At 45.2% G+C, this 144,179-nt stretch overlaps 4 protein-coding genes and 2 long non-coding RNA genes across 9 annotated transcripts in view; 1 reads left to right on the top strand and 5 right to left on the bottom strand.

The window, feature by feature from the left end:
* Positions 1-16,222, bottom strand: part of DNAJB2 (DnaJ heat shock protein family (Hsp40) member B2) — a 24,130-nt gene extending 7,908 nt beyond the window's left edge. For 2 of the 3 annotated variants that reach the window (XR_013217856.1, XR_013217857.1), the window contains exons 1-9: positions 16,111-16,222; positions 14,347-14,488; positions 8,595-8,675; positions 7,599-7,708; positions 6,107-6,160; positions 5,710-5,820; positions 4,461-4,538; positions 4,115-4,220; positions 982-1,052 (exon numbers count right to left, since the gene is read on the bottom strand). Coding sequence is in view for 1 of the 3 variants with exons in the window: in XM_077273127.1 (XP_077129242.1) it covers positions 982-1,052; positions 4,115-4,220; positions 4,461-4,538; positions 5,710-5,820; positions 6,107-6,160; positions 7,599-7,708; positions 8,595-8,659 (595 nt within the window). In the remaining 2 variants the exon portion in view is untranslated. The remainder of the gene's footprint in view (positions 1-981; positions 1,053-4,114; positions 4,221-4,460; positions 4,539-5,709; positions 5,821-6,106; positions 6,161-7,598; positions 7,709-8,594; positions 8,676-14,346; positions 14,489-16,110) is intronic. The other variant, XM_077273127.1, reaches the window with a different exon arrangement.
* A 17,323-nt stretch (positions 16,223-33,545) lies between these two features.
* LOC143784638 (tubulin alpha-1A chain-like) lies at positions 33,546-38,419 on the bottom strand. The gene is made up of 4 exons (XM_077273123.1): positions 38,283-38,419; positions 35,290-35,512; positions 35,013-35,161; positions 33,546-34,823 (listed from the first exon to the last, which is right to left on the bottom strand). The coding sequence occupies exons 1-4, from the start codon at positions 38,394-38,396 to the stop codon at positions 33,840-33,842; spliced, it is 1,470 nt and encodes a 489-aa protein (XP_077129238.1). The 5' UTR covers positions 38,397-38,419; the 3' UTR covers positions 33,546-33,839.
* Positions 38,420-41,136: 2,717 nt separating this feature from the next.
* On the bottom strand, positions 41,137-99,140 carry LOC143784637 (uncharacterized). The gene is made up of 8 exons (XM_077273121.1): positions 98,682-99,140; positions 98,030-98,086; positions 62,407-62,943; positions 61,906-61,977; positions 61,268-61,324; positions 59,209-59,271; positions 54,409-54,525; positions 41,137-45,804 (listed from the first exon to the last, which is right to left on the bottom strand). Exons 1-8 carry the CDS (start codon positions 98,956-98,958, stop codon positions 45,692-45,694), a joined length of 1,293 nt encoding a protein of 430 aa, XP_077129236.1. The 5' UTR covers positions 98,959-99,140; the 3' UTR covers positions 41,137-45,691.
* On the top strand, positions 83,080-84,483 carry LOC143786034 (uncharacterized). Its single transcript, XR_013218214.1, has 3 exons — positions 83,080-83,245; positions 83,365-83,504; positions 83,600-84,483. It is a non-coding gene; the product is annotated as an uncharacterized LOC143786034 (long non-coding RNA).
* A 9,871-nt stretch (positions 99,141-109,011) lies between the features above and the next one.
* Positions 109,012-112,173, bottom strand: LOC143784636 (tubulin alpha-1A chain-like). Its single transcript, XM_077273120.1, has 4 exons — positions 112,039-112,173; positions 110,988-111,210; positions 110,758-110,906; positions 109,012-110,067 (listed from the first exon to the last, which is right to left on the bottom strand). Exons 1-4 carry the CDS (start codon positions 112,039-112,041, stop codon positions 109,084-109,086), a joined length of 1,359 nt encoding a protein of 452 aa, XP_077129235.1. The 5' UTR covers positions 112,042-112,173; the 3' UTR covers positions 109,012-109,083.
* A 23,842-nt stretch (positions 112,174-136,015) lies between these two features.
* On the bottom strand, positions 136,016-143,936 carry LOC143784635 (uncharacterized). 2 transcript variants are annotated; one of them, XR_013217854.1, is made up of 3 exons: positions 143,854-143,936; positions 137,216-137,465; positions 136,016-136,931 (listed from the first exon to the last, which is right to left on the bottom strand). It is a non-coding gene; the product is annotated as an uncharacterized LOC143784635 (long non-coding RNA). The 2 variants fall into 2 exon arrangements; XR_013217855.1 differs by lacking the exon at positions 136,016-136,931 and adding an exon at positions 142,058-142,152 and having other exon boundaries at positions 137,030-137,465; positions 143,854-143,887.
* Positions 143,937-144,179: the final 243 nt, after the last annotated feature.

Below are 144,179 nucleotides of genomic sequence, written 5' to 3'. Positions count from 1 at the left end.
GGTAACACATGATCTGTGGCCGGTTCAAAATAATAATACACCCCACGTATCAGAGCACCTGCTGTTTTTGCAGACGTCCAGGAGGAGATAATGAGGAAATGATCCCAGCAGTAAAACAACACGTGGCTGTGCACTAAAATCACTTCAACTGACCCCCCCATTTCAGCAGTGCAAGAGTTAGGCTACTTTCACACTAGCGTTAACTGCAATACGTCGCCAATGCGTCGTTTTGCCGAAAATACGCATCCAGCAAAAGTTCTTGCTGGATACGTTTTTTCGTCATAGACTAACATTAGCGACGCATTGCCAAACGTTGCGTCCGTTTTGCGACGCTTGGGCGTGTGGTAGCGGACCGTCGGGAGAAAAAAACGTTACATGTAACGTTTTTTGCTCCCGACGGTCCGCTTTTTCCGACCGCGCATGCGCGGCCGGAACTCCGCCCCCACCTCCCCGCACTTCCCCGCACCTCACAATGGGGCAGCGGATGCGTGGGAAAAATGCATCCGCTGCCCCCGTTGTGCGGCGGAGACCACGCTAGCGTCGGGAACGTCGGCCCGACGCACAGCGACGGGTTGTTCCCGACGCTAGTGTGAAAGTAGCCTTAAAGGCGTGCGGCACAGTGTTCATGGCTGCTGGACATGATGGTAGGACGCCATTTAGACTTCCAGCTTCTCCTGTAATGGGTCAGTACAGTGTTCCCCCATTACCCTATACAAGCCACACAAGGGAGATGACTGGTTTTTAGTTGGGTATGTACATAGGTAATTGTATATGTCTGTATACAGTTATGTGCATGGTCATAAGACATAGGTATGTATGTAGTGATGTGTACATCTATCAATACAATTTGTGAGACGCGGGGTCACCCTGCACAAACAGCCACACACACACACACAGAGTGCACAACCTGTTCTCCTTTATTACAGCGCTGCTCGATTAGTGGAATCTCAAACGTTCACTGTGGCGCTGACCAGTCCTTACCATTCACCCGGATGGACTTCAGCTGCCCGTCCTCCTCTACCTCTTCTCGTTCTACACCATTTTCTACAGTCCTGTAAGAAAGTCCATACAATTAATAATGAGAATGACAAAGGCAGGCTGGCTATCCGCATGAATGCCGTTGCTGCTCAATGACATATATATCAATCATGTAGTGGGTGCGGGTGTATGGAGCGAGCTCAGGAGCTGTTATACAGGGGGCACCAGCTCTATCGGCAGTGACCGGAGCTTGCTCCAATCACTGCTATTAAAGGGAACCTACCACCCCGTTTTTTAAAAATTAGATAAAAATAGTGTGAAATAGGGGCAGAGCTGGGCTTTACATTAGGGCCTTTTCGGTGCCTTTACACCCCCGTTAGGCTGCCCAAATACCTTTGTGAAGTGGCCGTTTTCTGCTGTCACTCAAGTGGGTCAGGTCGGATGGGCGTGGTCACAGCGCTGTTTGTCCCCCAGGATCCTGCTCATCATTACGTTGGTGGCGTAGTGGTGTGCGCATGTCCAAAGAAGATCCACTGCCCAGGAGATGAATAACGGCGCGGTCTTCGCTATTCAGCCGTTTACCGGTGGGCGCGGCCATCTTTCCTGTGGCCGCGCCTGCGCAGATGGAGCGCTCTGCTGCCCGGGACTTCAGGAAAATGGCCGCGGGATTCCGCGCGTGCGCAGATGGAGATCGCGGCGGCCATTTTCCTGAAGTCCCGGGCAGCAGAGCGCTCCATCTGCGCAGGCGCGGCCACAGGAAAGATGGCCGCGCCCACCGGTAAACGGCTGAATAGCGAAGACCGCGCCGTTATTCATCTCCTGGGCAGTGGATCTTCTTTGGACATGCGCACACCACTACGCCACCAACGTAATGATGAGCAGGATCCTGGGGGACAAACAGCGCTGTGACCACGCCCATCCGACCTGACCCACTTGAGTGACAGCAGAAAACGGCCACTTCACAAAGGTATTTGGGCAGCCTAACGGGGGTGTAAAGGCACCGAAAAGGCCCTAATGTAAAGCCCAGCTCTGCCCCTATTTCACACTATTTTTATCTAATTTTTAAAAAACGGGGTGGTAGGTTCCCTTTAACCCCTGTAAATGCTGCTGTCCGTCTCCAACTGTGACATTTAAGTGGCACAAATATGGGGAGGTCTGCTGAAGCCCCCCTCACTGTAATAATGGTACTCCTAGGCTTCATGTCAGGGCTCATTCAGACACCCGTTTTTGGCATACGAATGTCCTCCCTGTTTTTCGATCAAGTGTGGTCCCAGTTTCATGGACTGTTTGTTAGGAGAAGTCAGAGACACTTTTTTTCACATACAAGAAAAATTGATGAAACTCGGACCAAACTCTGCTGGAACTTTGACTGAAATCACTGATGAAACTCGGTAATTTCTCATATTTGAAAAAAAACTGATGTGTGAATGAACCTTTAATACTGGGATTTTGCTATATACTGCAATAATGAAGTATTTCAGTATACAATACAACGGATCACAGGTTCAGTCCCCTGGGGGGAATAAAAAGTAAAGTGGGAAAAAAAAATGTTTAAACTGTACCACCCATAAAAAAAAAAGAAATGAAACAAAAAAGCTAAGAAAATGTCTTGGGGTACCCAAAATAGTGTCAATAAAAACTGCAGCTTGGCATGTAAGAAACAACCTCACACACGACTCCATCGACAAAAAAAGTAAAGTTACGGATCTCAGAAAATGGCAACAAAGTTTTACAAAGTTCTATATTTTTTTTAAGCTATTAACATAAAAAAAATAAGCTATACAAGTTTGGTATTGCTGTAATTGTACGAAGCTGGGCTATCTATTCTACCAGATTACAGCACTGTAGGGAATAGTAAAAAGACAACAACGAAGCACGACAGGGAATGTAAGTGCAGAGTATGGACCAGCAGGGGATGCAGCCTGTCACACTAACAGAAGCTCTGGATGCATGATTTGGGCTGTAGCTAAGGAGACGCAGAAGTAGCTGCCACATCTGGGCGCTGGTGCTCATCTGTCACATCTACATAAGGGTAGGTTCACACAAGCGTACGGACCAATGTTTATTAATGGGGCAGTGAACATGAGCGTTTTTTTTTTTCCACTGACTGAATCTGCATAAAAAAAACAAATATTGGGGCATGCACTAATATTTTTCTGTATGTCAGATGAGACTCTCCCATTCAAGTCTATGGGGGCGCAAAAAAAAATAATAAAAATTGGACTCCATACATATAGCATCCGATTTTTGCAGATACTCTGCAATTCTTTAACATAGGAATCTGTATTTAGACTTGTGCATTGCTAATAGCGCTGCTGTACGAAAACACAGTTTTAGGATGTATTACGAGAAGCATAGAGTCTAGATCACGTGAAGTAATTATCCCCCTCTACTCCTCCTTGGTCAGGCCTCAACTGGAATACTGTGTCCAGTTCTGGGTGCCACATTTAAAAAAAAAAAAAAAGACATTGAAAAACTGGAGCAAGTTCAGAGAAGAGCGACCAGAATGGTGAGCAGACTGCTAAGTATGTCCTACGAGGAACGGTTACATGATCTGGGAATATTTAGCTTGCAAAAAAGAAGCTAAGAGGAGATTTAATAGCGGTCTACAAATATCTGAAGGACTTTCACAGTGTAGAGGGATCATCATTATTCTCATTTGCACATGGAAACATGAGAAGCAATGGAATGAAACTGAAAGGGAGGAGACAGATTAGATATTAGAAAAAAACTTTTTGACAGTGAGGGCGATCAATGAGTGGAACAGGCGGCCACGAGAGGTGGCGAGTTCTCCTTCAATGGACGTCTTCAGAGGCTGGACAGACATCTGTCTGACATGGTTTAGTTAGTCCTGCATTGAGCAGGGGACTGAACACGATGACCCCGGAAGGTCCCTTCCAACTCTAACATTCTATGAAAACAGATTTCACAAGAATTTCATACAGATGACAAATTACTAAAAGAATTGTCCCAGTTATCTAGAGGAATTATTTATATGCTCGAGTGAACCCGGCCTTATGAATGACTCATGGTAGGTGGGGCCCCTGGTACACACTTTTTGGGACCCAAGTTAGATTGCTATTTTGTCCAGGATCTTTAAATGAGGTTTGCAGACAGAGCTATGGAGAAATCTCACCTTCTGGTTGTTATCTTCTTCCCGTTAATAATCGTGGTTGTGGTGGACACAGAGGAAACGTTTCCAGTCAACCCACTATTTCCAAAAGACGAAAAGGACGAGTAAACTGAAAAAAGAAAAGTTAACTTCAGGTTACAGGCATTAAAATCTGAGGATTTCATTAACAAAAACAAATGAACACAAAAAAAAAACAAAAAAAACAGACATTGATGGGGTTTTTCATGACTCTGCTTGCTGCCAGTGAATAAAAACGCCCAATAACAGGTGGAATTGTTACTTTGCATCAGTGAAGATAGAGGCGAATAGTAAAACACCTTACACTTTAAGTAATTCTGTTCAGTTTTACCTCTGCTGCCTGGAAATATGTCTGTAAAGAATGGCGAGGAATGGGTGTGACGCATCTCATCGCTGAGCAAACCAGGACCTTAAAGAGACAGAACATTGCAATGCCTCACACTCAGCAGAAGGTGGCAATATTAAGTATCACAAATATAATGTCATTTGCCTTGTGGCCAGTTTATATCCCTATCATACTCTCAATAGAAAGTCTAGGAATCTGCTCTGTGCATGACCTAAAGCGAGAGCTCAGCACTTCCGCCTGCGGAGCAGCGCACTTCACAGCAGTTTTCAAAACAATTGTTGGAGGTCTCAGGATCTGGACTCCCATCGAATTGATGTAATAAAAGAAGAAGACTCCCACCCACTGAGCTCTGAACAAGCAGCGCCACAAGCAGGGGTAATCCACTGATTTGTGAACTTGCAGCTCCACAAGCAAGGGACACCCACTGAGCTCTGAACCTGCAGATCCACAAGCAAGGATCACCCATTGAGCTCTGAACATACAGCTTCAAAAGCAGGGGTTACCCACTGGTCTCTGAACCTGCAGCTCCACAAGCAAGGGACACCCCCTGAGCTCTGAACCTGCAGCTCTGAAACCAGGGGGCACCCACTGAGCTCTGAACCTGCAGCTCCACAAGCAAGGGACACCCACTGAGCTCTGAACCTGCAGCTCCACATGCAAGGGGCACCCACTGAGCTCTGAACCTGCAGCTCCACAAGCAAGGGACACCCACTGAGCTCTGAACCTGCAGATCCACAAGCAAGGATCACCCATTGAAATCTGAACATACAGCTTCAAAAGCAGGGGTTACCCACTGGTCTCTGAACCTGCAGCTCCACAAGCAAGGGACACCCCCTGAGCTCTGAACCTGCAGCTCTGAAACCAGGGGGCATCCACTAAGCTCTGAACCTGCAGATCCACAAGTTATGGTCACCCACTAAGCTCTGAATCATTAACTCCAAAAGCTCAATGCCCTTAACTCTGAAATAATCATCCTTTCCCCCAGTGAACTATTCCTTTTTTCCAATTATTTAAGAAGTTATCAATTAAATAATGGCTCAATTCAAGTATAGAGCAGATATGTGGAGGCTGGGACTAGCAAAAATACACATGTCCTGTCTGACCAGGTCTATGCTTCCTATCAATATAATATAATATATGTAGCAAAATACTGACCAACAGTAATGTACCTGAGAGAGAAATAGGAAAAGATCATAACAGCCTCAATTAATGCAGCAATAACACATTAACTTACCAAAGAAATCCGAGAAAGGGTCTCTGCTACCAAAAAACTCTCGGAATACTTCCTCGGGACTCCGGAATGTGTATGTAAAACCTTGGTATCTAGAGTTGGAGCCTGAAGGTTCTAGGACACAAATAAAATAAAATAAAGAAACAATATTACATTTAAGGATAGAGATTAAAAAGAAATAAGCAGAAAATTAATTATGGATTTCACTTCAGTATCTGGTGTCATAAATTCAGAACTTTTACTGAACGGCAATTGCATGTTCATATTTGCATTTTTTTAGCTTTTACACCAATCCTGACTATAGTAGAATATAGGAAGATAAATTTTTATTATTGGTTGGAATTGATTTCTATTCTATTTATATGTATTTTATACTTGGACAGATAGAAATGAGACTTACCCGGTCCTGAGAATCCGGCTTTACCGTGACGATCGTAAGTTTCACGTTTGTTCACTTACAAAAGGAAAAAGAAATTATGACAATTCACTTTTAATATTTCCAGAGAACTTTTACCCCTTTCCAACCTGCCTAAATTTCATTTTTCAGTTCTCATTTTTTTCCTCCAAGAGGCACAACTTTTTATTTTCCAATTGACATTGCTGTATGAGGACTTGGCGGCTGCGGGACCAGTCATAGTTTTAAATTAATGAAATGAACTGGTAAAAAAATTGTAAATAAATTAATTCTTCCTTTTGGGGGGGGGAGAGGGGGTGTTACTTTTAAAGGGAACCTGTCACCTGAATTTGGCGGGACCAGTTTTGGGTCATATGGGCGGGGTTTTCGGGTGTTTGATTCACCTTTTCCTTCCCGCTGGCTGCAATATTGTATTGAAGTTCCTTCTCTGTCCTCCGGAGTACACGCCTGCGCAAGGCAATATTGCCTTGCGCAGGCGTGTACTCCAGAGGACAGAGAATGAACTTCAATCCAATATTGCAGCCAGCATGCAGCCAGCGGGTAAGGAAAGGGTGAATCAAACACCCGAAAACCCCACCCATATGACCCAAAACTGGTCCCGCCAAATTCAGGTGACAGGTTCCCTTTAAGGTATACATTGTACAGGCAAAATGACGTAGTAACACTATTCTCCAGGTGAGTACGATGAGGAAAATTTCAAATTACATACAGTTTTTTAATATTTTACGTCTTAAAAAAAAAAAAAGAATAATTTAATTAAAAAAAAAGAATTTAGTTTGTGCTGTCAATTTCTAAGTCCTGGATTGTTTTCATTTTTCTTTTGAGGAAGTTGAAGTATGATTTTCTTGTGTGGTAAGCTGCAGTATTTATTGGCACCAATTTGGGATACTGAAGGCTTTTGACTGCTTTGTATTCCAGTTTTTGCAGAGGCGAGATAAATAGGTTGCAGCTCTGAAACAGTCTGATACTATTAGCATTGTCTTGACAGCGTCACCTCTAACTAGTAACACTTATTTGTCAGTTTACACATACATTCCCAGGAGGAAACAGGAGGTGTTCAGCGATGGTGCATTAATACATTATCATTGATTATTCTGGTCTGCAATGTTATAAACTGAGATCAGTGTGATAGCCACATTGCATGTTCACTATTCCAAGGAACGACCATTCCTAAGTTTAAGGCAAATGTGACAACTTCAGAGAGCAGCATTTTACAGTGCTCGAGGAAATCATCACTTGCTTTTCTCCGCACAGCAATAGAACAACCATTAGTGGTTCAGGCCAACCGTTATATAATGCTGCGGAGCACAAGGAACCGCCAAATGTCTATAGGGGAAAGTGGCTTATTACCCCCTCAGTTTTGAAACGGTATGTATATGATAAGGTTGGGAAATGACTGCTATATTACGTGTATGGCTAATTAAATAGGTAATTGTTCATATCATTGTCAAACAACAGCGACAGCGCAGCTACATACCATCCGATAACACCTCGTAAGCTTCCGCAATATCTTTGAATTTCTTCTCTGCCAGCTCCTTGTTATCTGGGTTCTTGTCCGGGTGCCATTTCAGTGCCAACTTCCGATATCTGAGGGGTCAGGAAACATAAAAACTAGGAATGTGCATAGCGGGCAGCATTATAGTCATTATATTCTTATTCAAAGGGGCAATATTATAGTAGTTATATTCTTGTACATAGGGGCAGTATTATAGTAGTTATATTCTTGTACATAGAGGCAGTATTATAGTAGTTACATTCTTGTACATAGAGGCAGTATTATAGTAGTTACATTCTTGTACATAGGGAACAGTATTACAGCAGTTATATTCCTGTACATATGGGGCAGTATTATAGTAGTTATATTCTTGTACATAGGAGCAGTATTATAGTGGTTATATTCTTGCACATAGGGGCAGTATTATAGTAGTTATATTCTTGTACATAGGGGCAGTATTATAGTAGTTATATTCTTGTACATAGGGGCAGTATTATAGTATTTATATTCTTGTACATAGGAGCAGTATTATAGCAGTTATATTCCTGTACATATGGGGCAGTATTATAGCAGTTATATTCTTGTACATATGAGCAGTATTATAGTAGTTATATTCTTGTACATAGGAGCAGTATTATAGTAGTTGTATTCTTGTATATAGGAGCAGTATTATAGTAGTTATATTCTTGTATATAGGGGCAGTATTATAGCAGTTATATTCTTGTATATAGGGGGCAGTATTATAGTGGTTATATTCTTGTACATAGGTGCGGTATTATATTAGTTATAAATATTCTTGTACATTCTTATCTCGGTCAGATATGTGCTTGGAGCATTTACCCTTTCCTTTCCAACAATTAAGTGTAAGACATATATGTAATCCTATGTAATGTTCATGCATCTGTGTCTGGCAATATTCCATGTATAATACATGAGCTCTCATGTTAATACTAATCATAGAGAAGATGAATAACTTACGCTCGTTTAATATCATCCTGGGTGGCGTTTCGGGGAACTCCAAGAATTTCATAATAATCTCCCATGATTGACAGGAAATCTCTGGAAAGTAGAAGGGATGAGGTTACAGATACTTCTGTGATACATTGTAAATAGATGTCCAGCAGTGAATCAGATACAGAAATAGTAGATGACACATGCTCTGATTTCCCCTAAAGTTACGACCTTCCACTACTCATCTCGCCTGGCAGCCATAATATTTAAGGAAACAGGGAGCACAGAAAAGCAATACCATTCCCTTCTCATAAGTTGAAACCATCAACAAAAATAAAATAAAAATTGGAAGACTCAGGTGTTAAGTCCAATTTAAAAGGATACAATTATTAAAATGTGTACACCTTAGGTTTCTGGTGCTGGAAATAGCAGATAACAATGAGTAAAGCCCCCGTCTCACTAAGCGAGATCGCTAGCGAGATCGCTGCTGAGTCACAAGTTTTGTGACGCAACAGCGACCTCAGTAGCGATCTCGCTATGTGTGACACGTAGCAGCGACCAGGCCCCTGCTGTGAGATCGCTGGTCGTGTCGGAATGGCCTGGACCTTTTTTTGATCGTTGAGGTCCCGCTGGGTAGCACACATCGCTGTGTTTGACACCTTACCAACGACATCGTTGACTACAACGTCACACAGGACGTCCCTCATCGAGGTCTGAATCGTCATAATAGCTGCCATGTGACAGGGTCACAACGACCAACGACATCATTGTAGAGGTCGCCGCATCGCTGCTGCATCGTTGGGAAGATCTCACTGTTTGACATCTCACCAGCGACCACATAGCGACGCAGCAACGATCCCTGACAGGTCATATCGTTGTCGGGATCGCTTTAGCGTCGCTAAGTGTGACGGGGCCTTAAGAGATGTAGGCAGACTGATATTGTTCCATGTTATCAGCTATTTCAGAATAGTTTAACCATCGTGAGTGGATACAGTGAGTGGGAGCAAAAAGGGTAGGACACAAGAGATGGCTGGTGCGATTGGTATGTTGATGTATTACGATGCCACTCTCACCTGGCAGCTTGTGCCCCTCTTCTCTTATTAACAAGTGAAATTAGAAGCCGCAGGTGATACCTGAACATGCAAACCTGACCGCAGGAACACGACGTCAAACTCTATTTTTACCAGTAGACGACAATGAGAATAATGGAGCTGCAGTTCTCCTCTCTATAAAAATCATTCAGCAGAAGTCAGACGTCTTTCTCCGTCTGTGCGGCTCAGATATTGTTACTTATATGCCGTCACTTCTGATCATTGGGTGCATGACTTCTGGGATCCCCACTAGTCTTGATAATGAACAAGGCTGCAGCACTGAGGTTAGCAGTGTCTCCCCTTTTGCCAAGGCCACCCGCTGTGCAGGGAACTGAAGCAAGACCTCTTTCAAGTGAATGGGACCGGCTACAGTTCCCTGCATAGCTGGGGGTTAGGGAAACATTATGCAGGGCAAAGGAGATGAAGGGGACACAACAAAGCTGCCGCATCCACTTCTAGGTTTTCAATGCATCGTGATACCCCTGGCCACCTGGCTGTACAGGGCACTGCAGCAGGTCAGTTACTTGAAACATCCCTTTAAAGCAGGGTGTCTTTGGAGATCCCACTGAGCCAATGCAGTGAAAGCTATTGAAATGCAGCAGAAAATTTGGAAAGAAGTTAAATGGGTTATCCAAAGAAGTCAAAGGAGTTGTACAATTTTAAAGGAGTTGTCCAGTGTTAAGCTAAAAGTCTGCAGTTACTCTATGTGACTCCACTTGTGTAACCTCACATTACGCGCACTGCGAGGACTCTCTGGTTCCGGCAGTCATGTGACCACAAATACGCGATATGTATACTCCCAGACACATGCCGACTAGATGACCTCGCTCAATGCAAGTGTACTGAGCTAGGCCGGAAACAGTCTAGTCAGAATGTGACCAGGAGTAAGCATATCGTATTCTTCTGCTCACATGACCGCCACCCCCGACACCAAAGAATCCTCACAGCGCACACGATGAGAGCCTTCATAAGTCTGTACTCACATAGAATGACTGCAGACTTGTAGCTCAAGGTTGGACAAAACCTTTAAAGAGGTACACTTATCTTACAATGTAATGATATACAGCTAGGACATACCGTATATTAAACTATTCAGGTGACTTCTCAGGATAGGCTGTCATGTATGTGAACAAGAGGAATAACACTATGTCTGGCCATCACATGACTTGTATCCTATATTTTTTCCATCAGCAATGTCTCTAATTTTTAGATATCTCTAAACTAATGGATGGAGACTAGCTGCTATGATGTCTGCCATACACAGCACACACAGACACAAGGGATTTCTGCTCTTCTGTCTCTATATAGCACATGTTCAGAAGCCGTAATAGCCGCATGTAGGGCATTATGTTTAAATACTAAGCATTATAGCTGTGAATCCAGCTCTGAGGCGAGATTAAACATTTGCTATAAGCAGTAGCACAGTCTTTATTTTTCTATTTGCCTGTGTTTCACTGTGCTCCTTCCTCCTCTCCATACAGTTCAAGTGACAGCTGTGACTATTGTATATCCCTCAGTAAGTTTCATTTTGAATTTGTTTTTGTTTTGTTTTGTTCTTTTCACAGTGAATGGTTCTGGAGGCAGGACGGGAGAGGGAAAAGTGGCTCAAAAGTCGAGAAAGAAGCAGATCACTGATAAGATTATATGCAAATTAGTTGTAACAATACTGATCATTCACGATTGGCTGCAGTCACTCTTCTTTAGCACAGTGGCACATCCAGCTGTTCACTGTGGAAGGGTTAACTATTGTTGTCTAATCTAGAAAACCCTTTTTCCATCACTCTATTAGGGAATCTCTTAACAAATGGGGTCGCATTTAGGACCCTTAACTATTAGAAAGATCCTCTCATGCATTACACAGGCAGCCTACTGCCTTCAATAAAAGCAGTTGTAATACTCCCTTTCACCTTTGGTGGCACTGCAGGGAAATTGCTGTCACTCTGGAAGGGTTACATCAGCAGGACACCCTGTCAGGGGGCTTTCTAACAAGAGGGACTGGCCAAGGATTTTAACACACTTTCACTTTTATATTATGTTTCATGAAACTGGAAATTTACACACAAGCATCTGACAACCCACGAGAATACATCCTTCATTTCAAATGCAGGAGATTCCTGTTAACTCTTCATATCCCATGCTCGAATCTTGCTGTGCTCATGTTGCTTCTGAAATATCTCAGATGCCAGGCGCATGTGATACTGGTGGCATGACCTATTTATGGGATGTCTGCCAGTCCAGATAGACTCAAATGAGTGAGACAACTGCTATTAGGAACTTGGGACTTTCCGGATGATGTGATAAACCGAAACCTAAAATCCTTACGATGTGCAACCCACACACAGAAACCAGCTGGAAGACCGCTATCCAAAAAATGGACGCCCTACCGGGTCATGCTACAATTTACCCCTCCCTAGGCGCCAATGTTTGCAATTTCTTCTAACAATCCCTTCCTTTAGAGGAGGATAGCATGACATTCAGCCTTTCCAACCATTCTTTGCTTACATTGAGGTGCAGAAAACCCTAAGTAAACCCTTACCCATAAGGAAAAGGGAAGTGGCCGTATGACCTGGAGACCCAGCGCCCTTAAGGGTAATCTGAAGGGGTATATTCATTGACGACATAGGAGGTGTGGACGATCTCCTAAACTGCACCCAGGGGCCACAGAAACCATTTTCATTCTGGAGAACCCAACTGTAATCTGCCGGGGTGGCTACCATGGCTGATATAGGGTGGTCCTGAGCAGAGCATACCTCCTCTATGATCATAAGCATATCCATATTCACCAAGACTAGTGTTCATGTTCCTGGGGGGAGTGGAGAGGAATAGCTTGAAGGGGTAGCCAACCTCTAAGACCCTCACCATTGCACAGAATGAAGGGGCCACGGGTGCTGGTGAGGTTTTGTATCCCCTTCACAAATGTTAAAGGGGCACAGGACTAGACCAGCCCTGCAACCTCTTTATTTTCAGAATTGATAGGGGTCACAGTGGTCAGACCTCCACCAACCGTGAAGCAATTCCCTATTCTTAGCAATACGTCTTCACTTTGGGAAAACCAATACGGTAATAAGGGTTTTCCAAAAATAACAGACGACCGACTAGTGGAAGGAAACTGCTAAAGGAAATAAACTTGATAAATCCGATGCCTATTCAGTGGCCTGACTTTTTTCCTATAGCATTGCTATGTCATCAATCCATGTGACCACTGCAGCCAATCACTGGCATCAGCAGGGATGCTGGAAGACATGTAACAAAACCACTGGGACCAACGATTGGACATAGTAATCACATGGATGTACATGATGTTATCAATGCAGGAAAGTAGGTGGAGACCAGCAGAGAACTCGCAGATAACCAGTTCAGAAGTGGAGATTTTAGGTACAGGTTTTTGGTTTTTTTGGGGGGGGTTTTTTTTTACCATTTTCCTCCCTCTCTTTCTGAGCTTGGACAACCTTATAAATCCAGCCCTGAAGCATTGTACATACTATCCCCTGTACAGGCAGAGCCCAGGATAATCATTTGGTGGCAGATGAACTACAATATGTCAGATATCTCAGCGGTGTTGCCGTCTTCTTGGAGATGCTCCTTTCAGATGTGATTTATAAGCAGCAATAAATATTATATAGAACACGAACTATTGCAGATTCCTGATCCAGTCATCGCCCCCTCCCCCACCTTACACACTCGGGAACAGCTTGGACACATATTTTTACCAAATATGTCCATTATGAAAAGAAAATAAGAGTAAAAGCAGGGATTCCAGCAGCGTTTTCCCTGCTGTAGAGAAAGGAAGTGACATGAACGGGAAAGTGCTGACAGACGATGTCACTATGGTGAACGAGGCACGGGGCACACAAGAATGACGAGCATTGTGGGAAAAGTCATTACCAGAATGAGGATGCAGTGTCACTGTACAAATGCTTTACCGATGTTATAAGCTCACAGTACACCTCGGCTGCTGCAGAACCTCATAACACACCCCTCGGCTGCTCCAGAACCTCATAATACATGCGTCGGCTGCTGCAGAGCCTCATAATACACCTCTGCTGCTATAGAACCTCATAATACACCTCAGCTGCTGCAGAACCTCATAATACACCTCAGCTGCTGCAGAACCTCATAACACAGATCTCAGCTGTTGCAGAACCTCATAATACACACCTCAGCTGTTGCGGAACCTCATAATACACACCTCAGCTGTTGCAGAACCTCATAATACACACCTCAGCTGTTGCAGAACCTCATACTACACACCTCAGCTGTTGCAGAACCTCATAATACACACCTCAGCTGCTGCAGAACCTCATAACATACATGTCAGCTGCTATAGAACCTCATAATACACACCTCAGCTGCTGCAGAACTTCATAATGCCCTTCAGCTGCAGCAGAACCTCATAATATACAACTCTGCTGTTATTATTATATTATATGGTCTATCACGTAATAGATTGTTTTTGCAGCATTATATTACATCACATATATTATGTCACGCCACATATTTTTTGGTGGTAAATTTTCCCAGACAACTCAAGGCAAGACTCTGCACTAAATGATATTACGTGCCACTGCGCTACACAATAAACCTTATCAGAGTCTATTATACAGTATCACGTTATATATTTTATTTTACCACTTTATGTTACATTACATGTTTGGAAAGCAGCGTCACACACAGCTCCTTTCACTTACCCTTTTCTCAAGGTCTCAGAAGATACAGGACTGGAATATTTTGTAGCAGCTGCTACAAAGACTTGGAATGTAAGTAGATTCCGCTGATACTAATCCAGGGTCAGGCCATTGCCCGGCTGTCCTTCTGGATGCCCCTTAGTTCCTAAAGAAGAATGAGAGATGCCCAGGATGACGCCAGCTGATATACATACCTACTCCCCCCCCCCCACATCCCGCTGCACCCTCAGGTCTGGAAGTGGCATTGTGCCCATTAAAGCTAATCTCCCCATGCAGACTATGGGACAATCAGCTAATCCCAGCTGCTCACCAGTATGGCATCATCCCTCACTGAAGACATTTATTTCCCTGACCCACAGCAGATAGAGCAAGTGCACTTATTACATTGTATCAGTACCTCTTAACCCCTTACTGGCAGGACTCCATTTCTGGCCCTACCCAGTGTGCTCACTCCTGATACCGCTATCTGGTCCTGTATACTAATAACTCGTTATTACCCCAGTAGGTTTCATACCTCCTCCCAGTACTCCAGCTCAGCCAGTATCACGTTATACAAGACTTGCTGTATCATCCGAGTGTCAGTACCCATCCATAAGGGTATGTGCACACGTAGAATGGTCCTCTGCGGATTTTTCCGCAGCTGATTTGATAAATCCGCAGGGCAAAAACACCGCGTTTTTCCTGCAGATTTATAGCAGATTTACCGCGGTTTTTGTGCGGATTCCACTGCGGTTTTCTATTATGGAGCAGGTGTAAAACCGCTAAGGATTCCACACAAAGAATTGACATGCTGCGGAATGTAAACCGCTGCGTTTCCACGCGTTTTTTTCCGCAGCACGGGCACAGCGTTTTCGGTTTCCTATAGGTTTACATTGTACTGTAAACTCATGGGAAACTGCTGCGGATCCGCAGCAAAATCTGCATCGTGTGCACAGAGCCTAAGGCTCGGGCCCCCCATGTGTCTGGTGGGATCGAGGCCGCGGAGTCAAGCTTGTGGCGCTCATCTAATGATTCCTTATGTTGTCACATTGCAAGTTATCGACCTTCCGTGACAAAGTCTCACAAATGTTCCCAGATGTGCTGAATATTCTGTCGCTGGTCACAAATCGCACCTGACCCAGTAGCCACAGACTTCAGCGCAAGTCGCATGTGACCGGTCTGCAATTTCACCATTTTTTCTGTTTTATGGAAAATGTCAGCTCTGAAATAGTTGCAGACGAGTTTGCACGAATGTTTTTAGTCTTGCGACTTGTCTGAGGATGGCACGAGGCTGCGCGGAGAATCGCGTCCTGTGTAATCCTCCAATAATAACAAATCTGTCACTTGTTAGAGCGCAAATATTTTACTGTAAAAAAATCTCCCATCGCGGAGAAGTCACAGGCGCTCGTCAGTCGCATTAGTCCGCGGCAGCCGCGCGTCATGGCGGTTTATGACCAGCGACAGAAAATCCACCAGCTGCCCACACCTCCGCCCACATCACGAGGGGGCGCTGTGGGGTCTAATGGGGGAACTGGTAAATATTTGCCCCCGACCCACCAGGACACAGCGAGAAGGGGAGAACTGCTGCGTTGTTTCCGCCTCCATTAACTCCTCACTCCCCAGATCTTCCTCTTCTGACCAGTCATATACCAAACGGTTACACTGTATCATCAGCCCCTATTAACCCATTACTATAATTAGCCCCTTCCTATAATAACTCGCCAGTGTCACCTCCTACCTGCTGATCCCACATGACGTCACACGTGTCCCTGTCTCCGTCATACTCACTTTCCCTCCCCGGTTATTTCTCCTCAGTCTCGGTCGCTCTCCGTCGTGTTGATGTTATAACTGATCGGCTGTGACGTCACCGTCAGCTGAGGAGAAACGTCCAGAAAATACCAGACGAGAGTTTAGCGCGTGATAACCAATCAGCTCTCGCCTCCGCCTCTAGGCCTCACATTCCGCTATTTGATTGGATGAGCTGTGAAAGAGGGCGGGGCATGAATGCAGCAGAAGAGAACGATGAAAGGTGAAGAAGACTTATAATGTCCAGGGTTATAATATCTAATAATATCTATCATCTATCGATTATCTATCTTATCATACATTATCTATCTATCTATCTATCTATCTATCTATCTATCTATCTATCTATCATCTATCGATTATCTATCTATCATCTATCTTATCATACATTATCTATCTATCTATCTATCTATCTATCTATCTATCTATCTATCTATACGTTACAAAAAAAGCAGGCAGCACTCCATTTTCATTAAAGATAATATGTAGGATTTTAATGGACCCACATGTCTCTGCGACGTTTCGGCTCAAATGAGCCTTTCTCAAGCAGTGAGCATTACAACTTAGTGTATATATATAGACAATTCAATCATCCAATTAAAGTGCCACGTTTAACTTATACTTATTAATATTAGTTACATAAAGTGCTTAGGTGCTAATTAGTGTCCGGTGTTCACACAATTCATCTGGTGAATAAATAGTAATCTCTGCGGTTATACCGACTTACCTAAGGAGAGACATGCTGTCAATGGAGGAATCAGCGTTCTAAATTGATCACTGCGCATGTCTCAACGCTTAGTATTACATCATAATCACATGTGTGACTGAAGGCCAATCGAATGCTAAAGGGCGGTACCCAAAACCCGGCGCATGCGCTGTGGCATCCATAAGCGCCATATTGGATGCGGCAAACCGCGCACAGTTCTATTTATCGCCATCTTGGTTGTGGAAAATGTAAATACTAGTGAAAAACATATATTTTAAATAGAATCAACCGCCTCTATATCACTTCCACATAGAGGCGCACATATAAGATGCCTATTATCGCTCACAGGATACTTCGTGTCCATACCACAAACTACAGTATATAACTCACTCTTTAACTGCCGTTCGGACATTTACATGCTTAATCCCGCCCTGGCAACCAAAACCGGCCTTATTACAGACCATCTTCCAGTGACCAGACAGTGTCTGGAGAGTGCACTAAGCCTTTCATGGCAAATTGCCTCACCTCCTGACTACTGCATAGCGGTGGCAATATAGTCCCGGCCATCTTACATTAACAATATTCATAAACTACTGCTCAGATATTATTATGCTTAATCCCGCCCTAGCAACCAGAACCGGCCTTATCACAGACCATCCTCCAGTTACCAGACAGTGTCTAGAGGGTGCATTAAGCCTTATATGGCAAACTACCTCACCTCCTGACCCCTGTATAGCGGTAGCAAAAAGTATAGATGAAGAAGGTTTATAGATATGGGTCACAAGAATATCTATCCTTTTAGACAACATCGCTATTTCTAAGATATAATAAGGAAAAAAAAACTTTAATATCATTTTGCAAAAATTTATTCATTGGCCCTCAATCACAACAAAATAAATGGAAGTTTAACATAATTTCATTTCTTGAAAATAATCTCTTAAAAGAGGATTCAACTTCTCTCCATCATCGCACGTCCCTCCAGACAGAACTGATAACATAAACAGCAGAATCACCTAGATAAAACAAATATATAAAATTAGGAACATAGCCACAACCGATCAAATATTCCTAAATATAAAATTACAGTAACAGTAATAAACCATCACTTCTGTGTCTTCAACAATATAGTACAAGATAGGGAAAAGTACATTACAGAATTGCATGCATTTTAAAGTCTACATTTAGACCATTAGGTCTGAGGGTATTCAATTTATGAATCCACATTAATTCCCTCTTCTTGAGGACTTGCTCCCTATCACCTCCCCTCCGATCCACTGGTATCCTATCTATAATTTTAAATTTCAAGTCTCTCTCAGAATGATTACATTCAGTAAAGTGTTTAGGCACAGGGAGATCAGTTCTCTTTTTTCTGATGGTATAACGATGCTGATTCATCCTAACCTTGAACTCACAGGTCGTCTCACCTACATACCACAGATTGCACGGACACATTAGGAGGTAGATAACATAGTCCGAATTACAGGTCAAATAGTGTTTAATTTTGTATATCTTTCCTGTTGTCGGATGTTCAAAAGTTCCACCTTTAACCATATGTATACAGTTCACGCAACTCAAGCAGGGAAAACAACCACTGTTTCTTGATCCCGTCAAAAACAACTGTTTACTCATTTTACTTGGACCTATATCGGATTTAACCAAAAAGTCCCTAATATTTTTGTTCTTTCTATATGAGTACAGAGGTGGCAACTTCAACTCTTTTACATCTGACAAGCACTTCCCCAACATACCCCAATGTTTAGTTATCACATTTGCCACTACCTTACTCTCTTCTCCATACGTAGTAACAAATGGAACACGTCTTTGTTTTCTTTTACCTTCATCTTTTATATCCTTCTGTATAAGATTTTTCCTATCTACTTGTAATACCTTATTTTTGGTTAATTCCAACAACTTTCTAGGGTAACCCCTATCTAGAAATTTTTTAACCATGTGGTCTACTGCCATATCTAGATCTTCATCTTTTTTAACAATACGTCTTACCCTAAGCAGCTGACTCAACGGAATAGATTTTATCATAGACCGTGGATGTTGACTATCAAACAACAAAAGGTTATTTTTATCAGTGTTCTTTACAAACAATGTGGTACTTAATTTTCCTCTGTCTAGACTGACAAGTACATCTAGGAACTGGATACTTTCCCTAGACATTGCCAATGTGAACTTAATAGTATCGTTAACTGTATTTAAAAATGAATGGAAATCCTCCAACTCACTCTGAGACCCTGTCCATAGGAGGAAGACATCATCTATGTACCTCCACCACACCAAAACATGTCGGAAGTGGTGGGATACATAGACGAAGTCCTCCTCCAGGACCTCCATGACTAAATTAGCATATGCGGGGGCCATATTGGCCCCCATAGCGGTTCCCCGCTTCTGCGTGTAAAACGCATCACCAAACATAAAATAATTTCTTTTCAGAATAATTTCCAACATTTTCAACAGAAAAGTTTTTCCTTCCAGTGTGAACCCTGATGGATCTAAATTCCCTTCTACTGCCCTCAGGCCCTGTTCATGGTCAATAGAAGTATACAGAGACACTACATCGAAGGATGCGAGTATCACTTCGCCCTCCAGATGCAGTGCCTCTAATTTATTCAAAAAGTCCGTTGTATCCCCAATATAGGACTTGCATTGTTTGGCCATAGGATTGAGGATTTTGTCAAGGAAGATACCCATCTTATTAAAGACAGATCCCACCCCCGACACTATAGGTCGCCCTGGCGGATTGACCAACGACTTATGAATTTTCGGAATTATATATAGCACCGGAGTGCGTGGATTGTTCTCAAAAAGATAATCATATAAATCCTGGTCTATCACACCTGCATCTAGTGCTTCTCTCAAACAAGCTTTAATCTCTCTGTTGATGTCAAATTTAGGGTCACCATCCATCTTAAGGTACACACTGTCATCATTTAATTGTCTTACAACTTCAGCCATATACATGCCCTTGTCCATGACGACGACTGCTCCTCCCTTGTCTGCGGGTTTCACCACAATGTCGTCGTCATGGACAAGTTCCTGCAGTGCCTCAAATTCCTCCCTACAAATGTTTGGATGTGCATAATCTTTCACTGCATTGTTCCTAATTTGCTCTATGTCTGATTTTACTGCCATTTCAAAGGCTTCAATTACTGCTGGGTTAGTCGGTGGAATAAATCTACTATTTTTCTTTAATTGTACCGCACTTAAATCAAATTCACTGACTTTAGTCTTTTGAATAGTCTCTTTCCATTCATTTTTAAATACCGTTAACGATACTATTAAGTTCACATTGGCAATGTCTAGGGAAAGTATCCAGTTCCTAGATGTACTTGTCAGTCTAGACAGAGGAAAATTAAGTACCACATTTTTTGTAAAGAACACTGATAAAAATAACCTTTTGTTGTTTGATAGTCAACATCCACGGTCTATGATAAAATCTATTCCGTTGAGTCAGCTGCTTAGGGTAAGACGTATTGTTAAAAAAGATGAAGATCTAGATATGGCAGTAGACCACATGGTTAAAAAATTTCTAGATAGGGGTTACCCTAGAAAGTTGTTGGAATTAACCAAAAATAAGGTATTACAAGTAGATAGGAAAAATCTTATACAGAAGGATATAAAAGATGAAGGTAAAAGAAAACAAAGACATGTTCCATTTGTTACTACGTATGGAGAAGAGAGTAAGGTAGTGGCAAATGTGATAACTAAACATTGGGGTATGTTGGGGAAGTGCTTGTCAGATGTAAAAGAGTTGAAGTTGCCACCTCTGTACTCATATAGAAAGAACAAAAATATTAGGGACTTTTTGGTTAAATCCGATATAGGTCCAAGTAAAATGAGTAAACAGTTGTTTTTGACGGGATCAAGAAACAGTGGTTGTTTTCCCTGCTTGAGTTGCGTGAACTGTATACATATGGTTAAAGGTGGAACTTTTGAACATCCGACAACAGGAAAGATATACAAAATTAAACACTATTTGACCTGTAATTCGGACTATGTTATCTACCTCCTAATGTGTCCGTGCAATCTGTGGTATGTAGGTGAGACGACCTGTGAGTTCAAGGTTAGGATGAATCAGCATCGTTATACCATCAGAAAAAAGAGAACTGATCTCCCTGTGCCTAAACACTTTACTGAATGTAATCATTCTGAGAGAGACTTGAAATTTAAAATTATAGATAGGATACCAGTGGATCGGAGGGGAGGTGATAGGGAGCAAGTCCTCAAGAAGAGGGAATTAATGTGGATTCATAAATTGAATACCCTCAGACCTAATGGTCTAAATGTAGACTTTAAAATGCATGCAATTCTGTAATGTACTTTTCCCTATCTTGTACTATATTGTTGAAGACACAGAAGTGATGGTTTATTACTGTTACTGTAATTTTATATTTAGGAATATTTGATCGGTTGTGGCTATGTTCCTAATTTTATATATTTGTTTTATCTAGGTGATTCTGCTGTTTATGTTATCAGTTCTGTCTGGAGGGACGTGCGATGATGGAGAGAAGTTGAATCCTCTTTTAAGAGATTATTTTCAAGAAATGAAATTATGTTAAACTTCCATTTATTTTGTTGTGATTGAGGGCCAATGAAAAAATTTTTGCAAAATGATATTAAAGTTTTTTTTTCCTTATTATATCTTAGAAATAGCGATGTTGTCTAAAAGGATAGATATTCTTGTGACCCATATCTATAAACCTTCTTCATCTATACTTTTTGCTACCGCTATACAGGGGTCAGGAGGTGAGGTAGTTTGCCATATAAGGCTTAATGCACCCTCTAGACACTGTCTGGTAACTGGAGGATGGTCTGTGATAAGGCCGGTTCTGGTTGCTAGGGCGGGATTAAGCATAATAATATCTGAGCAGTAGTTTATGAATATTGTTAATGTAAGATGGCCGGGACTATATTGCCACCGCTATGCAGTAGTCAGGAGGTGAGGCAATTTGCCATGAAAGGCTTAGTGCACTCTCCAGACACTGTCTGGTCACTGGAAGATGGTCTGTAATAAGGCCGGTTTTGGTTGCCAGGGCGGGATTAAGCATGTAAATGTCCGAACGGCAGTTAAAGAGTGAGTTATATACTGTAGTTTGTGGTATGGACACGAAGTATCCTGTGAGCGATAATAGGCATCTTATATGTGCGCCTCTATGTGGAAGTGATATAGAGGCGGTTGATTCTATTTAAAATATATGTTTTTCACTAGTATTTACATTTTCCACAACCAAGATGGCGATAAATAGAACTGTGCGCGGTTTGCCGCATCCAATATGGCGCTTATGGATGCCACAGCGCATGCGCCGGGTTTTGGGTACCGCCCTTTAGCATTCGATTGGCCTTCAGTCACACATGTGATTATGATGTAATACTAAGCGTTGAGACATGCGCAGTGATCAATTTAGAACGCTGATTCCTCCATTGACAGCATGTCTCTCCTTAGGTAAGTCGGTATAACCGCAGAGATTACTATTTATTCACCAGATGAATTGTGTGAACACCGGACACTAATTAGCACCTAAGCACTTTATGTAACTAATATTAATAAGTATAAGTTAAACGTGGCACTTTAATTGGATGATTGAATTGTCTATATATATACACTAAGTTGTAATGCTCACTGCTTGAGAAAGGCTCATTTGAGCCGAAACGTCGCAGAGACATGTGGGTCCATTAAAATCCTACATATTATCTTTAATGAAAATGGAGTGCTGCCTGCTTTTTTTGTAACGTATTGACTGAGGACGACCGGTGGACGGGTGGTCTGTGGGCTTTGCACCCGAAGATAAGTATAGAAGTTGTGCTGTTCCTTTTTTTCTGCTATTATCTATCTATCTATCTATCTATCTATCTATCTATCTATCTATCTATATCATCTATCTTATCATACATTATCTATCTATCTATCTATCTATCTATCTATCTATCTATCTATCTATTATCTATCTATTATCTACTATCTATCTATCTATTATCTATCTATTATGTACTATCTATCTATTATCTATCATCTATTATCTATCTATTATGTACTATCTATCTATTATCTATCTATCTATTATGTACTATCTATCTATTATCTATCTATCATCTATCTTATCATACATTATCTATCATCTATCTATTATCTATCTATCTATTATCTATCTATCTATCTATCTATCTATCTATCTATCTATCTATCTATTATCTATCTATTATCTATCTATTATCTACTATCTATCTATCTATTATCTATCTATTATGTACTATCTATCTATTATCTATCATCTATTATCTATCTATTATGTACTATCTATCTATTATCTATCTATTATCTATCATCTATTATCTATCTATCTATCTATTATGTACTATCTATCTATTATCTATCTATCATCTATCTTATCATACATTATCTATCATCTATCTATTATCTATCTATCTATTATCTATCTATCTATCTATCTATCTATCTATCTATTATCTATCTATTATGTATTATCTATCTATTATCTATCATCTATTATCTATCTATTATGTACTATCTATCTATTATCTATCATCTATTATCTATTATGTACTATCTATCTATTATCTATCTATTATCTATCTATCATCTATCTTATCATACATTATCTATCATCTATCTATTATCTATCTATCTATTATGTACTATCTATTATCTATCTATCTATCTATCTATTATCTATCTATCTATCTATCTATCTATCTATCTATCTATCTACTATCTATCTATTATGTACTATCTATCTATTATCTATTTATCTATCATCTATTATCTATCTATCTATCTATCTATCTATCTATCTATCTATCTATCTATCTATCTATGTATCTATCTATCTATCTATGTATCTATCTATGTATCTATCTAAATAGAAAAGACAAATAGCAGCACAAACTTGAGCAGATTTTGGGTGCAATACTTCCTGAATAATGCAGTTAGTTGTCCAACGCAAAATAGAAAAAAAAGCAGGCAGCACTCCAGTTCAAGAAAAATTGTGGACTTTAATCTATCTATCTATCTATCTATCTATCTATCTATCTATCTATCTATCTATCTATCTATCTATCTATCAATCTCTTTATCTATCTATCTATTATCTATCTATCTATAATCTATTAATCTCTGTATCTATCTATCTATCTATTATCTATCATCTATCTATCTATCTATCTATAATCTATTAATCTCTGTATCTATCTATCTGTTATCTATCTATCTAACATGCTTGGAAAAGGTTCACACTTTGGAACCGAAACATCGTCAAATGGGCTATTAAATAGCACATAATTTTTCATCTTTTGGTGTTCTACCTCCATTATTTTAGGACTATCTATTATCTCTATCTATCTATCTATCTATCTATCTATCTATCTATCATCTCTCTCTATTATCTATCACAAAATATTGTGTGGCCATTGGTCAGTTGTGGTTGTCACTTCTAAACATACATATAAGAATAACAGGTTTTTCTATCTTTCTGTGTTAAGATCTCTGCTTGCTGTCTATAGTTGAGAATATTTATTTTTTTATGTACAGGCTGAAAATGTGAACTTCTGCTAAGTGGATCTATTAACCCAAAAGAGGCCCAAAAAAAAACTGTAATTAAAATTTGCAACTTTCCAATAGTTTTATGTATCACTTCAATTTCAAGACCTCTGCTTATTGTCAGATAATGAGAATTGTCTTGTTTACAATCAGAGGTATAGTAAGTTATCTCCTATCAATAGGATGAGGGGGGAGAACTCCCTGATCTCTGAGCGTCCGACCTCTGGATTCCAATAACCAGGTTCTGTAGAGCTCCAAAGTCTTGAATGTGGTGGAGGTGCACATAATCCAATCATTGTTTATGGAACTGTCAGAGCTATAATAGCAGAACACTATAGTTACCAATGTCCCGTAGACAATGAGTGGTGCATTGGTCGAAACACCTTGGGATCAGTAGCGGTCGGACCCCAAATAAAATCAGTAAGACCTCATTTTTCACATACTAGTACTATACCTGGTTTTCACGGACAGCACTCATACCTGTGATATTTTATCGTGCTATTCACATGTCCGTGATTTTTCATGGTGACATAGATGATCGCAGGTTCAGATCCCCCAATTAAAGTTATTTAAAAATATAAAAAGTCAAATCACTCAACTTTTAAAATGAATAAATAATTTAAAAAATAAGTAATAAATATATTTGGGATCGACACGTTCATAAAAGTCCAATCTATCACTACAATACAATTAATTAACCCACATGGTAAACGCCATAAAGAAAAAAAATTGAAAATGCCAGAAATGTGATTTTTCGGTCCCTACATCTTCTTAATAAAAATGCAATAAAAAGTTATCTAATTGTCTATAACCTAAAATGGTTTCAATGAAAATGTCAGGTTGATATAAAAAAATCAAGCTCTCATACAGCTCTATGGACAGAAAAATAAAAATGTCACGAGTCTCAGAAAATGGGATAAAAAAATCCGTTTTTTGTTTTTACAAGCTTCTAAATTTTTCTTCCCTACGTAAAAGAAAAAAAGCAATAAACAATGCAAGTGTGATATTACCCATAATTGTACTGACATAGAGAATCATGTAAACGGGTTATTTTTATCATACGATTTATGGTCTAGAGGAATTTAATTTTTTTATCATTTTACTTAACTTGGACATTTTTTCCCCAATCCTTAGTGCATTGTATGACAAGAGGAATGGTGTAATTCAAAACTACAGCTCACTAAAAAAAAAAAAGGTCCAATATGTCAGTGTCAATAGAAAAATAAAAAGTTTTGGCTCTTGGAAGAAGGCGAGAAAAAAAAAATGAAAAATTGACTGTCCCTTCACGATATGCGCATGTCGTGTCTCCCCCTTTGATGTGGGCTCCGGCGCTGAGCCCACATCAGTCGCTGTTTTGTACAGCTGACATGTGCGTGCAATAGCGGCAGGTGGAATCGCGATCCACCTGCCGCTATTAACTAGTTAAATGCCACTGTCAAACGCTGACAGCGGCATTTAACTACCGCTTCCGGCCGTCGGGCCGGAAATGCGCGCATTGCCGACCCCCGCCACATGATCGGGGGTCAGTGATGCGTTGGCATGACAACCTGAGGTCTCCTTGAGACCTCTATGGTTGTTGATGCCGGCTTGCTGTGAGCGCCACCCTGTGGTCGGTGCACATAGCAAGCCTGTAATTCAGCTACATAGGAGCGATCTGATGATCGCTGATATGTAGCAGAGCCGATCAGGCTGTGCCAGCTTCTAGTTTCCCATGGAGGCTATTGAAGCATGGCAAAAGTTACAAAAAAAGTTTTAACAAATATGAAAAAATAAAAAAATATAAAAGTTTAAATCTCCCTCCTTTCGCCCCATTCAAAATAAAACAATTAAAAAAAAAATCAAACCTACACATATTTGGTATCGCCGCATTCAGAATCGCCTGATCTATCAATAAAAAAAAGGATTAACCTGATCGCTAAACGGCGTAGCGAGAAAAAAATTCAAAACGCCAGAATTAAGTTTTTTTAGTTGTCGCGACATTGCATTATAATGCAATAACGGGCGATCAAAAGAACGTATCTGCACAAAAGTGGTATAATTAAAAACGTCAGCTCGGCACGCAAAAAAGAAGCCTTCACCCGACCCGAGATCCCAAAAAATGGAAACGCTACGGGTATCGGAAAATGGTGCAATTTTTTTTTTTTTTAGCAAAGTTTGGAATTTTTTTTCACCACTTAGATAAAAAATAGCCTAGACATGTTTGGTGTCTATGAACTCGTAATGACCTGGAGAATCATAATGGCAGGTCAGTTTTAACATTTAGTGAACCTAGCAAAAAAGCCAAGCAAAAAGCAAGTGTGGGATTGCACTTTTCTTGCAATTTCACCACACTTGGAATTTTTTCCTTTCTAGTACAAGACATGGTAAAACCAATGTTGCCATTCAAAAGTACAACTCATCCCTCAAAAAATAAGCCCTCACATGGCCATATTGATAGAAAAATAAAAAAGTTATGCCTCTGGGAAGGAGGGGAGCAAAAAATGAAAACGCAAAAACAAAAAAGGGCTGAGTCTTGAAGGGGTTAAGAGGTTAATTTCAATATGAGCCAAAGAGACTTTCGGGCCCCACCTAGGTGCCAGGGCCTGGGTGCAGCTTCATCTCCTGCTCACACTATACTTAGCTGCTGACTTGTAATTTTTCAACAGCTGGAGAGCCACAGCTTGCTGATGAACTGGTTCAGGCAATCTTCTGTGACACATATTACCTGCACTGATACATTGTAACAGACAGGAAGAAAATTAAGTTTATGCCTCATGTGATTGCATCATGCTGTACAGAAATGTTAAAGCTTGGACGCCACGTGGACGTCAGATCATGAGGGGATCATTCGTAAATTCACAAATATTCAGGATTATTATGCAAAACGTCAAGTTCCGCCATGGGGTTGTCCTCGGTAGGGATCAGCTGATCACACGGAATGTAATATACTTCTCTTACCCCCTGTAATGAGCTGGTATCACTGAGCGTAGCTGCGCCTGCGCAGGCTTCATTTTGCCTGCAGACCCTGGTGGACCTCCCTCTATGACGGACCAATATCCTAATCGGGTACATGGAATGAGGTTGTACGTGAAATGAGTCTCACAACATGACAACAATTTTGTCCAGCTCATTTTGGGGGTTTTGTGTGAAATGATGCCTTTAATTCTCTGGGGGGTTTTTGTGTTATTCCAATACACAAAAAGGAAATAAACGTGTATAACCATACCTCCCAACTTTTGAAGAAGGCAAAGAGGGACAAAGGTAGTGGCAAATTTTAGGCCATGCCCTGACCACACCCATTTAACAACTAGTCACACCCATATCCACGCCCCAACCACACCCATTTTGCACTGCTGATCACACTGTTTCATAATAATTATATAAACAGAAAAAAATATGGCCACACAGTGCTCCATACTGTATAATGGCCCCACATGATGCCCAATACTGTATAATGGCCACACAGTGCTCCATACTGTATAATGGCCACACATGATGCTCCATACTGTATAATGGCCACACAGTGCTCCATACTGTATAATGGCCACACATGATGCTCCATACTGTATAATGACTGCACATGATGCTTCATACTGTATAATGGCCACACAGTGCTCCATACTGTATAATGACCGCACATGATGCTCCATACTGTATAATGGCCACACATGATGCTCCATACTGTATAATGGCCACACAGTGCTCCATACTATATAATGGCCACACATGATGCTCCATACTGTATAATGGCCACACATGATGCTCCATACTGTATAATGGCCACACAGTGCTCCATACTGTATAATGGCCACACATGATGCTCCATACTGTATAATGGCCACACAGTGCTCCATACTGTATAATGGCCACACATGATGCTCCATACTGTATAATGGCCCCACATGATGCTCCATACTGTATAATGGCCACACAGTGCTCCATACTGTATAATGCCACACATGATGCTCCATACTGTATAATGGCCCCACATGATGCTCCATACTGTATAATGGCCACACAGTGCTCCATACTGTATACTGGCCACACAGTGCTCCATACTATACAATGGCCCCACATGATAATCACTACTGTATAATGGCCACACAGTGCTCCATACTGTATAATGGCCACACATGATGCTCAATACTGTATAATGGCCACACAGTGCTCCATACTGTATAATGGCCACACATGATGCTCCATACTGTATAATGGCCCCACATGATGCTCCATACTGTATAATGGCCACACAGTGCTCCATACTGTATAATGCCACACATGATGCTCCATACTGTATAATGGCCACACATGATGCTCAATACTGTATAATGGCCACACAGTGCTCCATGCTGTATAATGACCACACATGATGCTCCATACTGTATAATAGCCACACAGTTATCCGTACTGTATAATGGCCCCACGTGATGCTCAATACTGTATAATGGCCCCACATGATGCTCTGTACAGTATAATGGCCACACAGTGCTCCTGCATACTGTATAATAGCCCACATGATGCTCAATACTGTATAATGGCCACACAGTGCTCCATACTGTATAATGGCCACACATGATGCTCCATACTGTATAATGGCCCCACATGATGCTCCATACTGTATAATGGCCACACAGTGCTCCATACTGTATAATGCCACACATGATGCTCCATACTGTATAATGGCCACACATGATGCTCAATACTGTATAATGGCCACACAGTGCTCCATGCTGTATAATGACCACACATGATGCTCCATACTGTATAATAGCCACACAGTTATCCGTACTGTATAATGGCCCCACATGATGCTCAATACTGTATAATGGCCCCACATGATGCTCTGTACAGTATAATGGCCACACAGTGCTCCTGCATACTGTATAATAGCCACACATGATGCTCAATACTGTATAATGACTACTATGTTGCTCACAGTGGAAATTGACAGGTTAAATCTCTTAGACAGCTTTTTGTATCCTTCCCCTGAACAACTATGTTGAATAATATTTGTTTTCAGATTATTTGACAGTTGTTTTGAGGAGCCCATGATGCCACTCTTCAGAGGAGATTCAAACAGGAGAACAACTTGCAAGTGGCCACTTTAAGTAGCTTTTCTCATGATTGCATACACCTGGCTATGAAGTTCAAAGCTCAATGAGGTTACAAAACCAAAAAAAGTGCTTTAGTAAGTCAGTAAAAAGTAGGTAGGAGTATTTAAAACAAGAAAATGATAAGGGTGCCCATACTTATGCACCTGTCAAATTTTGTTTGAATGCAGATTGCACATTTTCTGTTAGTACAATAAACCTCATTTCAAGGCAGAAACATTACTGTGTCCAACAGTTATTAGATATATGAAACTGAAATAGCTGTTGCGAAATAAAGCTATTTTTATAAAACATTAAGCTTAAGATTAATAGGGGTGCCCAAACTTTTTCATATAACTGTATATATATATATATATATATATATATATATATATATATATATATATATATATATATATATACACTGTGCCTATGACTAACTGGATTGCTCTAACTGCTGCCACTGCTCCTGGTTATAATGTCTTGTACTGTAAGCACAGCAGGGCCAGCTGCATGACACACACACACACCTCAGAATGTCCTCTCTCCCTCTCTGAACCACCGCCAAGGAAGAAGAAGATATGGAGGGGGCATGGCCTAATACAAGGGGCGTGTCGGATGCTTCTCCTGGCTGTGCGGGTCTGCGGGAGAAGTGGAGTCCCGTGCAGGACTGCGGGGCACAGCCTCAAAATCGGGACAGGCCCACAGTATGAGGGACGGTTGGGAGCTATGGTATAACAAAATATGTGTAATTGCAATAATGTTCTGGGGAAAATACTTCATGTTTTGGAATAATTTCAAGGGTGCCAACACTTTCGTCCGTCACTGTATATACAGCTGTTGAGTAAAGCTGTTGAGACCCGCAGCCAGTCCCTGCATCGAGGTCCATGCTCAGACATTTGAATGTGACCTCAGTATTGACACCCCCAGAGTAACAAACCATGCATTTGCCATGTTGGGGGGTCACATTTTGCCATCGGGTCGGCACTGGTGGTCTCTGCTATGTCATGTGCTGTGCTATGTATTACACCATATTTGACCCTTACATAATATATAGATCAGTATATATGTATTTTAGGGATGACACCCCTGCTATTCCTGTGTTAGTCATGCTTGTGTATGTGCTGACATACGTGACCTGCGCTTATTTTGCACAGTGAGTCTCTTGTGTGGTGTGGATTTAGCAGTCTGGTGTCATATTCTGGGGCTGTCTGTAAAATGGCCTCACTTAGAAGCATTAGGGGTAGAGCACATTCATCACGTTTACATATTTGTGACCTGTTACCTTTTCTTTTGCCTTTAATGATGTCCATAGCAACCAATCACAGCTCATCTTTCATTTTTTAAGCAGCTCTGGTCAAATGAAAGCTGTACTGTGATTGGTTGCTATGGGCAACACACAGTCAGTTTTGATAAATGAGGCCTAGTGTATCCAGGTAAGCCTGCACTTGAGTGTATAATCTGCTACGTGGGTTGGGCAGGGGCCACAGCTGTCACTGTCTTACAAGACTCAATAAGTTTATAATTTTACCCCTTTGGATTATAACAGTCAGTACACTTCTCTGTGCGCGTGTTCTTGCAGGAGTTGTGTACCTCAGAGTGGTGTTTTAAGCAATTGGTGGCCGTCTCAGGACTCAAGCCCCTTCCAATCAACAGCACTTTGTTAATTTTTCTAATTTACTGAGATAATGACTTTTGGGTTTTCATTGGCTGTAAGCCATAATCATCAACATTAGCAGAAATAAACACGTGAAATAGATCACTCTGTGTGTAATGACTATATAATATAGGAGTTTCACTTTCTGTATTGAAGAACTGAAATAAGTAAACTTTTTGTTGATATTCTAATTTTATGAGAAGCCCCTGTATTATGTGTCATATATACCTAGTCTCAGCATGGAGGGAGGAAACCATGTATCATTCTAAATATAATTATTAAGTAGAGGTCCGACCCCCGGCAGCCCACGATCAGTTGTTATCGGTTCTGGTGGTGGCTGGCTATATAAACAGTGTGCAGAGTAGAATACACTATAAACGGTTGTGGCCAAAAGTTTTGAGACTGACACAAATGTTGGCTTTTACATTTTGTGGCTTCAATGTGTCCACTCTCTTAGTTGGATATTTCTATCATTACTGAAGTACAATTATAAACATTTCGTAAGTTTTTACACTTTTATTGACAAATGTATTACATTTCTGTAAAGCCTTGATAAATGCCCCTTATTTCTCCAGACTTCTGCCCGTTGCCTCGACAGCTGGATATTGGCTTGTGGACCAAATCCTGACTAACGACCGCCCGTTCTTGTCTTATCACAGCTCGGAGTTATCACAATTTTATGGTTTTTCGTTTGTCGCTTTTTGAGGATTGACTGCGGGTACTCAATGGGATGCGATATGGGGTGTTTCCTGACCATGGAACATAAGTATCAATGTATTATTCACCTAATCACTTAGTTATGACTTTATCATGCTGCAAAAAATCATTGTTGGTCACCTCATTGCTCCTGGATTGTTGGGAGAAGTTCTTCTTGGTGGAAGTTTAGATCCCATTCTTTATTCATGGCTGTGTTCTTAGGCAAAATTGTGACTGAGCTGAAACCCCCCACACATGAATGGTGTCAGGACACTTTAGTCTTGGCAGACACAGGACTCATGGTAGCGCTCACCTTGTTTTCTCCAGGCAATCATTCTTCCAGATGTCACCTACAGTCTCAATAAGCATCATCTGAGAAAATAACTTTACACCCGTCCTCTGCAGTCCAATCTCTGTGCTTCCTAAATAGTCATTTTCTCTGATTAAACCTTTAGCCGCTCACTTCCAGTCCTTGGAGCGGTGCAGGGAGCCATCACAGACACTGGTCTGTACTAGGGGTGTGCTGTGATCACTCCCCGACACTTTTATTGGCAACGTGTTTTTCAGCATGTGCGCATGTCAAAACGTGTTGTCAATCTAATTGCTAGATGGAGTGATCACAGACACTGTAACTGCTCCCTGTACTGCCCAATGTCTGGAAGCAAGCAGCTGCAGGGAGGATATAACTTCAATTCCTCCCTGTTGCCACTGCTCCAGACAGACTTTAAATGCTATTTGCCTGCAGATTACCCTTTTATCTGCGTGTAAATAGCGTTTTTGGACTTGGCAAGAGCCCTCAATGAGTGTAGTAGCACATGGTGAGCTGCAGATGTCACTGTTGTCTTTAAAGTGCTTTACCAGTAAGCAATCAGAATGCTGCACTGACTTCCTGTAAATTGACCAGGATTTAAAAGAAAATGAAATGGTCTGCATGTTTCTTAAAGAAATAGTGCTACTAACTTTACTGGGTTCACTTTTATTTTGTAGCTTTAGCAACATTCAACTAAATGGCAGGCTGAGCTGCAATGACCAACAAAGCCCTTGGATTAGAGTGCAGTTATTTGCTGCATTTATTTTCCAAATCTTTTTTCAAAATATCACCTATCACTTCCACTAGGTGGCACTAGAGTTCAATTCCTCTTTCTCTCTGAAAAGGCAATTTGCATATTTAATTTCCCAGAGGAGAATGCATGGCATTTAAGTCTCCTCATACTGACATGCCAGACCTGGCTTGTCACTCTCCACCAGGAGGAACCTTGCCCCTTAGGTTTAAAAATAGCAGAAATTTTACCAGAATTAGTATGTATTGCAAGTAGCTTTATAACGTTTCTCAACCAGACCTATTCAGGTGAGAAATCAGAAACAATCCCACCACCCTCTCTCCCGTGCCTATGTGTAACTTGAATAGAAGATAACAGATTGCTAATTGATGATACAAATTTCATCAAACAATAGCTGTTTGTCCACTACAAACTATTGTTAGATACTTATTTGTGCAGACTAATTTCTAATTGTCTTTTAAAGTTAAACAGAAACATTCATTGCCTACCCTTGAATTTCATTTTGTTTGGAGCTGGGGTTAAGAGGGGCACATTTCTCTAAAAGCAACCTAAATCCCAAATACAAACATATTTACATATAACAGCTCATTTGCTGTTACCTATTACCCTTGAGTTTAGATTATTTATTATGGACGCCACTCAAGAATTTCTTTCCAGTCTTGAATAATCTCAAAATTACTTTATTTTCAGTTCCACTTCCATAATCCTCATCAAGGGGAAGGGGAAATAGTCTCCAGATGAAGGAAGGAAAGAAACAATATATCATTATTAATATCAGGCTTTATGCTTTGTGGGCGCCGACATATTCATTGTGTTACCTCCTCTATGTGAAGCCTTTGTGAATGTGATGATTGTTACTGACACACGAAAACTATAAATTACAGAATGTAGCAGCTTCAGCTAAATATTTCTGCAGAGAATTATTGTTTATTGCACTTATAGATGATTGCACAAACATTTAATACTCTTCTCCCTCCTCTCCTTCCCCCTCTCCTTCCACGCTGTCAGTGCCGACCTCTTCGTAATCCTTCTCCAGGGCGGCCATGTCCTCCCGAGCCTCAGAGAACTCTCCCTCCTCCATGCCCTCTCCCACATACCAGTGCACGAAGGCTCGCTTGGCGTACATGAGGTCAAACTTGTGGTCTAGACGAGCCCAGGCCTCGGCAATGGCGGTGGTGTTACTCAGCATGCACACAGCGCGCTGCACCTTGGCCAGGTCTCCACCGGGAACCACAGTTGGTGGTTGGTAATTGATACCAACTTTGAACCCTGTTGGGCACCAGTCCACAAACTGGATGGTGCGCTTGGTCTTTATGGTGGCAATGGCGGCATTGACATCCTTGGGGACAACATCACCACGATAAAGCATACAGCAGGCCATGTATTTACCATGTCTGGGGTCACATTTCACCATCTGGTTGGCCGGCTCAAAACAAGCGTTGGTGATCTCAGCCACTGTGAGCTGCTCATGGTAAGCTTTCTCTGCAGAGATGACGGGGGCATAGGTGGCCAGTGGAAAGTGGATACGAGGGTAGGGCACCAGGTTGGTCTGGAACTCTGTCAAGTCCACATTCAGAGCACCATCAAACCTGAGAGAGGCTGTGATGGAGGACACGATCTGACCGATCAGACGGTTCAGGTTGGTGTAGGTCGGGCGCTCAATGTCCAGGTTCCTGCGGCAGATGTCATAGATGGCCTCATTGTCCACCATGAAGGCGCAGTCTGAGTGCTCCAGTGTGGTGTGCGTGGTGAGGATGGAGTTGTATGGCTCAACCACAGCGGTGGAGATCTGGGGGGCAGGGTAGACGGAGAACTCCAGCTTGGACTTCTTGCCATAGTCGACGGAGAGACGTTCCATCAAGAGGGAGGTGAAGCCTGATCCAGTGCCACCACCGAAACTGTGGAAGATGAGGAAGCCCTGGAGACCTGTGCACTGATCCGCCTAATGGAGAAATGACACAAAAGAAAATTAAACTTTAATGTTAGAGAAGACATTTCTCTAAAGCGTTGAGGATTAAAAACTCCACCCCAATTATTTATCTCTTAAGACGTCTTCTCTTTATCCTACTATCCGTATTGTTACTTTGGGTTCAATATAGCGGAATACATGAACACATCTCCATGAACTCACCAGCTTGCGGGTCCTGTCCAGCACCAGGTCAATGATCTCTTTGCCAATGGTGTAGTGGCCACGGGCGTAGTTATTGGCGGCATCTTCCTTGCCGGTGATGAGCTGCTCAGGATGGAACAGTTGTCTGTAGGTTCCAGTTCTCACCTCGTCTGTAGGAGAGAAATAATAGAGGCTTCTATTTGAGATCAAGAACTGACCGACCGCCCCTCTCATATCTTCAGATCTGCACTGACATCTATTCTACTCGTTGTCATAGACAATCAACCGATGTACTCACCGATCACAGTGGGCTCCAGGTCCACAAACACAGCGCGGGGGACGTGTTTACCAGCCCCCGTCTCACTGAAGAAAGTATTGAAGGAATCATCTCCTCCACCGATGGTCTTGTCACTGGGCATCTGCCCATCCGGCTGGATACCGTGTTCCAGGCAGTACAACTCCCAGCAGGCATTGCCCATCTGGACTCCAGCCTGGCCAACGTGGACGGAGATACATTCTCTCTATAAACGTATAAGGATCCGGTGTGAAAACATGAACCAACATATGTAATCTGAATTCTATAAGGCAGAGGTAGGACCTCCGAGTGTCCTAGGTGTCAGTCTGAGGGGGCAGGGATTCTACACATGTTATGGCAATGTACGAGATTTAATTCATACAGGTTGGATGTGGGAGAAGCAATTGGAAAATCGTATGGCTGTGCAAGTGAAAGAGATCCTGTGATATATATTTTGGGATATGTGGAAGAGATCCGAGTTCCAAATCATCATAAAGTGGCCATAGCTAGATTATTGTATGTTGCGCGAAAGCTAATTGCCAGGCACTCGTTGAATGAGGTACCGCCGACTCTGCAGGAATTTTATAGACCGTCTGATATGGTTATTAATATGGAAAGGGTATTTATGAAAAAAGGAAAAGTGTGAAAACCTTTGAAACACTTTGGAAACTGTGGATGGAGAGGAACTGATTCCAAGGAATGTGGCTTTATTATGTAAGCAATGTATGCTATTGTCCTATTCTTGTTTATAGAGGCTTTAAGGGGGGGGGGGGACTGGGGGACTGTTTCAAAAACTTTTTGTAAACATGTTTATTCTCCTTTTTGACACAATTGTGTCTGTTTGTCAACTTGACTACTGTTAATAAAAAAATATCTGATTTAAAAAAAAAAAAGGCAGAGGTAGATCACAGGACAGTTACTTTATCTTATGAGAATACAATATATCTTGAGATCTTCTTAAATAGAATCTCCAGTGAAGCCCATATGGATTGTCACTTGTAATCATGACGTCTAGTATCATTTTAGACTTGTTTAGGATTCTGCATGATAATATATGTTCCCCTCCATACAGTCAGTTTACTTATAGCCTGTGACATGCATGCAGCTGCACAGGGCACAGTCTGCCGCCGCACTGCTGTTTTCTGTGCCTTGGGTCTGCATCTGTCTTTCTCACTAAGAACATGGAATTATCTATATTACTTTGACGTTTGACTGATGTGATGGCCAACCCTGCCTCTGTGATGTCTGCGCAATGCACAATGGCGTAATGAAGCTCCTGTGACAAAGTTGCCATCAACTATCACCAGTGATTAGTATTAGTCTTTCATAAAGGTCAAAGTGACCTTTTGTACCCCCTTAAGTTCCAGGTGTAACTGCCGGCCCTGTACCCCATAAAATTACAGGCAATGCATCTTGGGACATTCTGCATAGTCATCAGAGCCACTGGCCATAAATAGGGATTTCTGCAATCTTCAAGGTGGGTAGAAGATTCTCTGAAAAAGCAAGTTACAGATTGAAGGAAGGAAAGAAAGGAACCTAGAGGAAAATAGTGAATAGGGAGTAGGGGGATGAAGGTGCAGATTGTCACTGAATGTTTCTGTGAAATAACTTTAAAAGGATTAACAGAATAAGGCATGGGTTGTACCTCTGATGAGGGGCCGTCATATCATTGGAGCAACCTGTGCAGCCGTACTGGGGTCCAAGAGGTCAGGGGGCCACTACCACTGCCAAAGCAGGTGGATCTGTGCATTATGATGAGTTTTGGACCATATATTGTCCTTGCATAGGGGCCCTTTTTCAGTCTGCTTCTGCTAGTGTTTCTGATTGTACTCCACCTTGCCACCATAAACCAGAGTCCAATGGGCATAAGGAGCCCAGGTATTCTAGTTAAAGCCAGAGTACAACTATAAGTGGAGCAGAAGTTGCTCTCATACGTGGAGCCTGATGCCTGTAAGGCCTGTTTGTAACCATTGTGCTGCAGTGAACATGCGTTTCCTTTGTCAAGCCAAAGAGGAGAGGGAAAAGGAGATGGAGGGGGGAGGGCAAGACAAGGGTCCTGATCTAAGAGCCCCAAAGTATCTGAAACTCCGTATTAATCACTAACTGCCACATTGATAAAATATAGAACTGAACTCCAGAGCTGCATTCACAATTCTGTAGTCCTCCGAGCTAAAGAGAGCTTCCAATCTTGGAAGTGTAGACTTTACAACAGGTACTGTAAAGTATTATAGAAAAAATGTTGTCTTTTGCATTATTGGGGCTCAAGAAGACTGTTAGAGATGTGTCTGACTTGTAACTTGCTGACTGTGATTGCAGCTCTGGAGTATAAGGCTATGGTCACACATTGTGTTTTTTCAGCCTTTTATTGATGCATGTTTTTATACAAATTTTCAGCTGCATTTTACAGTACCAGCAAAGCGTATAAGATTTGTGTAATCTCATACACACAGCTTATTTTTTTTGTCCTCAGTATTTAGTTTAAATCCTAGTTTTTGCAGAATGCAGCATGTCACTTCTTTCAGCGTTTTTTCAGCATTTTTCACCCTTTGGAAGCTATTGGTGGTGCAAAAAATGCTGCAAAAACACAAGTATCAGTTTTTGCTGCGTTTTTTTGTAACAAAACCTGATGAAGTAAAATCTTTTTTCACTAAACTTTATCGGCATGCACAAGAGGCAAAAACAAAGCAAAAAAAGTAACAAAAACTAAGCAAACCCTGCTTTTTTTGAGGCAAATTCCTTATTGCCAAGAGATCAGGTTTCGCCATAGGAAAAAAAAAGCGTAAAACGTAAGTGTATACTGCCAAAAATGATGTACGACATAGCACAAAGTGAATCCATCTGCATCATTACAGTCAAAGGCCCCATTGGTGCAAACATCCCATTTTCCAGGGTTTCAGACATAAGCCCGATGGAAGCACTGATGGTTGTCTAAAACGCAATTTGAACATAGTTTGAATCCTATTAGATACAGACCAAAGTGTCTGTGTGCCACTCACCATGATGTAGATGTGTAATCCCTGGTATAGTCTCTGAGTGTGAAGCTCTGGCTGCCAAGACGTGATCTCATTATATAATGTGGGAGGCAGGACTGTCCCCGTAATGGGACACATTGATTGGAAGACTGGCCGTGTAACGCTGGTGATACGTCTCCAAGACACAATGTCCCCAGCAATAAACAATCAAACAATCAAACCATTACAATGTATCCTAAATACCGGTTTGTCATTGTCTAGAAAAAGAGAAAAAGCTTTAGAACTTGATACAATGTGTCAGAAGTAGTTATAGAAACAGCAGACTGGTTGTAAAGTATCAACAAATGTATCAATAGTCATCAACACAGCGTCAGTATCAGATTACAACCGAATAATCTGCATAATAGTCACAAGCATCATTAAGCTGGAAAGACTGTAAAGCCTCATGCACTAGAGTATTACCCCTGCATACAAAACAGAGCAGCAATATGGCCACATGTCGCCCTGAGTGGGGAACCACTATACCAAGGGCCACACTGTGTTATCTTACCATCAAAAAGGCACATGTACCACCATCACTTATCATCTCGCTACAAGAATCAGTATAGAATGTAATACAGGAGGTAACTCGGGATCAGTACAGGATAAGTAATGTAATGTATGTACACAGTGACTGCACCAGCAGAATAGTGAGTGCAGCTCTGGAGTATAATACAGGATGTAACTCAGGATCAGTAATGTAATGTATGTACACAATGACTCCACCAGCAGAATAGTGAGTGCAGCTCTGGGGTATAATACAGGATGTAACTCAGGATCAGTAATGTAATGTATGTACACAGTGACTGCACCAGCAGAATAGTGAGTGCAGCTCTGGAGTATAATACAGGCCGTAAGTCAGGATCAGTACAGGATCAGTAATGTAATATATGTACACAGTGACTGCACCAGCAGAATAGTGAGTTCAGCTGTGGAGTATAATATAGGAGCTAATTCAGGATCAGTACAGGATAAGTAATGTAATGTCTGTACTCATTAACTGCACCATCAGAATAGTGAGTGCAGCTCAGGAGTATAATACAGGATGTAACTGAGGATCAGTACAGGATAATTACTGATGGTGATTCTGGCGCTACACTCATGTACTGACAATGCTTCTGGTTCTGCATTCATGTACTGACAGTATTTTGGTTCTGCACTTAAGCACTGACAGGGTTTGGGTGCTGCATTCATGTACTAACAGTGGTTCCGATGCTGCATTCATGTACTGACGGTGGTTCTGGCTCTGCATTCATATACTGAAGGTGGTTCTGGTGCTGCATGCATGTAATAATGGTGTTCTGATGCTGCATTAATGTACTAATGGTGGTTCTGATGCTGCATTCATATACTAGTGGTGGTCTTAGTGTTGCAGTCATGTCCTGACAGTGGTTCAGATCTTGTACACATGAAAGCAATCCATGGCATGCTTCATGGCTATTTTAAATGAAAAAAGTGCCAAGATTATGAGGAGGATTTGGAGAGTTTCTGCTCCAAAGAAAAACTCAGTTTAAGTTAATGTGTGTTCACACTGATTTTTTGGAACAGAAACTCTCCAAATCTTTCTCAAATACTCAAATTTGGTTCTGGTGATGTACTAATTTACTGATGATGGTTCTGGTGATATATTCATGTAACTACCCTTTTAAAAAATGTTGCCGCCCTTGGAATAGATTCAATATGGCAATTTGGCCTTTGGACCAAAAAAATGTTGTGCACCCCTGCCTTACACTATTCTCTACACCCATCACAGGGTATTTTTTCTGCTGAGTCTATTTGATTAATATAATATGTAGACCACACAAGCCTCAACATTAAAATTGTAACATGACACAAGACAGACATGTGTAGTTTTTGGGCCCATTATATATGGAGCATTATATGGGGCCTATTCTGTATGGAGCATTATATGGGGTCATTCTGTATGGAGCAATATATGGAGTCCATCATATACTGTATGGAACATTATATGGGACTTATTATACTGTATGGAGCAATATATGGAGCTCATTACACTCTATGGGACCCATCCTATACGGTATGGAGCATTATATGGGGCCCATTACACATGGAGCAATATATGGAGCCCATCATGTACTATATGGAACATTATATGGGACCCATTATGTATCCAGCTATATATGGGGCTCATTATTCTGTATGGAGGACTATGTGATGCCCATAACACTGTATGGAGGACTATACTGTCCGGCTTCTGACCTGTTGTAGAATTTACAATAGATATCACTCATGTAATGTAAGAAGTGAAATCTTTGGAATTGTTCTGTACTACACCTATATTTCTTTGCTGTATCTGTGCATCATGAATTGTGCTATGTGTTAAAGGGACCCACTGAGACTCTTTGGCCCACGAAAACCTGGAGTCGGCCCTGCCAATTTCCACCATAATGAATGATCGTCGGGCAGCTCGTTGAACAACTATGAATGATCATTCATTTTAAAAACCCTGTAGGGTGTGTTGCATTCTTTCAACTGATGATCTGCACAGGTGGAATGTAAATGTGTCACTCAGGCAACCAACAAACAATCGTTCTAAAACCACCTGTTTTCACTTATATGAATGTTTGATACAGATGTGACCAACAAACGATCCTTCCGTGAGCCGGCCCTCCCACTCAAATACATGCCATGTCATACTAAAGATGCATTCAGCAGTGGGAGCCACCAAAATCAAAGATATGTCATGAAATGTTTTGCCTGTTGTATCCCTACAAATTCTAAACTACTACACCCATAGAAAAATGGACACACTACAAAGAATATGCAGGTAGTGAAAAAATATACTTGTGGCAACAAATGCAACATTTTTTATTTAAACATAAAACTTTATTCAAAAACAGCAGAAGTATAAGTGACAATGTACGCTCAAATCTTATAGAATATCTGTTACAATTTACATTTGTTTCACAGGTTTAAGAAAATACAATTGTATGCAGCTTAATAGAGAGAATTTGCAGAATATTGGTAGCTGGAATGTTAGCAGAGCCGATCGCTGCTCAAGTCCTTCAAGGAATCTTCCATACAATACCATACAATTACTCCGCTATGGATAGACAATATGTTCTGGCTATCACATTTACAGAAATTTCCTGCTATAAATAAAGAACAACAAGAGCCAGATAAACTTATTAACCCCTTCCCGACATAGAATATAATATCAATAGGTTTCAATACAAATTTCACTAACAAAAAAAAACAACAAGTCCTCGCACAGCTCCATCAATAAAAAAAATAAACACTTTATGGATCTAAAAAAAATGGTGACATAATTCCATTAAAAAAAAATACTACACAATTATTATATTACAATAATTGTACTCATCTGGTGAATCATGTTACCAGGTAATTTTCTTTTAAACTGTACATTTTTATTAAAGTTTTACAAATTTTTAACAAAAGGACGTGAGTCCCGACAAACAATTAGGCTAGGTTCACATTGCGTTAGGGCAATCCGTTTAGCGCTAGTGCTAGCGGATTGCGCTAACGCAACGTATTTGCAGGGGCCGCGTTTAGGGGTCGCGCTAACGTCCCCGCTCTCGCAGATCCCCGATCTGCGAGAGCGGGGAACGGACCTCGGGCGCACCGCGGACGCTGCAAGCAGCGTCCGAGGCGTGCTACAAAAGAACGGCACATCGCTAGCGCGAGCCTAAAAAGGCACGCGCTAGCGATGCGCTTCAGGCTGAAACAACATTGCTGTCAATGGGTGCGCTAACGGACCCATTGCACGGCGTTAATTGCGACATTTTCGCCGTGCAACGCTGTCCGTTAGCGATCACCCACTAACGCAATGTGAACCTAGCCTTACATTCAAAATCATCATATAAAAAATGGAAAAATAGAACATTAGAAAGGTTACAACGACAAAGTAATGTGAGATATAATATAGTTATGATATAAAGCATTGACTACAAATTTTTCCAAGTCAATCTAGGTACCCATACACCCAAATCAAACACTAGGTAGAATCATCCATCAATATACAGAAAAATGACAGAAGAAAATTATCTTGGATATTGTGTATTTATGCACCTCACATAGATGGACAAAAGGATAGGACCCACACCCATAAGGTAAGGAAAGGGAGGGATGCAGGTTCCAAACAGTAGTAAGTGGTCAAGACAAGCCTAACCATTTCTCTGAGCCCAGTAGTAATCCCAAGGGGTCCGGACGGAGTCAAATCCATCCCCTCTCGCTCCTAAAATATATTCCCATCCTACAAATGTAATTTATTCTATGCAATAACTGCTGATGGGAAGGAGGAGATGTCTGCTTCCAGTGAAGGGCGATCAAACACTTCGCTGCTGTAAGGATGTGTAATAACAGCTTGGCTGAGTTTTTTCCCATCCCCTTGGGGGAAATATTTAACAAATATATAAACAGGTCAAGCCCCACCTCGACAAAGAGAACCCTGCTAATTAATACTCTCACTTTGTCCCAAAAACCTGTGATCACTGGACAAGACCAAAAATTATGGTATTGGGTTCCCACCTCAGAACCACAACGCCAGCGTAGATTTGAGAGTAGAGGGTTCAATCTGTGGATACCAGATCAGTAATTTATACTAATTTTCTTCATAAAGAGTGCAAATGGAGGACTTAGCAGCTTTTTCCCACATAACCTGCCAACTTTGAGGTGATATCCACCTTTCCAGAATAGACTCCCATCTGCTCATGTAGGGATGTTTTAGTTGTTGGCTTTTCTGAGGAAAACCTAAGTTCTTATATATTTCTGAGATTAGTCCCTTAGTCTATGGCCCCTTCTGCAAATCCTCTCGAAGTCAGTCGGTAAAGAGACCTTTGGTACTCCATAAAGCGAGGAAGCAAAGTGCTTAATCTGCAAATCCTGGAAGAACTCTTTATTAGAGATGGCAAACTTGGACTTGACAGTATCAAACGTGAGATGCTCCAACGTGTCCCCGTCTACTAGGTCCACAAACCTAAATAATCCTGCAGAGGTCCACAGGTGAACCATCGCATGATCATTACTATTTGGTAACAAGGGTTGGAATATGAATGAGATCATTGGCGAGTTAGCGGAGGCCAAACTGAACCACTTCATACAAGAAAGCCATATCTCCCTCGTGAACTACATTGGACCCAGCAAAGACATCGGCATTCTAAAGGTCCTAGATGACCATAATAGCGAATTCGGATGAATTGTCGCTAGCCATAATTTTTCTATTTCTGTCCGTTTGTTGTTTGCCCATAATGAAGCCCACGAAGGAATCCTACGTAAATGTGCTGCCCGGTAGTATTTAATAATGTCCGGGGCTGAGAGGCCCCCTTGGAATTTATGAGGGACAAGGACACGCTTGGAGATCCGGTGACACTTATCATTCCAAATGAACCTCATCATGGCTGCTTGGAGGGACTTAAGTTCACTCTTGGGGACTTTAACCGGAAAGGTGTAAAAAAAGTAAAGTAACTTAGGAAGGAGAGACATTTTAATTATAGTAATTCGGGCTATTAAAGAGAGCGAGAGCGGTTTCCTTTTTCCATTAGTCTCCTTAAGTCACTAAAAAGTGGCGGAAAGTTGGTGCAATATAGGTTACCGTAGGAAGAGGCCAGGGTAACACCTATGTATTTAACCAGGTTATTTTTATCGCACAATGAACATCGTAAAAACAAAAAAAAACAATTACGGAATTGCATTTGTTCACCATTTCATTGCATTTGTAGCTTTTTTTCCCTTTACCAGTAAATAATATAGTAAAGTGATTGGTATCTTTCAAAAGTAATGCAAAAAACAAGCAAGTACCAGGAGGAGACGAGGGAGCAAAAGAGCGCAATAGGATTTATCCAATGGTAAAGTTGTGAAAAATACAACACTTTCTAAGCAATTTGAACCAACTGCTGCAAGTCACAAGTTAAAAACCAAGATAATAGTCAAATTGGCTGTGTAGGTTGTTTTTCTGGGCTGCTTGTAAAGTTCCACAGATGAAACCAGAATACACAGGATGAAGAACTATGCGGTTTTATTATCTACGCGTTTCGAAGTTATCCAACGTCTTCCTCAGGATGCAACCATAATATGCACCCTGCTCTATGTAATGTAAACAGATGTATGGACGCTCATTATTGCAATGGTTGTGCCTGCTGCCCCGTCCCATTCCTCTTCACAGAGTTGACCCACATCACTCCTTAATTTTTCCACATAGAGGGAAAACTGCTGATTCCAGAAACTTTTGAAGAAGCACTAATTAAAAAGTGGTAATCAGTTTGGCTGTGGATTAATTTAAAAAATACTGTATATACTCGAGTATAAGCCGAGACCCCTAATTTTGCCACAAAAAACTGGGAAAACTTAATGACTCCAGTATAAGCCTAGGGTGGAAAATGCAGCAGCTACTGGTAAATTTCAAAAATAAAAATAGATACCAATAAAAGTAAAATTAATTGAGACATCAGTAGGTTAAGTGTTTTTGAATATCTATATTGAATCAGGAGCCCCATATAATGCTCCATACAGTTCATGATGGGCCCCATGAGATGCTCCATACAAAATACGCCCCATATAATGCTACATACAGTGTATAATGCTGCACAAAGGTTGATTATGGCTCCATAAAATGCTCCAAAGAAACATTTGCCCCATATAATGCTGCTGCGATTAAAAATAAAATGACATACTCACCTCTTGTCCTGAGCAGGCGGGGACACTTGCGATATTCACCTGTCCCCGTTCCACCGCACACTAAACACGTCATCGCACCCTCTGACCTGAATGTCACAGCCAGAGGACGCGGAAGACGGAGCGGCACGTGGCGATGGAACGGGGACAGGTGAATGTCGCATGGCTCACCCTCCCTGTTATACTCACCCTCCTGGCTGCTTCTCCGATGCAATGGCACCGGCAGCTTGTTCCTGTGTTCAGCGGTCACTGGTACCGCTCATTAAAGTAATGAATATGCAACTCCACCCCTATGGGAGTGGAGTCGCGTCCATATTCATTACTTTAATGAGCCACACCACGTGACCACTGAACACAGTAAGAGCTGCGGGTGCCGGAGAAGCAGGGACATGCAGAGACGCTCCGGGAGCAGGTGAGTATGAAGGACAGCTGCCGCTCCCCCTCCCCCACGCCGAACCCCTGGGGCAATTACTCGAGTATAAGCCGAGAGGGGCACTTTCAGCCTAAAAAAATGGGCTGAAACATCTCGGCTTATACTCGAGTATATACGGTAAGTTGGTAAGGCGAAAGAAGGGACCACAAAACCTGAGATAAGTAAATCTATGAGACAAAGGGAGGTCAAATTCGTCTTGTAGTCCTGGAAATTCTTATCCTCTGAGTACAACTGAGATAGCTTTCAATTACCTATTTTCCTCCAATCTGTACAAATTTAACAATTTAACATAAAAGGATATATAAAAGAATTATTCATTTTGAAGGGCAATCAGTTGCGCCTCTGCCTCTGTTACCAAAGCCTTTAATTGCGACATAAAGTTAATTTGGATCCTCAGTGTCTGATTAATAAGAGACTCATCATCTGTTAAAAAAAAACAAAAAAAAAATAGGTAAAAGGTGGAAACTCATATTTATGATCATGCAGATACATTATGACTGCTTAAAATATAATAAATGTATTTCTATTATGTTTCCTGTAGCATCTGTTCAGTTGTTTTGTAAACTAATTTTTTTTCTGCCACCATGTGAACACCAGCAGATTGCAAAAATTTTATATTTCCAAAATAATTTTCATTTTACTTATTGCACTTGACCACAACAATCGATCATTGGTAAAATGCAAATTAAAGCAAAGTTATGTGCTTTTGTTTGATTTTGTGGCAGGGCCGGACTGGGACTAAAATTCAGCCCTGGCATTTGAAGTCACACAGGCCCACTTGTCACATGGTGACTGTATAATATCTTTGTACACTTGTAGGCTACAAGAAGTGAGGGGAGTGTAACACGACTATATAACATATAATTACAGCTGTATCCAGCATTACAGCTCAGCCCCCATAGACTGTAATACAGCACAGCCCCCATAGACTGTAATACAGCACAGCCCCCATAGACTGTAATACAGCACAGCCCCCATAGAATGTAATACAGCACAGCCCCCATAGAATGTAATACAGCACAGCCCCCATAGAATGTAATGCAGCACAGCCCCCATAGAATGTAATGCAGCCAGCCCCATAGAATGTAATACAGAACAGCTCCATAGAATTTAATGCAGCACAGCCCCCATAGAATGTAATGCAGCCAGCCTCATAGAATTTAATGCAGCACAGCCCCATAGAATGTAATGTAATGCAGCCAGCCCCATAGAATATAATGCAGCACATGCCCATGGAATGGAATGCAGCCAGCCCCCATAGAATGTAATGCAGGCAGCCACCATACAATATAATGCAGCACAGCCCCCATAGAATGTAATGCAGCCAGCCCCATAGAATATAATGCAGCACAGGCCCATAGAATGGAATGCAGCCAGCCCCATAGAATATAATGCAGCACAGGCCCATGGAATGGAATGCAGCCAGCCCCATAGAATATAATGCAGCACAGGCCCATGGAATGGAATGCAGCCAGCCCCCATAGAATGTAATGCAGGCAGCCACCATACAATATAATGCAGCACAGCCCCCATAGAATGTAATGCAGGCAGCCCTGTTATGATCTTAGTGGTAGAGGATCTCAGAAGTTCCAGCTAAGTCCGCAAACACAAAAACCAGCTCATAGGGAGGTGGTAACTTGGCTGACCGTATACCTGATCCTAGCACAACAACTAAAAGTGGCCGGGGAACGTACCTACGTTGATTCTAGACGTCTCGCACCAGCCGGAGAACTAACTAACCCTTTCAGAGAAAATAAGACCTCACTTGCCTCAAGAGAAAGGACCCATAAAGTAATGATACAAGCCCCCAACAAATAATAACGGTGAGGTAAGAAGAAAAGACAAACGTAAGTATGAACTAGATTTAGCAAAGAGAGGCCCACTAATTAATAGCAGAAAATAGGAAGAGGACTTATGCGGTCAGCAAAAACCCTACAAAAATATCCACGCTGAATATCCAAGAACCCCCGCACCGACTAACGGTGTGGGGGGAGAATATCAGCCCCCTAGAGCTTCCAGCAAAAAATCAGGAATCACATTGTATCAAGCTGGAACAAAATAGCAGAAATGCGAATAAACAAAAATAAGAAAGCAGGACTTAGCTTATCTTGCAAAAAGCAGGAGACCAGGAGTCAGGAGCAAACAGACATAGACTGACTACATCGATTCCAGGCACAAGACTGAGTTTCCAGGAAGTCTAAATAGGAACACCCAAGGCCTAACGAACCAGGTGGGTACCAACCTAGAGAAAGACAATCCAAGTGTCATACCGCTAGTGATCACAAGAGGGAGCCAAGAAATACAGTTCACAACAGTACCCCCCCTTTAAGGAGGGGACACCGAACCCTCACCAAGACCACCAGGGCGATCAGGATGAGCAGCGTGAAAGGCACGAACCAAATCGGCCGCATGAACATCCGAGGCGACCACCCAGGAATTATCCTCCTGACCATAGCTCTTCCATTTGACCAGATACTGAAGCCTCCGTCTAGAGAGACGAGAATCCAAGATCTTCTCCACCACGTACTCCAACTCGCCCTCAACCAAGACCGGAGCAGGAGGGTCAACAGCAGGAACCACAGGCACAACGTACCGCCGCAACAAAGACCTATGGAACACATTGTGAATGGCAAACGACACCGGAAGATCCAAACGAAAAGACACCGGATTAAGGACTTCCAAAATTTTATAAGGACCAATAAAGCGAGGCTTAAACTTAGGAGAGGAAATCTTCAGAAGGACATACCGAGAAGACAACCAAACCAAATCCCCAACACGAAGTCGGGGACCCACACCGCGGCGGCGGTTGGCAAAACGCTGAGCCTTCTCCTGTGACAATTTAAAGTTGTCCACCACATGATTCCAAATCCGCAGCAACCTATCCACCACGGAATCTACCCCAGGACAGTCAGAAGATTCAACATGACCCGAGGAGAAACGAGGATGAAAACCAGAGTTGCAGAAAAATGGCGAAACCAAAGTAGCGGAACTAGCCCGATTATTGAGGGCAAACTCAGCCAATGGCAAGAAGGTCACCCAATCATCCTGATCCGCAGAAACAAAACATCTCAAATAAGCCTCCAGCGTCTGATTGGTTCGCTCCGTTTGGCCATTAGTCTGAGGATGAAAGGCAGATGAAAACGACAAATCAATGCCCATTTTAGCACAAAAAGATCGCCAGAACCTGGACACAAACTGGGATCCTCTGTCAGACACGATATTCTCAGGAATGCCATGCAAACGAACCACATTCTGAAAGAACAAAGGAACCAGATCGGAAGAGGAAGGCAACTTAGGCAAGGGCACCAAATGGACCATCTTGGAAAAGCGATCACACACCACCCAGATGACAGACATTCCCTGCGACACCGGAAGATCTGAAATTAAATCCATGGAAATGTGCGTCCAGGGCCTCTTCGGGACGGGCAAGGGCAAAAGCAACCCACTGGCACGAGAACAGCAAGGCTTAGCCCGAGCACAAATCCCACAGGACTGCACAAAAGAACGCACATCCCGTGACAAGGAAGGCCACCAAAAGGACCTAGCTACCAAATCTCTGGTACCAAAAATCCCAGGATGCCCTGCCAGCACTGAGGAATGAACCTCGGAGATAACTCTGCTGGTCCATTTATCAGGAACAAACAGTCTATCAGGTGGGCAAGGGTCAGGTCTACCAGCCTGAAATCTCTGCAACACACGTCGCAAATCAGGAGAAATGGCCGACAAGATTACTCCCTCTTTAAGAATACCAGCTGGCTCTGAGACTCCCGGAGAGTCAGGCACAAAACTCCTAGAAAGAGCATCAGCCTTCACATTCTCCGAACCAGGCAGGTACGAGACCACAAAGTCAAAACGGGAGAAAAACAACGACCAACGAGCCTGTCTAGGATTCAGGCGCTTAGCAGACTCGAGATACATCAAATTTTTGTGATCAGTCAAGACCACCACACGATGCTTAGCTCCCTCGAGCCAATGACGCCACTCCTCAAATGCCCACTTCATGGCCAACAACTCCCGATTACCAACATCATAGTTCCGCTCAGCAGGCGAAAATTTCCTAGAAAAAAAAGCACAAGGTCTCATCACAGAGCAACCAGAGCCTTTCTGCGACAAAACAGCCCCTGCACCGATCTCAGAAGCGTCCACTTCAACCTGAAAGGGAAGTGAGACATCAGGCTGGCACAAAACAGGCGCCGAAGTAAACCGGCGCTTCAGCTCCCGGAAAGCCTCCACGGCTGCCGGAGCCCAATTAGCCACATCCGAACCCTTCTTGGTCATATCCGTCAAAGGTTTAACAACGCTAGAGAAATTAGCAATAAAACGACGGTAGAAATTAGCAAAACCCAAGAACTTCTGTAGACTCTTAACAGACGTGGGTTGAGTCCAATCATGAATAGCTCGGACCTTAACTGGGTCCATCTCCACTGTAGAAAGGGAGAAAATGAAACCCAGAAAGGAAACCTTCTGCACTCCAAAGAGACACTTTGAGCCCTTCACAAACAAAGCATTATCACGCAAAACCTGAAACACCATCCTGACCTGCTCTACATGAGAATCCCAATCATCAGAAAAAAACAGAATATCATCCAGATAAACAATCATAAATTTATCTAGATACTTCCGGAAGATGTCATGCATAAAGGACTGAAACACTGAAGGAGCATTAGAGAGCCCAAAAGGCATCACCAAGTACTCAAAATGACCTTCGGGCGTATTGAACGCAGTTTTCCATTCATCTCCCTGCTTAATGCGCACAAGGTTGTACGCACCACGAAGATCTATCTTGGTGAACCACTTGGCACCCTTAATCCGAGCAAACAAGTCCGACAATAGTGGCAAAGGATACTGAAATTTGACCGTGATTTTATTCAGAAGCCGATAGTCTATACAAGGTCTCAAAGACCCGTCTTTCTTGGCTACAAAAAAGAATCCCGCACCAAGAGGGGAAGAGGATGGACGAATATGTCCTTTCTCCAAAGACTCCTTTATATAAGAACGCATTGCGGCATGCTCAGGTACAGATAGATTAAATAATCGTCCCTTAGGAAATTTACTACCAGGAATCAAATCTATAGTGCAGTCACAGTCCCTATGAGGAGGAAGGGCACTGGACCTGGACTCACTGAATACATCCTGATAGTCCAACAAATACTCTGGAACTTCAGAAGGAGTAGAGGAAGCGATAGACACCGACGGGGAATCGCAATGAATTCCCTGACAACCCCAACTTGACACAGACATTGCCTTCCAATCCAAAACTGGATTATGGGTCTGTAACCATGGCAGACCTAAAACGACCAAATCATGCATTTTATGCAGAACAAGAAAACGAATCACCTCCCGATGTTCAGGAGTCATGCACATGGTCACTTGTGTCCAATACTGCGGTTTATTCTCCGCCAATGGCGTAGCATCAATTCCTTTAAGAGGAATAGGATTTTTTAAAGGCTCCAGGACAAAATCACAGCGCCTGGCAAACGATAAGTCCATAAGACTCAGGGCAGCACCTGAATCCACAAATGCCATAACAGGGTAGGAAGACAATGAGCAAATTAGAGTTACAGACAAAATAAACTTAGGATGCAAATTACCAATGGCGACAGGACTAACCATCTTTGTTAGGCGTTTAGAGCATGCTGAGATAACGTGTAGAATCACCACAGTAAAAACACAACCCATTCTGACGTCTATGATTTTGTCGTTCAGTTCTAGTCTGAATTCTATCACATAGCATTGAGTCAGGCGTCCGTTCAGACAACACTGCCAGAGGGTTAGCAGATTTGCGCTCCCGCAAACGCCGATCTATCTGAATGGCCAGAGCCATAGAATCACTCAGACTTGTAGGAATGGGGAAACCCACCATCACATTCTTAATGGCTTCAGAAAGGCCATTTCTGAAATTTGCGGCCAGGGCACACTCATTCCATTGAGTAAGCACGGACCATTTCCGAAATTTTTGGCAATACACTTCAGCCTCATCCTGGCCCTGAGAGATAGCCAGCAACGCTTTTTCTGCCTGAATTTCAAGATTGGGCTCCTCATAAAGCAATCCGAGCGCCAGAAAAAACGCATCAATATTCGCCAATGCCGGATCTCCTGGCGCCAATGAAAAAGCCCAATCCTGAGGGTCGCCACGCAAGAAAGAGATAACAATTTTAACTTGCTGAGCTAAGTCTCCAGACGAATGCGGTCTCAAAGATAGAAACAATTTACAATTATTCCTAAAATTCCCAAATTTAAATCGATCACCAGAGAAAAGCTCAGGAATAGGTATCTTAGGCTCTGACATAGGACTACTAGTAACAAAATCCTGAATGCCCTGCACTCGTGCAGCAAGCTGATCCACACTAGTAATCAGAGTCTGAACATTCATGTCTGCAGCAGAGCTTCAAGCCACTCAGAGGAAAAAGGGGAAGAAAAAAAAACAAAAAACTCAGAACTTCTTTTCTTTTAATCCCGCTTCTGCAATGCATTAAATATTCCTTTTTTAGGCCTGGAATACTGTTATGATCCTAGTGGTAGAGGATCTCAGAAGTTCCAGCTAAGTCCGCAAACACAAAAACCAGCTCATAGGGAGGTGGTAACTTGGCTGACCGTATACCTGATCCTAGCACAACAACTAAAAGTGGCCGGGGAACGTACCTACGTTGATTCTAGACGTCTCGCACCAGCCGGAGAACTAACTAACCCTTTCAGAGAAAATAAGACCTCACTTGCCTCAAGAGAAAGGACCCATAAAGTAATGATACAAGCCCCCAACAAATAATAACGGTGAGGTAAGAAGAAAAGACAAACGTAAGTATGAACTAGATTTAGCAAAGAGAGGCCCACTAATTAATAGCAGAAAATAGGAAGAGGACTTATGCGGTCAGCAAAAACCCTACAAAAATATCCACGCTGAATATCCAAGAACCCCCGCACCGACTAACGGTGTGGGGGGAGAATATCAGCCCCCTAGAGCTTCCAGCAAAAAATCAGGAATCACATTGTATCAAGCTGGAACAAAATAGCAGAAATGCGAATAAACAAAAATAAGAAAGCAGGACTTAGCTTATCTTGCAAAAAGCAGGAGACCAGGAGTCAGGAGCAAACAGACATAGACTGACTACATCGATTCCAGGCACAAGACTGAGTTTCCAGGAAGTCTAAATAGGAACACCCAAGGCCTAACGAACCAGGTGGGAACCAACCTAGAGAAAGACAATCCAAGTGTCATACCGCTAGTGATCACAAGAGGGAGCCAAGAAATACAGTTCACAACACAGCCCCCATAGAATGTAATGCAGGCAGCCCCCATAGAATGTAATGCAGCACAGCCCCATAGAATGTAATGCAGCACAGCCCCATAGAATGTAATGCAGCACAGCCCCATAGAATATAATGCAGCACAGGCCCATAGAATGGAATGCAGCCAGCCCCATAGAATATAATGCAGCACAGGCCCATGGAATGGAATGCAGCCAGCCCCATAGAATATAATGCAGCACAGGCCCATGGAATGGAATGCAGCCAGCCCCATAGAATATAATGCAGCACAGGCCCATGGAAAGGAATGCAGCCAGCCCCCATAGAATGTAATGCAGGCAGCCACCATACAATATAATGCAGCACAGCCCCCATAGAATGTAATGCAGGCAGGCAGCCCCCATAGGATATAATGCATGCAGGCAGCCCCCATAGAATGTAATGCAGGCAGGCAGCCCCCACAGAATGTAATGCATGCAGGCAGGCCCCATAGAATGTAATGCAGGCAGGCAGCCCCACAGAATGTAATGCAGGCAGGCAGCCCCCATAGAATGTAATGCAGGCAGGCAGCCCCCATAGAATGTAATGCAGGCAGGCAGCCCCCACAGAATGTAATGCAGGCAGCCACCATACAATATAATGCAGCACAGCCCCCATAGAATGTAATGCAGGCAGGCAGCCCCCATAGGATATAATGCATGCAGGCAGCCCCCATAGAATGTAATGCAGGCAGGCAGCCCCCACAGAATGTAATGCATGCAGGCAGGCCCCATAGAATGTAATGCAGGCAGGCAGCCCCCACAGAATGTAATGCAGGCAGGCAGCCCCCATAGAATGTAATGCAGGCAGGCAGCCCCCATAGAATGTAATGCAGGCAGGCAGCCCCCACAGAATGTAATGCAGGCAGGCAGGCCCCATAGAATGTAATGCAGGCAGGCAGCCCCCATAGAATGTAATGCAGGCAGGCAGCCCCCATAGAATGTAATGCAGGCAGGCAGCCCCCACAGAATGTAATGCAGGCAGGCAGCCCCCATAGAATGTAATGCAGGCAGGCAGCCCCCACAGAATGTAATGCAGGCAGGCAGCCCCCACAGAATGTAATGCATGCAGGCAGCCCCCATAGAATGTAATGCAGGCAGGCAGCCCCACAGAATGTAATGCAGGCAGGCAGCCCCCACAGAATGTAATGCATGCAGGCAGCCCCCATAGAATGTAATGCAGGCAGGCAGCCCCCACAGAATGTAATGCAGGCAGGCAGCCCCCACAGAATGTAATGCATGCATGCATGCAGGCAGGCAGGCAGCCCCCCCCAGCTCCACAATCCAGTCATCAATCATTGATAAAAAACAAACAAACACACTACTCACCTCTCTCCTCGTGCCCCGCGCTGCTCCGGTCTCAGCAGATGCAGTCTGCCCGCCCGGTCACACAGCAGGTGCGCGATGATATGACGTCATCGCGCACCCGCAGTGTCAGCGGCAGGCAGAGCGGGGAATGATGGGAGAGGGGGCGTCAGCGGACGCTCTCTCCTCCATCATTGCATTCAACTGTACCGGTGTCTATGACGCCGGTATAGTTGAATGTGGGGCCGGGAGTGTGCCGCGACAGCGTGGGGAGTGTGCCGACAGCGGCACAATCGAGCGGCCCACTACTGCCATCGGCCCTTCTGGCATTTGCCAGAACTGCCCGATGGCCAGTCCGGCCCTGGTCCACACACTACAATGACTGAATTTGGAAGAACAAAGATACAATGTAATTATTTCATTCCTAAATGAAACTTACACAAACAGGTCTGAGGTCCTTGTGTAACACCCAGAGAGCTAGGAGGTCCTTGTGTAACTTCCAGAAAGCCCAGAGGTCCTTGATCGAGATCTGCACCATTTTGCATAGTTGGTGAAACTGTGGAGAAAACATTAATGCATTATATTTGTTTTTTTTTTCTTATGTAACATGTAGAACCTTTAAGTTGACTTGCTCTTCAGATAGTGCTCGCTATAAGGCAAGTAAGCACCATCAACCAGTGGGCAGAGCGGTACATTAAGCCTCTTGGACACACCCAGTTTGCACCAAGCACCTAATTAGCATACTATATATGATTTAACTTCAGCTTCTGCAAAATGAGGGCAGGGATAAGATCGCTTTCGGGGTAATTAGGCGATATCCCTTACAAGGCTGTGCACTTAGTTTATACTGTCAGTGTGGGCACACTCCCTTAAATTGTTGCTGGTAACCATGGTTTATTCTCTGCATTTCTAAAAATAATGGGAAGGGGACTTGTAACACCCCAGGTGGCCAGTTGTTACAGTGATATTGCCTTCCTTTCGGGGAGGGTAATATTATGCTTGGAGGCAAGGGGGATCCTTTTTACCAGGTAAGGCACCCATACACAACACATTCCAAATCCAGGCCAGAAGGGGGAGCTCTGAACCCGGATTCTGGGGAGCATCCCTTAGATATATGTATCCTGGTCTGGTGGAGGCGTTAGACAGCTGGTCCAGGGAGACCGAAGGAGACAGTTGGTCCAGGGAGACCAAGGAGAGTAGACGTCTAGGAGAGACGCAGAGGAGACAGCGGAGCCATGCAGCCAGGATCTGAGCTGCAGCTCCAGGAAGGAAGAAGAACCCGAGCGGTTGAATGTGGTGGAGCTACTGAGTGAAGGAGCAGAGGAGAGAGATAAAGGGCTCAGAGGGGAACTGTGACCGGGCACCCTCAGAGCCAGAACGCAGTAACCGGGCACCGGGAGCCCGAGGTCGTGTCGCTCTCCAGGACGCATGACAGAACCGGAGGGCTAAGAACTGTATGTGAGTTGCCCACACCACACCTGAAGACGCAGCAGCACCTGAAGAGCCCGGGTCATGATAGAGACCCTGTAAAACGGCTCAAGCTGCCTGTCATACAGGTACCTGTCCCAGGACAGGGGAAATGAAGGGGTACCTTGCCAGCAAGCTTCAGGCAGTAGGGACCTCGCACACCAGCATTAGTAGGAAAGGCTCACAGACCTCAACTTGAGAAGGGATTCATCTATTGCCTCCAGGCCAGCCGGACCACCGTGACACCTGCACCTGGTACCCTGGACTGAGATGGACTGCTACCATCAGTAAACCAGGTAAAGACTATCCTACGGTATCCTGTCTTATTTATCGGCATACACCATCATTGCCACCCTCACCTTGGGAGCCCTGGGGACCCCACTACACCTGTGGGAATTGTCGCCATCCAGCCACCATTCCATTGCCCCAGAGGACCCCTTTAAGCGGTGTTGGTCCCTACTGACCGAAAACCACAGGTGGCGTCACAAACAATAGACTTTATTCACAATTCCCCTTAAAAGACCATTCCCCTTTTAAGTGAGCGCCCAGGGCCACGGACCGGGTTGCAGCCACCGTGACATCCCCTTTTAGAGCGACCTGGACCCGATGCCGAGTACCCCACTGCCCAGGCGGGTGACTCAGACTGATCAGGAGCCATGGACCCATAAAGGGAATACAGCTACGGCCTCGTGCAGCACTACCTCTTGTTCTCCACTCGCGGCTACAGACTGCACACTGTTTCTTATATGGTGGAAGGTTTTGGTGCCAGATTAATGTTGTAGTGCCTCCACTAGATATTGTAATGCAGCCAGTTCCTCTCTTCTGCCACCTTCTGCTTGGGACATACACCTCAACCTGCCCAAGTCACAGAAACATACTCAGAAATCCCACAGACAGCGGATCCTATCTTCTCTGCAGGTCCATCTATCTTGTATGTTCTCTTATAATTTCTGGATGTTCCATCACCCTGACTGTTTCAACTTCTATCCACCATTTTTATGCTGTTATCCCAGCAACCTGGTTATTTATAATATATTTCTTAAATCTGGAAGGCACTCTCCAAAAGTTGAAACATTGTTAATAACTTACCTGGGAGGAGTGTTGTGTGCCTTTGTGGCACCCCAGGAGTCTGGTTGCCACAGTGGCACTGCCTTTCTCACAGGGGGTGAAGTCATGGCTGGAAGCAAGGAGAAGTCCCCTTACCAGGTAATACCAGCATCCAACACTGTTTCCTACCTCCAGACCAGAAGGGGGAGCTCTAACATCTGGTTTACAGGGAGCTTCCCTATAAGTTCTGGACTGGAGGCAAAGTTAGTGAGTCTGAGACAGAAGAGAAGTAGAAGAGAACCTGGGGAGTGGAGCTGTAACCAAGCTCACCCCAGAGCTGAGCGCTAGAAACCAGACACTTGAGTCCATGGTTGTGCGGGTACTAAAGGTCCGACAGCTAAATCCGGAGGGCAGGAGACTGCAGGTCTCCTGGCCCATATAACACCCTGCGGCACAGCAGCACTACAGAGCCCGAAGCCACCACAAAGGAGCAACAACTGTAATAGGCTCAAACGGCCTGCCATGCGGGTACTGTTTTATTTTAACTGCCAGGCAGTGAGAGGAACTTGAGCAGAGCTTAAAGCAAAGACCAAAACAAATAATATAGGGGTATATTTCAATATAGCAACCAGAAGAAAACAATACCCTTAAAAATAGCTTTTAATAGATAATATTTAAAATCTAATAGATGATTAAACACAAAATAACTACCAACACCATAAACTCTAGGTCTGTGCGGGGTATAGATAACAGCCGAAGTACCACAGGAACTCTTTTCATAAAGAGATGTATTCCTCACTGAGTCCCTATTAGTCACCCTAATAGAGCTCACACCTTCCTGACAGCGGAGGTTGGCACCCTAAGATTCGATGTGGCGCCCCCACTCAATGTCAGCTGTCCCTTCTTGCCCTAGTCGGGCCCTACCAGCTACCCACGCCCAAAACCCAAACACCATACACAACTGGAACCTAGGTCACGCTGCAAATGTGAAAAAAAGTGAAAAAATATATTGTGCATTATTCTGTGTATGCATTATAGGTAGTGCAGCAATATATTTTGTGCTGCTTTTATACTATTTATATTCTAATATTTTTTTTTCACTGCCCAAGGGGCCCCCAGCCAGTGGTGTGTCGCTAATAGTGGCACACCATGCAGCTGCTATGGGGCCCATAAGTAAGGGGGCCCGCCCAGTGCCAGCAGAGCAGCAGCAGCGGGTGACAGCAGGCAGGAGCCAGCTGCTGCGGCTAAAGCCTGTGCCAACTGCAAAACAGAAATTAATATTCATGGGCGTGGAGAGGAGTGAATATTCCTTTCACTTTAATAGCGGGCAGTGTTAGCAGTAGCAGCCGGTTCCTGCATAGCTGCCCGCTATCAGGGCCGGCATAAGAGGCAGGCAGACTAGGGTGCCCGGTCCCTCAGGGGCCCCCAGCCAGTGGCATACCGCTGCATTATATTCTATGAGGGGGCTACATTATATTCTATGAGATAGACATGGTAGACAGCAGTGTGAGCAGCCAAAACCCCTGGTATCTCCAATACTAGCTCAGATAGACATGGCAGACAGCAGTGTGAGCAGCCTCTTCTTACCTCAGCACCCCTGGTATATCCAGTATTAGATCATATAGACAGGGTGGACAGCAGTATGAGCAGCCTCTTCTTACCTCACCACTCCTGATATTGCCAGTATTAGATCATATAGACATGGCAGACAGCAGTATGAGCAGCCTCTTCTTACCTCACCACTCCTGATATCTCTAGTATTAGATCAGATAGAAATGGCAGACAGCAGTGTGAGCAGCCTCTTCTTACCTCACCACTCCTGATATCTCTAGTATTAGATCAGATAGACAGGGTGGACAGCAGTGTGAGCAGCCTCTTCTTACCTCACCACTCCTGATATCTCTAGTATTAGATCAGATAGACAGGGTGGACAGCAGTGTGAGCAGCCAGCACCCCTGGTATATCCAATATTAGATCAGATAGACATGGCAGACAGCAGTGTGAGCAGCCTCTTCTTACCTCACCACTCCTGATATCTCTAATATTAGATCAGATAGACAGGGTGGACAGCAGTGTGAGCAGCCAGCACCCCTGGTATCTCCAATATTAGATCAGATAGACATGGCAGACAGCAGTGTGAGCAGCCTCTTCTTACCTCACCACTCCTGATATCTCTAATATTAGATCAGATAGACAGGGTGGACAGCAGTGTGAGCAGCCAGCACCCCTGGTATCTCCAATATTAGATCAGATAGACATGGCAGACAGCAGTGTGAGCAGCCTCTTCTTACCTCACCACTCCTGATATTGCCAGTATTAGATCAGATAGACAGGGTGGACAGCAGTGTGAGCAGCCTATTCTTACCTCACCACTCTGATATCTCCAGTATTAAATCAGAATATACAGTGTGAGCAGCCTCTTCCTACTTCACATACTCACAGCTACCTCTCCTACTAAGCTTCCTGGCCATTCCTTCGCGAAACTGGTGATCATTGCTCTCTGCGATCCCTACACATTAGGCAGGAGCCCAGCGGTGTGTGTTGGCCAAATAAAGAGCCAATAATTTGTGATCACCATGACATATATATATTTTATGAAGTATGAAATCACCTTTAGTGATATGTGTACATGCCTATTGGTGTACATTTTTATTTACAGAGAGGGTCACATGAATTACCCCTACAATTTTTCTGTATGTGAAATACATTCATTGGCATCACTTACAAATATGTACGTTGCCTGTAGACGTGCTTGGGAGCGATTCTGCAGATTCTGGTGGTTCTCGTTCTGTATTCAAAATGTAACAAGATGTTTAAATTACTAACATATTGTAAGTGTTCAGAATATGACGTTTTGCGTCTGTTTGACTATAGAGGAAAACTGATTTTGAACTCTTTTTTTTTTAACCTTTTTAAATTTTTCTTTCGTTCTTTTGTCTGTTTGTCCATTTTTGCCATCACTGTCGCATTATAGAAAATTAAGTAGAAATCAAATCTTTAAAACTAGATTAAAAGTGACTATTGTATGTTACAAAAAAATGTTTGAATGACTAGCATAAATGGCACTTACACACGTGGTCCAAATTGTTTGTCCCCCTTCGTTTAATGACAGAAAAACCCACAATGGTCACAGAAATAACTTGATTCTGACAAAAGTAATAATAAATAAAAGATATAGGAAAATGAACAAATGAAAGTCAGACATTGCTTCTCAGCCATGCTTCCACAGAATTAAATAAAAAATAAAACTCATGAAATCGGCCTGGACAGAAATAATGGACAAAAGTGACCTGTTAGATCATGGTGTGTCCACTAACTATCATCACCGGTGTCTACAATCCTGGAACTAGTGATTGGGCCTGTATATAGGGCTACAGATCCTCACTGTGCTGTTTGGTGACATGGTGAGTATCACACTCAACATGGACCAGAGGAAGCGAAGGAAAGAGTTGTCTCAGGAGATTTGAAAGAAAATTATAGACAAACATGTTACAGGTAAAGTTATAAGACATCTCCAAGCAGCTTGATGTTCCCGTGACTACAGCTGCACATATTATTCAGAAATTTAAGATCCATGGGACTGTAGCCGACCTCCCTGGACGTGGCCGCAGGAGGAACATTGGTGACAAATCAAAGAGACGGATAATACTATTGGCAACAAAAGAGCCAGAAAAACTTCTAAACAGATTAAAGGCGAGCTTCAAGCTCAAGGAACATCAGTGTCAGATTGCACCATCCGTCATTGTCTGAGCCAAAGTGGACTTCATGGGAGATGACCAAGGAGGACAGCATTGTTGAAAAAAATCATAAAAAAGCCAAACTACACGTTGACAAGCCACAAAGCTTCTGGGAGAATGTCCTATGGACAGATGAGACAAAAATGGAACTATTTGGCAAGGCACATCAGCTCTATGTTCAGAGATGGAAAAATTAAGCATATCAAGAAAAGAACACTGTCCCTACTGTGAAACATGGAGGAGGCTCTGTTATGTTCTGGAGCTGCTTTGCTGCATCTGGCACAGGGTGTCTAGAATCTGTGGAGGGTACGATGAAATCTCAAGACTATCAAGGGAATCTAGAGAGAAATGTGCTGCCCAGTGTCAGAAAGCTTAGTCTCAGTCGCAGGTCATGGGTCTTGCAACAGGATAATGACCCAAAACACACAGCTAAAAACACCCAAGAATGGATAAGAGGAAAACACTGAACTATTCTGAAGTGGCCTTCTATGAGCCCTGACCTAAATCCTATTGAGCATCTTTGGAAAGAGCTGAAACCTGTCGTCTGGAAAAGGCAACCTTCACACAAGAGACAATGGAGCAGTTTGCTCTTGAGGAGCGGCCAAAATACCTGTCGGGAGGTTCAGAAGTGTCATTGACAGTTACAGGAATCGTCTGATTGCAGTGATTGCCTCAAAAGGTTGTGCAACAAAATATTAAGTTAAGGGAACCATCATTTCTGTCCAGGACTATTTCAGGAGTTTTATTTATTTTTTATTCTGTGGAAGCATGGTGAAAAGCAATGTCTGATTTTCATTTGTTCATTTTCATAGATCTTTTAAATATTATTACTTTTGTCAGATTCAAGTTATTTCTGTGACCATTGTGGGTTTTTCTGTCGTTAAACGAGGGGGACCAACAATTTTGACCACGTGTGTGTATATGCATTTTAACACAGGTGTGACCACAACCTTCATTATTGTATTAAACACACGTGTCACGATGAGAATAATTTATGGAGTTATTTTATCAGACAATTGATACTTTTGTCTAAATGCTTTCACTTACCAGACACATTTGCCTGGCCGGTCCCTCTGCCGCCACAGCTCGCACACTTGTCTCTACCTTATAAATTGTGAAATGTAAAAAATTATTAATTTTTTAAATTATAGAATTAAAGAGGTGGTCCACTACATTTTATAATGCCTCGAACTATTTACACCTTGTTAATAAGTATTTTTGTAAATACCTTCTGTTGTCATTTGTGCTATCGCTGACCGCTCACTCGACATCACGTGCTTGCGGCCAATGAAAGCAGAGGACAGAGTCAAAGAGCGCTGGATACTGGGCTGTGACTTGTGGTGAAATTCTGCCCACAGCCCAGTCAATTTTTGGGCTGAGACTGGGTCACACCTGGTTGATGCAAAGGATTCTGGAACTTGACCTGACATCAGCAGCGGCTGTAGCCGGGGTCACGTGATGCAGACTGAGCGGTCAGCGATAAGGCTGCTCACAGGGAGAGATAGCAAAAAGACGTATTTACAAAAAGACTTATTAGCAAGGTTTAAATCGATGGGAGTACCATAAAATGAAGTGGACAACCCCTTTAAGGGGCTTACCATCATTAGGCATGTCTAAACTAAACTACATTTGTGTGTTACCCTGAGGCAAAACAGAATCACGTGGAATGGGTTACATATACTTACCGTATTTTGTTACTTTCAGTCTACAGTCAGCACATAAATGGTTAATGTTCTTCTTCTTAGGATTCTTCTGAGCTAGGACAGAAGAAAAAAATGGCATGATACTCACTAATCAATTGATTAATATATTAGCCAACCATACATTATTACACAACATGTAAACATCTAATTTATAATCATGCTTAACGCTAAGGTTATTTAAAAAAAAAAATAGGTATATATTTTTTTATTTTTCTATCATATAATGTCTGTTGTTTGTTTTTTTTCTAAATCTTTTTTGTTTATTGGCAGGTTGCATGCATTTCACATTTTTAATTTTATTTTCCTTTTACTTTACTTCCATAACATTTTGTACTTGACCATGACATTCCTGGGTCATTGGTATATTGGAAATCAAAAAATGGTATGTGCTGGTCTAGAAAGGATTTGCCAACCAACACATTGCAATCATGGACCTTGGGAAAACAGAGCTAAATACAAATATTTAATTCCAAGTAAACTTACACACAGAGGTCTGTGGTCTTTGTGCACCACCCAAAGAGGTATGTGGTCTTCGTGCACAACCGAGAGAGGTTTGTGGTCTTTGTGCACCACCCAAAGAGGTATGTGGTCTTCGTGCACCACCGAGAGAGGTCTGTGGTCTTTGTGCACCACCGAAAGAGGTATGTGGTCTTTGTGCACCATCAACAGAGGTATGTGGTCTTTGTGCACCACCCAGAGAGGTCTGTGGTCTTTGTGCGCCACCCAGAGAGGTCTGTGGTCTTTGTGCGCCACCCAGAGAGGTCTGTGGTCTTTGTGCACCACCCAGAGAGGCCTGTGGTCTTTCTGCACCACCGAGAGAGGTCTGTGGTCTTTCTGCACCACCGAGAGTGGTCTGTGGTCTTTGTGCACCACCCAGAGAGGCTTGAGGTATTTGTGTAACACCCAAAGAGACCTGTGGTCCTTGTGCTGGACCTAGAGAGACCTGTGGTTCTTGTGTAACATCCAGAAAGGCTTGTGGTTCTTGCTCAAGGTCTTCACTTCCTTCCATTATTGGAGAACCTGTTGAAAAAGTATTATGACATTTACTAGTTAAGATCAAAACATGTTGTCACTTATAAACCTATATCACACATAAGTTAACCCTTTGGTATTTTCTTTTTTGCTTTTATGCACCTGCGTACTTGCCACCCATTTATTGCCTGCAGGCAGCGATGACACATTGGCTGCTGCAGAAACCCATTCAAAGATGCCATGATGCAATACAGATGAAAGTGTGATGCCTGAGGTGGGGAGCGATGCTGGAGTCGAGGGCCAAATATAATTACCCTGTGGGCCAGACTTTGCCATGTGTGCTCTACATGTTACTCTTTCTTCCTCTTTGAAAGCAATGATAGAAGAGGGAGCCAACAGCTGATGCTCCCTCCACCATAATACTCCCTCTGCGTCTGATGTCTCAGCGCTGCGGGTGCGATGACGTCACTATTTTGCACCACTGTGCCGAGCAGTGAAGAACTGCAGATTTCTTGCTGCCGAGACAGAAGCAGCAGGAGAATGTCCATAGATTTTTTTTTTCTTATGTGGGTCCATTGTACTGTATGGAGGACTATGTGGGGCAATTATACTGAATGGAGGACTATGTGGGCTAATTAAACTGTATGGAGGACTATGTGGGCCCATTATACTGTATGGATGACTGTTATGATCCTTAGTGGCTGAGGATCACGAATAGACCAGCAAGTGAATAAACTAAGGACAAGCTCTAGGGAGATGGTAACTGGACTGATCGCAAATCTGAACCTATCCAACACAAATAGAGGTAGCCGGTGAACGTGCCTAAAAAATTCCTAGACGTCTCGAGCCAGCCTGAGGAACTAGCTACCCCTAAAGAGAAAGAAAGACCTCGCTTGCCTCCAGAGAAATAATCCCCAAAGATATAGAAGCCCCCAACAAATATTAACGGTGAAGTAAGAAGAAGGCACATACGTAGGGATGAAATCAGATTCAGCAAAAGAGGCCCACTAGTACTAGAAAGCAGAAAATAGAGCAGGGGTCTATGTGATCAATAAAAAACCCTTACAAAATCTCCATCCTGAGATTTCAAGAACCCACGCACCAACTAATGGTGTGTGGGGAGAAACTCAGTCCACTAGAGCATCCAGCAAGCGAGGGAATCACATTTTAGCAAGCTGGACAAGAAAACATGATAAACAGTGCTGATCAAAAAATGAGCAAACAAAACTTAGCTTATCCTGGATGGACTGGGAGCAAGGTAGTCAGAAGGAATCTGAGTAGCACTGATTACATCGACAGCCGGCAACAAGTGAAAGCAAAACAGAGCTATATAGGAACCTCCCAGAGGATAACGAACCAGCTGATAGCCAGAAACCAGCAGGATAACAAACAAAGCCACCAGGGGGAGCCCAAAGCAAAAGTCACACTATACCACCAGTGACCACAAGAGGGAGCCTGAAAACAGAGTTCACAACAGTACCCCCCCTTAAGGAGGGGTCACCGAACCCTCATGAAAACCCCCAGGGCGATCAGGATGAGCCACATGGAAGGCACGAACCAAATCGGCCGCATGAACATCAGAGGCGACAACCCAAGAATTATCCTCCTGACCATAGCCCTTCCACTTGACCAAATACTGGAGCCTCCGTCTAGAAACACGAGAATCCAAGATCTTCTCCACCACGTATTCCAATTCTCCCTCAACCAGCATCGGGGCAGGAGGCTCAACCGGAGGAACCACAGGTACCACATACCTCCGCAACAACGAGCGATGGAACACATTATGAATAGCAAATGATGCCGGGAGGTCCAGACGGAATGACACAGGGCCAAGGACTTCCAGAATCTTATAAGGACCGATAAACCGAGGCTTGAACTTAGGAGAGGAGACCTTCATAGGAACGAAGCGAGAAGACAACCACACCAAGTCCCCAGCGCGAAGTCGGGGACCCACACAGCGACGGCGGTTGGCAAAGAGCTGAGCCTTCTCTTGTGACAACTTCAAATTGTCCACCACATGATTCCAAATCTGATGCAACCTATCCACCACTACATCCACTCCAGGACAGTCAGAAGGCTCCACCTGACCCGAGGAAAAACGAGGATGAAACCCCGAATTGCAAAAAAAAGGAGAAACCAAAGTAGCAGAACTAGCCCGATTATTAAGGGCAAACTCGGCCAATGGCAAAAAAGTAACCCAGTCGTCCTGGTCAGCAGAAACAAAACATCTTAAATAAGTCTCCAAGGTCTGATTAGTTCGCTTGGTTTGGCCATTCGTCTGAGGATGGAAGGCCGACGAAAAAGACAATTCAATGCCCAACTTAGCACAAAAGGTCCGCCAAAATCTAGACACAAACTGGGATCCTCTGTCAGAAACAATGTTCTCAGGAATCCCGTGCAAACGAACCACATTTTGAAAAAACAGTGGAACCAGCCGCTTGGCTGACTCGAGATAAATCAAATTCTTGTGATCAGTCAAGACCACCACACGATGTTTAGCTCCCTCGAGCCAATGTCGCCACTCCTCAAATGCCCACTTCATAGCCAACAGCTCCCGATTACCGACATCATAATTCCGCTCGGCAGGCGAAAACTTTCTTGAAAAGAAAGCACATGGCTTCATCACAGAGCCATCGGGGCTTCTCTGCGACAAAACAGCCCCCGCTCCAATCTCGGAAGCATCAACCTCCACCTGGAAGGGAAGTGAGACATCTGGCTGACACAAGACCGGAGCCGAAGAAAACCGACGCTTCAGCTCCCGAAAGGCCTCCACAGCCGCAGAAGACCAATTAGTCACATCAGAACCCTTCTTGGTCAAATCCGTCAAAGGCTTAACAACGCCAGAAAAATTAGCTATGAAGCGACGGTAAAAATTAGCAAAACCCAAGAACTTCTGAAGACTCTTAACAGATGTAGGCTGCGTCCAGTCATGAATAGCCTGAACCTTGACTGGGTCCATCTCAATAGTAGAAGGAGAAAAAATTAAACCCAAAAAAGAAACCTTCTGGACTCCAAAAAGACATTTTGAGCCCTTCACAAATAAAGCATTGTCACGCAGGACCTGAAAGACCATCCTGACCTGCTTAACATGAGACTCCCAATCATCCGAAGAAACCAGAATATCATCCAGATACACAATCATAAACTTATCCAGATATTCACGGAAGATGTCGTGCATAAAGGACTGAAAGACTGAAGGAGCATTAGAAAGTCCAAAAGGCATCACCAAGTACTCAAAATGGCCTTCAGGCGTATTAAATGCAGTTTTCCATTCATCACCCTGTTTTATACGCACAAGGTTATACGCACCACGAAGATCTATCTTGGTGAACCAACTAGACCCCCTAATGCGAGCAAACAAATCAGTTAACAATGGCAAAGGATACTGAAATTTGACCGTGATTTTATTCAAAAGGCGATAATCAATACAAGGTCTCAGGGAACCATCCTTTTTAGCCACAAAAAAGAATCCTGCACCAAGAGGGGATGAGGACGGGCGAATATGTCCCTTCTCCAAAGACTCCTTTATATAACTCCGCATGGCAGCATGCTCCGGCACAGATAAATTGAAAAGTCGTCCCTTAGGAAACTTACTACCAGGAATCAAATTTATAGCACAATCACAATCCCTATGAGGAGGTAGAGAATTGAGTTTGGGCTCCTCAAATACATCCTGGTAGTCTGACAAAAACGTAGGGACTTCAGAAGGAGTGGACGAAGCAATTGACACCACAGGAGCGTCACCATGAATTCCCTGACAACCCCAACTTGACACCGACATAGCTTTCCAATCCAGGACTGGATTATGAGTCTGCAACCATGGTAGACCCAACACGACGACATCATGCAAATTATGCAGTACAAGAAAGCGAATCACCTCCTGATGAACAGGAGTCATGCACATGGTCACTTGTGTCCAGTACTGAGGTCTATTCGTAGCCAATGGTGTAGAATCAATTCCCCTTAGTGGAATAGGGAATTTTAAAGGCTCCAAATCAAAACCACAGCGCCTGGCAAATGACTAATCCATCAGACTCAGGGCGGCACCTGAATCTACAAAAGCATTAACCGGGTAAGATGACAGGGAACAAATCAGGGTAACAGACAAAATGAACTTAGGCTGTAAAGTACCGATGGTGACAGATTTATCAACCTTTTTTTTGCGCTTAGAGCATGCTGAGATAACATGAGCTGAGTCACCACAGTAAAAGCACAACCCATTTTGCCGTCTATAATTTTGCCGTTCACTTCTGGTCAGAATTCTGTCACATTGCATAGATTCAGGTGTCTGTTCAGAAGACACCGCCAAATGGTGCACAGGTTTGCGCTCCCGCAAACGCCGATCAATCTGAATGGCCAGAGTCATTGACTCATTCAGACCTGCAGGCGTAGGGAACCCCACCATGACATTCTTAATGGCTTCAGAAAGACCTTCTCTGAAATTTGCAGCCAGGGCACACTCATTCCACTGAGTAAGCACCGACCATTTCCGAAATTTCTGGCAGTACACCTCTGCTTCATCTTGCCCCTGCGAGAGGGCCAATAACGTTTTTTCAGCCTGGTTCTCAAGATTAGGTTCCTCATAGAGCAATCCAAGGGCTAGAAAAAACGCATCTACACTAAGCAATGCAGGATCCCCTGGCGCCAATGCGAAGGCCCAATCTTGAGGGTCACCGCGCAAAAAGGAAATGATAATCTTAACTTGCTGAACGGCATCACCAGAGGAACGAGGTTTCAAAGAAAGAAACAACTTACAATTGTTCCTAAAATTCAGGAACCTAGATCTATCTCCAGAAAACAACTCCGGAATAGGTATTCTAGGCTCTGACATAGGACTGTGAACAACAAAATCCTGAATACTTTGAACCCTAGCAGCAAGATGATCCAGACTGGAAGCCAAGCTCTGGACATCCATGTCAGAAGCTGAACTCAGAGCCACACCAAGATTAAGAGGAGGAGAGAAGCTAGCCACAGCAGCAACACGGCAACAAAAAAAAAAAAAATTCTCAAGGCTTCTTTTCTCCTGCTTCTGCCATGCAATTAACACTTTATGGGCCGGCTGTACTGTTATGATCCTTAGTGGCTGAGGATCACGAATAGACCAGCAAGTGAATAAACTAAGGACAAGCTCTAGGGAGATGGTAACTGGACTGATCGCAAATCTGAACCTATCCAACACAAATAGAGGTAGCCGGTGAATGTGCCTAAAAAATTCCTAGACGTCTCGAGCCAGCCTGAGGAACTAGCTACCCCTAAAGAGAAAGAAAGACCTTGCTTGCCTCCAGAGAAATAATCCCCAAAGATATAGAAGCCCCCAACAAATATTAACGGTGAAGTAAGAAGAAGGCACATACGTAGGGATGAAATCAGATTCAGCAAAAAAGGCCCACTAGTACTAGAAAGCAGAAAATAGAGCAGGGGTCTATGCGATCAATAAAAAACCCTTACAAAATCTCCATCCTGAGATTTCAAGAACCCACGCACCAACTAATGGTGTGTGGGGAGAAACTCAGTCCACTAGAGCATCCAGCAAGCGAGGGAATCACATTTTAGCAAGCTGGACAAGAAAACATGATAAACACTGCTGATCAAAAAATGAGCAAACAAAACTTAGCTTATCCTGGATGGACTGGGAGCAAGGTAGTCAGAAGGAATCTGAGTAGCACTGATTACATCGACAGCCGACAACAAGTGAAAGCAAAACAGAGCTATATAGGAACCTCCCAGAGGATAACGAAGCAGCTGATAGCCAGAGACCAGCAGGATAACAAACAAAGCCACCAGGGGGAGCCCAAAGCAAAAGTCACACCATACCACCAGTGACCACAAGAGGGAGCCTGAAAACAGAGTTCACAACAGATGACTATGTGGCCCATTATACTGTATGGAGGACTATGTGGGCCCATTATACTGTATGGATGACTATGTGGGCCCATTATACTGTATGGAGGACTGTGGGCCCATTATACTGTATGAAGGACTATATGGGCCCTTTAAACTGTATGATGGATATGTGTGCCCATTATACTGTATGGAGGACTCTGTGGGGCCCATTATACTGTATGGAGGACTATGCGTGCCCATTACATTGTATAGAGGACTATGTGGGCCCATTGTACTGTATGGAGGACTATGTTTGGCCCATTATTGTGTATGGAAGACTATGTGGAGCCCATTATTCTTTATGGAGGACTATGTCAGGCCCATAATTCTGTATGAAGGACTATGTTTGGCCCATTATTCAGTATGAAGGACTATCTTTGGCCCATTATTCTGTATGGAAGACTATGTGGGGCCCATTATTCTTTATGGAGGACTATGTCAGGCCCATTATACTGTACTTAGGACTATATAGTTACATAGTTGCATAGGTTGAAAAAAAAGACCTAGGTCCATCAAGTTCAACCTTCCTCCACCAATTGTACCTTTTGTCACTAATTTAATTATAACTCGCAATGTTATGTGTAGTGAAGAAATCGTCCAGCCTTTTTTTAAAAGCTGTTGTAGTGTCGGCCATTACTACCTTTTGTGGTAGGGCATTCCACAGTCTGACTGCTCTAACTGTAAAGAACCCTTTCCAATTTAGCTGTCGGAATCACCTTTCTTCCACCCGTAATGAGTGTCCCACTGGTCCTTAGTATGATCTTTAGAAGGAATAAGTCTTGTGCAAGTCCTTTGTACTGACCACACATATATTTATACATGTAAATGAGATCTCCTCTGAGGCGTCTTTTTTCTATACTAAACAGCCCAACTTTTCCAACCTCTCATCATATGAGAGGCCTCCATCCCTTGTAATAATCTAATTGCCGCCTTTGAAGTGATTCTAACTTCTAAATATCCTTTTTAAAATGTGGAGCCCAAAACTGGATCCCATATTCTAGATGTGGCCTCAACAGTAATTTATGAGTGACAATATGTGTCTATTACACTGTATAGAGGACTATCTTTGGCCCATTATTCTGTATGAGGAAATATGTGGGACCCATTATTCTGTGTAGTAAATAGGAGAACACGGAGTACATAGGTGCATAAAAGTTCATAAGTTTATTAATCTATATAAAAAATAAGTATATATATATATATATATATAATGCAATACAAAAGACACATTCAGGAATAAACAGAGATATTGAGGTGACTGTCTTTAGATCTATAATCTTGCACATATCAGGCAGTAACAAAATCAAGTGGGTTTACAAATGTTATGTCAGTGCACAACTATAGGTCAAGAGCCACTATATAAAAAAATCGTAAATTTATACTTATTGCGCAAAGTGCGCATCATTTTGAAACAAAGCGTGCCCCAGACCTAATAGAATTTGTCCCACAGGAGGCACGGAAGCACTGAAATCAGTACCTATAACAAAATTGCACATACCCCACATAATACCGAAAGGAACAAAAGTGCTATAGTGCAGTGTCTCAGGGGAAGGTACCGTTCCACAGAACAAACATCTTTGTATTTAGGCAAATTAATATTAAGCCTATCTCTGACAGGTCCTTACCAAGACACAAAGCAGTGATACCCTTGGTCAGGTCAGGTGAAGCAATCCCGACGCATGTTTCGCGGGCGTAGCGCCCCACTTTCTCAAGATATAGATTAATAAACTTATGAACTTTTTTGCACCTATGTACTCCGTGTTCTCCTATTTACTGTGCAATTGCTTGGAGTTGGGGTTAGTTTAATTGAGGGTGGATCACCAATGAGTGATATCCCCCTCTTGCATATAAAATGCAACTGGGTTTTGTGTTTGCCATTATACTGTGTGCAGGACTATGTGGGACCCATTATACTGTACGGTGGTCTATGTGGGCCCATTATACTGTATGGAGGACTATGTGGTGCCCATTATACTGTGTGCAGGACTATGTGGGACCCATTATACTGTACGGTGGTCTATGTGGGCCCATTATACTGTATGGAGGACTATGTGGAGCCATTATACTGTACGGTGGTCTATGTGGAGCCATTATACTGTATGGAGGACTATGTGGAGCCATTATACTGTATGAAGGACTATGTGGGCCCATTATACTGTATGGAGGACTATGTGGGCCCATTATACTGTATAGAGGACTATGTGGGTCCATTATACTGTACGGTGGTCTATGTGGGCCCATTATACTGTATGGAGGACTATGTGGGCCCATTATACTGTATGGAGGACTATGTGGGGCCATTATACTGTATTCAGGGTTATGTAGGGCCTATTATACTGTATGGAGGACTATGTAGGGCTCATCATATGGTATAGAGGACTATGTGGAAGCCATTATACTGTGTGGGGATCACAGTTGGGGAATGGTGTGGTGAGTGTTAGGGGTCAAGTTCCCGCCTCTGCACAGGGGGAATCTCGGGCCATCTCCGCTGCGGTCTCCCATTCTTCTCCTGCCGCAGAGGAGCCTGCTCAGCGAAGACATCAGTCCCAGCATCTCGCTCAGTCTGACTCTATACAGAGAGTCACTGCTGCTTTTCCTGCTTCTGCCATTGGAGTCAGTGCTGGGCAGCGGCGAGCAGACGCTTCTGGGACTAAGTCCTGCTTTTCTCGTTCTGAGCATGCCCAGAGTAAGATCTCTCAGTGGAGATCGAGGGTCACATGATCAGACACTGCAGCTAAGGTCATTGGTCCTTCTAGGAAGGTCCTGTACGTGCTGCAACTATTTAAGGCTCGCATGGCCGCACAGCCATGCGCTAGTATTGTTCTATGTTGTACTTTGCGCCAGTGTGGACACGTATGATAGTGTTCAGGGACCTGGCTGAAATAAGCCCCTAGAATGCTGGCACCTCCGGCGAGGAGTTTTGTGTGCATGCATGACCACTGACTGCTCTTGTTTGGGTAGTTAGCCTGTGCCACTGTGAAGGTTAACAGGGCACAGTGCTTTGAGTTCACGGCTACTCTGTGAAGTAACAGAGGTAGCTCATACCGCTATTTAGTTCCGCCATTTGCTAGCAGCAGGTTCTCCTGCACGGTGGACCCCGGGCTGCGAACGCATATATTATAATAAAGTCTCTCTATTCATTTGGTGCGTTCCGCTAGCCCTAACAGCGAGTTGAAACGTTTCATTTCTCCATGGGACAGGAATCTGCGCTGCAGAGCCAGGAGCGCTTCGGCTGGTAGCATCCCTGGATACCCGGGGGCTGAGAAGTACAGGGGTTGAGAAGGACCTGAGGAAGGGGAGCCATGTACTCCCCAATACGCGTCAGATTACTTTTTGGTCCTTCTCAGCCCCCGTACTTTTTTTTGTGACGTCACACGCCGTCCCTAAGCACTGTTGGCCATTTTCCTGCTGGGTATCCAGGGATGCTACAGGCCGGAGCGCTCCTGGCTCTCCAGCGCAGATCCCTGTCCCACGAAGAAACAAAATGTTTCAACTCGCCACTCTCTGCATCCATTGACTCCCAGTGGCAAGTCGTGCATTTCTACCAGCAGCACGGAGAGTTATAGTGTCAGGAAGCTAAAGTGGCAGCAGGTCAATATGCAAATATGTTATGTAAATTCATCCTGTCAGTATTATCAATTGGCACTTATGTTACCGGCTTTATACATTGTATGTTTTGTTCATCAAGCATTTGAACCATTGTTTTTGGGGATCTAAACAATTTAAAGCCATTTTCCTTAGTTTGCTAGTGCGACAGATCACTATTTAATGACCCTTTTCCTCTGTTTGGATTTTATTACACAGAATCCATAATCTGTCTGCAGCTTATAGTGCCCCAGTTCCCCCACTATAGGCGCTGGTGTTTTTCTAGTTTGTGGCTGATATTAATAGCCTGGGAAGGTCCACGGATATTGTCCCCTTCCCAGCCTAATAAGACCAGCCTTAGCTGCCCCAGAAATGGCGCATCCATTAGATCCGCCAATACTGGCCCTTGGCCTTGGCTCTTCCCATTTGCCCTGATGCGGTGGCAATCTGGGTAATAGTTTTTGAGTTTGAAGTCAGCTGTGTAATGTCAGCTGGCATCAAGCCCAGGGGTTAGTAATGGAGAGGCGTCTATCAGACATCCCCATTACTAACACAGTAAGTTAAAAGAAAAAAACACACACAAATTTTATTTTATAAAACACTCCCCCCACACCTTGTTCACCAATTTATTAAACAACTAAAAAACATAAAAATCCAATGTAGTCCAACAAATCCGCTGTAGTCTATAAATGCGAACCCGAAAGACATAAAAAGGAAGTTAAAGAAATAAAAACAAGAAACACTCCCTCATGCACCAATTTATTATTTCAAATAATCCCAATAGTTCAGACGTAATCCATTGGGGTTCCCACGACATCCAGCGATTCTCCCTTGCAACTCATTGAGCGTTGTTCTGAGAACGAGGCTGCATAGGTCACAAACACCCGGTGTTGGGGGGCCATACCGGAATAGTAACATGGACATCCTGGTTAAGTCCGTGTTCGGTGTCCGTGCCCCAACAGTAGGTGTTCTGTACGAACGCCAAACTTTACTGTTAGGGTTCGCCCATCTCTAGTGAGTCTATATTCAAATAAACTTTTTCTTCTATGTGTGTGTGTCTTTAAAAATAAAATAAAATAAAATACTGTGTTGGTAATAGGGGGGTGTCTGATAGACTCCTTTCCATTACATAGCTGACATCAACCCCAAAAACATTACCTCGATTGCCACCGCACCAGGGCAATTGGGAAGAGCTAAGGCTATGCACCAGTATTGGCACATCAAATGGATGCCCCACTTCTGGGGTGCCTGAGGGCTGGTCTTATTAAGCTGGGAAGGAAACAATATCCATGGACCTTCCCAGCCTATTAAAATCAGCCCCCAACTGTCTGCTTTGCCTTAGCTTGTTGTTAAAAATAGGGAGAACCCCACGTCATTTTTTTGGGTTGCTCCTCATTTTTAATAGCCAGCCAAGGCAAAGCAGACAGCTGAGAAAGTCCATGGTAATCTGGCTCTTCCAAGCCTAAAAATATCAGCCCGCAGCTGTCTGGTTTCCCTTAGCTAGTTATTAAAAATAGTGTAATCCCACATCATTTTTTTAGGATCCTTCCCATTTTTAATAACCAGCAAAGGCAAAGCAGACAGCTCTGAGCTGCTATATACGCTGGAAGGCGCAATGTTTATTGGGCCAAAAGAAGCCAATGGGAGCCAGAACTTTTTTTGCTGTAAAATGGGGAAATAAGGGATAGGTGGCTGCAAAAGGAAGCAAAAAGAGGGTAAGAGTAGGACATATTGCTCTGCAAACAAATGTGGATAGGGAACTGACTTAAAATAGTAGAAAATAAAAAAAATAATAATAATCCTGAACTAGGAGGTGGAGATCCAAGTGGAGGAGGAAGTGGAGGTGGATGTGACGGTGTAGGTGGAAGAGGCAGAGGAGGTAGCCAAGACTATTTTTTTGTTACTTTTTGTGTTTTTTGGTTTTATTTTTTAGGGAGATTGCTTAAAATAACATAGAATAAAAAAATAAAAATAACATTCTTGAACCAAGAGGCGCAGAGGTACAAGTGGAGCAGGAGGTGGACGTGGTAGTGTAGGCGGAAGAGGCGGTGGTAGTCAACACTGTTTTTCTGCTACCGTACTTTTTTTTTGGGGGGGGGGGTTAAATGATTTAAAATAACATGGAATGAAAAAAAAAAGAAAAATGACAATCTTGAACCAAGAGGCGGAAGTCCATGTGGAGAAGGAGGTGGACGTGGCGGAGAAGGTGGAAGAGGTGAAGGAGGTGGTAGTCAACACTGTTTTTGTTTTTCTGTTTTGTTTTTCCTTATTTTTTCATTTTGGGCAGGCCTCAAAATTAAACGAATGGCAAATAGAGTATAACAATGGCTGGGTGCGGCTAGTATAGTTGCCTAGTCGGCGAAAGGTATGGACAAGTCCTGTGGGATCCACGCCTGGTTCCTTTTCAGAAATGTTAGCTTCCCCACTTTGGATGTGGACAGGTAGATGCGCCTTTCTGTGATAACACCCCCTGCCATGCTAAACACACATTTCGACAGTACACTTGCCACAGAGCAGGCCAGCACCTCCAAGGCTTAAAGGGCAAGCTCAGACCATGTGTCTAATTAGGTGACCCAGAAGTTAAATAGTAAAGAGAGAATATTCTCCAGCGTAGATTTTCATTAAAACATCAATTTATTGGAGACGTATTTAAAACCAAAATTAGGTTATATACATGGAAATGGGGTCCCTGGTGGTCCAAACCGACGCGCTTCGACCATTCAGGTCTTATTCTTGGTACCATGAATAAGACCTGAATGGTCGAAACATGTCGGTTTGGACCACCAGGGACCCCATTTCCATGTTGCATATAACTTAATTTTGGTTTTAAATACGTCTCCAATAAATTGATGTTTAAGGCTATGTGAAAACGTTGCAGAATTGCAGCTGAAATTTCCGCGGCAATTCTCCAACTCCTTGCCACGGGTATAACGCATGCAGAATTGGCATGCGTATTCCCGCTAAATACTAGCGTTTTGCAAGCGTAATTAGCTTGCAGAATGCTAGCGTTTTCCAATTGATCTGTAGCATCGCTTGGAAAACTGATTGACAGGTTGGTCACACTTATCAAACATAGTGTTTGACAAGTGTGACCAACTTTTTACTATTGATGCTGCCTATGCAGCATCAATAGTAAAAAGATATAATGTTAAAAATAATTACAAAAATAAAAAATCGTGATATTCTCACCTTTCGACGGCCCCTGCAACCTTCCCGCTCCTCGCGATGCTCCCGGCAGCTCCCGTTCCCAGTGATGCCTCGCGGCAATGACCCCAGATGACGTAGCATCATGCGAGACCGCTACGTCATCACAGGTCATTTTCGCAAGGCATTACTGGGAACGGGAGCATCGCGAGGAGCGGGAAGGCTGAGGGGGCCGCCGGAAGGAGAGAATATCACGATTTTTTATTTTCATTTTTTTTTCACAGGTATATGATTCCCAGGGCCTAGCGGAGAGTCTCCTCTCCTCCACCCTGGGTACCAACCGCACATGATCTGCTTACTTCCCGCATGGTGGGCATAGCCCCATGCGGGAAGTAAGCGGATCAATGCATTCCTATGTGTGCGGAATCGCCGCAATTCTGCACAAACAATGAACATGCTGCGTTTTTTCCGGAATGCGTTTCCAATGCGGAAAAATATGCAGCATGTGCACAAAAAATGCAGAATGCATTAAAAATGATGGGATGCTTATGTAAGCGTTTTTTTAGCAGAAAACGGCAGAAAAAAACGCTAAAAATCCTGAACGTGTGCACATAGCCTTAATGAAAATCTACGCTGGAGAATCTTCTCTCTTTACTATTGGCTTCGGACTACATCTCTGATCAGGGCAGCTCCGTGTGTGGACACACACTGGACTTCATTTGAGAATGGTGAGCTGACTTAATTTTTTCCCCTTCTTTTCCCATACCTCCACTTACATTGGTCCAGAAGTTAAATGGGGCAGACCAATCACTTAGCATGTGGAGATGTGTGGACACGTACCGTATATACTCGAGTATAAGCCGAGATTTTCAGCCCAAATTTTTGGGCTGAAAGTGCCCCTCTCGGCTTATACTCGAGTCATGATCGGTGGCAGGGTCGGCGGGTGAGGGGGAGAGGGCGCTGAGGCATACTCACCTAGTCCCGGCGATCCTGACGCTCCCCCTGCCCGTCCCACGGTCTTCGGTGCAGCAGCCTCTTCCCCTGTTCAGCGGTCACGTGGGACCGCTCATTAGAGAAATGAATAGGCTGCTCCACCTCCCATAGGGGCGGAGGCGCATAATTCATTTCTCTAATCAGCGGTGCGGGTGACCGCTGAACAGGGGAAGAGCTGCTGCACCGAAGACCAGCTGTCCGGGGGAAGGAGCAGGACGCCGGGAGCAGGTAAGTATGTCATATTCACCTGTCCTCGTTCCACACGCCGGGCGCCGCGCCATCTTCCCGGCGTCTCTCTCTCCGCAGTCCGCACCGACTGTGCAGGTCAGAGGGCGCGATGACGCATATAGTGTGCGCGCCGCCCTCTGCCTGATCAGTCAGTGCGGAGAGACGCCGGGAAGATGGCGCCGAGGAGCTGCAAGCAAGAGAGGTGAGTATGTGTTTTATTATTTTATTGCAGCAGCAGCACAGCTATGGGGCAATAATGGACGGTGCAGAGCACTATATGGCACAGCTATGGGGCAATAATGGTGCAGAGCACTATATGGCACAGCTATCTATGGGGCAACAGTGCAGAGCACTATATGGCACAGCTATGGGGCAACGGTGCAGAGCATTATATATATGGCACAGCTATGGGGCAACGGTGCAGAGCACTATATGGCACAGCTATGGGGCAATGGTGCAGAGCACTATATGGCACAGCTATCTATGGGGCAACGGTGCAGAGCACTATATGGCACAGCTATGGGGCAACGGTGCAGAGCACTATATGGCACAGCTATGGGGCAACGGTGCAGAGCACTATATGGCACAGCTATGGGGCAACTGTGCAGAGCACTATATGGCACAGCTATGGGGCAACGGTGCAGAGCACTATATGGCACATCTATGGGGCAACGGTGCAGAGCACTATATGGCACAGCTATGGGGCAACGGTGCAGAGCACTATATGGCACAGCTATGGGGCAACGGTGCAGAGCACTATATGGCACAGCTATGGGGCAACGGTGCAGAGCACTATATGGCACAGCTATGGGGCAACGGTGCAGAGCACTATATGGCACAGCTATGGGGCAACGGTGCAGAGCACTATATGGCACAGCTATGGGGCAACTGTGCAGAGCACTATATGGCACAGCTATGAGGCAACTGTGCAGAGCACTATATATATGGCACAGCTATGGGGCAACTGTGCAGAGCACTATATGGCACAGCTATGGGGCAACGGTGCAGAGCACTATATGGCAGAGCTATGGGGCAACTGTGCAGAGCACTATATGGCACAGCTATGGGGCAACGGTGCAGAGCATTATATATATGGCACAGCTATGGGGCAACGGTGCAGAGCACTATATGGCACAGCTATGGGGCAATGGTGCAGAGCACTATATGGCACAGCTATCTATGGGGCAACGGTGCAGAGCACTATATGGCACATCTATGGGGCAACGGTGCAGAGCACTATATGGCACAGCTATGGGGCAACGGTGCAGAGCACTATATGGCACAGCTATGGGGCAACGGTGCAGAGCACTATATGGCACAGCTATGGGGCAACTGTGCAGAGCACTATATGGCACAGCTATGAGGCAACTGTGCAGAGCACTATATATATGGCACAGCTATGGGGCAACTGTGCAGAGCACTATATGGCACAGCTATGGGGCAACGGTGCAGAGCACTATATGGCAGAGCTATGGGGCAACTGTGCAGAGCACTATATGGCACAGCTATGGGGCAACGGTGCAGAGCACTATATGGCACAGCTATGGGGCAACTGTGCAGAGCACTATATGGCAGAGCTATGAGGCAACTGTGCAGAGCATTATATATATGGCACAGCTATGGGGCAACTGTGCAGAGCACTATATGGCACAGCTATGGGGCAACGGTGCAGAGCACTATATATATGGCACAGCTATGGGGCAACGGTGCAGAGCATTATATATATGGCACAGCTATGGGGCAACGGTGCAGAGCATTGTATATATGGCACAGCTATGGGGCAACGGTGCAGAGCATTATATATGGCACAGCTTTATGTGGAGCATCTATGGGGCCATAATGAACGGTATGGAGTATCTATTTTTAATTTTGAAATTCACCAGTACCTGCTGCATTTTCCACCCTAGGCTTATACTCGAGTCAATAAGTTTTCCCAGTTTTTTGTGGCAAAATTAGGGGGGTCGGCTTATACTCGGGTCGGCTTATACTCGAGTATATACGGTACTCTTCAACCATGTCTTTGAAACACTGCCTTCTGGTAATGCAGACCATATCAGATACTGATATTGTGGCGTGCTAAGGAAGTTTTTCCACATTTCAGCCATGCCTTCCAAGGAGATGGCGGGGCCCCAGCTGTGTTGGCAACTTCCTCCTCATCTGCCTTGTGCTTCCACTGAGTGACCGCTTTCAGGCGGGAATGGCGTCAGTAGTGCCTCTACCAGCGTGCACTTGTATTCATGCATTTTGTTATCCCGCTCCAGTGATGGGAGTAATGGTGGTACGTTTTCCTAATAGCGAGGATCCAGCAGGGTGGCCACCCAGTAATCAGTACTAGTAACATAACAATCTGTGCAACTCGGCGGTCTATGCACAGGTACAGCAGCGTGTATTGGCTCATGTGTGCCAGGCCTCCAAGAGGGAGGTGTATGGTCTGGGTGCTCTGTATCCCCCCAGGCATGCTTCAGTGATGCCCGTGAGCTGCTTTGAGTTCCACCCTTCTGTGAACATGGTTCCTTCTCCTCTTTCTCCTCCAAAACTGTCCCCTGGCTGGACAGTTGTATACCTGGCCACTGTTGGTATAGGAACTCCGTTGTATACCTGGCCACTGTTGGTATAGGAACTCCAAGCCATGTGTTGACGACTGGCCTGATAATGGCATGTGAATGCTCCCTTTTCCTCCTGCTTCTATTCCTTCTGTGCCACCACTATGGCCGCCATCAGGGCATTACTGCCCTTACTAGTTTATGGAGCCCGGTGAGCAGAAGTAAAGAAGGGGGGCCCAGACACGCTGGCTGCCCGGGCCTCCCCCTCTTTACTTCTACTCACCGGGCCACAGGGGTAATAGTTCAGGGCCACCGCATGCCAGGTGTATAACTACACTGCACAGTTAAATGATAATTTTGCACTTTATGTAATTGACCAAAGGATTTAACTAAATGACTCTTATGAAAAATAGATTTAGTTCTCAAAATGTTTAGTGGGAATGTGATATGAAGCTTTTATGTATTGGGCATTGATCACGCTCTGGTTATTGTTAGGCAATGTGTTTGTGAGATGATTAAAAGGCAAAGAGTGCAGAAATTCAGCATCGCCTATATTTCAATTTCCCATATTTCATATGTGTGCCGAAATTCAAGAAAGGCCATATTAGTAAGAGCATTATCATCCTAAACACATTAGTCAACAATAACCAGAAAATGTCCAATCCTTTTAATCATAGTTTAAAGTTTTGGAAGAATTTACTTTACAGTTTGTCACCCCTTATATCATAAAATAATAAATAAACAGGAACTGCTTTTTTTTTCAAACTTTTTACTTCAGGACCAATTTTTTTTTATTTTCAGAAGTGTAAAAAGAGAAAATGAACCACAAAATTTGTTGTGCAATTTCTCCTGAATATGCCAATACCCCATATGTGGGGGTAAACCATTGTTTGGCTCGGAAGGGAAGGAGCGCCGTTTGACTTTTTCAATGCAGAATTGGTTGAAATTGAGATTGGACGCCATGTCGCGTTTGGACAGCCCCTGATGTGCCTAAACAGTGGAAACCCCCCACAATTGACACCATTTTGGAAACTAGACCCCTTAAGGAACTTATCTAGCTGTGTGGTGAGCACTTTGAACCCCCAAGTGTTTCACAGAAGTTTATAACGCAGAGCTGTGAAAATAACAAATCATATTTTTCCACAACCCTAACCATAACCCTATTCACAACCCTAATGTCAACACACCCCTTACCCTAATCCCAACCCTAACCATAACCCTATTCACAACCCTAATCTCAACACACCCCTAACCCTAATCCCAACCCTAGCCATAACCATAATTACAACCCTAACCCCAACACACCCCTTACCCTAATCCCAACCCTAGCCATAACCATAATCACAACCCTAACCCCAACACACCCCTAACCCTAATCCGAACACTAACAATAACCCTAACCACAAACCTAACCCTAATCCAAACCCCAACCCTAATCTCAACCCTAACCCTAATCCAAACCCTAATCCCAATTTTAACCTTAACTTTAGCCCCAACACTAACCCTAACTTTAGCCCAAATATATTTTCGTTATTTTACTATTTTTCCCTAACTAAGGGGGTGATAAGAGAGGGGTTTATTTACTATTTTTTTTTATTTTGATCACTGTGATAGGGTCTATCACAGTGACCAAAATGAACCAATAGGAAAAATCTTACTATTGTTGCTGGGTGCCGGCCGGCAGATCTCAGCGGGCGCACTGTGCATGCTCCCACCATTTTCTTGCCGGAAGAAGATGCCAGCAGCCGTGAGGGGAAGCAGGAGGATCCAGGGACACCGGGAGAGACTGGTAAGTATCGGGGGCGATCGGAGACCCTATTTCTCTGTCCTCTGATGTGCGATCACAGAGAACAGAGAAATTAAATGGCAAATTGAGCTTTTCTTTTTTGTTGCAGTCACTGTTGTACGGGTAATAACGGCAATCGCAACCTGGGGGTCGGTAAAAAACGACCTGAATCATGTCCTCTAGGGTCTCGGCTACCCCCGGCAGTCGAGACCCTGGAAAAAATCCGACTCTGGGGGGGGGGGACTATACACTTTTTCCACAGCACCGTTGATTAACGGCGCTGTGGTTTAAGTACCCTTAACTACCGCCCGTGAAACGGGAAAAGGGGTTAAAAAATATTTTGGTCAAAACAAAAGCTGCTGGCTGTGTATGTGATCTGGTGATGGGAACTGTTAATGTGTGATTGGTGAGGATGTGGTGCAGAAATGAAGTTTTCCAAGAGTGGGCGGTGTGACTGTGGAGAGATCAAGTGGTGGAGGCGGAGCTCATGTGGAAGCAGAGCTAGCGTGGATTTTGGGAAGAGTCTCAAGAGGGCCCAAAAATTTTGCCAGTATGGGGCCCTGAAATTCCTAGTGGCAGCCCTGGCCACCACCTCATCCATCATTGCTTGAAGCATTTTTTCAAGCAGGCATAATAGTGCGAGAATAACGCTGATGATGGCGTCATCAGCACTGGCCATGTTGGTAGAATATTCGAAGCAGCGGAACTCAAATGGATCTATAGGATGGATTCTATGTTTTGGGTTGTCATTATAATTTAAAAGAGAAAACACAGTAGTTTGACAATAAATGGCTTCACCTAACCACTAACCATGAGTGAAGAAAGTGTTTTCGTGTTATCATTCATATTCTCTGAAAAAAGGCCAAGAAAGCAAAAATTCTGCCGAGGTATGTAAATGTTTGAGCACAACTGTACATGATGGACTTCCCTGAATTTATGATGTGTGATGTCATAGATCTTCACTGATGAAGTAGAACTGGAAGGCCGGCGTCACACTAGCGAGTTTTACGGATGTATGAGCGCAGAAAATACGTCCGTAAAATACGCATAACACACGGCCCAATGATTCTCTATGGCCCAGCTCCTATCAGCCGTATTTTACGGATCCGTATTATACGGCTTTCTACGGCCGTAGAAAATCGCAGCATGCTGCGTTTGTCACCATATTGCGCAAAAAAATCGCCAATGAAAGTCTATGGGGGCGAGAAAAATACGGATTCCACACGGACCAGCAGTGTGACTTGCGAGAAATACGCAGCGGTGTTAGTGAAAAGTCGGTAATTCAATTGCCGGCTTTTTCTTTCTCCTTCACAAACCCGACATGATATGAGACATGGTTACATACAGTAAACCATCTCATATCCCTTTTTTTTTGCATATTACGGACTACTAATGTTAGTAGTGTGTAAGTGCAAAATTTGGGCGCTGTAGCTGGTAAAATAAAGGGTTAAATGGTGGAAAAAATTGGCGTGGGCTCCCGCACAATTTTCTCCGCCAGAGTGGTAAAGCCAGTGACTGACGGCAGATATTAATAGCCAGGAGAGGGTCCATGGTTATTGGCCCCCCCGTGGCTAAAAACATCTGCCCCCAGCCACCCCAGAAAAGGCACATTTGTAAGATGCGCCTATTCTGGCACTTGGCCACTCTCTTCCCACTCCCGTGTAGCGGTGGGATATGGGGTAATGAAGGGTTAATGTCACCTTGCTATTGTAAGGTGACATTAAGCCAGATTAATAATGGAGAGGCGTCAATTATGACACCTATCCATTATTAATACAATAGTATGAAATGGTTAATAAAACACGCACATTATTACAAAGTATTTTAATGAAATAAAGACACAGGTTGTTGTAATATTTTATTAGACTCTTAATCCACCTGAAGACCCTTGTCACCTGAAACAAAGTAAATAAAAACAAACAACAATATTCCATACCTTCCGTCGTTCTGTCCCACGTTGTAAATCCATCTGAAAGGGTTAACTAATTTTACAAGCAGAAGCCTGTTAATGCAGCCGCCCCTGCCTGTAAAAACCTTTGAAAATGTCTGTCTCTCACTGCATTCTGTACTCTGTATGTTTTGTTTTCCGTTCCTTCTAGACTGTGTGGTTTTCCTGGCCTGGACTCCTTGCCTGGAATGCTCCTTCCTGTCCCAGATTACCTGTTGTGGATTGCTCCTGTGGCCCTGTGTAAGTATGAGTGTGTGTAATTTTCAATTACTATGTTGCTCTCCCCAGTCTCACACTCTGCCCAGTTTCACAACCTTCGTCACTTTGTGTCTTATGTTTTCCTTTTTTTTTCCTTGTAGACTGTGCGGTGCTGCCATCCCTGTGTTGTGCTGCTGTTCCGATGCGGTGCTGCTGTTTCGGTGCGGTGCTGCTGTTTTGGTGCTGCGCTGCTGTCATGCTTCTGTGCTGCCTGCTGTGCTGTTGGACTACTGCCTGTAATGTAAGTATTGACCTTCAAAATTCTTTTTTGATTGGCTACATTGTGTTTGGCTCTTTTAAGCAAGTTCAATTTTTCTTATCTGTTATTTTCTGTAGTGTTTTATTTGTCTGCTGCCTGCTCTTCAAACATGTCCTCCAGTGAAGAACTGACTGTTTCCCAGGGTGGACATGACACTGATTATGTAATCACATAAGGGCAGAGGGCCTGGGAGAGGTCAGTCATCCCTGACTTTATTCAGATAAGCTCGATCTTCCAGGATAGGATTAAGGTGATTGGAGATAGACTGGAAAGTGGGTTCACTCATGTGAACACACTTTTCCAGGATTTCCACAGACGCCTTGACCACCTGGAAGCCAACCATCAGAGACCGGCGAGACATATTTTTTCAGCAATAGAGCAGGGCGTGTCGGAAAATCTTACCTGAACTCCAGCTGAACGTCATGCAGGCCTGCCAGGCTGCTTACAGCCAGGCATTAGAGCAGCAGTCCCAAAACTGTCATCCGCAGGACGGATTTTACTAGCATCAACAAGCACCGCGTCAGTGGCCTGTTTCCCCAGTTCACAGCTACACCACACTCCAGAGTGCAGCACCCCTGCAGCAAGCAGCATCCACCACGCTCCAGAGTGCAGCACCCCTGCAGCAACCAGCATCCACCACGCTGCCCAGTCCAGCACCCCTGCAGCAAACTCCCACTCATCCAACAACAAAACGCAGAAAGACTCAAACTAATGACTCGGCGCCGCACCGTAAAATGAAGACCCGAAATGTCGGCCAAAAATGGTCCTACCACCTCCACCCTCACCTCCCAATGTGTCTCTGTTGTCTCTCCCTTCCAACTTGTCTATCCGTTCCAACAATTCAACTCCTAATGTGTCGTCTACTCCCAATGTGTCCAGTCCCATCCAGGAGCCAATCCTTCAATTTATTGCCCCTTCCCCTATAAGCCCTTCATCATCGAATGTTACCCGATCATCACAGCTCAACATCCCCAAGGTCCACAATATCTCACAGTCATACAGACCCCCAAAATAAACCCAATTATTGTTTAATGCAAAATAAACAGATGGTTATGGTTGTTGAATAAAATTTTTATTTTGCTTGCACAATCCCTGTTTTCTTTGCCTCTTTATGTGAAAACACACACATGTGTGTATTGTATTGTTGAGTCAATTTGTAATGGGTGTTTAACTGGAGGTGTTTTATTAGTAGTAAAGTCAGCAAACATATAACATTTACTTAAAGTGTATTAAACCATATCATTTTGCCATTCAAGATGTTCAATATCAGAAACAAAGTAAGCAGCAAACTTATGCCTCATCTGGGCAACTTCCACTGTAGTCCTCAGAGGGTGATCACGGTAATTCTGCAAATTGCTAGCTTGTCAAGTTCTAATTGTTGTCGCTCTTTTGCCAGGATGTAATTGTGCATAACAACACACGCTTTGACCACATAATCAATTGTCTCAGTTTTTAGATTGATTGGTGTTCCCAAAATGTGCCATTTAGATGCCAGCAAACCAAATGCACAATCCACAGTTCTTCACTCCCTTGTCAGTCGGTAGTTGAAAATCCTTTTGGTGTGATTCAAGTCCAAACTCAAGTATGGTTTTATGAGGTTGGCACACCTTTGAAACACCTCATCCCCAACCACAACAAACGGCATTGGTGGTCCTTCAGTGTTCGGAAGAGGTTGTGGCAGTGTAAAATGTAAATTATTACCATATAAACGTTGGTCCATGTCAGAGTTTTTGAAAGTCTGTGAGTCATTTCCTCGTCCAAATGAGCCAACGTCAACGGCGACAAATCGACACTCAGCATCTGCAATCGCAATGAGAACAATCGAAAAGTATTTTTTGTAATTGAAATACTCGGATCCACTTCTAGCAGGTTTCAGAATCCGAATGTGTTTGCCGTCCACAGCACCCAAACAGTTTGGAAAATTACAAATTTCATGGAATTTTGCTACATTTTTCAGCCAGAGTTCAGTTGTGGGTTGGGGGAGGAATTCTGCATGCAGAACGTCACATAAAGCACGGCAGGTGTCTCCAACAATCCCAGAAAGGGCGGACACTCCAATCCAGAATTGAAAATGTAGAGATGATAAGGTCTCTCCGGTAGCCAGGAATCTGCTGAACAGACTCAGCTGCAGAGATTACAACAAAGACACATTTCACATCTCATATTTTCAGCCATCACCATCTATTCCCAACCTGCACAAACTGCTTATCCTGCTTATACCCCAAAACTAAGAGCTGCTGCCGTATGTGTCCCTATTACTGCATCTGCTGTGTGGTTCTCTGTGCCTTCTAAATTCTAAAGCAACCCTCTATAGTATAGTAATGCCGGGTGCAAGTGCCCTAGAAAACAGTGCCCACATTTTGCCCCTTTAGAAAGTAATAATGCCCTCTGTGTGCCCCTTTGACAGTCACAGTAACCCAAGTTCCCCAATAACAATAAGTGCCCATTTTACATTTAATAATGTCCCGAGTCTCCGCCGTGTACAGCTCCCTTACACACAGTATGATGCTCTCTTGTACACAGTATAATGCCCCCTCACTAACCCCTTAGTATCCCTCAAACTGTTTGATGGCTCCAAAACTGTATGATGTCCCCATCACTGTAATCTCCACACTGCATGATGGCCCTCTAGATAGCTTCCATATACTATAATGCACCAGATAGTCCTCAATATAGTATAATGCACTCCCCATAGGTCTCCATATAGTATAATGAACTCCTCATATGACTCTATAGTATAATGCACTCCCCATGGGCAAACTCTATATAGTATAATGCACTCCCAATAGACAGACTCTATGTAGTATAATGCACTCCCCATAGGCAGATTCTATATAGTATAATGCACTCCCCATAGACAGACCTTATACACTCACCGGCCACTTTATTAGGTACACCATGCTAGTAACGGGTTGGACCCCTTTTGCCTTCAGAACTGCCTCAATTCTTCGTGGCATAGATTCAACAAGGTGCTGGAAGCATTCCTCAGAGATTTTGGTCCATATTGACATGATGGCATCACACAGTTGCCGCAGATTTGTCGGCTGCACATCCCAAAGATGCTCCATACAAGGCAGGATGGATCCATGCTTTCATGTTGTTTACGCCAAATTCTGACCCTACCATCCGAATGTCGCAGCAGAAATCGAGACTCATCAGACCAAGCAACGTTTTTCCAAACTTCTACTGTCCAATTTCGATGAGCTTGTACAAATTGTAGCCTCAGTTTCCTGTTCTTAGCTGAAAGGAGTGGTACCCGGTGTGGTCTTCTGCTGCTGTAGCCCATCTGCCTCAAAGTTCGACACACTGTGCGTTCAGAGATGCTCTTAGGCCTACCTTGGTTGTAACGGGTGGCGATTTGAGTCACTGTTGCCTTTCTATCAGCTCGAACCAGTCTGCCCATTCTCCTCTGACCTCTGGCATCAACAAGGCATTTCCGCCCACAGAACTGCCGCTCACTGGATTTTTTTTCTTTTTCGGACCATTCTCTGTAAACCCTAGAGATGGTTGTGCGTGAAAATCCCAGTAGATCAGCAGTTTCTGAAATACTCAGACCAGCCCTTCTGGCACCAACAACCATGCCACGTTCAAAGGCACTCAAATCACCTTTCTTCCCCATACTGATGCTCGGTTTGAACTGCAGGAGATTGTCTTGACCATGTCTACATGCCTAAATGCACTGAGTTGCCGCCATGTGATTGGCTGATTAGAAATTAAGTGTTAACAAGAAGTTGGACAGGTGTACCTAATAAAGTGGCCAGTGAGTGTATAGTATAATACATCCCCTATAGACAGACTTTGAGTATAATGCAACCCCCATAGGTAGACTTTATAGTATAATGCACTCCCCATAGGCAGACTCTATATAGTATAATGCACCCCCTATAGACAGACTTTATATAGTATAATGCACCCACATATTACATATGGGTGATTTCAACATCCCCATTGACAGTTCCCTCTCAGCTGCCACTAAACTTCTGTCTCTCTCTTCCTCCTTCGGCCTCACTCAATGGTCTTCTGCAGACACTCACAAAGATGGTCACACACTGGACCTCATCTTCACGCGCCTCTGCTCCCTATCTAACCTCTCTAACTCACCTCTTCCTCTCTCTGACCACAACCTTCTCACATTCTCATCTCTCTCCACTCCATGTCTAGAGTCCCCACCCCACAAACTTTCACACCCCCGCAGAAATCTTAAACATCTTGACCTACATTCATTCTCTGAATCCCTCCTCCCTCTCACAGACATAAGTTCCATACACAATGCGGATGACGCTGCCGCTCTATATAACACCACAATAGCTGTAGCTTTGGAATCTGCCGCCCCACTTACACATACCAAAGCTCGCAAAATCAACAGACAGCCCTGGCACACCAGCCTGACCAAAGAACTGAGGCGAGCTTCCAGGGCTGCTGAGTGCAGATGGAAAAGATCCCACTCCAACGACCACTTAATCGCATTCAAACAGTCCCTCACTACTTTCAAGACCACACTCGCCACACCTAAACAAACCTACTTCTCATCTCTCATATCCTCCCTGTCTCACAACCCTAAACAGTTATTCAACACCTTCAACTCTCTCCTCCGTCCCCCAGCACCTCCTCCCTCCCCACTTATCTCTGCTGAAGACTTTGCCTCATTCTTCAAGCAGAAGATTGATAACATCAGAGACAGTTTTGGTCAACAAGCCCCAGAGCCATTCCTCCCAACTTCCCTACCCTCCACCTCCAAAACCAACTTCTCCACCATTACAGAAGATCAACTCGCCACTCTACTCTCAAGATCGCATCTCATCACCTGTGCACTTGACCCACTCCCATCCCACCTCATCCCAAACCTCACCACAATCTTCACCCCAACCCTAACCCATCTCTTCAACCTATCACTAACAACCGGTGTTTTCCCCTCAAGCTTTAAACATGCCTCCATCACACCTATCCTCAAAAAGCCCTCTCTTGACCCATCCTCTGTATCTAGCTATCGCCCTATATCACTTCTCCCCTATGCCTCAAAACTACTGGAACAACACGTCTACCTTGAACTGTCCTCCCATCTCTCTTCTTGCTCCCTCTTTGACCGCTTACAATCTGGCTTCCGGTCACACCATTCCACTGAAACTGCCCTAACTAAGGTCACCAATGACCTCTTAACCGCCAAGAGCAAGCGACACTACTCTGTTCTCCTCCTCCTCGACCTGTCGGCTGCCTTTGACACAGTGGACCATTCCCTATTATTACAGACCCTCTCGTCCCTTGGCATCACATACTTGGCCCTATCCTGGATCTCCTCATACCTAACAGACTGGACATTCAGCGTCTCCCACTCACACACCACCTCCTCACCTCGCCCCCTATCTGTCGGAGTCCCACAAGGTTCAGTCCTTGGGCCCCTGCTCTTCTCCATTTACACCTTTGGCCTGGGACAGCTCATAGAATCTCATGGCTTTCAGTATCACCTCTATGCTGATGACACACAGATCTACATCTCTGGAACAGATATCACCTCCCTACTAACCAGAATCCCTCAATGTCTGTCCACTATTTCATCCTTCTTCTCCGCTAGATTTCTGAAACTTAACATGGACAAAACAGAATTCAACATCTTTCCCCCATCTCACGTGACCCCCCCAACAAACCTATCCATTACAGTAAATGGCTACCCACTCTCCCCAGTCCCACAAGCTCGCTGCCTCGGGGTTATCCTTGACGCTGATTTCTCCTTCAAACCACATATCCAAGCCCTTTCCACTTCCTGCCGACTTCAACTCAAAAATATTTCACGAATCCGTTCATTCCTCAACCAAGAATCTGCAAAAACCCTAGTCCATGCCCTCATCATCTCTCGCCTTGACTACTGCAACCTCCTGCTCTGTGGCCTCCCCTCAAACACTCTCGCACCCCTCCAATCTATTCTAAACTCTGCTGCCCGACTAATCCACCTGTCCCCCCGCTATTCTCCGGCCTCTCCCCTCTGTCGATCCCTTCACTGGCTCCCCATTGCCCAGAGACTCCAGTACAAAACCCTAACCATGACGTACAAAGCCATCCACAACCTGTCTCCTCCTTACATCTGTGACCTCATCTCCCGGTACTTTCCTACACGCAACCTCCGATCCTCACAAGATCTCCTTCTCTACTCCCCTCTTATCTCCTCTTCCCACAATCGTATACAAGATTTCTCTCGCGTATCACCCCTACTCTGGAACCCTCTACCACAACACATCAGACTCTCGCCCACCATCGAAACCTTCAAAAAGAATCTGAAGACCCACCTCTTCCGACAAGCCTACAACCTGCAGTAACCACCGATCAACCAACCACTGCACGACCAGCTCTATCCTCACCTACTGTATTCTCACCCATCCCTTGTAGATTGTGAGCCCTCGCGGGCAGGGTCCTCTCTCCTACTGTACCAGTTATGACTTGTATTGTTCAAGATTATTGTACTTGTTTTTATTATGTATACCCCTCCTCACTTGTAAAGCGCCATGGAATAAATGGCGCTATAAAAATAAATAATAATAATAATAAAATAATAATAACATAGGCAGACTCTATACTATAATGCACCCCCCATAGGCAGACTTTATACTATAATGCACCCCCCATAGGCAGACTCTACACTATAATGCACCCCCCATAGGCAGACTCTATAGTATAATGATATAGTATAATGCACTCCCCACAGGCAGACTCTATAGTGTAAAGCACCCCCCATAGACAGACTCTATACTATAATGCACCCCCCATAGGCAGACTCTATATCATAATGCATCCCCCATAGACAGACTCTATATAATATAAAGCAGCCCCCATATGCAAACTCTATAGTATAATGCACTCCGTACAGGCAGACTCTATAGTATAATGCACCCCCCATAGGCAGGCGCCACGTAGTGACGTCATTGTGGCCACTGTCAGAGTCTGAGTCAGGGACGTCAGGTACTGAGAGGGGAATGATGGGACAGGGAGCATAATGCTCCTACTCTCATCAATGCTGTCATTGTGCAATGGCACGGGGGGCACTGCTAGCACTGGGCCCCCTCCTGCTCTGGGGCCCTATAGCGGCTGGGTGGCACTGCAGGAACAGAGTGTAACTGTATAGGCACACCGTGCATGCCGATACAGTTACAGAAGCATAGCTCCGGGTGGGCTCCCTCAGAGCACGGGGCCCAGGGCGACCTCCCCTCTTCCTTCCCCCCGGTGGTTACTGATGACAACCTCAAGCTAAGTAAAATAATGTTTAGAAATTACCCAATCTATTACTCCTGATGAACCTTTCTGTTGAAAGGGGAAATGCGTTGAGTGTGTGTGGTAAACAATTACAGTTATGTGGTAATGAATTATTGTTACATGGGAAAAGACCATTACTCTCATATGGATTATATGGTAACAATTTAAAGTCACATGGGTGAATGTAAGGGCAGTATGGCACCAGGCTGCACGGGGACTGTATACCAGGCTGTACAGGCACTATGCACAGGCTGTAAGGGCAGTATGGCACCAGACTGTATGGGGACTGTATACCAGGCTGTACGGGCACTATGCACCAGGCTGTAAGGGCAGTATGGCACCAGGCTGCACGGGGACTGTATACCAGGCTGTACAGGCACTATGCACAGGCTGTAAGGGCAGTATGGCACCAGGCTGCACGGGGACTGTATACCAGGCTGTACGGGCACTATGCACCAGGCTGTAAGGGCAGTATGGCACCAGGCTGCACGGGGACTGTATACCAGGCTGTACAGGCACTATGCACAGGCTGTAAGGGCAGTATGGCACCAGACTGTATGGGGACTGTATACCAGGCTGTACGGGCACTATGCACCTAGCTGTAAGGGCAGTATGGCACCAGGCTGCACGGGGACTGTATACCAGGCTGTACAGGCACTATGCACAGGCTGTAAGGGCAGTATGGCACCAGACTGTATGGGGACTGTATACCAGGCTGTACGGGCACTATGCACCTAGCTGTAAGGGCAGTATGGCACCAGGCTGCACGGGGACTGTATACCAGGCTGTACGGGCACTATGCACCAGGCTGTAAGGGCAGTATGGCACCAGGCTGCACGGGGACTGTATACCAGGCTGTACAGGCACTATGCACCAGGCTGTAAGGGCAGTATGGCACCAGGCTGCACGGGGACTGTATACCAGGCTGTACAGGCACTATGCACAGGCTGTAAGGGCAGTATGGCACCAGACTGTATGGGGACTGTATACCAGGCTGTACGGGCACTATGCACCTAGCTGTAAGGGCAGTATGGCACCAGGCTGCACGGGGACTGTATACCAGGCTGTACAGGCACTATGCACAGGCTGTAAGGGCAGTATGGCACCAGACTGTATGGGGACTGTATACCAGGCTGTACGGGCACTATGCACCTAGCTGTAAGGGCAGTATGGCACCAGGCTGCACGGGGACTGTATACCAGGCTGTACGGGCACTATGCACCAGGCTGTAAGGGCAGTATGGCACCAGGCTGCACGGGGACTGCATACCAGGCTGTACGGGCACTATGCACCAGGCTGTAAGGGCAGCATGGCACCAGGCTGTATGGGGACTGTATACCAGGCTGTACGGGCACTATGCACCTAGCTGTAAGGGCAGTATGGCACCAGGCTGCACGGGGACTGTATACCAGGCTGTACGGGCACTATGCACCAGGCTGTAAGGGCAGTATGACACCAGACTGTATGGGGACTGTATACCAGGCTGTACGGTCACTATGCACCAGGTTGTAAGGACAGTATGGCACCAGGCTGCACGGGGACTGTATACCAGGCTGTACGGGCACTATGCACCAGGCTGTAAGGACAGTATGGCACCAGGCTGCATGGGGACTGTATACCAGGCTGTACGGGCACTATGCACCTAGCTGTAAGGGCAGTATGGCACCAGGCTGCACGGGGACTGCATACCAGGCTGTACGGGCACTATGCACCAGGCTGTAAGGGCAGCATGGCACCAGGCTGCATGGGGACTGTATACCAGGCTGTATGGTCACTATGCACCAGGCTGTAAGGGCAGTATGGCACCAGGCTGCACGGGGACTGCATACCAGGCTGTACGGGCACTATGCACAGGCTGTAAGGGCAGTATGGCACCAGACTGTATGGGGACTGTATACCAGGCTGTACGGGCACTATGCACCTAGCTGTAAGGGCAGTATGGCACCAGGCTGCATGGGGACTGCATACCAGGCTGTACGGGCACTATGCACCAGGCTTTAAGGGCAGCATGGCACCAGGCTGCATGGGGACTGTATACCAGGCTGTATGGTCACTATGCACCAGGCTGTAAGGACAGTATGGAACCAGGCTGCACGGGGACTGCATACCAGGCTGTACGGGCACTATGCATCAGGCTGTAAGGGCAGTATGGCACCAGGCTGCACGGGGACTGCATACCAGGCTGTACGGGCACTATGCACCAGGCTGTAAGGGCAGTATGGCACCAGGCTGCATGGGGACTGTATACCAGGCTGTACAGGCACTATGCACCAGGCTGTAAGGGCAGTATGGCACCAGGCTGCACGGGGACTGCATACCAGGCTGTACGGGCACTATGCACCAGGCTGTAAGGGCAGCATGGCACCAGGCTGTATGGGGACTGTATACCAGGCTGTACGGGCACTATGCACCTAGCTGTAAGGGCAGTATGGCACCAGGCTGCACGGGGACTGTATACCAGGCTGTACGGGCACTATGCACCAGGCTGTAAGGGCAGTATGGAACCAGGCTGCATGGGGACTGTATACCAGGCTGTACGGGCACTATGCACCAGGCTGTAAGGGCAGCATGGCACCAGGCTGTATGGGGACTGTATACCAGGCTGTACGGGCACTATGCACCTAGCTGTACGGGCAGTATGGCACCAGGCTGCACGGGGACTGTATACCAGGCTGTACGGGCACTATGCACCAGGCTGTAAGGGCAGTATGGAACCAGGCTGCATGGGGACTGTATACCAGGCTGTACGGGCACTATGCACCAGGCTGTAAGGGCAGTATAGCACCAGGCTCTGCAGACAATGATCTATGATCCTGCCTTTATATAGGTTGGGTCAAGTGGTGCGCTGGCCAATCGCATCCTGGGGCCAGAAGTGCTCACAGCCTTAACAGTTGTTGATTGGCTGCTTTGCAGCCTTTCAACAAGCTTTACTAGGCTGTCGAACCCGAACAGTAACACGGACTTCTGGTAAGAAGTTCGTGTTCTGGGTTCGGCACCAGACAATAAGTGTCTGATACAAACCATAAACATTACCATTCAGGATCGCTCATCCCTAATTGTAAGAAAAAAAATTCCTCAATTGTAGACTTTTTTTTAACATAAATATCAAGGTTGACTTTGAGTTTTTCATTTTCTCCCTCTGTGTATCTGAGGTTGACATCTCTGGTGTAGAGAGAATGATTAGTGCCATAACACCAAGCTGGGATATATTTGTGAAAAAATTTAAACAAAAGCGTGGACATGCACTACTTTTTTTCAACTTCACATAGAAAAGAGCAAAAATTGTTTATCTAAACCTTGAATTACTCCACCTTTTCACCTTTTTTTGACTATTAGGCTCTATTCACATTGCTTTTTTGATCGAACCCATAATTGAGGTAAATGGTGCAATGAAACAGCAGATTTCCAATAGACTTAATTTTGCTTTTTTCCAACAGTGTCTTTTATAATAATAATAATAATAATCTTTATTTATATAGCGCCAACATATTCCGCAGCGCTTTACAGTTTAACAGTTTCAAACACAACAGTCATAAGTAACAATGTTAACAATACAGTAATAAAGCACAATAAGCCGCCCCTGCTCGTGAGAGCTTACAATCTACAATGAGGTGGGGGGATACAAAGTACAGGTGTGTATTTACAATGATGTATTTCCAATGATGGTCCAGCCATCTTCAGGGGGTGGGGGGTAGATGGAAGTAGTGAATGGGCTACACACACACACAAACATAAAATGACTTATTAGGGAACGTGATAGGCCACTCTGAACAAATGTGTTTTGAGGGAGTGCCTAAAACTGTGCAAGTTGTGGATGGTCCTAATATCTTGGGGTAGAGCATTCCAGAGGATTGGCGCAGCACGGGAGAAGTCTTGGAGTCGGGAGTGGGAGGTACGGATTAGTGCAGAGGTTAGTCGGACGTCATTTGCAGAGCGCAGCGGTCAGCTAGGCCGATAGAAATGAGGGAGGAGATGTAAGGGGGTGCCGCACTGTGGAGAGCTTTGTGGGTGAGAACAAGAACTTTGAATTGTATCCTGTAATGAATGGGCAGCCAGTGTAACGACTGGCGAAGAGTGGACACGTCCGAGTAACGATCAGCCAGATGGACGACCCTGGCTGCTGCATTAAGGATAGACTGGAGAGGGGAAAGTCGAGTAAGGGGGAGGCCAATTAATAGAGCGTTACAGTAGTCCAGGCGGGAGTGGATTGGGGCGACAGTGAGGGGTTTTGTTGTTTCCATGATGAGAAAGGGACGGATGCTCGAGATATTCTTTGGGTGTAAGCGGCACGAGATTGTATATGGGATGTGAAGGAGAGATTGGTGTAAAATATAACACCCAGACAGCGTGCCTGCTGCCGGGGTGTTTATGGTGCCACCCACGGAGAGGGAAATGTCAGATTTAGGGAGGTTAGTAGATGGTGGGAGCAGAAGAAGTTCAGTTTTGGAGAGGTTGAGTTTCAGATAGAGAGCGGACATGATGTCAGAGACTGCGGACAGACAGTCAGTGGCGTTCTGTAGTACAGCGGGGGTAAGGTCAGGGACTGACGTGTATAGTTGTGTGTCATTGGCATAAAGATGGCACAAGAAGGTAGTTTGTTTGTAAACTTATACATATATGGCCATTCTGAGACGGATTATAACAGTTCATACAGCTTCCTAATCAGGTGTAAGAGATTGTGTTAGTATTGTATGGCACAAACAAGTATTGTTTTGTGAGTCTCTCCGTGCTGCTAGGCAGGTCTTAGCACTCTCGCTAATCTTGTCTTCATTAATAATTATTTTTTTTAATTTTACTTATTATATAGCACCATCTGCAGCACTTTACAGGCATTATCAGCACTGTCCCCATTGGGACTCCCAATATAAATTCCCTAACGGTGCGTGTCCACGTTCCGGATTGACGGCGCCTTGGACGGAGCAGAAAACCCGTGTTCGCACACATAGTGGAGATGGGATTTCATAAAATCCCCTCCACTATGCTGTAACATCTGGACGCTGCAGGTTGAATGCTGCGGTTTCACGCAGCATTCAATCCGCATGTAATCCAGCACGTGGAAACACCCTATCAGTCTTTGGAGTGTGAGGGGAAACCCAAACAACCACGGGGAGAACAGACAAACTTGTTGCAGATGTTGTTCCTGATGGGATTTGAACCCAGGACACCAGCACTGCAAAGCAACAGTGCTGAGAATTGAGCCACCGTGCTGCCCTATATACAGTACTAAGCATTGAGCCACCGTGCTGCCCTATATACAGTACTAAGCACTGAGCCACTGTGCTGCTCTATATACAGTACTAAGCATTGAGCCACCGTGCTGCCCTATATACAGTACTAAGCACTGAGCCACCGTGCTGCCCTATATACAGTACTAAGCATTGAGCCACCGTGCTGCCCTATATACAGTACTAAGCACTGAGCCACTGTGCTGCTCTATATACAGTACTAAGCATTGAGCCACCGTGCTGCCCTATATACAGTACTAAGCATTGAGCCACCGTGCTGCCCTATATACAGTACTAAGCACTGAGCCACCGTGCTGCCCTATATACAGTACTAAGCATTGAGCCACCGTGCTGCCCTATATACAGTACTAAGCACTGAGCCACTGTGCTGCTCTATATACAGTACTAAGCATTGAGCCACCGTGCTGCCCTATATACAGTACTAAGCATTGAGCCACCGTGCTGCCCTATATACAGTACTAAGCACTGAGCCACCGTGCTGCCCTATATACAGTACTAAGCATTGAGCCACCGTGCTGCCCTATATACAGTACTAAGCACTGAGCCACCGTGCTGCCCTATATACAGTACTAAGCATTGAGCCACCGTGCTGCCCTATATACAGTACTAAGCACTGAGCCACTGTGCTGCTCTATATACAGTACTAAGCATTGAGCCACCGTGCTGCCCTATATACAGTACTAAGCATTGAGCCACCGTGCTGCCCTATATACAGTACTAAGCACTGAGCCACCGTGCTGCCCTATATACAGTACTAAGCATTGAGCCACCGTGCTGCCCTATATACAGTACTAAGCACTGAGCCACTGTGCTGCCCTATATACAGTACTAAGCATTGAGCCACCGTGCTGCCCTATATACAGTACTAAGCATTGAGCCACCGTGCTGCCCTATATACAGTACTAAGCATTGAGCCACCGTGCTGCCCTATATACAGTACTAAGCACTGAGCCACTGTGCTGCTCTATATACAGTACTAAGCATTGAGCCACCGTGCTGCCCTATATACAGTACTAAGCATTGAGCCACCGTGCTGCCCTATATACAGTACTAAGCATTGAGCCACCGTGCTGCCCTATATACAGTACTAAGCACTGAGCCACTGTGCTGCCCTATATACAGTACTAAGCATTGAGCCATCGTGCTGCTCTATATACAGTACTAAGCATTGAGCCACCGTGCTGCTCTATATACAGTACTAAGCATTGAGCCACCGTGCTGCTCTATATACAGTACTAAGCATTGAGCCACCGTGTTGCCCTATATACAGCACTAAGCATTGAGCCACCGTGCTGTCCTATATACAGCACTAAGCATTGAGCCACCGTGCTGTCCTATATACAGTACTAAGCATTGAGCCACCGTGCTGCTCTATATACAGTACTAAGCATTGAGCCACCGTGCTGCTCTATATACAGTACTAAGCATTGAGCCACCGTGTTGCCCTATATACAGCACTAAGCATTGAGCCACCGTGCTGTCCTATATACAGCACTAAGCATTGAGCCACCGTGCTGTCCTATATACAGTACTAAGCATTGAGCCACCGTGCTGTCCTATATACAGTACTAAGCATTGAGCCACCGTGCTGCTCTATATACAGTACTAAGCATTGAGCCACCGTGCTGCTCTATATACAGTACTAAGCATTGAGCCACCGTGTTGCCCTATATACAGCACTAAGCATTGAGCCACCGTGCTGCCCTATATACAGTACTAAGCATTGAGCCACCGTGCTGCCCTATATACAGTACTAAGCATTGAGCCACCGTGCTGCCCTATATACAGTACTAAGCACTGAGCCACCGTGCTGCCCTATATACAGTATTATAAGTGGAAGAAGATGTCCAGACCTCAGTGTCCAGATCACATACATGTGAGATTGTGGATTTGGGGTCAGTTGACCTGCGTTCGTCCATATTCAGACTGTGAATCTCAGACACATGAAACTGCCCCAACAATGAGGAACACTTGTGGTATCAACTTATCAGATGACTTTTTTTTCTAAAAGCTTTTACTTACCAGCAGCATTGTTCATCTCATCACGACCGGCCACACGACTTGCACGGTTGTTTCTACCTTAAAATTGTGAAATGTAAATGTTTTATTATTTGTTATAATTTATGGAAAAAATGGGCTTCTCATCATTAAATATTAGTAAATTAAACTGCACAAAGCAAAACCAGAATCCAGTGGAATATTTCAGCCACATATGTGTCCTGTCCCGACCCTGCAGGCTCACAGGCGTACGTAATAGGTTTAGTCCCGACCCTGCAGGCTCACAGGCGTACGTAATAGGTTTAGTCCCGACCCTGCAGGCTCACAGGCGTACGTAGTAGGTTTAGTCTTGTGGTCTGTACACGTTATGCGAGGGACATTCTTGTGAGCGTAGCTTTCTATTCATTTTTTTTTTAAATTGATAAGTGACACCTAATTGTGTAAAATTCCCTGTTTGGAAAAGAAGAAAAAAATGCTCAAGGGCTAAAATATAAAATAAATTAAAGTAAGCCCTCAAGGGCAGGGTCCTCGCCCCCTGTATCAGTCTGTCATTGTTAGTTTACTGTAAGTGATACCTGTAACTTGTATGTAACCCCTTCTCATGTACAGCACCATGGAACCAATGGTGCTATATAAATAAATAATAATAATAATAATAATAATAATAAGCACTTACCCTTATTCTTAATGCTCTGCCTTATGTCGACCAATAAGTCCAGTTGTCTAGTCTTCAGCTCCGACCACTTCTTCCTCAGCTGGTCCTTGGTGCGGACTATACGAAATGTTTTCTGACTGCACTTAATAATTTTATCCAATATTGCATTTTTTCGGGGATTTTGGTTGGGGTATTTTGATCTGTTTCCATCATAGTCCATCTGGTCAAGTATCTTGACCATCATCTCCATCTCGAGTTTGGACATAGGTGAGGCTCTGGAAGATCTTGCCATTGCCATTATGTAAAGAGAGTGGACTGTGTGCGATCAGTGTAGTCCTGCTATGGGAGGGGAACAATCACTTTCCTCCAGACTTCAGCCAGTTGTTCTCTAAATGACATGGAACAGGTAAGGCTGCACTGCAAACCATCACTGCCCAATGTCATCACCCAGTGTGCGCGGCTGCGCTGCCTGCAGGTCTGAAGGTGTGGAGCAGATCTGTCCTCTCGGCTCTTCTCTCTAGTTATAGGGCAGCAGAGTCTTAAGTAACAGGAAGGCGATGAGAGGAGGTGATCACCGAGGAAACACATATATATACATATATATACATACATACATATACATACATATACACTCACTGGCCACTTTATTAGGTACACCTGTCCAACTTCTTGTTAACACTTAATTTCTAATCAGCCAATCACATGGCGGCAACTCAGTGCATTTAGGCATGTAGACATGGTCAAGACAATCTCCTGCAGTTCAAACCGAGCATCAGTATGGGGAAGAAAGGTGATTTGAGTGCCTTTGAACGTGGCATGGTTGTTGGTGCCAGAAGGGCTGGTCTGAGTATTTCAGAAACTGCTGATCTACTGGGATTTTCACGCACAACCATCTCTAGGGTTTACAGAGAATGGTCCGAAAAAGAAAAAAAATCCAGTGAGCGGCAGTTCTGTGGGCGGAAATGCCTTGTTGATGCCAGAGGTCAGAGGAGAATGGGCAGACTGGTTCGAGCTGATAGAAAGGCAACAGTGACTCAAATCGCCACCCGTTACAACCAAGGTAGGCCTAAGAGCATCTCTGAACGCACAGTGCGTCGAACTTTGAGGCAGATGGGCTACAGCAGCAGAAGACCACACCGGGTACCACTCCTTTCAGCTAAGAACAGGAAACTGAGGCTACAATTTGTACAAGCTTATCGAAATTGGACAGTAGAAGATTGGAAAAACGTTGCTTGGTCTGATGAGTCTCGATTTCTGCTGCGACATTCGGATGGTAGGGTCAGAATTTGGCGTAAACAACATGAAAGCATGGATCCATCCTGCCTTGTATGGAGCATCTTTGGGATGTGCAGCCGACAAATCTGCGGCAACTGTGTGATGCCATCATGTCAATATGGACCAAAATCTCTGAGGAATGCTTCCAGCACCTTGTTGAATCTATGCCACGAAGAATTGAGGCAGTTCTGAAGGCAAAAGGGGGTCCAACCCGTTACTAGCATGGTGTACCTAATAAAGTGGCCGGTGAGTGTATAACACAGGTAAACTGTTACCAGGTACAGTGCTGCCAAACTGGCACTCCCAGGGCAGAGAGGGGATCGCAAGGAGGCACAGAGGAATGAACAAAGGGGGGCAGAGAGGGGAGAACGGAGGGAGGCAGAGAGGGGAGAATGGAGAGACGCAGAGAGGGGAGAATGGAGGGAGGGATGAATGGAGAGAGGCAGAGAGGGGAGAACGGAGAGAGGCAGAGAGGGGAGAATGGAGGGAGGCAGAGAGGGGAGAATGGAGGGAGGCAGAGAGGGGAGAATGGAGAGACGCAGAGAGGGGAGAATGGAGGGAGGGATGAATGGAGAGAGGCAGAGAGGGGAGAACGGAGAGAGGCAGAGAGGGGAGAATGGAGAGAGGCAGAGAGGGGAGAACGGAGGGAGGCAGAGAGGGGAGAACGGAGAGAGGCAGAGAGGAGAACGGAGGAAGGGAGGAATGGAGAGAGGCAGAGAGGGGAGAATGGAGAGAGGCAGAAAGGGGAGAATGGAGAGAGGCAGAGAGGGGAGAATGGAGAGAGGCAGAGAGGGGAGAATGGAGAGAGGCAGAGAGGGGAGAATGAAGAGAGGCAGAGAGGGAAGAATGGAGCGAAGCAAAGGGGAGAATTGAGGGAGACAGAGAGGGAAGAATGGAGGGAGGTAGAGAGGGGAGAATGGAGGGAGGTAGGGAGGGGAGAATGAAGAGAGGCAGAGAAGGGAAAATGGAGGGAGGCAGAGAGGGGAGAATGGAGCAAAACAGAGAGGGGAGAATGGAGGGAGGCAGGGAGGGGAAGAATGGAAGGTGGCATAGAGGGAAGAATGGAGAGAGGCAGAGAGGGGAGAATGGAGGGAGGCAGAGAGGGGAGAATGGAGGGAGGCAGAGAAGGGTGAATGGAGGGAGGCAGGGAGGGGAGAATGAAGAGAGGCAGGGAGGGAGAATGGGGGGAGGCAGAGAGGGGAGAATGGAGGGAGGCAGGAAGGGGAGAATGGAGGGAGGCAGGGAGGGAAGATTGGAGGGAGGCAGGGAGGGAAGAATGGAGAGAGGCAGAGAGGGGAGAATGGAGGGAGGCAGAGAGGGGAGAATGGAGGGAGGCAGGGAGGGGAGACTGGAGAGAGGCAGAGAGGGAAGAAAGAGAGGCAGAGAGGGGAGAATGGAGGGAGGCAGAGAGGGAAGAATGGAGGGAGGCAGGGAGGGGAGAATGGAGGCAGAGAGGGAAGAATGGAGGGAGGCAGAGAGGGAAGAATGGAGGGAGGCAGAGAGGGGAGAATGAAGAGAGGCAGAGAAGGGAAAATGGAGGGAAGCAGAGAGGGAAGAATGGAGCGAAGCAAAGAGGGGAGAATTGAGGGAGGCAGAGAGGGAAGAATGGAGGGAGGCAGAGAGGGGAGAATGGAGGGAGGTAGGGAGGGGAGAATGAAGAGAGGCAGAGAAGGGAAAATGGAGGGAGGCAGAGAGGGGAGAATGGAGCAAAACAGAGAGGGGAGAATGGAGATAAGCAGAGAGGGGAGAATGGAGGGAGGCAGGGAGGGGAAGAATGGAGAGAGGCAGAGAGGGGAGAATGGAGGGAGGCAGAGAGGGGAGAATGGAGAGGCAGAGAGGGGAGAATGGAGGGAGGTAGGGAGGGGAGAATGAAGAGAGGCAGAGAAGGGAAAATGGAGGGAGGCAGAGAGGGGAGAATGGAGCAAAACAGAGAGGGGAGAATGGAGATAAGCAGAGAGGGGAGAATGGAGGGAGGCAGGGAGGGGAAGAATGGAGAGAGGCAGAGAGGGGAGAATGGAGGGAGGCAGAGAGGGGAGAATGGAGAGGCAGAGAGGGGAGAATGGAGGGAGGCAGAGAGGGGAGAATGGAGGGAGGCAGGGAGGGGAGAATGAAGAGAGGCAGAAAGGGGAAAATGGAGGGAGACAGAGAGGGGAGAATGGAGATAAGCAAAGAGGGGAGAATGGAGGGGGGCAGAGGGGAGAATGGTGCGAAGCAGAGAGGGGAGAATGAAGAGAGGCAGAGAGGGGAAAATGGAGGGAGGCAGAGAAGGGAGAATGGAGGGAGGCAGGGAGGGGAATAAAGGAGGGAGGCAGAGAGGGAAGAATGGAGAGAGCCAGAGATGGGAGAATGCAGAGAGGGAAGAATGGAGAGAGGCAGAGAGGGGAGAATGGAGAGAGGCAGAAAGGGGAGAATGGAGGGAGGCAGAGAGGGGAGAATGGAGGGAGGCAGAGAGGGGAGAATGGAGGGAGGCAGAGAGGGGAGAATGAAGAGAGGCAGGGAGGGAGAATGGGGGGAGGCAGAGAGGGGAGAATGGAGGGAGGCAGGGAGGGGAGAATGAAGAGAGGCAGAAAGGGGAAAATGGAGGGAAACAGAGAGGGGAGAATGGAGAGACGGGAGAATGGAGATAAGCAGAGAGGGGAGAATGGAGGGAGGCAGAGAGGGAAGAATGGAGGGAGGCAGAGAGGGAAGAATGGACGGAGGCAGAGAGGGGAGAATGGAGCGAAGCAGAGAGGGGAGAATGAAGAGAGGCAGAGAGGGGAAAATGGAGGGAGGCAGAGAAGGGAGAATGGAGGGAGGCAGGGAGGGGAGAATGGAGGGAGGCAGAGAGGGAAGGAGGGAGGCAGAGAGGGGAAAATGGAGAGAGAGAGGGAAGAATGGAGAGAGGCAGAGAGGGGAGAATGGAGAGAGGCAAAAAGGGGAGAATGGAGAGAGTCAGAGAGGGGAGAATGGAGCAAAGCAGAGGGGAGAATGGAGGGAGGCAGAGAGGGGAGAATGAAGGGAGAAAACGGGAGACATGGCCATCGCCCAGTGACGCAAAAGCATGCTTTGCATTCGCAATTTGATCACATTTGCAAAAATGTGACTTTTCTGTCTATTATATCTAGGCCGTTCACAAAGCCTCACTTTATAATCTCTATAAGGTAGACCAAGGATTTTATGTTTTCTTTTTAGCTGGAGCTCTTATCTCTACCAGTATTTTTGTGCTTTCAAGCTAAGATTGGCCTCAGAGTTGCTAGCCATTAGGATTTTCCTTAAAGGGAACCTGTCACCAGAAAAAATGCTGTTAACCTACAGATATGGGGTTAATCTGCAGGTAAACAATGTTATAATGCTGTCCAGTGCCTGCACGCAGCGAATGTAGCGGAGACAAAATGATCTTTATTCTCCCCACCAGCATTCCGTTTCAGTCACAGGGGCGGGGGCGCCGATTCAGTCACCACTCTGTAACCACACTCTAGCCCTGACTGACAGCCAACCGCAATGTAGAGCCGGTGTCAATCAGGGCTTGGGGCACGGTTACAGCGGCTGCTCTGTATACTCAAAGCAGTGACTGAACCGGCGCCCCCATGACTGAATACTGAATGCTGGCGGCAGGGAGAAAAAAGATAATTTTGCCTCCGCTACATTCGCTGCGTGCAGGCACTGGACAGCATCATAACATTGTTAACCTGCAGATTAAACCCCATATCTGCAGGTTAACATCGCTATTCCTGGTGACAGGTTCCCTTTAATTACCTGTTTCCAAAGTAGATGGTCAGCTACATAGGGGTCATGTAAAGGTATCTTGTTAGATTGCAAGCTCATTCTCTCTTTTGGAGCTGTTGTATAATTTTTCTATGACACTCAGGATCAGTAATGTAACGTATGTACACAGTGACTGCACCAGCAGAATAGTGAGTGCAGCTCTGGAGTATAATACAGGATGTAACTCAGGATCAGTAATGTAATGTATGTACACAGTGACTGCACCAGCAGAATAGTGAGTGCAGCTCTGGAGTATAATACAGGATGTAACTCAGGATCAGTAATGTAATGTAAGTACACAGTGACTGCACCAGCAAAATAGTGAGTGCAGCTCTGGGGTATAATACAGGATGTAACTCAGGATCAGTAATGTAATGTATGTACACAGTGACTGCACCAGCAGAATAGTGAGTGCAGCTCTGGAGTATAATACAGGATGTAACTGAGGATCAGTAATGTAATGTATGTACACAGTGACTGCACCAGCAGAATAGTGAGTACAGCTCTGGAGTATAATACAGGATGTAACTGAGGATCAGTAATGTAATGTATGTACACAGTGACTGCACCAGCAGAATAGTGAGTACAGCTCTGGAGTATAATACAGGATGTAACTGAGGATCAGTAATGTAATGTATGTACACAGTGACTGCACCAGCAGAATAGTGAGTACAGCTCTGGAGTATAATACAGGATGTAACTCAGGATCAGTAATGTAATGTATGTACACAGTGACTGCACCAGCAGAATAGTGAGTGCAGCTCTGGAGTATAATACAGGATGTAACTCAGGATCAGTAACGTAATGTATGTACACAGTGACTGCGCCAGCAGAATAGTGAGTGCAGCTCTGGGGTATAATACAGGATGTAACTCAGGATCAGTAATGTAATGTATGTGCACAGTGACTCCACCAGCAGAATAGTGAGTGCAGCTCTGGAGTATAATACAGGAGGTAACTCAGGATCAGTAATGTAATGTATGTACACAGTGACTGCACCAGCAGAATAGTGAGTGCAGCTCTGGAGTATAATACAGGATGTAACTCAGGATCAGTAATGTAATGTAAGTACACAGTGACTGCACCAGCAGAATAGTGAGTACAGCTCTGGAGTATAATACAGGATGTAACTCACGATCAGTAATGTAATGTATGTACACAGTGACTGCACCAGCAGAATAGTGAGTACAGCTCTGGAGTATAATACAGGATGTAACTCACGATCAGTAATGTAATGTATGTACACAGTGACTGCACCAGCAGAATAGTGAGTACAGCTCTGGAGTATAATACAGGATGTAACTCAGGATCAGTAACGTAATGTATGTACACAGTGACTGCGCCAGCAGAATAGTGAGTGCAGCTCTGGGGTATAATACAGGATGTAACTCAGGATCAGTAATGTAATGTATGTGCACAGTGACTCCACCAGCAGAATAGTGAGTGCAGCTCTGGAGTATAATACAGGAGGTAACTCAGGATCAGTAATGTAATGTATGTACACAGTGACTGCACCAGCAGAATAGTGAGTGCAGCTCTGGAGTATAATACAGGATGTAACTCAGGATCAGTAATGTAATGTAAGTACACAGTGACTGCACCAGCAGAATAGTGAGTACAGCTCTGGAGTATAATACAGGATGTAACTCACGATCAGTAATGTAATGTATGTACACAGTGACTGCACCAGCAGAATAGTGAGTACAGCTCTGGAGTATAATACAGGATGTAACTCAGGATCAGTAATGTAATGTATGTACACAGTGACTGCACCAGCAGAATAGTGAGTGCAGCTCTGGGGTATAATACAGGAGGTAACTCAGGATCAGTAATGTAATGTATGTACACAGTGACTGCACCAGCAAAATAGTGAGTGCAGCTCTGGAGTATAATACAGAATAGAGCTTAGGATCAGTAATGTAATGTATGTACACAGTGACTGCACCAGCAGAATAGTGAGTGCAGCTCTGGGGTATAATACAGGATGTAACTCAGGATCAGTAATGTAATGTATGTACACAGTGACTGCACCAGCAGAATAGTGAGTGCAGCTCTGGAGTATAATACAGGATGTAACTCAGGATCAGTAACGTAATGTATGTACACAGTGACTGCACCAGCAGAATAGTGAGTGCAGCTCTGGGGTATAATACAGGATGTAACTCAGGATCAGTAATGTAATGTATGTACACAGTGACTGCACCAGCAGAATACTGAGTGCAGCTCTGGGGTATAATACAGGATGTAACTCAGGATCAGTAATGTAAAGTATGTACACAGTGACTGCACCAGCAAAATAGTGAGTGCAGCTCTGGAGTATAATACAGAATAGAGCTTAGGATCAGTAATGTAATGTATGTACACAGTGACTGCAGCAGCAGAATAGTGAGTGCAGCTCTAGAGTATAATACAGGATGTAACTCAGGATCAGTAATGTAATGTATGTACACAGTGACTGCACCAGCAGAATCGTGAGTGCAGCTCTGGGGTATAATACAGGATGTAACTCAGGATCAGTAATGTAATGTATGTACACAGTGACAGCACCAGCAGAATAGTGAGTGCAGCTCTGGAGCATAATACAGGATGTAACTCAGGATCAGTAATGTATGTACACAGTGACTGCACCAGCAGAATAGTGAGTGCAGCTCTGGGGTATAATCCAGGAGGTAACTCAGGATCAGTAATGTAATGTATGTACACAGTGACTGCACCAGCAGAATAGTGAGTGCAGCTCTGGGGTATAATACAGGATATAACTCAGGATCAGTAATGTAATGTATGTACACAGTGACTGCACCAGCAGAATAGTGAGTGCAGCTCTGGAGTATAATACAGGATGTAACTCAGGATCAGTAATGTAATGTATGTACACAGTGACTGCACCAGCAGAATAGTGAGTGCAGCTCTGGAGTATAATACAGGATGTAACTCAGGATCAGTAATGTAATGTATGTACACAGTGACTGCACTAGCAAAATAGTGAGTGCAGCTCTGGAGTATAAAACAGAATAGAGCTTAGGATCAGTAATGTAATGTATGTACACAGTGACTGCACCAGCAGAATAGTGAGTGCAGCTCTGGAGTGTAATATAGGAGGTATCTCAGGATCAGTAATGTAATGTATGTACACAGTGACAGCAGCAGCAGAATAGTGAGTGCAGCTCTGGAGCATAATACAGGATATAACTCAGGATCAGTAATGTAATGTATGTACACAGTGACAGCACCAGCAGAATAGTGAGTGCAGCTCTGGAGCATAATACAGGATTTAACTCAGGATCAGATATGTAATGTATGTACACAGTGACTGCACCAGCAGAATCATGAGTGCAGCTCTGGGGTATAATGCAGGATGTAACTCAGGATCAGTAATGTAATGTATGTACACAGTGACTGCACCAGCAGAATAGTGAGTGCAGCTCTGGAGCATAATACAGGATATAAATCAGGATCAGTAATGTAATGTATGTACACAGTGACAGCACCAGCAGAATAGTGAGTGCAGCTCTGGAGCATAATACAGGATGTAACTCAGGATCAGCAATGTAATGTATGTACACAGTGACTGCACCAGCAGAATCATGAGTGCAGCTCTGGGGTATAATACAGGATGTAACTCAGGATCAGTAATGTAATGTATGTACACAGTGACTGCACCAGCAGAATAGTGAGTGCAGCTCTGGAGCATAATACAGGATATAAATCAGGATCAGTAATGTAATGTATGTACACAGTGACAGCACCAGCAGAATAGTGAGTGCAGCTCTGGAGCATAATACAGGATGTAACTCAGGATCAGCAATGTAATGTATGTACACAGTGACTGCACCAGCAGAATCATGAGTACAGCTCTGGGGTATAATACAGGATGTAACTCAGGATCAGTAATGTAATGTATGTACACAGTGACTGCACCAGCAGAATCGTGAGTGCAGCTCTGTGGTATAATACAGGATGTAACTCAGGATCAGTAATGTAATGTATGTACACAGTGACTGCACCAGCAGAATAGTGAGTGCAGCTCTGGAGTATAATACAGGAGGTAACTCAAGATCAGTAATGTATGTACACAGTGACTGCACCAGCAGAATAGTTAGCGCAGCTCTGGAGTATAATACAGGATGTAACTCAGGATCAGTAATGTAATGTATGTACACAGTGACTGCAGCAGCAGAATAGTGAGTGCAGCTCTGGAGTATAATACAGGATGTAACTTAAGATCAGTAATGTAATGTATGTACACAGTGACTGCACCAGCAGAATAGTGAGTGCAGCTCTGGAGTATAATACAGGATATAACTCAGGATCAGTAATGTAATGTATGTACACAGTGACAGCAGCAGCAGAATAGTGAGTGCAGCTCTGGAGCATAATACAGGATATAACTCAGGATCAGTAATGTAATGTATGTACACAGTGACAGCACCAGCAGAATAGTGAGTGCAGCTCTGGAGCATAATACAGGATGTAACTCAGGATCAGCAATGTAATGTATGTACACAGTGACTGCACCAGCAGAATAGTGAGTGCAGCTCTGGAGTATAATACAGGATGTAACTTAAGATCAGTAATGTAATGTATGTACACAGTGACTGCACCAGCAGAATAGTGAGTGCAGCTCTGGAGTATAATACAGGATATAACTCAGGATCAGTAATGTAATGTATGTACACAGTGACAGCAGCAGCAGAATAGTGAGTGCAGCTCTGGAGCATAATACAGGATATAACTCAGGATCAGTAATGTAATGTATGTACACAGTGACAGCAGCAGCAGAATAGTGAGTGCAGCTCTGGAGCATAATACAGGATGTAACTCAGGATCAGTAATGTAATGTATGTACACAGTGACTGCACCAGCAGAATCATGAGTGCAGCTCTGGGGTATAATACAGGAGGTAACTCAGGATCAGTAATGTAATGTATGTACACAGTGACTGCACCAGCAGAATAGTGAGTGCAGCTCTGGAGCATAATCCAGGATGTAACTCTTTTGCTTTAAGGCTGTAAAAATCAGGGCTATGGCGTCAGAGTCGGTGTCCATTTTGGTAGCGTCAGTATGAAATGGACCGACTTCGTCTCTTAAAATATAGAATACATTGGGTACAGAAGTACAATGCAGGATGTGATGTACGGTAAATCTTTTCATAAGAATTCTGGAAAGTTATGAAATATCCTATAAATATCAGTTCTGTTCCTGATCTGAGGATCTTGGCTTTTAGTTGAGATCTGTGCCGCACTTTATGTACATGCTCAGTAGTGAAGCAGGGCTGTGGAGTTGGAGTCGATGGTTTGGCTTTCCGACTCCACAGCCCTAGGAAAAACAGAAATTGTAATGAAAATATTTATTTGAAAGGTGTCTGAAAAAGGAACAATTTATCTCATACACATAATGCAGCCATTTAATACTCTTCTCCCTCCTCTCCTTCCCCCTCTCCTTCCACGCTATCAGTGCCGACCTCTTCGTAATCCTTCTCCAGGGCGGCCATGTCCTCCCGAGCCTCAGAGAACTCTCCCTCCTCCATGCCCTCTCCCACATACCAGTGCACGAAGGCTCGCTTGGCGTACATGAGGTCAAACTTGTGGTCCAGGCGAGCCCAGGCCTCGGCAATGGCGGTGGTGTTACTCAGCATGCACACAGCGCGCTGCACCTTGGCCAGGTCTCCACCAGGAACCACAGTTGGTGGTTGGTAATTGATACCAACTTTGAACCCTGTTGGGCACCAGTCCACAAACTGGATGGTGCGCTTGGTCTTGATGGTGGCAATGGCGGCATTGACATCCTTGGGGACAACATCACCGCGGTACAGCAGGCAGCAGGCCATGTATTTACCATGTCTGGGGTCACATTTCACCATCTGGTTGGCCGGCTCAAAGCAAGCGTTGGTGATCTCAGCCACTGTGAGCTGCTCATGGTAAGCTTTCTCTGCAGAGATGACGGGGGCATAGGTGGCCAGGGGAAAGTGGATACGGGGGTAGGGCACCAGGTTGGTCTGGAACTCTGTCAAGTCCACATTCAGAGCACCATCAAACCTGAGAGAGGCTGTGATGGAGGACACGATCTGACCGATCAGACGGTTCAGGTTGGTGTAGGTCGGGCGCTCAATGTCCAGGTTCCTGCGACAGATGTCATAGATGGCCTCATTGTCCACCATGAAGGCGCAGTCTGAGTGCTCCAGTGTGGTGTGCGTGGTGAGGATGGAGTTGTATGGCTCAACCACAGCGGTGGAGATCTGGGGGGCAGGGTAGATGGAGAACTCCAGCTTAGACTTCTTGCCATAGTCAACGGAGAGACGTTCCATCAAGAGGGAGGTGAAGCCTGATCCCGTGCCACCACCGAAACTGTGGAAGATGAGGAAGCCCTGGAGACCTGTGCACTGATCCGCCTGGAGGAATACAGAAGACATTAATGTATGGAAAAATTAACAAGTATTTATGAAACAATTATAGGGTGTCAAATAGGAAACACCTAGATATAACTGTGCTGTTTCCCTCCAGCCACCACTAGGGGGAGCTTAATTCTGCATTCTGATCACAATAATCATAACACAGTATGCACCAAGCTCCTGAGCTCCCCCTAGTGGTCGCCACAGGAAGACAGCAATGTTTTATTTAACTCTATGTCTGCTGAGTATTTGCTGCTCTGTGTTGCAAAAACTAAACTCTGACTGATGAACAGACATATTAAGAAATTTATCAACCTGATTATTGAATCCAGAAAAGAAAATATGCTATTTGGCTCCATCACCATATGTGTTCACAAAAGAAGTGTTTTTACTGAGTCACTAACCAAAATTTGAATCTTCCATGCAACGTCCTCCCCAGAGTCTGGAAGAGCTCATTTACATAAAGCGATAAAAGATGATCTATCAGCAACAAGGCATCTGATGTGAGACCCACAGAAAGGACTTTTATTCAGCAGTCTATAACCTGTGTGTCCATATTAATAGTATAGATGGGTCAAATGTGGTGACAGTTTCCCTTAAGGTACATAGTCATTGTCAGCCCACGTGTCATAGATCTTAGCTAAGAATATAGCAAACATGTCTAAGCCTGGACCAGTACAATGAACTCACCAGCTTGCGGGTCCTGTCCAGCACCAGGTCAATGATCTCTTTGCCAATGGTGTAATGGCCACGGGCGTAGTTATTGGCGGCATCTTCCTTGCCGGTGATGAGCTGCTCAGGGTGGAACAGTTGTCTGTAGGTTCCAGTTCTCACCTCATCTGTAGGAGAGAAATAATGGTGGTTTTTGAGATCCAGAACCGTCCGGCCCTCTTATCTCCCCAGATCTTCACTATACTCACCGATCACAGTGGGCTCCAGGTCCACAAAAACAGCGCGGGGGACGTGTTTACCAGCCCCCGTCTCACTGAAGAAGGTGTTGAAGGAATCGTCTCCTCCACCGATGGTCTTATCACTGGGCATCTGTCCATCCGGCTGGATACCGTGTTCCAGGCAGTACAACTCCCAGCAGGCATTGCCCATCTGGACTCCGGCCTGGCCAACGTGGATAGAGATACATTCCCTCTGTATGGGGCAGATGGGGGGATATGATTAGGGTCAGACTATATGCATCAGAATCAGTCACATGGAAGATGTATGTAACAGATCACAGATCTCACACAGACCAGACTGATACTTTGTAAGAAGTAGTTTATATTGGAGAGAGGACACATAACAGATGAGACTGGACAATCACACATAGGTCACATATATGGGGCAGGAGACCGGGCAGTTACATATAATGTATGATAGATCAGATTAGATAGGTGCACATATCAGATTGGACAATCACACATGTGATAGGTGAGAATAGTTGCCCATACGATAGATTACATTGAGCAGCCACAGATACAGTAGAGGAGATTGGACGTTTACACATAGGATAGATGATATTGGACATATACGATACATGACAGTGCTCAGGTGCAGATGTAATAGATAAGATTGGAGAGCTGCACATGTTATGGATTTGTATATAATATAACAGGTATAACATAAGAGCTCAGATCAGATTGGACAGACACAAACATATAACATTAGAAAGTCAAAGATACATGAAATTGGACAGTCACGTATAGATTCGATTGGGAAGTAACACATAAAATTGTGTTGATGAGATCAGATACATGAGATTGTACGGACACGGATTAGATTGTGTATAAAATATAGAAGATTGGATAAGGTTGTGTAGCTGAGACCAGATTGAACAATATACAATACATTATACAATGACGTACACATCACATTAGACATTTAAAGCCGTGTTCCCACATTCAGCATTTGGTTAGTATTCTACATCAGGAGTGGAACAATCAGAGGAAAAGTATAATAGAACAGAGACCGGGCGCTCACCATGGTGTCGGCTGTAGATCTCCAGGCTCCGATAAGTTAGGACTTCGGATGTGGAGGGTTTCTGTCCTCTGTGTTCTCCTCCCTATATATATATAGGAGTCAGCAGAGTCCTTAGTAACAGGAGCCCGGGCAGGTGACCCCCAATCTCCAGGACACCAGAGCCCTGCCCTGTGTATAACACAACACAGCCGTTACCAGGTATCAGCTCCAGGGCAGAGGAGAATGGAGGGAAGAAGAGAGGGAAACCCAGAGGGAGGGAAAAGTGGGAATAAGGAGTGAAATAGCAGAAGGACGCGCAGACTGCAGAGACTTCGGGTTGTTACTATTAGTATCATTGCATCTTCTGTATCTTACAGTATATCAGCTTCAATTATTATTACACATAATATTCAGAAGCTGCACCAATCCGCCCCATTCTGATAGTTTACTACAATGTATCAGCGCAAGTAGAATATATTACAGAGTGTATATAACAAGGGCCGACATATACTGTAATTAGTGCAACCTGGGCAGCCACACAGGGGCCCGAGAGGTAAGGGGGCCACTACTGCCTCAAAAGCAGGTGGAAATGTGCATTATGATTAGTATTGTTCTTGCTCAGGGGCCTTTCCTGTCTGTGTCCGCTTCTGGTGTATAAATAATAATAATGAGCAAAAAATAAACTAAAAAAAAATACATAGTAATCCAAAAGAGATCACCTCCTCACTAAATGTTATTTTAGGGAATACTATAGGATTACAAGAAAAAAAGAGTAAAAATATATTTTTGTTTACAATTTTTTTAATTTTAAGATATAAAAAAATCTAATAATCCCATTTGTGGGTGTGAAGTTCTGGTATATCAATCCACATTAAACTGCAGCATTTCTGAGTTGGAAGTGAGTGCCGGATTATGAGATTTTCTGGATTATCAGAATTTGCTGGATTTGGATTTATTAGTGATGTTATAGTATTTTCATGTTAATCGGTAGACTGAAGTTGTGCTTGATCCCCCTCAACCTGTTACCGGCTTGTATACCCTCACCATAGAGATGTGACCTCATCTATATACCCCTCGTGTTGGGTTTCCCCAGCTATATAGCTGCTCTCTTTGTATCTGGTGATTGGTTCTAACGCTTCCCTAGATACAATGTAACTCTTTGTGTTTGAGAACAATTGGTTGCTATGGGAGACTGTAAACAAAGTCAGGTGGTTTATGCAGTCTGTGCTCAGGTGTGGAACAGGATCAATGACAAAGATAAAAATGTGACCCCCTTTCAGCTGCTGCCTGACACCAGCACAAAACAAAGGAGGTCCTGCTGCTTCTGTCCCATTTTTTGGTACTTATGCACTTTTTCCACATCCATTAGATGGAGACAAGACCAACCTGGAAGGAGCCCACTGTCCCTTGGAGCAACATAGCAGCTACATGGGCTCCTACATTAGTATGTACACCCTCATCAGAAGGAGAAGCTGGGCACAATGCTTGGTGTCCGGGGAAAGAGTCAGTGTCATTCCTGTTTTATTCATTGACATCTCTGCTGTTTGTATTCATGAGTCCAGTGAGAGGTCCAACTAGTGATTGACAGCTATCTCAGCATGCACAACTATAGAGGGAAGACTGTCAATCACTGATAGGACCGCCCACTGGACTCATGCATACAAACATCGGGGATTTCAATGAATAAAATGCAATTTTTAGTGACACTTTTCTCAGAAATACCAATTTTATCAGCTTCAGCTGCCCTATAACATCCTGCCTGCAGATCAGACACCATATTCAACATGACAGGTTCCCTTTAACCCTCCGTCAGGGGCAATATGTTTCATAACGAGTTTAGGGGCATTGCGCCTGTCCGGCACAGGCTAGAAAATTGGCTATATTTTCCTTTTTTAAAAATTTCAATGCTCTAAAGGTGATCAGTTACCTTAATAGGAATGTAATAAATGAGAATACACATAATCAGGTGGAAAACAAATGTTTAATAACCAGAAAAGTAATCTGTTTCTATGTCTTGAGCATCCTCCTCACTCTCTCCATCTTGACCTGTATCAGACACATCTGGACATTCTTCCACATCATCTTCTGAAGCAATGTCACTTTCTTCCCCTAAATCTTCTAGCTGTAAGGGGTCTGTCTCATCATCAAGCAGTATATTTTGCACTTGCTGAACATGAAGGGCATTGGACAAGTCAAATATTCTCCTCGCCATTTCAGAAGAAAAGCTGAAGCAAGAGAGAGAATATGTGTTAGGGCGCAATGTGCCTGAGAAGCACATTCTTATTTATAACAAAACCTTTTATGACAAATCCACAAATTTAGCACTAGCTATTCATAAAACAAGCTAAAAAAACAATTGGGATGAATAAAAACAGCAAATTCTAATCGTCAAATGTGTGACGCGTTGAGGGGCAATGAGCCGGAGAAGCCAAAACACTGATATCTGATCTCCTGCAGCTCTGCAGCACGAGAGGCTTCTCAGGGTTCACACAGCCTTTAAAGTTAGGAAGGTCCTGGGAGGATGGTGTTTCCCAGACAAACAGGGCCGGACTGGCCATCGGGCACTTCTGGCAAATGCCAGAAGGGCCGGTGCCAGTCGTGGGCCACTCGATCCGCCTCCCACCGCCGCCGCTGACTCACCCCCCTGCCGCCGCATTCAACTATACCGGCGTCTATGATGCCGGTACAGTTGAATGCAATGATGACGCTCCCTCTCCCATCATTCCCCGCTCTGCCTCTGACACTGCGGGTGCGCAATGACGTCATATCATCGCGCACCTGCTGTGTCCCAGGCAGACTGCAGCCGCTGAGACAGGAGTGGGAAGCAACGCGGGCAAGAGGAAAGGTGAGGAGAGTGTTTTTTTTTTCTTTTACTGGACTGTGGGGACATTCTCGGGGGGGGGGGGAGAGATGCGGGCTGTGCTGGATATACCACTGTGCGGGCTGTGCTGGATATACCACTGTGCTGGCTGTGCTGGATATACCACTGTGCGGGCTGTGCTGGATATACCACTGTGCGGGCTGTGATGGATATACCACTGTGCGGGCTGTGCTGTATATAACATTGTGCGGGCTGTGCTGGATATAGCACTGTGCAAGCTGTGCTGTATATACCACTGTGCGGGCTGTGCTGGATATACCACTGTGCGAGCTGTGCTGTATATACCACTGTGCGGACTGTGCTGGATATACCACTGTGCGGGCTGTGCTGGATATACCACTGTGCGGGCTGTGCTGGATATACCACTGTGCGGGCTGTGCTGGATATACCACTGTGCGGGCTGTGCTGGATATACCACTGTGCGGGCTGTGCTGGATATACCACTGTGCAGGCTGTGATGGATATACCACTGTGCGGGCTGTGCTGTATATACCACTGTGCGGGCTGTGATGGATATACCACTGTGCGGGCTGTGCTGGATATACCACTGTGCGGGCTGTGCTGTATATACCACTGTGCGGGCTGTGCTGTATATACCACTGTGCGGGCTGTGCTGTATATACCACTGTGCGGGCTGTGCTGTATATACCACTGTGCGGGCTGTGCTGTATATACCACTGTGCGGGCTGTGCTGTATATACCACTGTGCGGACTGTGCTGGATATACCACTGTGCGGGCTGTGCTGGATATACCACTGTGCGGGCTGTGCTGGATATACCACTGTGCGGGCTGTGCTGGATATACCACTGTGCGGGCTGTGCTGGATATACCACTGTGCGGGCTGTGCTGGATATACCACTGTGCAGGCTGTGATGGATATACCACTGTGCGGGCTGTGCTGTATATACCACTGTGCGGGCTGTGATGGATATACCACTGTGCGGGCTGTGCTGGATATACCACTGTGCGGGCTGTGCTGTATATACCACTGTGCGGGCTGTGCTGTATATACCACTGTGCGGGCTGTGCTGTATATACCACTGTGCGGGCTGTGCTGTATATACCACTGTGCGGGCTGTGCTGTATATACCACTGTGCGGGCTGTGATGGATATACCACTGTGCGGGCTGTGATGGATATACCACTGTGCGGGCTGTGCTGTATATACCACTGTGCGGGCTGTGATGGATATACCACTGTGCGGGCTGTGCTGTATATAACATTGTGCGGGCTGTGCTGTATATACCACTGTGCGGGCTGTGCTGGATATACCACTGTGCGGGCTGTGCTGGATATAGCACTGTGCAAGCTGTGCTGTATATACCACTGTGCGGGCTGTGCTGGATATACCACTGTGCGAGCTGTGCTGTATATACCACTGTGCGGACTGTGCTGGATATACCACTGTGCGGGCTGTGCTGTATATACCACTGTGCGGGCTGTGCTGGATATACCACTGTGCGAGCTGTGCTGGATATACCACTGTGCGGACTGTGCTGGATATACCACTGTGCGGGCTGTGCTGTATATACCACTGTGCGGGCTGTGCTGTATATACCACTGTGCGGGCTGTGCTGGATATACCACTGTGCGGGCTGTGCTGGATATACCACTGTGCGGGCTGTGCTGGATATACCACTGTGCGGGCTGTGCTGGATATACCACTGTGCGGGCTGTGCTCTATATACCACTGTGCGGGCTGTGCTGGATATACCACTGTGCGAGCTGTGCTGGATATACCACTGTGCGAGCTGTGCTGGATATACCACTGTGCGGGCTGTGCTGTATATACCACTGTGCGGGCTGTGCTGGATATACCACTGTGCGGACTGTGCTGGATATACCACTGTGCGGGCTGTGCTGGATATACCACTGTGCGGGCTGTGCTGGATAAACCACTGTGCGGGCTGTGCTGGATATACCACTGTGCTGTATATACCACTGTGCGGACTGTGCTGGATATACGACTGTGCGGGCTGTGCTGTATATACCACTGTGCGGGCTGTGCTGTATATACCACTGTGCGGGCTGTGCTGGATATACCACTGTGCGGGCTGTGCTGGATATACCACTGTGCGGGCTGTGCTGGATATACCACTGTGCGGGCTGTGCTGGATATACCACTGTGCAGGCTGTGCTGGATATACCACTGTGCGAGCTGTGCTGGATATACCACTGTGCGGGCTGTGCTGGATATACCACTGTGCGGGCTGTGCTGGATATACCACTGTGCGGGCTGTGCTGGATATACCACTGTGCGGGCTGTGCTGGATATACCACTGTGCGAGCTGTGCTGGATATACCACTGTGCGGGCTGTGCTGGATATATCACTGTGCGGGCTGTGCTGGATATACCACTGTGCGGGCTGTGCTGGATATACCACTGTGCTGGATATACCACTGTGCGGGCTGTGCTGGATATACCACTGTGCGGGCTTTGCTGGATATACCACTGTGCTGGATATACCACTGTGCGGGCTGTGCTGGATATACCACTGTGCGGGCTTTGCTGGATATACCACTGTGCTGGATATACCACTGTGCGGGCTGTGCTGGATATACTACTGTGCTGTATATACCACTGTGCGGGCTGTGCTGGATATACTACTGTGTGGGCTGTGCTGTATATACCACTGTGCGGGCTGTGCTGTATATACTACTGTGCGGGCTGTGCTGTATATACTACTAAAACCAGTAGAAAGAAAGCAGCATAAAGTCCAGATAAATGTATATAACAAACTTTATTAGTGATAATACCAGGCTTAAAAACGACAGAGGGAAATAATCCCCGTGCTGCACTCAGCACGCACCTAGATGGACAGGGGACAGGTGCCTACAGTATAAATATATCCACATTGTAACCGAAACAGGTATCACAAAGAATCAAGGTGACTGTGCAAGTAAATAGGGTTCAAACACCTGCATTAGACACACAGGTCCAGAAGATTGTATAAAAAGCACATTCACACTGAATAGAAAATAATATACGGTACATACCAGTCAGTATAGAGAAAAATCACGGCGTGGACTGGCACCTCACCCCTGTATCCACCAATACAGGGGTGAGGTGCCAGTCCACGCCGTGATTTTTCTCTATACTGACTGGTATGTATATTATTTTCTATTCAGTGTGAATGTGCTTTTTATACAATCTTCTGGACCTGTGTGTCTAATGCAGGTGTTTGAACCCTATTTACTTGCACAGTCACCTTGATTCTTTGTGATACCTGTTTCGGTTACAATGTGGATATATTTATACTGTAGGCACCTGTCCCCTGTCCATCTAGGTGCGTGCTGAGTGCAGCACGGGGATTATTTCCCTCTGTCGTTTTTAAGCCTGGTATTATCACTAATAAAGTTTGTTATATACATTTATCTGGACTTTATGCTGCTTTCTTTCTACTGGTTTTTGTCGATTTGAGAAGCAGTGGTCCAATATGTTCCTTTTTTTGGTCCCATTTTTTCTGGGCTAAATATACCCTATTTGGGTTCTACTATGATGTTGGTGACCTTACACTGTTCCACCCTAGTGCTCTATGTATATACTACTGTGTGGGCTGTGCTGTATACTGCTGTGTGGGCTGTGTTATCTACTATGCGGGCTGTGCTATATACTATGCGGGTTTTGCTATATACTATGGGGAGTATATTATCTTCTATGGGGAGGCCATGTTATGTACTATGTGGCTGTGGTATATACTATTGTGGGGGTATATTATATTCTATGGGGGAGGTTGGGTTATATACTATGGGGAAGGTTGTGTTATATACTATGGGGGGGCTACATTATATATTATGGGGAGGTGTATTATATTCTATGGGGTTACATTATACTCTGTGGGGTGGCTGCATTATACTCTGTGGGGTGGCTGCATTATACTCTGTGGGGTGGCTGCATTATACTCTGTGGTTGCCGCATTATATTCTGTAGGGTGGTGGCTACATTATACTATATGTGGGCTGCATTATACTGTATCGAGGACTATGGGGAATACGTTATACTATATGAAGAACTATGGGGTGCATTATACAATGGGAAGTGAATTGTACTACATGGATGACTAGGGCGGTGCATTATACTATATGGAGCACTATGAGGAGTGTATTATGCTATATGGAGGACTATGAGGAGTGTATTATACTATGTGGAGGACTGAGCAGTGTATTTTAATATATGGAGGACTATAGGGAGTGTATTATACTATATGGAGGACTGTGGTGCACATTATAATATATGGAGGACTATGGGGTATATTTTACTAAACAAGTAAAATGCTGCATATTCAGATTGTTTTTGCTGGAACAAAAATCATTGTTCTCAGCAGCACATCGCCGCTGTAAACTGTAGATGCGCTGCTGATAACATGATACTGTATGGGGATCGGTTAGTGATCTGTTAGTGATCGTTCTGTCCCATCATTCTTTCTCAGACGGTGGAAAGACGCCGGGAAACAAGCGTTGAACAACTTCAGTATTGTCGATCAAACTCATTTAGCGGCCTGAGATCAGCGCACGTAAATACAACCGAAATGCTTTTGTGTGATGTGCAATATGTTAGCATTTTGGGCCCCATTTTAAACTTTGCCTAGGGCCCCACTTTGCCTAAAACCGGCCCTGCCTACAAGTGTACAAAGATATTATAGAGTCACCATGTGACAAGTGGGCCTGTGTAACTTCAAATGCCAGGGCTGAATTTTAGTCCCAGTCCGGCCCTGCAGACAAACCACTGAAAATAGAGAAATGAAACTAAGTGAGCTGCGCCTGTCAGATCAGTTGCCCCTGACGGAGGGTTAAGACCATACTAAAATACGAGGCTATATGGGGTGCATATAGGGCTGGCCGTAGGGGTGTGCGACCAGTAACCTGCACATACACATGGACCCATCCCATCCCCCTCTGCTGAAATCTATGCAGCAGATGTATAATGCTGCTGCTGAGGGTCCCACGTATAAAAGGGCTTTTCTTAAGTATACAGTGTATCAGTCTATTAAATTAAATTATTATAAAAATGTCTGATAATTGCAGGTCCTAGAGGTGGGGTCAGTATCAGTATTGGTGTCTGAGGGGGATCATATGCACCATATTCCTTTTAGTTTGGGGGATGGTGAAGGAGTTAGTGGTGGTCTGGAACATGGAGGTCTACGTATATCATTATTGGGTCAACATTGACTTGTAGGATGGCTACCTTCCAATAGGTGGCACTAGAGTTCTAGCTCTCTTCCTCTCTGAAGAGACAATTTACATAATTAAGATTATTTATAGGCGTCAGCGCTTTGCTTCCTGATACAGAGCTCCAAATCTTCTGCTTTTCTTTACACCACCTTCCGCTGCCTGCAGACACCGGTGATAAATCACTGGGCAGGGTGCTCCCCCTAGTGGCAGCAGAAAGAATTAGATCATTTAAAGGGGTTGTCCATATTTGCACAACCCGCAGTGAGCTGAACAAAATAAAAAATAAGTATATTAACCAGTGGGCTGGCGCTTCTTTTTCGCTCTAAACAGTCTAATGACATTGTTACGTCATATGAGCGCTGCAGACGTTCAGCGGCTGAGCCTCCATAATAATGTTTGATGAAAGTGTAAAGGCTACAGCCAATCGGCCGCTGCAGATCGGCTGCAGCGCTCATGTGACACTGTTAGCTTTTTTAGTGCATATGACAAATGCACTTTGCTAAATACAGCGTGAAGAAGCCTTGGATAAAAACCCAAACCCGAATCTTCTAGGCAGGAACAATAGAGATTTGTACATATTTCACTCTTCTATTCACATGTTCATGGTGAAGTTATAACTTACACAAACAAAAGTTAGTGCCCCCCCCCATTATTTACCCTATAGAAGCAGACATAATAATGCACGGCCCAGTTCTGCCTCTTATTTTCCTACATTTTATCTGAATAAAGCAGAGACGCCGATTGTCGGCCCTGACGGCTGTGATGGGCAGATAACTGCGGGCGCTGCGTGACCCCGAGAACAATTGGTGCTATGCTGCCAGGCGTTTCCTCTCCACCGGGCGAGGAGAAGGTTGTGGAGTAGCTGCAGATGGAGACATGTTCTGGCCCAGGGCGTCTGTAGATCAGAAGCATCTTATTGTAATAAAGTCTCAATGTGCAGGAGGGGATACTTGGTGCTTACAGTGACCAAAACGATTAAATTGTAATTGTTTTAACCTCAAAGTGATTCCTGTAAGAAATGTTACACAGCGCCACTGGTTTTTTATTTATCCGACTTTATATAAAATGGAATAAAAAGTGATCAAATCTTATATCTCAAAATAATATCAATAAAACATTTTGGAAATGACCCGACTGTTGTGGGATGAAACTCTGGAGCTCTCACCGGGCCGTCTGTGCTCATATCCTACCGTATACATGGCGAGCTGCTCCCTACATATACTGTTATGTTCCCATACGTCCCCATTCATCTCACAGGGCCCTCTGTGCTCATATCCTACCGTATACATGGCGAGCTGCTCCCTACATATACTGTTTATACTCTTATTTTCCATATGTATCTTTGTTTCACTGGATAGGAAAGCACCGCACTATTCTATAAAGAGCGCCACTGCAAAGAATTGTATACAATTGGTCTCTATGGTGGATGGAAATGAAGCCTCTACCCCGAGTGTATGCACCATCAGGCATATAGCTCCTGAACATATGGGCACAATGTCGATGTGTCTAGCTAACCTCACCTATATATTATTATTATACACCCTGGGGTAACGTCCTCCTGGAATCACCAAACCCAGACTCCTCCATCAGAGAAGTGTGATCCGTCACTGCACAGAACACGTCTCCTCACGAGTCCAGTGGTGGCGGCTCTACACCACTCCATCCGACGCTCGGCACTGTGCTTGGTGATGTACGGCTGCATACAGCTGCTCGGCCATGAAGCTCCTGGCGGGGGCGCAGTGTTTGTGCTGATACCAGAGAGGGTCTGGGCTCTGCAGTTATGGGGTCAGTAGAGCGGTGGTGACTTTTCTGCCTTCTGCTTCTCAGCACCCGTCCCATGTAACATTACAGGGTCTCCACTTCACGAGTGAATTGCTGCGGTTCCTTCTACTCAATAATTTCACTCACAGGTGATGGAGGAAGTCATGAACTGACTTGTTACCCCGGTGGCTCCTATCAGGGCCGCCATCAGAGCATTACTGCCCTCACTGCTGTATGGGGCCCGGTGAGCAGAAGGAAAAAGGGAGGACCAGACGCAATCCGGGACCCCCCTCTTGTGCTTCTGCTCACCGGACTTCAGAGTATAATATACTGTGCACTGGTGCCAGGAGCTTTCCTGCCTGGTGCTGCACAGCCGTCACCTCCAGGGCTTCCTCCTCCCGCTTCTTCTGTGATGCGCTGGTGAAGACACGTACGCTATGACGTCATCGCGCACACACCAGTATGTACGTGCGCCACTCACCAGGAGGACAGTAGAAGTGGAGCTGCAGGGGATCCTCTCAGAAGTATGAACAACTTTTTTTTTAATAAAATGAATGAAAGGAGTGTGAGGAGGGGGGACAAATGAGGAGGAATTGAGACTGGGGAACATCAAATGGTGATGACTTGAGACTGGGGGTGGGGACAGCAAATATTGTTTGTGACTGGTGAGCAGAAAATAATAATAATTGAGACGGGGTGGGGGACAGCAAATGATTGTGAATTGAGACTGGGGGATGGGGAACAGTAAATGGTGAGGACTTGAGGGTGGGGGAGAGCAAATGATGAATTGAGGGGCTCCTGCTACTGTGCATAGTGGCACTGTATCACTTTTTTCTTTATCTGGCATAATGTAGAAGTTGTGGGGAATACAGTCTGGAAGTGGTGCTCTAGATATCTATTATATTCTGCAGAGACAAGTCCTGGCTATAAGAAGTGATTGCGGTCTGTGCTGAATGAAGACGAAAAGCGAAGATGAAGGACTTCAACTAGAGATGTCATTGGTGAGTCAGTCTGTTACCTGTACACTGACATTGTACAGTATATACAGAGCTCCTGTGTATAATACCACCAGTGATCACTGCATTACCTGTATTTAGAAGGCTACTGTGTATAATGTCACTGGTGATCCATGTATTACCTGAACACTGACACTATATACAGAGCTCCTGTGTGTATAATGTCACTGGTGATCACTATATTATCTGTATACTGACACTATATACCGAGCTCCTATGTATTATATCACTGGTGATTACTATACTACCTGGACACTGACACTATACACTATGTATTATTATTATTTATTGTTATAGCGCCATTTATTCCATGGCGCTTTACATGTGAGGAGGGGTGTACATAATAAAAACAAGTACAATAATCTTAAACAATACAAGTCATAACTGGTACAGGAGGAGAGAGGACCCTGGCCGCGAAGGCTCACAATCTACAAGGGATGGGTGAGGATACAGTAGGCGAGGATAGAGCTGGTCATGCAGCGGTTTGGTCGATCGGTGGTTACTGCAGGTTGTAGGCTTGTCGGAAGAGGTGGGTCTTCAGGCTCTTTTTGAAGATTTCGATGGTAGGCGAGAGTCTGATGTTTTGTGGTAGAGGGTTCCAGAGTAGGGGTGATACGCGAGAGAAATCTTGTATACGATTGTGGGAAGAGGAGATAAGAGGGGAGTAGAGAAGGAGATCTTGTGAGGATCGGAGGTTGCGTGTAGGTAAGTACCGGGAGACGAGGTCACAGATGTATGGAGGAGACAGGTTGTGGATGGCTTTGTACGTCATGGTTAGGGTTTTGTACTGGAGTCTCTGGACAATGGGGAGCCAGTGAAGGGATTGACAGAGGGGAGAGGCTGGGGAATAGCGGGGGGACAGGTGGATTAGTCGGGCAGCAGAGTTTAGAATAGATTGGAGGGGTGCGAGAGTGTTAGAGGGGAGGCCACAGAGCAGGAGGTTGCAGTAGTCAAGGCGAGAGATGATGAGGGCATGGACTAGGGTTTTTGCAGATTCTTGGTTGAGGAATGTACGGATCCGTGAAATATTTTTGAGTTGAAGGCGGCAGGAAGTGGAAAGGGCTTGGATATGTGGTTTGAAGGAGAGATCAGCGTCAAGGATGACCCCGAGGCAGCGAGCTTCTGGGACTGGGGAGAGTGGGCAGCCGTTTACTGTAATGGATAGGTTCGTTGGGGGGGGTCGTGTGAGACGGGGGAAAGATGATGAATTCTGTTTTGTCCATGTTAAGTTCCAGAAATCTAGCGGAGAAGAAGGATGAAATAGCGGACAGACATTGAGGGATTCTGGTTAGTAGGGAGGTGATATCTGGTCCAGAGATGTAGATCTGTGTGTCATCAGCATAGAGGTGATACTGAAAGCCATGAGATTCTATGAGCTGTCCCAGGCCAAAGGTGTAAATGGAGAAGAGCAGGGGCCCTAGGACTGAACCTTGTGGGACTCCGACAGATAGGGGGCGAGGTGAGGAGGTGGTGTGTGAGTGGGAGACGCTGAATGTCCGGTCTGTTAGGTATGATGAGATCCAGGATAGAGCCAAGTCTGTGATGCCAAGGGATGAGAGGGTCTGTAATAATAGGGAATGGTCCACTGTGTCAAAGGCAGCCGACAGGTCGAGGAGGAGGAGGACAGAGTAGTGTCGCTTGGCTTTGGTGGTTAATAGGTCATTGGTGACCTTAGTTAGGGCAGTTTCAGTGGAGTGGTGTGACCGGAAGCCAGATTGAAAGCGGTCGAAGAGGGAGCAAGAAAAGAGATGGGAGGACAGTTCAAGATGGACGTGTTGTTCCAGTAGTTTTGAAGCATAGGGGAGAAGTGATATAGGGCGATAGCTAGATACAGAGGATGGGTCAAGAGAGGGCTTTTTGAGGATAGGTGTGATTGAGGCATGTTTAAAGCTTGAGGGGAAAACACCAGTTAGTGATAGGTTGAAGAGATGGGTTAGGGTTGGGATGAAGACTGTGGTGAGGTTTGGGATGACGTGGGATGGAAGCGGGTCAAGTGCACAGGTGGTGAGATGCGATTTTGAGAGTAGAGTGGAGAGTTGTGCATACCGTATATACTCGAGTATAAGCCGACCCCCCTAATTTTGCCACAAAAAACTGGGAAAACTTATTGACTCGAGTATAAGCCTAGGGTGGAAAATGCAGCAGGTACCGGTGAATTTCAAAATTAAAAATAGATGCTCCATACCATTCATTATGGCCCCATAGATGCTCCACATAAAGCTGTGCCATATATAATGCTCTGCACCGTTCATTATGGCCCCATAGATGCTCCATAGAAAGCTGTGCCATATACAATGCTCTGCACCGTTGCCCCATAGATAGCTGTGCCATATATATAATGCTCTGCACCGTTGCCCCATAGCTGTGCCATATATATAATGCTCTGCACCGTTGCCCCATAGCTGTGCCATATATATAATGCTCTGCACCGTTGCCCCATAGCTGTGCCATATAGTGCTCTGCACCGTTGCCCCATAGCTCTGCCATATAGTGCTCTGCACCGTTGCCCCATAGCTGTGCCATATAGTGCTCTGCACCGTTGCCCCATAGCTGTGCCATATATATAATGCTCTGCACCGTTGCCCCATAGCTGTGCCATATATATAATGCTCTGCACCGTTGCCCCATAGCTCTGCCATATAGTGCTCTGCACCATTGCCCCATAGCTCTGCCATATAGTGCTCTGCAACGTTGCCCCATAGCTGTGCCATATAGTGCTCTGCACCGTTGCCCCATAGCTGTGCCATATAGTGCTCTGCACCGTTGCCCCATAGCTGTGCCATATATATAATGCTCCGCACCGTTGCCCCATAGCTGTGCCATATACAGTGGGGCAAAAAAGTATTTAGTCATTCAGCAATAGTGCAAGTTCCACCACTTAAAAAGATGAGAGGCGTCTGTAATTTACATCATAGGTAGACCTCAACTATAGGAGACAAACTGAGAAAAAAAAATCCAGAAAATCACATTGTCTGTTTTTTTATCATTTTATTTGCATATTATGGTGGAAAATAAGTATTTGGTCAGAAACAAAATTTCATCTCAATACTTTGTAATCTATCCTTTGTTGGCAATGACAGAGGTCAAACGTTTTCTGTAAGTCTTCACAAGGTTGCCACACACTGTCGTTGGTATGTTGGCCCATTCCTCCATGCAGATCTCCTCTAGAGCAGTGATGTTTTTGGCTTTTCGCTTGGCAACACGGACTTTCAACTCCCTCCAAAGGTTTTCTATAGGGTTGAGATCTGGAGACTGGCTAGGCCACTCCAGGACCTTGAAATGCTTCTTACGAAGCCACTCCTTCGTTGCCCTGGTGGTGTGCTTTGGATCATTGTCATGTTGAAAGACCCAGCCACGTTTCATCTTCAATGCCCTTGCTGATGGAAGGAGGTTTGCACTCAAAATCTCACGATACATGGCCCCATTCATTCTTTCATGTACCCGGATCAGTCGTCCTGGCCCCTTTGCAGAGAAACAGCCCCAAAGCACGATGTTTCCACCACCATGCTTTACAGTAGGTATGGTGTTTGATGGATGCAACTCAGTATTCTTTTTCCTCCAAACACGACAAGTTGTGTTTCTACCAAACAGTTCCAGTTTGGTTTCATGAGACCATAGGACATTCTCCCAAAACTCCTCTGGATCATCCAATTGCTCTCTAGCAAACTTCAGACGGGCCCGGACATGTACTGGCTTAAGCAGTGGGACACGTCTGGCACTGCAGGATCTGAGTCCATGGTGGCGTAGTGTGTTACTTATGGTAGGCCTTGTTACATTGGTCCCAGCTCTCTGCAGTTCATTCACTAGGTCCCCCCGCGTGGTTCTGGGATTTTTGCTCACCGTTCTTGTGATCATTCTGACCCCACGGGGTGGGATTTTGCGTGGAGCCCCAGATCGAGGGAGATTATCAGTGGTCTTGAATGTCTTCCATTTTCTAATTATTGCTCCCACTGTTGATTTCTTCACTCCAAGCTGGTTGGCTATTGCAGATTCAGTCTTCCCAGCCTGGTGCAGGGCTACAATTTTGTTTCTGGTGTCCTTTGACAGCTCTTTGGTCTTCACCATAGTGGAGTTTGGAGTCAGACTGTTTGAGGGTGTGCACAGGTGTCTCTTATACTGATAACAAGTTTCAACAGGTGCCATTACTACAGGTAATGAGTGGAGGACAGAGGAGCCTCTTAAAGAAGAAGTTACAGGTCTGTGAGAGCCAGAAATCTTGATTGTTTGTTTCTGACCAAATACTTATTTTCCACCATAATATGCAAATAAAATGATAAAAAAACAGACAATGTGATTTTCTGGATTTTTTTTTCTCAGTTTGTCTCCCATAGTTGAGGTCTACCTATGATGTAAATTACAGACGCCTCTCATCTTTTTAAGTGGTGGAACTTGCACTATTGCTGAATGACTAAATACTTTTTTGCCCCACTGTATATATAGTGCTCTGCACCGTTGCCCCATAGCTGTGCCATATAGTGCTCTGCACCATTGCCCCATAGCTCTGCCATATAGTGCTCTGCACCGTTGCCCCATAGCTGTGCCATATAGTGCTCTGCACCATCGCCCCATAGCTGTGCCATATAGTGCTCTGCACCATCGCCCCATAGCTGTGCCATATAGTGCTCTGCACCGTTGCCCCATAGCTCTGTGTCATGATCTCTGCAGGCAGAGATCATAGCAAGCCTATAAAGGGACAAGCTCTCGGAAGAAGGAACTATACTGACCATGAACTAAGCCTGCCGCGCAACTAGAAATAGCCAGGTAGCATTTCCTATTTATCGCTAGATGCCCAGCTCTGGCCTAAGACCTAAATAGCTAGCAGAGGGAAATATAAGACCTGGCTCACCTCTAGAGAAATATTCCAAAGAAGACAGTAGCCCCCCACATATAATGACGGTGAGTTCAGATGAAACAACAAACGCAGCAGGAAAATAGTCTTAGCAAATTTGAGGTCCGCTTACTAGATAGCAGAAGACAGATAGTATACTTTCATGGTCAGCAGAAAAACACTAACAAAACACCATCCAGAGATTACCTTAAACTCTGGCATTAACTCATAACGCCAGAGTAGCAATCCCTGATCAACGAGAGCTTTCCAGACACAGTAACAAAACTTCAGCTGTGAACTGGAACAAATAGGCAAAACAAAACATGGACAAAAGTCCAACTTATCTAGTAGTTGTCTAGAAGCAGGAACAAGCACTGAGAGGCATCAGATAACATTGTTGACCGGCAAGAAACCACCAGAGAAATGAGCTTAAATAGCGACACCCACTACTGATGGAACCAGGTGAAACAGGAAAGAGGATGACAAGTCCAATTCCACAAGCGGCCACCGGGGGAGCCCAGAATCCAAATTCACAACAGTACCCCCCCCTCAAGGAGGGGGCACCGAACCCTCACCAGATCCACCAGGGCGACCAGGATGAGCCCTATGGAAGGCACGAACAAGATCAGAAGCATGAACATCAGATGCATTGACCCAAGAATTATCCTCCTGGCCGTAACCCTTCCAGTTGACCAGATACTGGAGTCTCCGTCTGGAAACACGAGAGTCCAAAATTTTCTCCACAACGTACTCCAACTCACCCTCAACCAACACCGGAGCAGGAGGCTCAACTGAAGGTACAACAGGTACCTCATACCTGCGCAATAACGACCGATGAAAAACGTTATGAATGGAAAAGGACGCAGGGAGGTCCAAACGGAAAGAAACAGGATTAAGAATCTCCAATATTCTATAAGGGCCGATGAACCGAGGTTTAAACTTAGGAGAAGAGACCCTCATAGGGACAAAACGAGAAGACAACCACACTAAATCTCCAACACAAAGCCGAGAACCAACACGACGATGACGGTTGGCAAAACGCTGAGTCTTCTCCTGGGACAACTTCAAATTGTCCATAACCTGCCCCCAGATGTGATGCAATCTCTCCACCACCGCATCCACTCCAGGACAATCCGAGGATTCCACCTGACCGGAGGAAAATCGAGGGTGAAACCCCGAATTACAGAAAAACGGGGACACCAAGGTGGAAGAACTGGCCCGATTATTGAGGGCGAACTCTGCCAATGGCAAAAAAGCAACCCAATCATCCTGGTCAGCAGAGACAAAACACCTCAGATATGTCTCAAGGGTCTGATTAGTCCGCTCGGTCTGGCCATTAGTCTGAGGGTGAAAAGCAGATGAAAAAGACAAATCTATGCCCATCCTAGCACAGAATGCCCGCCAAAATCTAGACACAAATTGGGTACCTCTGTCAGAAACAATATTCTCAGGAATACCGTGCAATCGGACAACATTCTGAAAAAACAGAGGAACCAACTCAGAAGAAGAAGGCAACTTGGGCAGAGGAACCAAATGGACCATTTTAGAGAAACGGTCACAGACCACCCAGATGACAGACATCTTCTGGGAAACAGGCAGATCTGAAATAAAATCCATCGAGATGTGTGTCCAAGGCCTCTTAGGAATAGGCAAGGGCAACAGCAGTCCGCTAGCCCGAGAACTACAAGACTTGGCCCGAGCACAAACGTCACATGACTGCACAAAGACTCGCACATCTCGTGACAGGGAAGGCCACCAGAAGGATCTTGCCACCAAATCCCTGGTACCAAAAATTCCGGGATGACCTGCCAATGCAGAAGAATGTACCTCAGAGATGACTCTGCTGGTCCAATCATCCGGAACAAACAGTCTATCAGGCGGACAACGATCCGGTCTATCCGCCTGAAACTCTTGCAAGGACCGCCGCAGATCAGGAGAAACGGCCGACAAAATTACTCCCTCCCTAAGGATACCTGTGGGTTCAGAATTACCAGGAGAGTCCGGGTCAAAACTCCTAGAAAGGGCATCTGCCTTAACATTCTTAGAACCCGGTAGGTACGACACCACAAAATTAAAGCGAGAAAAAAATAAAGACCAGCGCGCCTGTCTAGGATTCAGGCGTCTGGCAGTCTCAAGATAAATCAAATTTTTGTGGTCAGTCAATACCACCACCTGATGCCTAGCCCCCTCGAGCCAATGGCGCCACTCCTCAAACGCCCACTTCATGGCCAAAAGCTCCCGATTCCCAACATCATAATTCCGCTCTGCGGGCGAAAATTTGCGAGAAAAGAAGGCACAAGGCCTAATGACGGAGCAGTCGGAACCTTTCTGCGACAACACTGCCCCAGCTCCGATCTCCGAAGCGTCAACCTCAACCTGAAAAGGCAGATTCACATCAGGCTGACGCAACACAGGGGCAGAGGCAAAACGGCGCTTAAGCTCCTGAAAGGCCTCTACAGCATGAGGGGACCAATTAGCAACATCAGCGCCTTGTCTGGTCAAATCAGTCAGTGGTTTAACGACATCCGAAAAACCAGCAATAAATCGGCGGTAAAAGTTGGCAAAGCCCAAAAATCTCTGAAGACCCTTAAGAGAGGAGGGCTGAGTCCAGTCACAAATAGCTTGCACCTTGACGGGATCCATCTCAATGGAAGAGGGAGAAAAAATATACCCCAAAAAGGAAATTTTCTGGACCCCAAAAACGCACTTAGACCCCTTCACACATAAAGAATTAGACCGCAGAACCTGAAAAACTCTCCTGACCTGCTGGACATGAGAGTCCCAGTCATCAGAAAAAATCAGAATATCATCCAGATATATTATCATAAATTTATCCAGAAAATCGCGGAAAATATCATGCATAAAAGACTGGAAAACTGAAGGGGCATTAGAAAGACCAAAAGGCATGACCAAATACTCAAAGTGGCCCTCGGGCGTATTAAATGCGGTCTTCCACTCATCCCCCTGCCTGATCCGCACCAAATTATACGCCCCACGAAGATCAATTTTAGAGAACCACTTAGCACCCTCTATACGAGCAAACAAATCAGTAAGCAATGGCAATGGGTATTGATACTTAACAGTGATCTTATTCAGAAGCCGATAATCAATACATGGTCTCAAAGAGCCGTCTTTTTTTGAGACAAAGAAAAACCCAGCTCCCAAGGGAGAAGAAGATGGACGAATATGTCCCTTTTCCAAAGACTCCTTTATATATTCCCGCATAGCAGCATGTTCCGGCACAGACAAATTAAACAAACGACCCTTTGGATATTTACAACCCGGTATCAAATCTATGGCACAATCGCACTCACGGTGCGGAGGTAACGACCCAAGCTTGGGTTCGTCAAAGACGTCTTGATAATCAGAGAGGAACTCAGGGACTTCAGAGGGAATGGACGACGAAATAGAAACCAAAGGTACGTCCCCATGAATACCCTTACATCCCCAGCTCAACACAGACATTGCTCTCCAGTCCAAGACTGGGTTGTGAGACTGCAACCATGGCAATCCCAGTACCAAATCGTCATGTAAATTATACAGCACCAGGAAACGAATAATCTCCTGGTGATCCGGATTGATACGCATGGTTACTTGTGTCCAGTATTGTGGTTTATTATTAGCCAATGGGGTGGAGTCAATCCCCTTCAGAGGAATAAGAGTCTCCAAAGGCTCTAAATCAAAACCACAACGATTGGCAAAGGACCAATCCATAAGACTCAGAGCGGCGCCAGAGTCAACATAGGCGTCCGTGGCAATGGATGACAAAGAGCAAATCAGGGTTACAGACAAAATAAACTTAGACTGAATGGTGCCAATGGAAACAGACTTATCAAGCTTCTTTGTACGCCTAGAGCATGCTGATATAACATGAGTAGAATCCCCACAATAGAAACACAATCCATTCTTCCGTCTAAAATTCTGTCGCTCGCTCCTGGACAGAATTCTATCACACTGCATACTTTCTGGCGTCTTTTCCATAGACACCGCCAGATGGTGCACCGGTTTGCGCTCCCGCAGACGCCTATCAATCTGAATAGCCATTGTCATGGACTCATTCAGACCTGCAGGCAAAGGGAACCCCACCATAACATCCTTAACGGCATCAGAGAGACCTTCTCTGAAAGTTGCCGCCAAGGCGCACTCATTCCACTGAGTAAGCACAGACCATTTACGGAATTTTTGGCAGAAAACTTCAGCTTCGTCTTGCCCCTGAGATAGTGCCATCAAAGTTTTTTCTGCCTGAAGTTCCAAATGAGGTTCCTCATAAAGCAAGCCCAAGGCCAGAAAAAACGCATCCACATCGCGTAACGCAGGATCCCCTGCTGGCAATGAGAAGGCCCAATCTTGAGGGTCACCCCTGAGCAAGGAAATCACAATCCTAACCTGCTGAGCAGGGTCTCCAGCTGAACGAGACTTCAGGGACAAATAAAGCTTACAATTATTTCGGAAATTCTGGAAGCTAGCTCTATTCCCTGTGAAGAACTCCGGCAAAGGAATTCTCGGCTCAGATACCGGAGCATGTACCACAAAATCTTGTAAATTTTGTACTTTCGTGATGAGATTATTCAAACCCGCAGTTACACTCTGGAGATCCATTATTGTCAGGTGCACACAGAGCATACAGAGATTAGGAGGAGAGAGAGAAAAAAGACTGCAGCAAGGCAGACTGGAGGAAAAAAAAAAAAAAAAAAATTCCAGCAGACTTCTTATAACTCTCCTTTCTCAACCTGGGTCTTTAACACTTTATAGGCCGGTCAAACTGTCATGATCTCTGCAGGCAGAGATCATAGCAAGCCTATAGAGGGACAAGCTCTCGGAAGATGGAACTATACTGACCATGAACTAAGCCTGCCGCGCAACTAGAAATAGCCAGGTAGCATTTCCTATTTATCGCTAGATGCCCAGCTCTGGCCTAAGACCTAAATAGCTAGCAGAGGGAAATATAAGACCTGGCTCACCTCTAGAGAAATATTCCAAAGAAGACAGTAGCCCCCCACATATAATGACGGTGAGTTCAGATGAAACAACAAACGCAGCAGGAAAATAGTCTTAGCAAATTTGAGGTCCGCTTACTAGATAGCAGAAGACAGATAGTATACTTTCATGGTCAGCAGAAAAACACTAACAAAACACCATCCAGAGATTACCTTAAACTCTGGCATTAACTCATAACGCCAGAGTAGCAATCCCTGATCAACGAGAGCTTTCCAGACACAGTAACAAAACTTCAGCTGTGAACTGGAACAAATAGGCAAAACAAAACATGGACAAAAGTCCAACTTATCTAGTAGTTGTCTAGAAGCAGGAACAAGCACTGAGAGGCATCAGATAACATTGTTGACCGGCAAGAAACCACCAGAGAAATGAGCTTAAATAGCGACACCCACTACTGATGGAACCAGGTGAAACAGGAAAGAGGATGACAAGTCCAATTCCACAAGCGGCCACCGGGGGAGCCCAGAATCCAAATTCACAACAGCTCTGCCATATAGTGCTCTGCACCGTTGCCCCATAGCTGTGCCATATATATATATAATGCTCTGCACCGTTGCCCCATAGCTCTGCCATATAGTGCTCTGCACCATTGCCCCATAGCTCTGCCATATAGTGCTCTGCACCGTTGCCCCATAGCTGTGCCATATAGTGCTCTGCACCGTTGCCCCATAGCTGTGCCATATATATAATGCTCTGCACCATTGCCCCATAGCTCTGCCATATAGTGCTCTGCACCGTTGCCCCATAGCTGTGCCATATAGTGCTCTGCACCATTGTCCCATAGCTGTGCCATATAGTGCTCTGCACCGTTGCCCCATAGCTCTGCCATATAATGCTCTGCACCATTGCCCCATAGATGCTCCACATAAATCTGTGCCATTGCTGCTGCTGCAATAATAAAAAAAAAAACACATACTCACCTCTCTTGCTTGCAGCTCCTCGGCGTCTCTCTGCACTGACTGATCAGGCAGAGGGCGGCGCGCACACTATATGCGTCATCGCGCCCTCTGACCTGCACAGTCAGTGAGGAGAGACGCCGGGAAGATGGCGCGACGCCCGGCGTGTGGAACGAGGACAGGTGAATATGCGATACTTACCTGCTCCCGGCGTCCCGCTCCTTCCCCCGGACAGCTGGTCTTCGGTGCCGCAGCCTCTTCCTCTATCAGCGGTCACCGGCACCGCTTCATTAGAGAAATGAATAGGCGGCTCCGCCCCTATGGGAGGTGGAGCAGCCTATTCATTTCTCTAATAAGCGGTCCCACGTGACCGCTGAACAGGGGAAGAGCTGCTGCACCCGGAGACCGTGGACGGGCAGGGGGAGCGACAGGAGCCCCGGAAGCAGGTAAGTATATGACAGTGCTCACCCGCCGACCCCACCACCGATCATGACTCGAGTATAAGCCGAGAGGGGCACTTTCAGCCCAAAAATTTGGGCTGAAAATCTCGGCTTATACTCGAGTATATACGGTAACTCCTGTGTATAATGGCATTTATGGTAATATTAGTATTGTGGGTTTTTTTATCAATGATCAGTATTGTAGTTTTCAGCCACTATGTGGTGGTAATATGTGGTCTGGTCACGGTGTGGCGGTATATGTTCCTCGTATGTGGTATTATTTGGTCACTATGTGGTGGTAATATGTGGTCCGGCCATGATGTGTCGATATTTGTCCCTTTTATGTGGTATTATCTGGTCACTGTGGTGGTAATATGTAGTCTGGTCATGGTGTGTTGATATTTGTCCCCTGTAATAATAATCTTTATATAGCGCCAACATATTCTGCAACGCTTTACAGTTTAATACACAACAGTCATAAGTAACAATGTTAACAATAATTAAAGCACAATAAGACCCTGCCCGTGAGAGCTTACAATCTACAATGAGGTGGAGGGACACGCAAAGTACAGGAGCGTATATATGTGTAAAATACCTGTATGTGGTATTATTGGGTCACTATGTGGTGGTAATATGTGGTCTGCTATCAGATCATAGCCAACACCACCTAATTATATCCTCTGAATGAGACCATGAAGGGATTATAAGCAAAGCACCAAAGAAACTACCTTCACACAAGGCCAGTAAAATTACATATCAACTTTATTAACCAACATAAAAGTAATAATCAGTAATGGGTATCTACCCATAGCACAGGAAGAAAGGTGGGCGACCCAGGTCGGGGCTCCATTAGTAGTGGTATCATAATACAAGCCATGATATAACAATACTTATTACAATTGTGCAAGTGATCATGTACAGGTATGCGAGCAATAAATAAAAAAGATAATAATACAAGTGTATAACTTAACAATATAATGATATAATTACCAAATGAAGCGCTCCTGGGGGCCCACCACACCCGACACACCGAACCACATACACCAATCAGATATATCCCCGAGACAGCGGTTGTGCTGCTAGGAGTTATGGTTAAACCCTCAAAAGGTTTATTCTCAACGTGGCATTAAAACATCTGCGGGTACAAACAAGATAATACACAGCGCAAAATAACTGTCACTGCACCTCCTGCCCTGCGCGGTTTTGTACTTTTCATACCATTTGAAGAATAAAGAAATAGAAGATTGCTGAGCGACATGCTTGATTTCTAACCGGAGACACCTTATAATCATGTATTTATTTATTTATTTATGTGAGATGAAAACATTTATGGGCTTTTTCTTGCATCTAAAGGCCCCGTCACACATAGCGATTTACCAACGATCACGACCAGCGATACGACCTGGCCGTGATCGTTGGTAAGTCGCTGTGTGGTCGCTGGGGAGCTGTCACACAGACCGCTCTCCCCAGCGACCAACGATCAGGGGAACGACTTCGGCATCGTTGAAACTGTCTTCAACGATGCCGAAGTCCCCCTGCAGCACCCGGGTAACCAGGGTAAACATCGGGTTACTAAGCGCAGGGCCGTGCTTAGTAACCCGATGTTTACCCTGGTTACCAAAAAAAACAAACAGTACATACTCACCATCTGATGTCCGTCAGGTCCCTTGCCGTCTGCTTCCTGCTCTGACTGAGTGCCGCCGTACAGTGAGAGCAGAGCGCAGCAGTGACGTCACTGCTGTGCTGCGCTCTCACTGTACGGCCGGATCTCAGTCAGAGCAGGAAGCAGACGGCGAGGGACCTGACGGACATCAGATGGTGAGTATGTACTGTTTTTTTTTTTTTACATTTACGCTGGTAACCAGGGTAAACATCGGGTTACTAAGCGCGGCCCTGCGCTTAGTAACCCGATGTTTACCCTGGTTACCAGTGAAGACATCGCTGGATCGGTGTCACACACACCGATTCAGCAATGTCAGCGGGGCCTCAACGACCAAAAAAAGGTCCAGGCCATTCCGACACGACCAGCGATCTCGCAGCAGGGGCCTGGTCGCTGGTACGTGTCACACATAGCGAGATCGCTACTGAGGTCGCTGTTGCGTCACAAAACTAGTGACTCAGCAGCGATCTCGCTAGCGATCTCGCTATGTGTGACGGGGCCTTAATTGTTGGAGTGCTGCAATCTTCTGTGGATTTTAGACTGATATTTCCAAACTAACTTGGCAGTAAAAAAAAATCTTGAACTGCAGTAGCTAGATGTGATCTGTAATCACTATACATACCAGCAGGTGGCGGTGTAGGACAGCAAAACTTAGTTGAGCACAGAGTTAATGGAATTGTATTATTTATATGTTTATTATGTTCATTTATATACAGTGCAATCCTATTCCGCAGCGTTTTACAGATATTATCACTGTCCCCAATGGGGTTCACAATCTAGAATCTCTATAATTATGTCTTTGGAGTCTGGGAGAAAACCGGAGAATGCGGAGGAAACCCACATTTGAACCCAGAACCCCAGTGCTCAAAGCAACAGTGGAACCTGATCATGAATCATCACTGGTTGCTCTGATTACAGCAAACATTGTGAAAAACTGTCCAGGGACTGTGCGTCTCTGATGACAAGTCCGAGACAGGACCTTAGATGGCTTCTCCCCGCCTGAATGATCTCTACCTAAACACACACAGACATAGGACCTGTGAGTCTAGGTGATTGGGACGGGGAGAAGTTGTCCTCAGACTACTTGTCCAAGACAGCATTTCTAAGCATATTTTCTCTGAAACGCTACAGCATTGCAAAGTAGACGCAGCCAGTGTCTGTGGTTCGGGCAGTATGAAACAGATGACAGGATCCCTTTAAACTTGGGGCTCCGATGCAAAGTCTGTATAAAAGCCTCCTGTCACCCTCATTATACAGCAATCTGAAAATAATAATAATAATAATAATAATAATTTTATTTATATAGCGCCAACATATTCCGCAGCGCTTTACAACTTATACCGCAGCGCTTTACAACTTAATAATAGATTACACAATTATTGAGGGCTGAATCAGAATTGCTGGACGAACCATCAACAATCTTAAATACGCAGATGATACAATGTTGATAGCAACAAGTGTAGATGGAATGAAGGACGTATTACTGACAGGATGGAAAGCCCGAACATTGGACTCCTGCTCAACACAAGGCAGACAGATACTGACCACTGCCCGGCACGACCAGGACACATTTGAGATGGACGACAACGAACTGGAAGTTGTAAAGGACTTCACCCTACTCGGATCAACGATCACACAAGATGCAGCGACCACACCGGAAGTCAATAATAGTCATGGGCAAATCAGCAATGAAGACACTGGACGAGATCTTCAAATCGAGGAACATTTCACTGGTGACGAAGACACGGCTCGTACATACTCTGATCTTTTCCGTGGATACATACGGATGTGACACCTGGACGATAAAGAATCAAGACAGAAGGATCAACACCTTCAAAATGTGGTTCTGGAGAAGGAGGTTATCAATACCATGGAATTTTGGAACAAATCAAGTCAGACATGTCACGGGAAGCAAGAATCACCAAGCTACGACTTGTCTACTGTGGACACATGATATGAAGAGAGCGGTCACTGGAGGAGGACATCATGGAAGGAAGAATAGAAGGAACAAGGTGAAGAGGAAGAAAAGCAACCTGATGGCCTGATACTATAAACATAACGGTGGAGAAGACCTTGGTGACCTATCTAGGCTTCCACAAGAGCCATCTCCCTACAAATCGCCAAGGCTCGAGCTAGAGCTGAAGGCCGTTAAATAATAACTTCATTCTCAGATACAGAATCTCCTGGGATCACAGCTCGGCCTGATTTAAGTGAATACAATAACAGACATACCGTATTTTTCGGACTACAAGACGCACTTTTTCCCCCCCAAAAAAGGGGGGAAAATGGGGGGTGCGTCTAATAGTCGCAATGCAGGCTTACCGTGGCGGCAGAGGTACGGTGGCAGAGGTGTGGCGGCAGACGTGCGGGGATGAGGAGGCGCAGTGAGCGGGGTCCCTTTCCCCGGTGAGGTGATGCAGCAGCCCGGTAAGCAGCAGAGCCGGGTGAATACTACTGTTAGCGGTGGGGGCGGCCATCTTCCGGAGGCCGCGCGTGCGCAGATGGAGCGCTCTGCTTCCCGGGGCTTCAGGTAAATGGCCGCCGGGATGCCGCGCGTGCGCAGATGGGGATCGCGGCGGCCATTTTCCTGAAGTTCTTGGCTTCAGGAAAATGGCCGCCGCGATCTCCATCTGCGCGCGCGCGGCATCCCAGCGGCCATTTTCCTGAAGCCCCGGGAAGCAGAGCGCTTCATCTGCACACCCACGGCCTCGGGAAGATGGCCGCCACCACCGCTAACAACAGTATTCACCCGGCTCTGCTGCTTACCGGGCTGCGGCATCACCTCACCGGGGAAAGGGACCCCTCTGATGCCATACCTCTCACTGCGCCTCCTCATCCCAGCACCTCCTCATCCCAGCACCTCCTCATCCCAGCACCTCCTCATCCCAGCACCTCCTCATCCCAGCACCTCTGCCGGTAACCACTGCTGCAACCCTCCCATGGACACCAGGCCGTGGCGTCGCCCACCTAAGCAGGAAGGGACCCTGCTCAGGTGCACGCCGTACCGCATCACCCCACCTCTGCCGACACCTTGCCTCCTGTGACCCTGCTCTGCCACCGCCAGCCCTCAGGTAAGATACTGGAAATTCGGACAATAAGACGGACCCCCATCTTATAAAAAATCTTTTTTTCTGCAATTTTCACCCCAAATTTGGGGTGCGCCTTATGGTCCGGTGCATCTTATAGTCCGAAAAATACGGTAACCACAGAGAGGCGCTGTCCATAGGAAAAGAATCAGACCTTTTTTTCTGACCATATTATTGTTGGAGACGTTCACTGATATAAGCTGTATATTATGTCTACAGTCTATGCAGCCGTAACTGGAGACAGCTATTGGAAGGATGGCTACAATGTATCGACATGTATCAGTGTTTACATAATATGCACCAACAACCATAACATTAAAGACACTGGCTGGACAGACATACTATTGATATCCAAACTAAAGGTTAAGTCTCCAGATCAGTGGGGGTCTGACACCCTGCACCCCATCATTCCACAGTGGCGGCCGCGTGTATAAAATGTACAGAAACAGCACAAGGTGCAGCGGCTGCTGCTGAAAGCTGTAGATCAGCTTGTTTCTAAAAATGAAGCAAGCCTTCATTAAAGGCAAGGTCATGAATACCGTATGCCCAGACAACCCCTTTAAGGTGGCTAATGCAGAGTAAATGCTTTTCCGCTGCATTTCTCTGCACAGACGGGTGAACGGAGCGCCGCTGCGCAGGGAATAGGATGCAGCACTAAACCAGCGCTGCGCCCCTTTTATTCTCAGGATCGGTGGGGGTCCTAAAGTCCCCGCTGACAGTCACTTTATAAGATGGTAATATCTCTCAAGTATCTGCTGCTACGGTCTTGGTGCCACCATCCGAGGTCCCATGGAAGCGATGGATCAGAACTGTTCAGGTTCTGGGTGGGAGATTTGCCAACTTTATCAGGGTCCTCTTTCACCAGAAGTTCCTCAGGGAGAATGGACACGTATGCAGGGGTAATAAACTGCTATATATCATGTGAGGAATCATTGGGATATGGATTTATCAACATCTAGATGATGAGATTGGGAAATTGCGCAGAAGACAATTCCCAGAATGTTAGGCCATAATAAGCGATTTTATTACCCCCTCAGAGGTGACTTTGTGACTATCCAAATACTGGCCAATGCATCTGACGGCTCCTCACACGCCGACATCATTTCCATAAAACCTTTATCCTAATTTTGCAGACACCAGAGGAAAATAGCTCAGATTGCAGTCAGGGACAACACTGAGGTCACTATGCGAAGTAGTAGTCAAATCATCCAGGATAACGCAGGCAAATCTGTGCAGTGACGGCAGACAGGAGCGTAATAATGGCAGCACCGGGGACCCCGCCGGCCAGGTGTGACGCTGTCAGCTCAGTATAAGGGTATGTGCACACGTCCGGAATGCATGCAGAATTTTCCTGAGATAAACCTGAGGTTTTCCGCAGGAATTCTGCATGCGTTTTTTTGCACGGATTTTTACGCTTTTTTGTGTGGATTTTATGCGGATTTTTTTGCGTTTTTTCCCGACACTCCAAAACAATGGGAAATCCGCAAAAAATCCGCAAAAAGAATGAACATGATGCTTCTTTTCCCGCAATGCGGTTTTTTTTGCAGAAAAAAAACGCATCGTGTGCACAAAAAATGCGGAATGCATTCTAAATGATAGGATGCATATCTAAGCGTTCATGCGTTTTTATTGCGAAAAAACGCGCAAAGAACGTGAAAATTCCGGAACGTGTGCACATACCCTTAGGCTCGCTGTCTTCTCACTTGGGACCTAAGGTGACGGGGACCATCGCAGATGACAGCCGAGCGCCTGCTCCAACATGTCGGCTTCTGTGCTTCATTATCATTTCTATACCTGATGCAGAAACTACTACCCTCATCATAGATAGAACCCCAGATATATTGCTGCACTAGAAATTCTCTATTGTAATCAGGCGACGTTCACATGTCGCGTTTTTGCAGTTCCTTTTCTGCTGCCTTTTTTTAAATGCTAATTTAAAGCTCCTTTTTCCAGTACCAGCAAAAACTATCAGATTAATATGCGAAATCTCATGAAAAAGCTCGATCTTATTTTCCGGACTGAATTGGAAAACGGCGGCATGGCAATTCTATCAGTCTTTTTGCAACATTTTTTCACCATACAAAGTAAAAAACGCTACAAAAAATAAATAAAAGCACCATGAGTTTTTGATGAATAAAACGAACTTTACTAAACGTGGGCTGCAGACAGATGACACATATGATCTGCACTAAAAGAACGCAGCAAAACCGACTTTTTATAAGCAACTTTACTGCCAGGAGAGCAGGTTCTGCCTGCAAAATAAATGCTGCAAGAATGCAACATGTGAACATAGACTTATAAGAGCTCAGGGCCGTCTCTGGGGGATGTGGAGGAGCATTTTACCCAAGTGGTCAGTGGCCTTCTAAACCCAGCAATCCCAAGCAAATCTGGAAAATGCGACATCACCAGAAACTTTGGAGCCTCGTACTAAACTTTTGAATTGAAACCCGTTTCCCCAGAGTTTCCAACAATCCCCCCGAAACCCACAGCGTCCTGCCAACCTTCAGCCTCACAGACCCCTGAATCCGGCCTCAGCTCACTAGGGGGCTTTGGTTTATTAGTACCATTGTGGGGTCTCGTCTGCAGTAAGAGATGTGGCCCTGATATCAATGCAGGAGCGGGTCGCAGAGGAGGAATCCTCATGTCAGACACTTCTGGTATACAGGACCCAGGTGAGAAGCCCCTTGTAGGGTCACAATGCTGAGGCCGGGGGTCCGAGACCGCAGTATGGTGCTGCCACATTGCAGCAGAGTGGAGGTGGATGTGGCCGTGTTGACACCTGCCAGGGTGCGCCACCAGCAATAATAATAATTTTTATTTATATAGCGCCAACATATTCCGCAGCACTTTACAATTACGCCAAACATTGGATTTTGTGCTACTTTCTTGCCGCAGTTCCATGAGGGGCGCGATTCATCCCCCTGCACCGTGCTGAGATTTAGCGGCAGAACACAGCGAACATTGACAGCACGACCGATGCCGCGGCCACTGAGCAGCCTCAGGCTTAGGAGGGTCAGAAGTCCGCAGGCTGCAGTCTTCAACTTTCTATGCCTTTTTCCCCCCCAGAATGTAACATAGAACGTTAAAAAACTAACACAGTGTATCTCCGGACACTGCAGCATCTGATACATTTTGAATGTTTGTTTTTTGTTTTATAAACAAAAAAAGGCGGCAAAACTCACAAAGTTGAGAAATGGAGAAGCAGCAGCTCCAGGCCTCAGCCGCTCACACCCACCGAGAAAAATCAGCACACCCACCGAGAAAAATCAGCACACCCACCGAGAAAAATCAGCACACCCACCGTGCTCCAGGTGCGGAGGGAACATTATTAACCTTTGATTTGCTGGCAGTTTCCACCCCACAGGGTAATATTTAACTGTGATTGAACAGTTCCATCTACAGCACATAGAAGGATCAGCAGTATTCACACCCCCTCCCCCATGCACGCTCAGCACACAGCTATTCCTCCTGACCCCCTCCTCATACACATGCACGCTCAGCACACAGCTATTCCTCCTGACCCCCTCCCCCATACACATGCACGCTCAGCACACAGCTATTCCTCCTGACCCCCTCCCCCATACACATGCACGCTCAGCACACAGCTATTCCTCCTGACCCCCTCCCCCATACACATGCACGCTCAGCACACAGCTATTCCTCCTGACCCTCTCCCCCATACACATGCACGCTCAGCACACAGCTATTCCTCCTGACCCCCTCCCCCATACACATGCACGCTCAGCACACAGCTATTCCTCCTGACCCCCTCCCCCATACACATGCACATGCACGCTCAGCACACAGCTATTCCTCCTGACCCCCTCCCCCATACACATGCACGCTCAGCACACAGCTATTCCTCCTGACCCCCTCCCCCATACACGCTCAGCACACAGCTATTCCTCCTGACCCCCTCCCCCATACACGCTCAGCACACAGCTATTCCTCCTGACCCCCTCCCCCATACACATGCACGCTCAGCACACAGCTATTCCTCCTGACCCCCTCCCGCATACACATGCACGCTCAGCACACAGCTATTCCTCCTGACCCCCTCCCCCATACACATGCACGCTCAGCACACAGCTATTCCTCCTGACCCCCCTCCCCATACACGCTCAGCACACAGCTATTCCTCCTGACCCCCTCCCCCATACACACTCAGCACACAGCTATTCCTCCTGACCCCCTCCCCCATACACATGCACGCTCAGCACACAGCTATTCCTCCTGACCCCCCTCCTCATACACATGCACACTCAGCACACAGCTATTCCTCCTGACCCCCTCCCCCATACACATGCACGCTCAGCACACAGCTATTCCTCCTGACCCCCCTCCCCATACACGCTCAGCACACAGCTATTCCTCCTGACCCCCTCCCCCATACACATGCACGCTCAGCACACAGCTATTTCTCCTGACCCCCTCCCCCATACACATGCACGCTCAGCACACAGCTATTCCTCCTGACCCCCCTTCTCATACACATGCACACTCAGCACACAGCTATTTCTCCTGACCCCCTCCTCATACACATGCACGCTCAGCACACAGCTATTCCTCCTGACCCCCCTCCTCATACACATGCACGCTCAGCACACAGCTATTCCTCCTGACCCCCTCCCCCATACACATGCACGCTCAGCACACAGCTATTCCTCCTGACCCCCTCCCCCATACACATGCACGCTCAGCACACAGCTATTCCTCCTGACCCCCCTCCCCATACACGCTCAGCACACAGCTATTCCTCCTGACCCCCTCCCCCATACACATGCACGCTCAGCACACAGCTATTCCTCCTGACCCCCCTCCTCATACACATGCACGCTCAGCACACAGCTATTTCTCCTGACCCCCTCCCCCATACACATGCACGCTCAGCACACAGCTATTCCTCCTGACCCCCCTCCTCATACACATGCACGCTCAGCACACAGCTATTCCTCCTGACCTCCCTCCCCATACACGCTCAGCACACAGCTATTCCTCCTAACCTCCCTCCCCATACACATGCACGCTCAGCACACAGCTATTCCTCCTGACCTCCCTCCCCATACAAATGCACGCTCAGCCAGGTTTCCGTCTCACCTTCCCACATGCACGCTCAGCAAACAGGTTTTCCTTACACCCGGATATTACGGGCGTGTCCTGCCCCGTGGCTCCTCCTTCCCGCCCCCCACCCACACATACACTATGAAGGCTCCGCCCATGGGCGTGCTGCTAAGGCCGCGATTGTTAGGATTCCTCGCAGTGGGCGTGTCCGTACGTCACTGCCCCTCCCCTGTTATGATCAGTGCGGGGAAGACGCCGCAGTACTGTACAGCCGCAGGGCGTGTCCTCACGATGTAGCTCCGCCCTTCTTATGTCCAATCCTATAGGAATCTCAGATTCTGATGCAGACTCCGCCTCCACCT

The sequence above is a fragment of the Ranitomeya variabilis genome, chromosome 7, assembly GCF_051348905.1.
Source record: "Ranitomeya variabilis isolate aRanVar5 chromosome 7, aRanVar5.hap1, whole genome shotgun sequence".
Lineage (NCBI taxonomy): Eukaryota > Metazoa > Chordata > Amphibia > Anura > Dendrobatidae > Ranitomeya > Ranitomeya variabilis.
The sequence above is the reverse complement of the archived record's forward strand: the minus strand, read 5'-3'. Positions and strand labels throughout refer to the sequence as shown.

Bases quoted from the DNA above. Each gene is read 5' to 3' on its own strand.
- LOC143784638 (XM_077273123.1), bottom strand. From the start codon at position 38,396: ATGTGTCCCATTACGGGGACAGTCCTGCCTCCCACATTATATAATGAG. The intron at 35,513-38,282 runs GTGAGTGGCACA...ATACGTTTATAG, and splicing joins GATTACACATCTACATCATG to AGAGAATGTATCTCCGTCCA. The intron at 35,162-35,289 runs GTGAGTACATCG...TCTCTCCTACAG, and splicing joins CCTGGAGCCCACTGTGATCG to ACGAGGTGAGAACTGGAACC.
- LOC143784637 (XM_077273121.1), bottom strand. From the start codon at position 98,958: ATGGCAATGGCAAGATCTTCCAGAGCCTCACCTATGTCCAAACTCGAG. The intron at 61,325-61,905 runs GTAAGTATATGT...ACAATTTATAAG, and splicing joins ACTGAAAGTAACAAAATACG to GTAGAGACAAGTGTGCGAGC. The intron at 59,272-61,267 runs GTAAGTGAAAGC...TTTTGAATACAG, and splicing joins CGGCCAGGCAAATGTGTCTG to AACGAGAACCACCAGAATCT.
- LOC143784636 (XM_077273120.1), bottom strand. The intron at 110,907-110,987 runs GTGAGTATAGTG...TCTCTCCTACAG, and splicing joins CCTGGAGCCCACTGTGATCG to ATGAGGTGAGAACTGGAACC. The intron at 110,068-110,757 runs GTGAGTTCATTG...GTATTCCTCCAG, and splicing joins TGGACAGGACCCGCAAGCTG to GCGGATCAGTGCACAGGTCT.